At 32.9% G+C, this 144179-nt stretch overlaps 12 protein-coding genes and 1 long non-coding RNA gene across 32 annotated transcripts in view; 8 read left to right on the top strand and 5 right to left on the bottom strand.

Annotated features, from left to right (window-relative positions):
• Positions 1 to 198, bottom strand: part of LOC105178470 (S-adenosyl-L-methionine-dependent methyltransferases superfamily protein) — a 2521-nt gene extending 2323 nt beyond the window's left edge. For both annotated transcript variants that reach the window (XM_020699423.2, XM_011101941.3), the window contains exon 1: positions 1 to 198. This exon is cut by the window's left edge and continues 602 nt beyond it. In XM_020699423.2, coding sequence (XP_020555082.1) covers positions 1 to 101 — 101 coding nt within the window. In that variant the 5' untranslated portion in view covers positions 102 to 198.
• A 38224-nt stretch (positions 199 to 38422) lies between these two features.
• Positions 38423 to 42020, top strand: LOC105178471 (putative transcription factor GLK1). Its single transcript, XM_011101942.3, has 6 exons — positions 38423 to 39312; positions 39599 to 39739; positions 40206 to 40565; positions 40641 to 40688; positions 40807 to 40938; positions 41645 to 42020. Exons 1-6 carry the CDS (start codon positions 38812 to 38814, stop codon positions 41792 to 41794), a joined length of 1332 nt encoding a protein of 443 aa, XP_011100244.1. The 5' UTR covers positions 38423 to 38811; the 3' UTR covers positions 41795 to 42020.
• Positions 42021 to 43688: 1668 nt separating this feature from the next.
• On the bottom strand, positions 43689 to 47890 carry LOC110013255 (uncharacterized). Its single transcript, XR_016062995.1, has 2 exons — positions 47320 to 47890; positions 43689 to 44830 (listed from the first exon to the last, which is right to left on the bottom strand). It is a non-coding gene; the product is annotated as an uncharacterized LOC110013255 (long non-coding RNA).
• Positions 47891 to 52731: 4841 nt separating this feature from the next.
• Positions 52732 to 58816, top strand: LOC105178595 (putative transcription factor GLK1). 6 transcript variants are annotated; one of them, XM_088876484.1, is made up of 8 exons: positions 52732 to 52992; positions 53190 to 53287; positions 54690 to 55013; positions 55321 to 55461; positions 56379 to 56714; positions 56790 to 56837; positions 56972 to 57097; positions 58549 to 58816. In XM_088876484.1, the coding sequence occupies exons 3-8, from the start codon at positions 54702 to 54704 to the stop codon at positions 58699 to 58701; spliced, it is 1116 nt and encodes a 371-aa protein (XP_088732610.1). In that variant the 5' UTR covers positions 52732 to 52992; positions 53190 to 53287; positions 54690 to 54701; the 3' UTR covers positions 58702 to 58816. The 6 variants fall into 6 exon arrangements, with proteins under 6 accessions (XP_088732610.1, XP_088732611.1, XP_088732615.1 ...); XM_088876485.1 differs by having other exon boundaries at positions 52732 to 53013; XM_088876489.1 differs by having other exon boundaries at positions 52733 to 52992; positions 58510 to 58650.
• A 9716-nt stretch (positions 58817 to 68532) lies between these two features.
• On the top strand, positions 68533 to 81268 carry LOC105178472 (26S proteasome non-ATPase regulatory subunit 2 homolog A). Its single transcript, XM_011101943.3, has 25 exons — positions 68533 to 68847; positions 68974 to 69074; positions 71623 to 71743; positions 71828 to 71887; positions 72957 to 73024; positions 73461 to 73503; positions 73984 to 74049; positions 74225 to 74263; positions 74357 to 74439; positions 75750 to 75864; positions 76058 to 76132; positions 76672 to 76830; positions 77054 to 77161; positions 77257 to 77361; positions 77443 to 77583; positions 77707 to 77811; positions 77953 to 78174; positions 78358 to 78471; positions 78554 to 78769; positions 79198 to 79257; positions 79374 to 79487; positions 79585 to 79670; positions 80373 to 80481; positions 80614 to 80792; positions 80878 to 81268. Exons 1-25 carry the CDS (start codon positions 68725 to 68727, stop codon positions 80951 to 80953), a joined length of 2688 nt encoding a protein of 895 aa, XP_011100245.1. The 5' UTR covers positions 68533 to 68724; the 3' UTR covers positions 80954 to 81268.
• A 3928-nt stretch (positions 81269 to 85196) lies between these two features.
• Positions 85197 to 93123, top strand: LOC105178473 (WD repeat and SOF domain-containing protein 1). The gene is made up of 18 exons (XM_088876642.1): positions 85197 to 85358; positions 85644 to 85762; positions 85858 to 85947; positions 86067 to 86178; positions 86466 to 86493; positions 86794 to 86892; positions 87007 to 87076; positions 87184 to 87218; positions 87330 to 87404; positions 87498 to 87593; positions 87845 to 87908; positions 90052 to 90105; positions 90655 to 90740; positions 90854 to 90914; positions 91028 to 91092; positions 91304 to 91409; positions 92146 to 92234; positions 92707 to 93123. Exons 2-18 carry the CDS (start codon positions 85697 to 85699, stop codon positions 92867 to 92869), a joined length of 1359 nt encoding a protein of 452 aa, XP_088732768.1. The 5' UTR covers positions 85197 to 85358; positions 85644 to 85696; the 3' UTR covers positions 92870 to 93123.
• A 3897-nt stretch (positions 93124 to 97020) lies between these two features.
• LOC105178474 (protein NUCLEAR FUSION DEFECTIVE 6, mitochondrial) lies at positions 97021 to 100877 on the top strand. 14 transcript variants are annotated; one of them, XR_002288440.2, is made up of 5 exons: positions 97023 to 97339; positions 97450 to 97571; positions 98691 to 98744; positions 99827 to 99876; positions 100320 to 100686. XR_002288440.2 is itself a non-coding variant. In XM_088876766.1 (4 exons), the coding sequence occupies exons 1-3, from the start codon at positions 97182 to 97184 to the stop codon at positions 99844 to 99846; spliced, it is 300 nt and encodes a 99-aa protein (XP_088732892.1). In that variant the 5' UTR covers positions 97022 to 97181; the 3' UTR covers positions 99847 to 99876; positions 100691 to 100877. The 14 variants fall into 14 exon arrangements, 12 of the variants coding, with proteins under 12 accessions (XP_088732891.1, XP_088732892.1, XP_011100251.1 ...); XR_002288439.2 differs by lacking the exon at positions 99827 to 99876 and adding an exon at positions 99488 to 99536; XM_088876766.1 differs by lacking the exons at positions 98691 to 98744; positions 100320 to 100686 and adding an exon at positions 100691 to 100877 and having other exon boundaries at positions 97022 to 97339.
• Positions 100878 to 102242: 1365 nt separating this feature from the next.
• LOC105178597 (reticulon-like protein B17) lies at positions 102243 to 104541 on the bottom strand. The gene is made up of 8 exons (XM_088876059.1): positions 103913 to 104541; positions 103661 to 103814; positions 103496 to 103570; positions 103270 to 103411; positions 103112 to 103181; positions 102943 to 103008; positions 102732 to 102854; positions 102243 to 102577 (listed from the first exon to the last, which is right to left on the bottom strand). Exons 1-8 carry the CDS (start codon positions 104430 to 104432, stop codon positions 102441 to 102443), a joined length of 1287 nt encoding a protein of 428 aa, XP_088732185.1. The 5' UTR covers positions 104433 to 104541; the 3' UTR covers positions 102243 to 102440.
• Positions 104542 to 107189: 2648 nt separating this feature from the next.
• LOC105178476 (nicotianamine aminotransferase 1) lies at positions 107190 to 110442 on the bottom strand. Its single transcript, XM_011101956.2, has 7 exons — positions 110096 to 110442; positions 109084 to 109423; positions 108757 to 108975; positions 108543 to 108602; positions 107998 to 108153; positions 107825 to 107918; positions 107190 to 107538 (listed from the first exon to the last, which is right to left on the bottom strand). Exons 1-7 carry the CDS (start codon positions 110350 to 110352, stop codon positions 107423 to 107425), a joined length of 1242 nt encoding a protein of 413 aa, XP_011100258.1. The 5' UTR covers positions 110353 to 110442; the 3' UTR covers positions 107190 to 107422.
• Positions 110443 to 115670: 5228 nt separating this feature from the next.
• Positions 115671 to 116465, top strand: LOC148784841 (uncharacterized). Its single transcript, XM_088876530.1, has 2 exons — positions 115671 to 115825; positions 115951 to 116465. The coding sequence occupies exons 1-2, from the start codon at positions 115696 to 115698 to the stop codon at positions 116463 to 116465; spliced, it is 645 nt and encodes a 214-aa protein (XP_088732656.1). The 5' UTR covers positions 115671 to 115695.
• Positions 116466 to 116593: 128 nt separating this feature from the next.
• On the bottom strand, positions 116594 to 123611 carry LOC105178477 (DNA-directed RNA polymerase II subunit RPB2). The gene is made up of 25 exons (XM_020699415.2): positions 123139 to 123611; positions 121991 to 122212; positions 121613 to 121903; positions 121340 to 121537; positions 121198 to 121262; positions 121035 to 121121; positions 120832 to 120952; positions 120709 to 120753; positions 120472 to 120609; positions 120321 to 120393; positions 120146 to 120222; positions 119947 to 120054; positions 119746 to 119862; positions 119453 to 119608; positions 119273 to 119377; positions 119029 to 119154; positions 118854 to 118931; positions 118655 to 118750; positions 118457 to 118572; positions 118295 to 118364; positions 118158 to 118211; positions 117938 to 118081; positions 117526 to 117825; positions 117007 to 117429; positions 116594 to 116923 (listed from the first exon to the last, which is right to left on the bottom strand). Exons 1-25 carry the CDS (start codon positions 123433 to 123435, stop codon positions 116804 to 116806), a joined length of 3627 nt encoding a protein of 1208 aa, XP_020555074.1. The 5' UTR covers positions 123436 to 123611; the 3' UTR covers positions 116594 to 116803.
• A 6014-nt stretch (positions 123612 to 129625) lies between these two features.
• Positions 129626 to 130641, top strand: LOC105178478 (microtubule-associated protein). The gene has a single exon (XM_011101958.3). It carries the CDS (start codon positions 129793 to 129795, stop codon positions 130459 to 130461), a length of 669 nt encoding a protein of 222 aa, XP_011100260.1. The 5' UTR covers positions 129626 to 129792; the 3' UTR covers positions 130462 to 130641.
• Positions 130642 to 133636: 2995 nt separating this feature from the next.
• On the top strand, positions 133637 to 138700 carry LOC105178479 ((S)-coclaurine N-methyltransferase-like). The gene is made up of 8 exons (XM_011101959.3): positions 133637 to 133906; positions 134138 to 134246; positions 136365 to 136589; positions 136970 to 137069; positions 137175 to 137285; positions 137374 to 137457; positions 137541 to 137599; positions 138304 to 138700. Exons 1-8 carry the CDS (start codon positions 133696 to 133698, stop codon positions 138494 to 138496), a joined length of 1092 nt encoding a protein of 363 aa, XP_011100261.1. The 5' UTR covers positions 133637 to 133695; the 3' UTR covers positions 138497 to 138700.
• The last annotated feature ends 5479 nt before the right edge of the window (positions 138701 to 144179 follow it).

Genomic DNA, 144179 nt, shown 5'->3' with positions numbered 1-144179 from the left:
CAGACGGAGGTGCCGACGTGCATCGAGCCGTTGTCCTGCTGGATTGAGAGGCGCGTGTCGCGCACGGACAGCTCGATCACAGGCGAGTCTGTGAATTTCATTTTCTTTCTTTTCTTCTTTTTTTTAAAATTTTACTAATTTCTTTATTTCCTCACAAAGAGGAAGAGAGTTCTGATTTCTGGGTCCGATAGATGTTCATTTGTGAGGACTTTGGAATTCGGGTGGGGCTCCATTGGTGATGGTTCGGCTAGGCCCATTGGGTAATTGGGTCCAAGCTTATTTAATCCTCCATCATTATGAGCCTTTTTGTTTAGATCTAGCATAGTTTTTAAGATTAATTACACTTAAACTCCCTCCAAAATTTTAAAATTATATTTTTTTCTAAAAAAAATTTAGAATTATACTTACACCCCTTTTCAAATTCTTTATTTACACCTGAACCCCTTTTGTTAAGATTTGGATTAAAAATTCCGATGTTAGGGGAAAAAAAACAAAAGCATAAATTTTCAATTGTACCCCTTATTTAATATTTTTATATAATAATTTTGTACTAATCAAGAAAAAAAGGAATAATATTAACCTCTTTCCATATATATAATATTTATCCATTTATAAAAATACAAAAATATACATAAAAATGTTAAATGAGGTATAAAACTGAATTTTTTTTCTTACACTAGCATTTTGAGTCCAAACCTTAACGAAAGGAGGTTGGTGTAAACCATGAATTTTGAAGGGGGTGTAAATGTAGTTTCAAAAATTTTTTTGGAAGGAAGTGTAATTTAACATTTTAGAGGGGTCTAAGTGTAATTAACCATAATTTTTATGAAAATTATGAAATATATAGCATGATCATTGAAAGGTACTTTTCATTTTCATCCATGTGTTTACAAATTAATTGCAAGATCGTCTGTACATTTTTTATTTTTGCAATGTCATCCCTCCGGCTACATTGTGGCCATACTTCCCTCTAAATTTAGGGTATTTACGTACTTTCGCGCTTATATATATATATATATATATATATATAAATAGCGTAGAATGATGATTGATCAAAATTAAGTAATTTTGAACGAACACTAATTTTTGGTGATTTTAAATTTTTTAATTGTCAAGAGAAAATCTTATTAGTTAGCAACATCATCTTCATAAATATATTAAATGATCTCAAAACATAATACTTATATGTTTCTTTTCTTTGCTCTTCTATGACGGAAGTGATGTTTTACACTTTTTCTTGATTTGTTTAAGTTGTGGTTATTTGTAATATAGTGAAACTTATTTTTGTTTGTTTTTTTATAATGATATGTACATCAATAACCTTTTCTTGATTTTATTTATTAGGTCATGATATGCAAAAAGATGGATTAATATTTCTATTTAGTTAGACACGGCAGTCCAACTGGGTCGGCATTTTTTATGATGGTTGGGCTACCACTTCGTCATAACGGTCGAAAGTCTCAATTTTAAATGTCATGTGCAAGTCATATGTAATTTTCTGACTAAATTGATTGAAAAAGATTATAATAGCTAAAATTTTAAAATTACACACTAATTACAAAAATTAATTTGTGTACAAAAATATCGCTATCCTAAGTTATAGGATTATATATAATTGCAAATTTTCCTAGAGATGTACATAACATGCACGTTCAATTGTAAATTATATGAATGTTTACCTCTGAAATTAGTTTATAAAATAATATCTCAAAATAAATTAGTTCTACCATTATATGTTTATCTATTACTGCACCAATTAAATGTGGTAACAAAAAAAAACAATAATGGATGAAAATAAAATATTAATAATAGTATAATAATCATTTTGCTACACCACCATCTGTAGTATAATTAAACTACGTTTATTTCATATTGTAGCATGTAATATGAATATTAAATATAGCATTTTATGGATATTTACAACACAATTTGTGGAGTAGTAAAAAAATGTGTTGTGTTTAATTATCTTTTTACTACAATAAATATAATATTTAATTACGACTAATTATCATAGTTAATAATACATAATCGTAGCAAATAGTTATTCACTATAATTAAGCAAAGATTCTTGGCCGTGATTTTTACAAAGATGGCTAAAATATTTGTAATGTTTAAAAGCCATGACAAATATTTTTACCATGACTATTAGCTGTGACTTATAATTTTTTTCATGGTGAAAAAAATTAGTTTGCATCGATTTTATTTAATCTTGTTTAATAGTAGTTATTTATCATTATTAATCATATTTTTTTTCTAATGAATTTGTTATGGATTCCTTACCACTGCAAAAAAAAAATATTTTTTTGTTGTATTATAAATGATCAGAATTTAAAAATCATGACAAATTAATAGCTTTAACAACAGTCAAACAAAATCTATGTGAAAAATTAAATTTTTACTCTAGTTAATTAATATTTGTCACGATTTTTTTTGCATCAAAACATTAGATATAGTTAAACTATAATTAATATTTTGACTCTACTTACAAAAAAATAGTTAATAATTGTTTCAAAGCTATAGTTAATTTATAGGGATAATTGCACTCCTTTCTGCTGAGATTTGGTATAATTAGACATAAATTCCTTGTAGTTTGAAAAATTACATCTAGTACCACCGAAATTTGCCTCTGTCTAACAAAAAAGTCCGTCCGTTAGTCAAAATTCATCAAATTTGTTAATATTAACAAAAAAAAAAATCTATATATACTTCAAATTGACTTATTATTAAATTATAATGGGTCAAACAAGTTTTTTATGATCAAACTACCCCCATTCATCTTTACGTGATAATGTATTTGGGGAGGTATATCTTCACTGTTATAAGGGTAGCTTAGTTCAAAAAAATTGTTTGACCTACAATAAGTCAGTAATAAGTCAATCGAGGCTAAATATCAATTTTTATTATTTTTTTGTTAGTATCAATTTAAATATCAATTTAATAGCTTAAACAACAGTCAAACAAAATCTATGTGAAAAATTAAATTTTTACTCTAGTTAATTAATATTTATCACGATTTTTTTTGCGTCAAAAATTAGATATAGTTAAACTATAATTAAAATTTTGACTCTACTTACAAAAAAATAGTTAATAATTGTTTCAAAGCTATAGTTAATTTATAGGGATAATTGCACTCCTCTCTGCTGAGATTTAGTATATTTGCACATAAATCCCTTATGGTTTGAAAAATTACATTTAGTACCACCAAAATTTATTTCTGTCTAACAAATAAGTCCGTCTGTTAGTCAAAATTCATCAAATTTGTTGGTATTAACAAAAAAAAATCTATATGTACTCCGAATTGACTTATTATTAAATTATAATGGGTCAAACAAGTCTTTTATGATCAAACTACCCCCATTCATCTTTACGTGATAATGTATTTGGGGATGTATATCTTTACTGTTATAATAGTAGTTTAGTCCAAAAAAATTATTTGACCTACAATAAGTCAGTAATAAGTCAATCGAGACTAAATATCAATTTTCATTAATTTTTTTTGTTAATATAAGCAAATTCAGTTAATTTTAACTAACGGAGAGACTTTTTTGGTAGATGAAAGCAGACCTCAAGGATGGTAGATGTAATTTTCTCAAATCACATGAAATTTACGTATAATTACACCAAATTTCAAAAAAGGAGCTATATTTATCATAATTTTTTCAAGAAAATTATACTAATTAACTGTGGCGAAAATTATATATTTTTTTTAGCGTGCCCAGAACTCCTGCTGTCGAGCCTATTGTTGATCTGAGTTCACTTGGGCTACCGTGCTTTTAGTTATAGCTTGTCTATCCTGATCGTTCGCTAGGCTGAAGAAGTACTAGCCTAGGCCCTTGATAGAATAGGCCCACCAGAGCTTGGGCTTACTTGATATACTTTGGACTATCTTGGAAGCCCATGAAATGCAGTCTAAAAATAATCGGACACCCGGGCAATAATTCGATAAAATATCATGCTCGAAAGATAACTATAGAAAATATGAAAAATAACTAAAGTCAGATAAAAAATAGAAAAATTTAAAGAAACATAGGAATGATGATGAAAACAATAGAATTTTTTCGCAACGATGGATCCTCATGACTATAATGATGAGCGGATGGATCCTTCTCTTGAAGATGGTCAAAATAATAGGTAGATTATTCCGTAATTTCTCTCAAATTAAAAATACTAACTGTTTAAAGTTCCAACTTCAAACTGTAAGATTAAAATACATTGGAAGTCGAAAGGGTGCATCTGGTGCTTCCTGGTTGTGCGCTAATTTTTCCAGCATCCTTGTTCCATTATTTATTAATGTCGTAATCTGTAAGTTGTTCGTTTTTCATGATCCGTCAAGCGATCCTGCATTTTGTTAGCTAATAGTTGATAACAGGGATAACTACACGAAACATTCATCTCTCTTGAAATTTGGTATAATTATAAATAAATTTCTTGTGATTTAAAAAATTACATCAAGTATCCGTAAAATTTGTTTCCGTCTAATAAATAGGTTCCTCCATTAGTTAAAACTAACTGAAGTTGTTGATACTAATAAAAGAAGTTGGTTCTCTTCTTCTTCTTCTTCTATTTTTTTTTTGTTTGAAATATTATTTATTGATTTATATATTTTATTTTTATTCATAATATATTTTAAAATATAAAAAATTATTTATCATATACACATAAGAATAGTGTGCCACAACGACTAATATATATATATACTTACCCCTGTTGTTATCAATTTGGCGACAGAAGTGTCACCCTCGTCCATCACCTTGCTATTTTCGACCATATTCCTTATACTAATTAATGAAGAATACTGAAAATGAGATGTACGTGATGAGGAGACTCTTTATTGCGTATTTTGGACGATGAAACTGTAATATTATACGGAGTCATTTTAATAACAAAATTATTTAATAAAAGGTTTGATTACACTTATATCTCATTTGAAAATATGAAATTATATTTTTTTTAAAAAATAATTTAAAAAATTCGACTTACACCTCTTTTGAAAGCTCGTATTTACACATGATCTTTTTTCGTTAGGATTGTTTGGAAAATATTGAGGTAAGCAAGAAAATTACATAAATTTTAAATTTTACCGCTCATTCAATATTTTCATGTAATTTGCACTTATAAAGAGAAAAATATAATGATGATAATCTCGTTCTATATATATATATTATATTTATTAAATTTAAATGAGGTGCAAAATAAAAGGATTATATATTTTTTTCTAACGTCAGCATTTCTTGTCTAAATCTTAACGGGAAGGGGGTTAGGTCTTAAAAAAAAATTGGAGGGGTTTAAGTATATTTTTAAAATTTTTTTGGGAGAAAGTGTAATTTTGTATTATTAGAGGGGGTTTAAGTGTAATTAACCCTTCCAAAAAAAAAGTGATTTAATGCAATTTTACCCCTGTGATATTGTAAATGAGCAGATTATCCTCTATAAAAAAAAAAAAAATTTACCCCTTGTGTTAATTAAATGAAACAATTTACCTTGTGTCTAGGGAGGTAAATAGATTCATTTTAAAAAACACTAATGGGTAAATACCGCATTTTAAAAAATACAGGAAGGTAAATTACTAAAAGAAAAAAATACTTTTTTGTGAGATAATTTGCTCATTTATAATATCACAGGGAGTTGCTTGTATTTTTTCGCAAAAAAAGAATATATATATACGTAATGTATATATATAGCAAAATAACATAGTTACGAGTTTACATGTAAAATATATATATAATCGAATTTCCAGTTCAGGAAGTTTTGCCTCAAAAGATGCTGGTCCATACCCTTCGGCTTTTCGACGTTCACAAGATATTTACGGTACATTAATACATCAAATATTCATCAGTAAGAGTTATATCACATGCATTAGAATTTCAACCCCGTCGTCGCGCGGCGAGCACACGCACTAGATACTAGAAAGACTACCACGTTCTGTCATAATCAATTATCATAATTAAAAATAATAAATTATGATAAAAATTAATTAATTATAATCGTGCTACGTTACTAACTATTGTTTCTACGGACGACGCAAAAATCACCCATAAATATTTTGGTTATAGCTAAAATCAGAATGAATCACTAAGAAAAAGAAAATGACTGTTGGTTACAATTTTAATAGCTTCGGACTAAAACCGTGGTAAATACTTTTTATCGACCACGGTTATATAAAAACAATATAAAAACATGGGTTTTTCCACCAAAAAAAGTTATTTGTCATGGCAAATATTTTAACCACCCTCATAAATACCACGGCCAACAACTATCGCATAGCCGTGGTCAATGATTATTTACTACAACTATTATTTACTTAAGGTTTTGCACTAATTGGCTTTTTCTGATTGTGATAAGTAGTATTGATTCGTCATGATTTTTAAGTCACAGTCATTGATAATACGGGAAATAATATTTTTTTTTTTTGATTGTGAGAGAGTATTTTATAATATTTTTTGGGAAAATAAATAGTAAAAATTAGAAATTGGAGATGTGGAAAATCGCGACGATATCTTCGGTTGGTGACAAACTTATCACATTCCCCCGCGAATACATTTATTTTCTTATATACACACTACGTGCAATCATATTGCATGTGTCGTCCCCTTCACATTTGCGTATCATATATACTACAATAATACTAAGGAATATTTATATTTTTTTTCTTAGATTTAATATAATTATATAACGATGGTTTATAATTTTTAAAATTATATCGAGTTAAGTTTGTTTCTATCTAATAAATAAATCTCTCTGTCAACCAAAGTTCATAAAACTTGTTGATATTAGTAAAATAATTTGAATAAAAATTAATATTTATTGCTGATTGACTTATTACTGACTTATTGCAGATCAAATAAATCATTTTCTAACCAAACTACCATTTATATTCATACACTGATAAATATGACGAGATACATTTCACCCTTATAAGGGTAATTTAGTCAGAAAAAATTTATTTAACCTGCAAAAAGTGAATAATAAATCAATTAGAGGTGAATATAGATTTTATTCATTTTTTTTGCTAATATTATAAAATTCAGTGAATTTTGTCTGATAAAAGAATTTATTTGTTAGATGAACATAAATATGACGGATACTATATGTACCTTTTTAAATTATAAAAAATTTATGTATAATTACACTAAATTTTAGAAAAGAACAGTGTGATTATTTTTAACAATAATGTTTGCAATATTACATATACTTACATATATATATAAGATTACTTCTATATATATAACTCCAAGATATATACCACCAGAAATATTTTTATGTGACTTATTACACATGGAAACAAAGTAATGTCAACCACAAGAATTTCTTGAAGAACACAACACACTTTTTATTTTTTTAATATTTAGGTTTGTCATGTATTTAATTAAATAATAACTCTATTTTTAAAATTACAAAATGGAGGTTTTCTTGTCTAATCATTGTTTATCGCAGAGGATTTTTGTGGATTAATAATGATAGAGCCGTTGTAAATATTTTAGTCACCCTTATAAAAATCATGGTCAACAATAGTTGGGTGGCCGTGGTCAATAACTGAAAAAATCTCATTTTTGGTCCGATATATTAGGTCTTGTACAATTTTGGTCCCATTCATTACAAAAATATCAATTACAGAACAATATCTTTTGATTTGTCTCAGTTTGGTGCTACCATCAAATAATTGACGGAATACGCTAATTATTGCTAAAGAGGCATATGCTTCTCACATGTATTTGGGTAAAAAATAATGCATCTTCAACCCTAATTTCCTCTTCAAATTCTTTCATCTGCGAAATTGCTCTTGCCAAAAATCCGTCCTAAACGGTTTTTTTCTCAAATCTCCCATCAAAGAAGCAAAGAAGAGATTATTACTAGAAGAATGAGTCTTCATGACCCAGAGTTGAATAATTTCCCCTCTTCTTCATTTCGGCTTCCTCTTCCATTTTATGCACGAAATTCACCTTTTTCCTCGTTCAGAGATTTCTTCTAACAACAATCGACACCTATAACAATTATATATTAACCATCAATATCAGATAACTATATCTAAGCAAAAACTACTACTAGACTACAACGACACCTACTATTAAAGTAAAATAATATACCACATGTTGGTGGAGTTTGAACTCAGTACCTTAAAGTCTTGGGACCTCATCATCACCAATTAAGCTAGCCAGGCCTCATTAGCAAACAACTCACTTAGTATTTATAGTTTTATCAGTAAGCTGCAAGCTTGCAAAAGCTGACAAGGAGCTACTTATAATTTAGATTAAATTTTATTTAAACAGTTCAAAAATAAAAATTAAAAATTAAAAGAATTTTTTTTAAAAAATTATTTTAAGCAATTAAGTCTGAACCATTGTATATATTGCATATGTAGCACTTGCACCGTACATTTGGTTTTCTCATCAAGTTGACATTGATATTTTATAACTCCACCCTCGCCATAAAAAAAAAAAGTTAAATATTAATTCCTTTAATTTCAATATGTGTGTCTGTATACACACACATATATATATATATAAATTCTGTATTTTTTGAACGAGTCTTCTCATTGTGTTTGATGCAGTTCCCTTGGGTGGCTTACTCTCATCGTATTGTTTAGAATAGGGTAAATTATAATCAACTTTCTTAATATTTGATATAATTTTTTTATTATTCGAGAAATTATCAATATTTTTTTAATTTATTGGCCGCCTAAAAACTAGTCTAATCGTTAGTTTAGATTATATTTTCATCCATTTTTATGGTAAGAGGATCAGAATGTCTGTGTGGATTATGAATTATAATTTTACTTATTTTTTATAATTTATTTTTTGACCAGGTGGATAATTTTGTTTACAATATTTCAAAAATTTTCGTTCACCTTGTTTTTTTTTTTTATAAATTTTAATTTTTTTATAGAAAAATAAAAAATACAATAAGGATAAAGTTGACAATTTCAAACCTCCATCCAATGATTACATAATTAATTTCATCGAATATCAGAAATTTATTTGTATTTTTTAAATAAAGAGGGGTATTCATAATTATGTCAAATCTCAAGAACTTGTCGTAATTTACCCATTAAAGTATTTCAATCTTATATATATATATGTGTGTGTGTGTGTGCGCGCGCGCGTGTTGCACAAGAAAAAATATAATTTTCCACTACGATTAGTTGCTATGGCCAAAAGAAGAAAATCATTGCAAATACAAATCAACCACGGCTTTGCAACGGCCATTAGTCGTTGTTTCTGCAGGTGTGGCCAAAACATTAGCCATGCTTAAACCATAGCAAATATTTTGGCTATGACTAAAAATCATGACATATATAGATTAGTAGTGGTAAAAATTTAAGTTGTTGCTTTAGTTTTATTTATCATAACTAATAATATTGATTTTGCCACGAATTTTAAACCATCGTCATTTATAAATTAATAAATATTTATTTAAACAGTTCTGAAACAAAACATTGTAAATCAACATGTTTTTTTCAATTTATTGTCAATAATAAATTAATAAATATTTATTTTAAAAGATTGCAAACACCCCGTAGTCAAACGTGTATAAAGGCTTGTGGGGGCTTATAAACTCATGTGGAGAAAGTAGTAAATTTTTAATTTATTTTTTTGAAATCTTAACAAACTCCTAAGATTTTAATTATACTATTTATAAAATCTTGTTAGAACCATATTATAAAACGTATGATCTTAGTTACTTTATTCAAAGGGTTTCGGGAAATATATAATTTTAATTACGTAACCATAAACATGTGGCAATATTTTTAATCCTACTAGAATTCAATTTGGTGATTAAATTTTATAATTTTAAAATAATTGATACATAAAAAATAAAATTGTCGCAAATTGTAATTTAACCTCAACTTGGGGCCGCGTGAGTGTCACATGCCAAATTCCAATAAATTTTGTCCTTAATGTGTCAATCATTTAAAATTATAGGATACATTTGCAATAACTTAAGAAAAAGTATTTATCAGCTCATTACTGAAAAGAGAATTCTTGATTCGCATATTCTATTTTTAAACTATTTAATTAAGTTTATTTAAATAAAATAATTATAAAAAAAAAAAAACTCAGTGTCGACTCATGCAACATGTTAGTAAAATTGTAAACATTAAGTTGTTTTTCCATGTACACGAGTTGAAATTCTTTTCGCTTTTTACTTTTATTTTTAAATACTCTCAGCTTTTATAATTAATTAACTTACTGTTCCTTTTACAACTTATTCCCATCACAAAACCGGCATCGATTTAGATAAATAGTTTTAATAAAAAATAAGGGTTTTTGGAGAAAAATCAAATGTCAATAGTCGTGGTAACATAGTGTATATATATTTGCAATTAGGAAGCCAGTGAAGTTGATTATCAGTGTCAACCACAATGAAAGTGACATTTCACAAATCTACACCACATTTTCCAACTTCCTTAACGCGTTTGATGGGGTTATATATACTCTAATTATATCTACCACATTGCGTACCATCATTTTCTCTATATATATGACATGAAAGATATATGCAGGGCAGGTCCAGCAAAGATGTCAACGACATGGGGCTATATGTATGCTATAGGATAATATCCCTCTATCATCCACTTTTTAATTTGTGTAAATTACAATAATCTTTCATGAGATTTGTTATAATTACGAGTACGTTTTTGTTGTTTGGTAAAATTATTAATACTTTCTGATTTTAACGACCATCTAACAATTAGCCTAATCTGTTAGTTTTCGTCAGGTTTCCATCTATTTTTTCTGGTGAACTAACCAAAATACCCTTGTGCACTGAGAACTGTAAATTTTATTTTGAAAAGATTATAATGAGTTCGAGTCCCACTTATACATGCGTATGTCTATTTTTATAGTACCTTGTTGTTTCTTTATTTCTTTTGAACGTATTCGTCGATTAGACAATTCAGACCAATAGAAAATATATGATTTTTTGCTACGGTTAATTATTTTATCCAAAAGAAGAAAAATATTGTGATAAATACAAACCAACTACGGCTTCGCAACGGCCATTGTCGTTGTTTCTGCAAATATAGCCAAAATATTAGACAAAATTCAGGGCTCACTTGAGGCTCACACGCCAAACTCAACCAAATTCATAATTTCCTATATTTTTGGTCCTTAATATGTCAATTGTTTAAAATTACACCACTTAATTACCAAATTGAATTCCAATAATTATACCAACCATTGTGAACTTCAATTATTGAAAAAGGGTGAGGTCTACGGCCAGCAGCTTCATGGGGGGGGGGGGACCTATACGAGAGAAGACCCTAAAATAATTAAAAAAAGTGTGAGGACCTTTATGCAAGAAACAACAACAGCAAGTTAATAATGTCGAGGTCCCAGTTTGTTTACATCCATTTGCAAGTCTATCATGTCCACAATAAAGACATTGGTGTCTTTTCTGTGAAGTACTTACAAATATGTCATTGCGAGTTTTGCCCCAATTTGTATCTTTTCGTGGTCCCAAAAATCCCGTATCGCCTCAAAATGCCCCACCATTTTCTAAGATAACACCATTTTCTTGGCCCATGAGAGCAACTCCTTGGGGGAGGGGAGGAGCTGCACTCATGAATTATTTGCAGGTTGCAGATTTTGACAATTTCTTTGTTATTAGTTTGAGGCCATGAATTAACATGTCTGACTTGATTTTCTGTTGCAAATTCTATTTCGTTTAATGTACACATGATAACTATGTAATGATGATGACGTTTGATTTTGTTAAGAAAAATATTTATGCATGTACGCGTATATATTAATTGAATCAAGGGTTAAATCACACTTAGGTTTGCTTTGAAAATATGAAATTATAATTTTTTTCTAAAGAAGTTTTGAAATTATATTTACACCCCTATAAAAAATCTTCTTTTACACCTGATACCCTTTTGTCAGGATTTGAACGAAAAATGATATCGGTAACAAATATGACACATAAATTTTTAATTTTGCCCCTTATTTTGCATTTTCATGTATATTTCTGTATTTATGAAAGGATAAATGAAATATATATGTATATATATATATGGGGTGAGGTAAACATCATTATAATTTTTTCCTTACAAGTACAAAATTATTACATGAGAATGTCAAAAAATAAAGATAAAATTAAAAATTTATGTATTTTTTTTGGATAATGTCAGTATTTTTTGTCCAAATTCTAAAAAATGGGGGTCTAATATAAACAATGAATTTTGAACAAAATACGTATAACTGTAATATGTTTTTGACACCAAAAATCCGATTCGTTAAACATGTAGGTCGAATTTTTACAAATTTATAACGTTGTTGAGGTTGGTTGTGATAAATTGTTTTTACGTGCTAACTTTATATCTTACACTGTGTTTGGATGAAAATTTTTTTGAGGTAAGAACGATAAATTATTATTTATTGATATAAATTGATTTCAATTGTTTTTATCAGATATAAATATTTAATAAAGACTATAACAATAATCGTACTCTGATCAATAATATCAACGCCTACTATTCAGTGTAAACAACACATCTACTATACAGTAGACACAACATCTAAGGTCATTGGGCTTCGGCTTCGCCACCTGAGCTACGTCTGATTTGCTTGGACTAAAGGATTTAGTCATTTAGAAAAAGGAATTTTCAGTGGCTCTTGTATTAAGAATGCATTTGGATAGAAGGATTTCAACTATGGATTTTAAATTGTTAATAACAAATCATCTAAATTTGTTCGAATAATTCTCAATTTTAAAGAATTTCAAAATTTTCAATTCTAATTTTGAACTATATTTTATTGAATATTGATAAATTTCGAATTCTTTTTAAATGGAATCATTTAAAATCTTTTCTCCAAATATTTTCCTCAAATCCAAATGTGTCAATCCAAGAATTTGAAATTCATCATTTTTTTTACAAAATATAGTACAAAATTAGAGTCGAAGAATTTGAAATTCCAGTAATATAAAAAATCCAAATAAATTTTTAAAAGTTTGTTAATAAGAATTTGAAATTCTTGCTTTAAATTCGTCCATCCAAACACCAAAATTAAATAATTTCTATGTATGCCATTTTGAACTGCGTGGGCTAATCATTGAGAAGATGGGGTGAGATGGTAACTTCGTCTGGAAAACTGAGAAAAAATCATTGACAGTTAAAAATTTTGTCGCCAACGTCTCATACTCGAAAACGAGGAAACATCCTAATGATTTGGGATCTAACATCTCATACTTGATATGTTGGGTTTGAATTTCACTGAATGCATGTCTGAGCTAATCAACATGTATTTTAACATATTACAACAAATTATGTCAATAATTAAGAAAAAAGTTAATTACATTTGGACTATTTTTTAAAATTACGAAATTATACTTTTTTTTTTTCTAAAAAATTTAAAATTATATTTATATCCTCCCTCGAAATTTTTCTTTTACACTTGATAACCTTCCGTTAGGGTTTAAAAGAAAAATGTTAACAGAACTAACAAAAAAAACATATAAATTTTTAATTTTACTCCTTATTTAATATTTGTATGTATATTTTTATACTTATAAAGGGATATGGTTATATATATATATAAAGAATGAGATTAACATCATTGCAATTTTTTTCTTATAAGTACAAAATTATCAAATGAGAATATTAAATGAGGGGTAAAAGTGAAACCTTATGTAAATTTTTCGGTACGTTAGTATTTTTTTTCAAACTCTAATAAAAGGGGGTTAGGTGTGAACAATAAATTTTCGAAGGGGATGTAAATGGTTATTTTAGAACTATTTTGGTGAAAAGTATAATTTTTTTATTTTTAGAGGGCATTTAAGTGTAATTAACCTTAAATATTTTTTCATTGGTAAAATATTTATCAAAATCAACAATAAAAAAAACCAATACTAAAATCAACGACGAATTAATTATCAAATAAATATTCTTGTTTTACTGAATTCATTGCTAACGTCATTAATAAGCAACGAATTTGCTATTTTACGTGGAATTTATACTGTTGCTAATACTATTTCAAGTTTGACATCTTCATTCACTACAAAAATTAAAAAATAAGTAGAAGTTTAGTGACAAAAGAAAATGTATTAGTATATAAATATGTTACTAATTGTATTTAATGATGATTTTATACGTAATTTTTTGTCGCTAATAATTATTTAGTGACAAATCAAATATTATTGTCACTTAATATATATTTTTAGTGATTATAACTTTAAAATTATCATTTAATATTTTGTCACTAATATCATATTTTTTTGTAGTGATTATTTCGGACATTGATAGGAGAAAACAAGGGTTGTATGCGATTTACTCCCTGTGAAATTAGAAAAATTCCAAAAAAATTCCTCCATGATATTTACACTATGATGCACACTACCTCCCTACCTAAGAGGGGAGATGTTTGCTCATTTTTCAAATATCAAGGGAGTTTTTTTATTTATTTATTTTTTTCATAGAGATTTTTCTGAATTTTTTTTATTTGACGGAGGGTAAATTGTGTTTAATTCAAAAAAATGGAGAAAATGAGGAATAATAAATTTTAGGGTAAATTACAATCACTTCGCTTGAGATTTGACATAATTATAAATACCTCCTCATTATTTAAAAAATTATAAATATCCTCGATTTTAACGTCCGTTTAACAAAGAACCCATTCCATTAGCTTCTGTTAGGTTTTCGTCCGATTTTTATGTTGAATTAACCGAAATGTCCTTTTGCACTATAAAGTAAAATTTTCTAAAATACTTTTATGAAATAATATTTTCTATGAAATATTTATTTTACTCATCCTAATTTTTTTTACATTTTTTCAAGTACTTTTTTTATTTTTTAAAAAATTTCGACAAAGATAAATAATAATGTCTACTTCACTGTTTAGAGGCTATATGATTATTTTCTATTTTATGGGGTCACTAAAAAAAAAATTATTATTGGCCACAATAGAAATGACTATGACTAAAAATCATGGTAAATGACTACTATTAATTATGGTTAAATAAAACTGAAGCAAAAAATGAACTTTTTCACTATAAAAAAGGCGTGGCAAATATTTTAACCACCCTCGCAAAACCCACGATAAAAAACCATTGCGTTGGCCATAATCAATAATTATTTACTACGGCTATTTGTTATTAACTATGAGAACTAACCATGGTTAAATATTATAATTCTTCTAGTGAGTATTTATAATTTTTCAAATAACGAGAGAATATTCATAATTATGTCAAACCTGAAAAGAAGTATCTATAATTTGTCCTAAATTTTAACACTAAGTAAGGCTTGAGACTAATTCAGAGGTTATTAATAACCTATGGTTCAAATTTTATTATTTACTTATTTTTTTGAGCACATATTATGGTCCATTACGTGTAAATCGAACATAAAATTGCATCATCATGAAAAGATACTGCGCATAAGGTTTCAAAACGTAGGATGGATGGGGAGCATGTTTGCTCACTTCATTGTCACTCCACTATACTTCTACTCCTGGACGTCTCAAATTTTTTTCTGTTTTTTTTTTTTAATAAGAGTGGTAACTATATTATTATATTAATATTTTAATAATTGGATAATAAATAATATATTAGTTTAATATATATACATTATGACGTGGAATTTGAAATAAATTACAATAAACTCATTTAAAATAAGATAAATATTTTAAGAATTATGAAAATAAATTACGATAAACTCACATAAAGTGAGTTAATATCATAAGTGCAGTGACGATTAAATTATCTTTGTATTTTTGAGATAATTATATTTAAACTTTTTGATTTATTGTCCATTTATATAAACTATTTCTATCTTTTGCATAGTTATACATACACTTATTAGAAACGTTAACATCACTTACACAAATCACCTCTATTCTTTTAAAAGAATTATATATACCCTCCCCGTAAAATGTCAACATCATTACACAAACTACTGTTGCTTTTTGACTGTCAGGGGTTACTTCTATAATTATGAAAAACAACAGAGATGATTCGTGTAAACATGTCATAAGTCGGTAGGTATAACCCTTTTATTTTTAAGTTCAACAACTGTACTTTCACATTAGTAAGTCGGGTAAAACAGATATTACATAGGCAAAAAACTAATTATCAATTGCATATTGGGTGTGATGCAATTTATCCTCCTATAATATTACAAATGAGCAAATTATCCCTTATAATAAAAAGATAGCAATTTAGTCCCTATGCATTTTAAAATAAAGCAACATCTCCAGAAAATCATAAACAGTAAGTTGGTCCTGATAGGGATAACCGCGAAGAATATCCGAAATCTGTAGTCCCAATAATTCTTAAAAAATGACACACACACATATATATATATATATATATATACATAAATGAAAAGATTAAAAGCTTATGCTAAAAACAACTACATTGTCGGTTAGAATATCAAATATTATTGCAATAAAAATCTGAATTTTGTGGTAGAAATTCGTTTCATCTAATTTCCTTTTTAGGGATTTTAGGATTTATTGTTTGTGGCTTTTAACTTATTATGTATAATATTTGTAGATATTTCCAATTTAATCTTCTCACTCCTAACTTTTTGGATGTATAGCTAAAACATGCTGCCATGATATCTAGTGATCAGTCGAAACTCAAACCCATAACCCGAAATTCATATATCAGCTCGGTTACATTTATGTAGATCAGTAGAGGTTTTACAATAAATTATGCGATAAATCACGTTAACACAACTTGAAGTCAGACATAATTGATTATACAAAAACCCTAAATTAAAAACACACAATTACACCCATATTCCACTCCCAGGAAATTTTTTTTTTTGTCTTAACTATAAATCACTTCGACTTAGATTTTTAATCTTTGGTTCACAAGTGATGGATGAACCCAAACTCAGTACGTGAACCCACAATCAATTTACGCACAGTCCATACTCATCATGTCCAAAGGAAAGGAACTATAGCTAGTACTCAAAACAGACCAGTGAGTGCGTGTGGGGTCTTCGGCTGTCCGCCCGACGCAACACGCATCAATCTCGCTGGTCCTCACACTCACTCCTGCCGGTCATTTAGACCTTATATAAAAATATTCTTACTCGAATTAAATTTAATTAAATTAAATTAATTATAAAGTAATTGTATCGTATTTATTATGTGATTGATATATTTTTTTTTAAACTATACACCAATTATAATACACTTGCATGATGGGTTAAAATTTAACCGAGTCGGTTATGAACTAAAAAAATACTGTATTATGAATAATACTCTTTTTTAATTTATGTATTTATCACATAGTATATATATACACATAAAAGTACATATATAAACTACTTGGTCTTAGCTAACTTTACTGAGAGCTTGTTTGGTTCGGATGAAACACAGATGCACAAGAAAAACGGAGGTAAAAGAAATATATATATATATATATATATATGAAAAATTCATCTTTAATTAGAGAGAATAAATGAAAAAGAAGTAAAACTCAACGTATAAAAAATTCCTTCAAAGTCTAATTTTCTTTCTGTCCAAAATTTAGCAAAAAAGTATAAGTACAAGGCTAAAAAAAAAAAAACAATAAAGTAAGCATTTTATTTGTATTCACTAACCTACTGACATTATTTGAGCATAGAAAAAAATTCCTTTTATATGAGATATTGATATCTAAAAAGGATATCTTTCTTGTAATTGTTTGATGTATATTTTTATTAATTAGTGTTTGGGTTTAATTTTAATTTTTTAATAATTCTCCTGTAACATCTATAAATTTTTATGCATAAATATGGGTCTAATTGGGTAAGTACTAAAAAAAATATAAATTTAAGATAAATAAATTTAGGTGAAGTTTAAATATATTAAAAATTTAAAAGAATTAACCTAAAATTTTATAAAATATTTAGGATCAAATTATATAAAGGGTTAATTACATTTGACCATATGAACTATGATTGATTTTACTCTATGGCATTTAAAAATTTTTTTGTGTCAATTTTACCATCCTAACTTTATAAAATTTTGCACTTTATCATTTATAATTGTTTTTCAAACAAGTTCTTTATCAAAAAAACATCATATGCAGAGCATGTATTATTTAAGGGTTATGTGATGTGATATTTTTCACATATGTACAACATGTAATCTCGTTTTGATAGAAAAGTCAAGAAAAAAAATAATCATATATTATAAAAATGCAAATTTTATAAAATTGAGATAATCAGTTGATACAAGAAAAATTGATAACAAAATATAAAAACAGATATAATTCGAATTACACCTTATATTAATTAAGAAAGCAAGCGATATAAATTAAGACCCTCACCGCCTCAAAGTGCACGGGATTAAAGTGTTAGCCCGATCCATACTTCCATTTTCATTGTTAGCAAAAGAAGGCAAATATAGGCTCCACCCCCCCCCCCCTCCAACGCACGAACACATTACCTATATTACGGGGAGGTAATATGCATTTTTCCCTATATATATATTTGAAAGTTTAGAATATTTAGTTACTTAAAAGAAAATTGAAAGAAGATTAGGATTTTGATGGAAATGAATATTACAAGGTTGGTCAGTAACATATGAATATTATTTAATAATTTATTTAGAATTTATGTTGATATTCTCGCTATATTGACTATATATAATAGAACTTATTATAGGATACAGGATAAAGTAGAGGTTAAAATGCTCCTTCTACTAACGTAATCATTGTGAGATTGAGGAAGGTGTAATTAATTGAATTTATTTATATATATGTATATGTGTGTGTGTGTGGAGTTGTATATACTTATTGTTTGTATATTTAATTATTTATTATTGGTTACTTGTTTGGACTAAATCGTTGTTTTATAGAGTTGTTGTTATGTACTTATATATGGTTATGGTGTAAGAAAATTTATAGGGATTTTGTAAGATACTATATGTAATTGTTGAGTAAAATTGAATGACAAAGTTATTGATAGGGATTTTGTGTATTGAAATAAAGAGATGACTTACCCAATTGAGGGTGTACTGCAATAACTTATGGTAATATGATTAATACAAGTGTGTGCTGACAATCGATCAACGGAGATGACGTGATATTATATTAGTTGTGTGTTGTGTTGTATGACTGATAAAGTGACATATCAAAAAGTTGTGTGCTGTGTCATATGATTGATGATGAGATATCATACGGGCTGTGTTTTGTGTGAACAGACGAAAACAAAAGATATTGCAATTGAGATGATGATGGTTGACAATTGAGTAATCCACTCCAGCTTAGGTAAGTAGGGTCCTGAGAAAGTAAACAATTACATATTGTGGATTGAAATATGACTGTATGTATGAACTACCCTCTTACATTTGTCGTGATTGCATGAAAAATATCTATTGGTTGGTGTCATCGCATGAAAATTATTTTACTACGTATTGGGGGTATATTTATATATATATATTGATTAACTATACTTATTGAGTAGACAACTCATTTGTTGCCACATATTTTTCAAGAGATAGGTCACAATAACTAGCCAAATTAAATCTTAAACCGTGCTGTTAATCTTATTAGGTGGATCAGTCGTGACATTTAAAATTGGGAGTTCCAGCTATATAACTATTAGATACACTACTTTTTTATCAGGTTGGCTTTTCAAATTTTATAAAACTTTGCTATTTTCCTTTTGGGGTATGTACGTGAGTACATTAGTGGAATAGTATATATAAACTTTTGACGAAGTTTATTATTGCTTATGACATTTATATATTATATTGAAAAAATAATTTATCTTATTCGATTAAAATAAAAATTTCTTCAAACACGGGTTTGGATTAAGGTAGGTATATAATAATTAGTAGATAAAAGCATCTTGAGATTTTTGGTATAATTACACATAAACTTCTTGTAGTTTGAAAAATTACATCTAGTACTCCTAACACATGTTTCTGTCTAACTAACAGAACACTTCATTAGTCAAAGTTCACCGAATTATTATTTTGACGATAATAATATTATTATTTTAATAAAATAAAAATTATTACCAATTAATAAGTGTACGTATCAACGATAAATTTGACATTACCACTCAATTTTGTTTTTTCCATCAGATTCAATTATTCATACAACCATATTAATTTATAAGAAATTTAGAGAATTCAATGAGAAAAAGATGTTTGATTAATTAGGGTCAGAATTTGAGTGTTGGTCCATAAAATCTAAGTTGTGTGGTAGAAATCGGGGTGTGTTTTGGGTTCATAATGTGTTGTAGATGGCATCGGGATCTCTTCTTATGTTGTCAATTTCGGATGTTATGGACAGGAGATAAGTTGTGATGACTTTTTGCATTTATAGTTGATGACCCAACTAGATATTTACTTGTCTACCATAACACATACCAACAATTATTGTTGTTAGAGCCCTTGCAACCTAGGAAGGGTGCAATTGTCTTAGGTCATGGGATATGAGTTTTACGTCCACGTTTGAATTTTTTTTTTATTTTTTATTTAGGGACGTGATCCTTTAAAGTTTATTATAATTATAAATATTTGTACAAACATCCTTCTGAAATTGCAAAACTCTTCCTAAAACAACGAGGGGTGTTTGTAATTATTCAAATCTCAATGAGCTCGTTGTAATTTACCCTTATTCATTTAGTACATTTAAGTTTAACGACTTAAATACATGGGTAATTCAATTAAATGAATGCGTTATAACAAAACAGAGAAACAACGTACTATTATGGGAGTAGACAAAAGACCTACATTTATGGGATTCGAACTTGACGCAACTTTTTCATTGTGCGGGCTCGTCTGCAATATAAAAGTTTTGGTTATGGAAGTCTATGAGTATTATTTTTATGTTAGCATTGATTTCTCATCCATTATCATAATTAATTAAATTATTTAGATAATTTATTTATTTATATTCTGATTTAATAATATGATTGTCTTATTTATTAGATTATGTAAGTATACAAAAAAATTATCTATCAACACAAGCTTGAACGAGTACCATCTGATCAATATACGTAGGAATTAGTTCGAGTTTGAATTCTAATTGAAAATAATAAAAAATTATAAAACTTGAAATAATATTAGCTTCTATATATACTCACAAATATATCGAGTGAATCGAATGAAATTAGTATTAGGGTAAATTATATTTTGTCATTGGAACTATAATAATTTTATATTTGTGTATTTTTATTTTTATTTTTGTCAACTTGCCCTCTTAATTTTACGAAATTTTGTACTCTTCCATTTATAATTATTTTCCAAGCAAGTTTTTTTTATCAAAAAAAGGATCACATAAAATGCACAAACGATATTTAAGGTTTATGTGATGTGATATTTTTTTATATATCCATAACATGTGATGTTTTACTCAAAAAAATCAACAAAAAATTATCATATACCAAAAAGTACAAATTTTATAAAATTAAAATAATAAATTGGTAAAAAAATTATAACAAAATATAAAAACAAATATAAATTCAAATGCCAAAATATTATACCACAGTTCTGTTCGTGCTTCTTCCATTCAAAACGAAGAATCACTAAGTAATTATTATTCCTTCAACTATCTCTAAGCACTGATTACTTTTTAGACTTATAAAGAAAAAGACATGGTACAATTGACCTTACTCCATATATATATATATTATATTATATTTTTATCTTTTTATAAATACAAAAATATATATAAAAATATTAAATAAGGAACAAAATAAAAAATTTATGTAATTTTTTTATTACTCAGCATTTTTCTTCAAAACCCTAAAGGAAGGGAGGTCAAGTGTAAATCGAGAAAATTTAAAGGGAAATAAGTATAATTTAAAATTTTTTTTTAAAGAAAATGTAATTATGCATTTTTAGAGGGGAAGTGTAACTAACCGCAAATTTTATATGTTTGTGCGTAAGTGTCTACTTACCACCATTTGCTGTGGCATAATGGTCAAGATCGAGCACTTGTCAAGTTCACATTTTGCATTTAAATTGTTTCCAAGGAATTTGGTGAGACGAAATGTATGTTTTGATACTACAAGAAATATAATATTTAATCATAACTAATTAATTACTATAGCTAAAAAATTATTTGGAGTAAATAATTGTTGACCATAAGCGTACACCGTTTGTTGGCTTTGATTTCTGTGAGTGATTAAAATATTTGTCATGGCTAAGAGTCATGACAAATATCGTTGACATGGAAGTTTTTGCATCGATTTATTTAATATATCGTTGCTAATAATAGTCATTTACCATGACTTTTAATCCATAACTATTCAAATATAGGCAATAATAATTTTTTTTTTAGTGGAATTTGTGTGTTACTCCAACATGTAAGATCTTGGTTCTTGAAAACAGTAAGTCAATTATGGGAATTCTGGTCGACACACATGGCACTAAAGTAACCCTTTCCTGGCTGGTTTATGAGGTGCCACCTATATCTTTTCATTTAATCTGCCCAGAAAAGCCAAAATAAAAGTTAAGTGTCTATTTAATTCTTCTAGTATTTGAACACATGGAAAAATTGCAATTTCAGTCCTGTAAATATAGGGGATGGCAAGTTTAGTTATGTTGAAATTAATTGTGGCAAATCTGGTTATGAAATTAAAAAAAAATTTGCCAGTTTGAGGATAATTTTATCCAGAAGTTCATAAATTGATAGGAAAAGTCCACGCATTTTTGCATGTAATATGTTAATTGGGGGATTTTCGACAAATTTATGAATATCTGGTGAGGATTATCCTAAAATTTTTTATTTTTTTAATCATAAAACCAAATTATCAAAATTAATTTCAACAAAATCAAAGTTATCACCTCTATACTTACCGAACTAAAACTACAATTGTCATGTAAATTCACAGTCACACAATAAAATATACTCTTGTCCTATGAAGACACTACAAAAAATGCAACATAGAACCATGGTTGATTGTCATAATTAAAATTAAAATAGCCCTAGCAAATAGTCATCCGTTGCATGGCCGTGGTATTTACGAGGGTGGCTAAAACATTTATCATGGTTAAAATCCATGGCGAATATTTTTATCATGGCTTTTAACCATAACAAATAACTTTTTCATGGTGGAAAATTTATACTTTTGTATCGATTTTGTCTAACCGTGATAAATAAAAAATTATTTATCATAATTTTTAATCCATAATTATTAAATTTATAATTAATAGTTATTTTCTTTAGTGAGATCAACCATAGACGATTTGCAAATAGTTGTTAGATGAGGAGAAATTGGGGGGCAGTGATCCAATTAATGCCACATGCATCAATCATGCCAGTTGGTAAACTGCGAAAATACGCACACGTGAGATGTTCAATTTCTTGCACACTTCCCTATGTACTGTGTTCAAAATAATTATTGCTAATTTGACACCAACTTAATGAATTATTGCATGCATTTCGATGCGTACTATGTCATGATTCTTAGTCTTGTTTGATTTTATTTTTAATTTTATACTATATTAAAGGATTAAATATAATTGAAATTAAATAAAAAATAAAAAATTTTCCCCTCATATTTGAAAGATAATGCACTTTGCTTCCCCGTCGAGGGAAGATTTTGCATCATTTTTCAAATATTAGGGATTTTTTTAATATTTTTATTTTTTATAAAGAATATCATGAACTTTTCTAATTTCATAGAAGGTAAATTATAAGATCATGTTTGGTTTTATTTTGTTTTTAAATTTCATAAAATCTATTCTGGAACATCGTTTTATATAAAAGTTATTACAAAGTATTACGTTCTTTTGTGTTTTTAATACGAGAAATATCCTATTCCAGATGCATTTTCATATTATCACATCTTTTCATATAAAAAATATCAAGAAAATATTCTAATCCAATCATATTTTTATTATATAGCATCTTTTTTTATGAAAAAACAGGTCAAGGATCATTTTCACAAATAGGAATTGATTCATAGAAAATGAAAGGAAAATATTTGAATGAAATAATGAATTAGTTCACTAAAAAGAAAAAAAAAAGGCCATCGAATTGGAATGGGAATTTTGCGAGGGGTACAAGCTATCGGAAATTGTAACGAGTTTTGTAACAGATACGGAATGGATTTGGGCAAATAATGTTATCACATCCTTTCTAATAAATTAGATTGCTTGGGGGCTGGTGAACCGTCCTAAAATGAGTTCAACAAGATCTTGTACCAAAGTCCATTCCAAAAGATAAAATTTTACTACAGGTTTGTGGGGTCGACCAGTTATAAATTGAGACGGTTACGTAGTAAGTGTAGCCAACGGGTTCAAATATGCTACAAATTCATTATAATTTTATGACAACTTACTAATCTGTTGGTTCAAATATGTTAGAATATAAATACCCGTCACAAAATCAATAAATATTTTGAGACGGATAAGTTAAGTATCTCGTCTCTTAACCTATTACAAAATGAGTTAGATTTTGGTAGAAGAATCAAAATTCTGGAGGGATTTAAAATTTTGGGAAGGGTTTTTTTAACAAATCCATCACTAGAACAGTCCGAAACTAAAAGTAGTTTTGGTGAAAAATTTAAAATATGGGGGGAAATCTAAATTTTGTGATATTTTTAAAATACTCATCATAAAACCTCCTCCCTACGAAAAGTTTTAGAGCAAAAATTAAAAAGTTGGTGGCAAATCAAATTTTAGAACCCATAACAAAGTTTATCTTTAACCTAGCACAAAACCACAAAGTTTATTCTTCAAGTGTAGAAGAAGAGACAATTTTTGCAATGGATTTTGTAATAAATTTGGGGTGGTGTTTTAATGTTCTCATCAAAATCCATCACAGAATCAAAAAGAAAACTTAATCTTATATTTCGGGTATGATATATCCACATCCGTAAGTCAAAATCATACCAAATCTCAACACATTCAAGATTGTGTCTGTCTAATCATATCTAATATCTGATTTAGACTCAAATAGTCTGATTGAACGATGCACTAGTCTGAAAAACTAATCTTACATTCTAGATAAGATATCTCCATAGCCGTGAAATGGATCTACCCAAAACTTCATGACATATAAGTTTTTCAGTTTGATCATATGTAAGTCTGATTTAAAATCGAATGGTCTGATTAAGCAATGTAGTACAACAATTTGGGATCACCGTAATATCAGTACAATACTTACAACTATGAATATACAAATTTATTGCATATTGTGAACATATATCAATGACAATAGTTATTTGTTTAAGTACTTATTTTGTTCCACAAATTAATTACTTCCTTCGAATATTAATGTTATGTTTTATTTATTTTTATTATTTTAGGAATAACTATTCATTACTTTTGAGATAGATTTTGGAACGGATTTAGAGATGGTAAACCTAAAATGACGTCGTTTAAAACTAGATGCATATAGGTATAATTAAAATAACAACAAAAAGTTAAGTTACAAAGGTTAATAAATAGAGAGAGATTTGTGTGTTGATTAGATTAGAGTAGGAACAGAAATGAGAGAATACATTCAAAATATTGATGCATTTTCGCCAACAATATTAACGGATTTGGAATGATGAAATATAGCCGTTGAAATTACTACGAAATTTTCGAATGATTTTACTAGAGTCTAATAAATCGGAATTCCAACGGCCGTGGCAATGGAAAATACATCTACATTATGGCAAATAAAAATCTTTAACTATTGAAATAAAAATTACTGAATTAGGTTTTTTTTTGTTACATTTTTATATTAAATAAATTTTATAAAATTTATTCATAATTTTGGTTTTTTTAACTACCAAAGAAAAGGAGATTGTTTGTTTTAAGTGAAGCAATATATTATTATTATGTTCACAAGAGTTCAAAATTTTCATTATTCACATAAGATAATTACAACATATCAGTATAAAAGAAATATAAAAAAAAGTTATTTTTTGCGTAGAAAAGGATTAATTTGATAGTTTTACAAACTTAATGAACTAAAATGATAAAATCAAACTTATTTGACCATTTTACCCTCCAAAAAGTCAAAATTCAGCCACATTTTCACCGAAAAATACTCAGATGGATCAAACTGAGACAAAAGCTAAAGTATAAGGATGCTAAAGTCAAAAAATAAACTTGAGTACTAAAAATGATTTTAAATGAGAACTTAAGGGACCAAATATAGTATTTACCCTTTATCACTAATTATATTATTTATTGACAAGAAATTTTATTTTATCACAAATAATGAATTTTATGATTTTAATAATGACCATTATTTTGTAAAAGTTGTTACACGTTAAAAAAATGTGCTCAAAGACGGAAGATAATTAGTAGCACAAATATAGTGATGACCTATTGATGTCACTAATTAAGGAATCACTCTAGATGCGTCATTAATTATCTCTAATAAAATTCTTTGCACAATTTTACCACTAATACATAATTATGTAATAAGATAAAAATTATTATCACCTAATATATATATTAATTATCATTTCAAATTGTCAATTAATAATTTTGTCATAATATCATATTTTGTTAAACATAATGATGTCTGACTATCTAGTGAAGAGCATAAATATATATTTTGAAAATTTCGAGCATGCTCTACTTATCATACATTGAGGGATATCTAGAAATGCCTAATTAGTTGCACCGACATGATTCGAATACGCAATGAGTTTTTTATTTTTTTTAATTAAATCGATTATAATTACAATCATTTATGTCGACATCAATATCTAACAAATTAAGATGATTACAATAATTATATCCTTCTTATAATAATCATATGCAGTAGACAACGAGTTAATTAGTTATAGGGTATGTCACATCAATTATAAATGACTTAATATAACTCTTCTTACATATTTCTTTTCTTACTTAATTGCACACCTTATTTTTCTAATGAAGGGAGAACAGGAGCATGAGAAAATGTACAAAGATAAGATTCAAGAAGAGTACAAGTCAAATATGTATTGCGAGAAATATGAGTCAGATACGTTGAAAATTATTTACCATGTAAAGTATTTTTGCCATGCTATGAGTCATAACAAATGCTTTTGCCAAGGCTTTAGCCATTACAAATATTTTAGCCACACTCTCAAGAACTATAATCAATAATCATTCTGTGATCGTGGTCAATTTCTATTTATTACGACTAGTTTTTTTAACTTTGTTAATTAATCATAGTTACATAGGGATGTGCAGAAAATGGTTAAACCGGTCGAACTGGACCGAACTGAAAATTCGATCCAATCATCGATTTTTTTTTTAAACTAAGTTACATATCACATTTCTTTTAGTGCTTTTTTGTAGTGGATGTGGTCAAGTGTTAATTATATCATATCAGTATACGTATGCAGAATTGCACTATAGAAAACGAAAAATATCTAAACATAGAACAGAAAATACTAACCATCATTGAAAATCAGACAACATTTCCTATGATACGTTTCTCTCACTAAAATTAAGTATCAACCCTACATAGTTTGGAAAATTCTAATTCAACTTAATTTGATTGAATCTGAATTAATTATACGATAAATATATAAATACATTTATCATATAATTGATATACAATTTAAAAGAAATAATTAATATATTTGTTATGTGATTAATTTGATTCAAACAAATCTATTTCGACCAAGAATTTTGTATCTCAAACACTCCTGGTCGCTTTCTTAAACCGTGACAGCAAAGTATTCAAGTTGATCACAATCAGTTCAAAGTAATCCAAGTTTCAAAGATAGGATTAATTAAGCTCGAGATTATGACGAAAAGCCCCTGTTTTGGCAGACAAGATAAGATTGAAAGTCACTCATCAACCTTATTGAAAACTAGAGGCTTCAAAACCAGACGCGCCGATGATTTAATTACAACCACAGCTGAAAACGAATCAGGGTTTTGTCATATCAGACATCGATCAATGTATATATATCCGATAGATACAGTGTATTATTACTCTTTGTTTGGTAATCATATTTTCCTCATTTTCCTCAACATTCGAATGAAGTATGCAAAATATGTAGAGGCAATTGAAAGTGGAGGACAAGATGATAAGACCCATCATTTCCATGGCTGCATGTGAAGTCAATTATGGCACAATCAATACTTACGGCCCGGCAAATAAGGGGTTACTTCGTTTGGTACATCTATATGGGTGGATGTAGTAATTAGTAATGTGAAATTATCACTTTGTCTGAAAATTCATTTGAATTGTTGGGATGAAAGATATCTAACTTTATTTTCTTAGGTGGAGAATCTGGTGCGTGCTTAACTTAATCACATATATTATTAAAGAAAAATTATAATATCAGGGGTCACTACAAAAAGTTAGATCTTTTCCTATTGAATCTGGTCGAATATGGTGATCATCGTGGGGTCATGATCCGTTCGAGTCCACCCAAATATAAAGTATGGTTATTGCAAAAAAAAAAAAAAAAAAAAAAGCATGGTATGTTGATTTGGAGTTCCCAACTAGAATCCTTTGATATTAAGTCGGCTTAAGATCGAGTGATTGTTGGGTGTAGGCCTATTTACTATTACAGACCAATGAGTATTGAACCCTCAAATATGGCAAACGACTATAACTTTTACAGAACAAACGACTACAACTTTTACAGAACAATACACAAAGTATTAAAGCTGCAAAAATGTCGAACACATAAAGGTCAAAGAGAGTGATTCGTTGTTTTGGTTTTACTCACGATCACAAAGATCGGCAGCTTAAAAACACACCCACGGTTGCTCAAGTTTGGCACTGAGCCTTTTGGCCACAAAAGCCCTTTTTTTGCACACTTAGTTCTTGCACATATTAAGTTGTCTACAACCACGAACCGACCACTATAAATAGTGGCTTTGATTGCCGGTGAATCGAGGAGAATGATGGTCGTTGAAGTCCCAAGGCCATGGGGAACCAGCGAGAGAAGAGAGGGCAAGAAAACAGAGTCGGCACAGTGAAGAAGAAGAGAGAGAGAGAGATACCGATTCATGAATAAGATAATAATAAATTGATTATGGTTATTGGTACGACCTAACGACCTCACATTTTCTTACCTTGGATAGTCAAGTCAAGGAACGTCCGTTGACTAAATCCCTAATCAATAAACAACCTTGGGAACGTTCTCAAGATTTAATTTACCGACAGCATTAAAAACCAAAAAGACCCAATTCTAACCAATAAATTCCTATGAGGATTTATTTAAGTTATATTGTGCATTCCCCATAACATAATCAAAAACTTCTACGTAATCAATTATGCTATGTTACCACTAGTTACTGAACTAAACAAATAATTACGGATTTGCAAGTTTAATTGGCTAGGCAAATATTCTTGACAATGAGTAACAGTACCTATCATTTATAAATCAGATTATTTGTAATAAAAACACAGAGAACAACATAATTACCAATATGAATGAAAGTAGAAAGCATAAATTAGATCTCACAACTTGTTGGAATTAAGCATCCAACAGTTTTCAATCGGAATGAGAGAACTAGCTAAACATGCTTATGAAAAAACACATAAAAAGCAAAGTAAGAAATATCATAAAAACATAGAAAAATAGAGAGATGAGAATGCAAGGTATGAAATTTTCAAAAATTTAAAAATTGTCTCTTAAAGTGAATTACATCACATATATATCTAACTAGATATCTAATTCTACTAGGATTAAAAGTAGATTTCTAATTGAACTAAAAGACTAATGGAAATAAAATTATTATCCTAATTAAATTCCTCATTCATAAAAAAGGTAGTTCAAGCAGCTCTAAATTCTTGTCAGAAATCGAGTTTGAGTCTTGTCCAAATTTTCATTTTGGTTTTTTTCTTCATTTCCATTCCATTTTTTCTAATGCTGCAAAATAATATTTAATTAAGAGCATTTTGGTCAGAAAATAGGTTATAAGCACAAAATGTGGTCCTATCAATAGGCGCAGTAAAGAAGATGAGAGAGAGAGAGACCGATTAATGAATGAGAGAGGTTAGGGTTTTATTTTTCAGCAATAGGGTCGGGTTGGGTTGGGTCGGGTCGTGGGCTTGGGCTGAACTTGGGCAGTCCAAGTGGGTGGGCCTACCATTTGGTCCTGGGCCACAAATTTTTCCAACATATTCCCCCTTGGATCAGGACCCAAAAAATGAAGAGCCATGGCCCAAGGGGAAAACAAACAGATCTGGCATATCATCACTGCCTTTTTTTTTTTCCTGCAAAATAGAATCGTTAGTAATAGGATATCTTACGCACACAGTAATAGCAATCACCAAGAAAATAGAGACACTATAAACCCGTAGCCATCGAAGCTAAATTAAATGACCACTTAGGCTAGTCCACGCCACCAAGGCACACAAAAAACTCAACTAGCCACTTAGGCACGGCTAGCCACACAGGCTCAACAAGCCACTTAGACACGATTCACACAGCCACATAAGCTAAAAACCGCTATCAAGGCAATATTACAAAGACACACAACCACATATGTTCAACTAGCCACTTAGACACATTTCACGAAGACTTAATTAGCCACTTAGGCACACACATACAACCACTAAGGCTAATCACAAAGAAACTTAGCCATCGAGGCTCAAGACACAAAGGCTAACAATATCCACGAAGGAACATTATTTAATGCATAAAATTGCACATAGCTATCGCAAAGCAAACAAATTATGGATTGATACAAAATCAATAAACAGTTTCAAATTTTGTTTTTCTTCCAAAAATAGTTTTTCAAAAATCGCTCAAAAATTCGAAAACCTTTCCAAAAACAATAAATGAATTTTTGTTAAGTCACAACATTAACCACACATAATTTATCTCAAATATGCTCAGCTCCCTGGTCCACATGGTTGTTAGAGGATCTATGATTCAGAGCTCGAATTATTGGAGTTGGTTGTTGGAGCGAGTCGCATCGTTGAGGTAAAAAGATGCGGATTTTGGGACTCCAGTGGTATTTTATTGTTGTTGATATGATATACCCTATCATTACTTCCCCACTTTTTCTAGTTTTAAGTTACTACACTAAAAGAAGTTGAACAGTCTCCATGTGAACAATAGCGATTCTTACCCTTCGATCATGCTGATGTGGCAACATCCTGTCCATCCCTAATAGGTGCATTTTTCCGTGTCATTTCTCTATAAATAGGGGTTTATTTGACTCATTCAATGCCCAAAGTTCTTACATCATTTGAGCTTATCCTCCTAGGCATTGCCTTCCGCGATCTCAACCTCCGATCTTAAGGTATTTCATCTTAACCTCTTCTATTTTCATGGCTTCTTCCTCTAATTCAAACTCCAGCTCCAAATCTTCATATTTGGGGTCGAATGCAGCCCCGTCTCAATCCAAGGACTTAGAAGTAGGAACATCCAATGTACCCCTGCCCCTAATTAATATTGTTGGCACTTCAATTGCGATCCCAACCCCAGCTAGGGTCGCAGTTCCTGAACAATCCATAGAAGTAATAGATCCTAGTGAAGTCCCTGCCCACATAAGGTACCAAGAAATTATGGTTAGGAGTCTCTGGGCAGGGATATTAAGCACTGTAAAACTCTCATTCACTGCCTTAAAAAAAAATATTTCATACTCAATACTCGATTTCCCATTGGTCCAACGAACATGCAATTTTAATTGGCTCCAACACAGTCCTAGGTGTATATATCAAAGTCCCATATTTCTTACTACTCTTGCACTTTTTTGGCAAACTTGATTGCCTCCTTCACCATGTAGGCTAGAAATGCCCCTATCGTGCTACCTTTTGTGTCAATGATCTCCCTCCTGAGTGGTTCCTGCAACTTCTTTCATGAATTTCCCTTCAAACGTATTGGGGTTTTGCATGACTTAAGTAATTTAGTAGAGGTCCATCTGTTGATCTCATATAAAACTCATTATTGAGTAAAGTAATCTATTTGCTTTGAATTTTAGGCTCCTAGCAGCGGTGGAGTTATTAAACACAACGCCATCTCTTAAGTACTCTATTACTTCATTTTTCCATGATTTGTTTTTCTTGCACACAATGCACCTTGTTGTCCATCTCATCGACAACCGCCAACTCTTTTACAATCACTCTAAATTTCTATTCTTCATTCCTGACACCATGGTTCCAAACTTGGATAATGCATCCGCTTTCTCATTCTACTCCTTTGGGGTTTGTTGTATCAGACACTTGTCAAATTTTTTCATAGTTTCATTTACCTTTTTCAAGTATTGTATCATGGACCACTCACGGGTCTAGTACGATCATTCGATCTGCATTGCTACCAGTTGGGAGTCAGTATACACGTCTAATTGTCTTACCCCTCTTGTGCCATTTTTAGACCCCAAACCAGAGCATCATATTCTACCTCATTACTAGTTGTGGGGAAAGCTAGTTTTGTCGTGATCTCAATTTCTATCCCTTCTAGTCCTTGCAACAATACACCTGCTCCTCCATCGTCCAAATTTGAGTAGTAGTGAACATGCAATATCCATCCCTCCTTTCTTTGTTGTTCATCCGTTAACTCAACAATAAAGTTAGCAAATACCTATGCTTTTACGGAGGTTTTAGCTTGGTATTCAATGTCAAATTTTCTAATTCCACTACCAATTTAATTAAGCAACCTAATGGGTTTGGCGTTGACATTAATTGCCTCAATGGGTGATTTGTGAGCACCATTAGAAGTAAGGTCTTCACTTTCTAGTAGTAGCAACTAGTGCCAATGCAAACTTTTCTATCTAGAATGTATCTTTTTTTTGCTCCTTGTAACATACTGCTAATGTAGTGTACCTAGTACTTTCGTTACTAGCACGGAGCTCACTGCATCGTCTAACCGCTAAGTATAGGTACAAGGTTTCACCTACCATATGATTTGCTAATAATGGTAAAGACATCAAATATTGCTATAAATCGTTCAAAGCCTGTTGCATTCTTTAGTCTATTTGAAACCTTCACCTCCCTTAAAGCCTTAAATAATGGCAAGTTCTTGTCGACCAACTCAGAAATGAAACAGTAGAGCGATGCAACCTTCCCTATTAATTTCTGGACCTCCTCGGTCATTTTGGTCAAACGAGCATAATTGTCTTTATCTTTTATGGATTTTCTCCGATCCCCTTTTTGCTTAACATGTATCCTAAGAATTTACCACCCCTTAACTCTAGAGGTGCATTTGGTTGGGTTTAGATCCAACCCATAACTCCTATGAGGTATTTAAATATCCTGTTGATCAACCTTTGATATGTGGCATCCACATTTTTTAATCCAACACACATTATAGTAGCAATAGATACAATTTTCAGTAACAAAAAAAAAATTCTTATCTCTATCTTCTCAGCGATGAAAATCTGATGGCTTTGATACGCATCCATTATGCTAAATAGAACACATCCTACTATAGAGTCCACCAATAAATAGATTCATAGCTGACATGCATCTTTTGGGCATGTTTTGTTTAAATTGATGAAATCCACACACACATGCCATTTTTCTTAATGTTTTTGGTACAATTACAACATCTTATAACCACTATGTATAGTGCACTTCTGCTACATACCCGAATTTTAACAACTTGTTCACATCTTCTTCGATGATCTTATTCACTAAATAAGATTTTAAATAGTCAATATGATGATAGGGTGAGTGATCATGCCCAGTGGAAAAGTGATTCAAGATCATTTCACAACAAAATCATCTTGGAACCTAACTCGAGAAGCGTCCACACAGCGACTTTTGCCAACAAATCTATGGCACCCATGTATTCGGCAAACAACATCTATATTCCCTTGGCGCGCATTACATCCTTGTTGATGAACGAATGAGGGCAAAAGGAGTGCATATTGTCTTCCATTGCCCATTTTGTGATAATATTGAGAGTATCTCTCTCCTATCTTTGCAAGGGGCATGGGATCACCTCACGTCATTTTTTCATATAGCAGTTCTGAATACTGAGAATGTGCAACACATGCTCTAAGCTTCGAATGTGTCATCTCCATTCATGCCTCGAGGGCATGTTCATCTAATTATTTCTATGTTAATCTTGTGGTATATTTGGAGTTTAAGAAATGAGGTGAAGTATGATAACAGGAGGATTACCACTGTGGAGATTATGTGGTGGGTTCGATCGCAGTTGCAGTTGATATATAAGGCACGAATAATGACATGTGAGCAATGGAAATGGGATTTGGATGCAGCCAGGTTGTTTGAGTTTTATTTAAGAAAAAAAATTGACACAAGTCCAAAGCTCGTACACTGGTTGGCTCCGGATATTTGAGCGGGGGGCTTAATTTGAGACACCAACGCTAGTGTTGTGGTGGCCTTTTTTGAGTTTCTTGGGCACCAGACATATGGCAGAGTTGTTTGTGGTAGTCAAGTGGGCAAGAAGTAGCACTAGACAAAGGGCTGGATGAATGGAGTAGGCGATGGAATATGCAGGAGTTATTGACTCGACTGAGGGGGCTGCAGTGGAGGATGGATTGCACTTCTCCTGCATCTTCTATGAAGGGAATGAGCCAGCGGACTTTCTTGTGAATCTTGCTTGTACTTCACATACTCTTGAGGCTATTACTGAAATCCATAGGGGGCTTGGTGGGGAGGGGGCTAGTGTGGGGTGATTCATGTCTCTCTAATTTCATTTTCATTAATTCTTGGTGAATTTAGATGCAGTTTGTAGAGGGAGTAAGTACTCCTAGTTTATTAATAAGGGTAAATTATATTTTATCATTCAAACTATGCCTATTTTTACACTTTGCCATCGAAATTTTTTCTTTTCTTGGTGTCAACCTATCATTTCAACTTTATGAAATTTGCACTTTGTCATATATGACCGTGTTTTTGTTGATTTTTACAGAAAAATATCACATGCTCTGCATATATGAGAAATATCACATCACATAACTCTTAAATATCACATGTGCACTGTATGTGATTTTTTTTTGGACAAAAAACTTAGTTGAAAAACAATTATAAATGGCAAAGTGCAAATTTTTGTAAAGTTGTGATTGTAAGTTGACAAAAAAAAAAAATTAAATGCCAAAAATATAAAAATATTCATAGTGCAGATGACAAAATGTAATTAACCCTATCAATAAACATGTAGGGAACTGCCCCAAGCCCTACCCAGGCACAAGCAGTGTTCGTTAAGAAAAAAAAAATAAGTCTTTTTTTCTGAGGCATCTTTCCAAATTTCCAAGAGACCTATTTTGTTCACCCGATTCCCTATTGTCTCAAGACGAGGATACTATCCTCATTGCCAGATTGTTCTTTAGCACATGAATCATCTCTTCCGTAGAGAAATCACGATGGATGGCAGGACACCCCAATTAGAGTTTTCTATCATCTCAGAAGTTGTTCTCATGATCCTTCATCTTCCTGCTCATTCTAATTTCATTGAGAATACATCGAGTTGTTTCTACATTGCTCATTGTTGCACCAGCAGTACCTCCTTTGGTGAGTTGTTTTTGCTATGATGGTCGTGTGTACAAACTCTAGAAGTATTACATCAAGTTTTTCATGTCAGAATGCTTCGACGGATCTTCTAGAAGAGTTTATGGGGATCAGATAATAAGTGTAATAGACTAACAGACCGTGGCCAACCCCGCAATTTAGTTCAGCCCTATCAAAATTAATTATTTAATTATTTTAGTAAATAAAATATTAAATTTATAAATTAAATTAATATGCTAATTGTTTCAAATTAAATATATACAATAATATAAGTATAATTAATTTTTATAAATATTATTCTGACAACGAGGGGTGGATTGAAAATTACGCGAATTATAAATTTCTTGGTCTCAATAACAAATTTATTCTTTTCTTCAAAATTAAAACTTACATTTATATAATCATAACTTTAAGAAAAAAATCATGATCAATTTTTTATATCTAAGCTAATTTATTTGGCTTTGAAAAAATTTAAATAAAAAGTATTCAAATAAAATAATGAACCACTAATTTAAAATTTTGAATAATTCGCACATTCTTGTGGGTGCTCTCTACAAGAATCAAAAATATGATTTAGAAAAACTAAAATTTATTTTATCTGATAAATAGAAATAAATTACAAAATTATAAAAAGATCAAACAAATTGGTCGAAAATCAAAATATATAAATTGAAAATCAATAACAGAAAACATAAAAGTAAGAGAAATTTTGAAAAGAATTATAATTTGGTGTTAAGAAAATAATAAGATTGAGCAAACTTTTCTTGTTATGAATAAGACAAATTTAGACTTAAAATTTGATAGACTAATAGCCCTAGATTCAGACCAATCTCTGTCGATCGCTAGAGCTCGTTAGGCTTTCTTCGCCCCTGCTAACAAACGTACACATGTCTTATTGTAAATCGCATATAGATGTCTGACATTGAACCATAGAACGAAGTCAAAATGTAATTCTTCTAATTACATCTCTTCCTCACTGCCCAATTGAGCAGTGATAAATTTCATTGCTAATGTATATATCATACACATCAAGAAAGACAAAATTATACTTTTTATTATATAATTATACGTCATTAGTATTTTTTGTATCGTAACTTACTTTTTTTTATATATTTAGGTATTTTTTTTTTAAATTTAGTTATAAATATATCATATTTGATTCTTTTTAGTCAAATTTAATTTGTGTTTACAATTTTGGTCCTATCGACCTATAATGATTGAAACAAAAATGATAGTTATTTTCAATGCAAAAAGGGTCAAAATTCTCAACACATGATACAATTTATCAAAAAATAAAAAAAAGTCAAATATGTGATGTTGATGACTAAATTCATATAAAAAAAAAAGACTAAAAATGTAAATAAAGTAAGTTACAAGACCAAAGTATTAATAAAGAAAAATATTATTTTTCATCCCGTAACTTAGGCCTTTTTTACTTTTGGTTCCATTGGTTATGAAATTCTCATTTTTGGTTCTGTAACTTCTAAAAAATAGTATTTTTGGTCCCATGACACATTTTTATTATATATTTTAACGGAACGTGTCACGTGCTTGTTAGAGCTTTAACGCTTTCGGTCCTATATGTTACAAAATTCTCATTTTTGGTCCCATAATTTTTAAAAATTAGAGTTTTTGGTCCTATAACTTTCGAAAACTAATATTTTTTTATCTCATACACTTAACGGCCATGTGGAAGTGCCTTTTCCATTAAATATCTAACGAAAATGTGTTAAGAAATCAAAAGTGTTATTTCTTAAAAGTTGCAAGACTAAAAGTGAGAATTTCGTAACTAATGAAACCAAAAGGAAAAAAACTATAAGTTATGGGACGAAAAGTGTCGTCCTTTCCCTACTCACAACTTATAATTACAAAATTAAAAATATGATTTTGCCCCTCAAGAAATTAGAACTCTCTTGTCCATATAGAACTATGTGGTATATGTGACTTCTTCAAAATGATCAAATCATATTCTCTGCCAACATGCTCACTTACTCATACAAGTATGGGCAAATATTGGTGGCATTTTACAGCCACCTTCCCTTTACAACATTTCGAGCGTTTAAAGGAAACTCCTTTTTGCTTATGATTTTGTTTCTATCTTTTTTGTCATTGATGAAAACAAACAAATATAACTTCAGCTACTCCCAAATAATTGCTTCACGTTTTATGGTAAAAATATTTTTGAATAAGTTATAAATTTGACTTAATTTTACATAATTTGTGCCAAATCTTCATATTTGTTATATTCTTTTATATCGTGTAATTACATGGGAAAATCACACATATGTTAGGGTCTTTTTTAATTTAGTCTCGTTTGTTATAATTTTATCACATTGCATCCTATAAGTTGAAAGTTTTCTAAATTTTGTAGGATATAATAAAATACAATTAATTCATTAGTAAATTAACTAAAAATGCTATCCACACTAGAAGATATATATGAATTTTTATTTACAGCTAATTACAATAATTAAAATTTAAAAAATTAATAGTAATTATACACAATTATGCAATGACTTCTAGCTTTTTTTTCTTTTGCAGGTGAGACCAAAGTATTAATTACAATTATAAATCATGACAAATATTTTGGCTATTGCTAAAATTATAGATAATGTTAGAGCAATCGCAGTAAAAATTTAAATTTTTGTATGTTTTTTTATAATTGTGGTAGACAGTATGGATTTATTTTTATATTATAGTTATTTATAATTTAAAAAATAACTCAATATTTAATAAAGAAGATTTTCTTCTTCTTTTTTCTTTATTATTTATTATTTTGGAATAGATGGAGCATGAGTTACTAATCTACCCACTTGCTGGTCCGACTGTATGATACGATCCTTTTCTTTTTACTGTAGAACAGATATACATTCTTTTTATGTTTATTTATTTTTCCTGATAAGTACAACAGATATACATATCAGTCCAATTCCTACCCTACTCACTGACAAGATCATGTTTCCTCTCTCTCTCTCTCTCTCTGCTCTCCATTAGCAAAATAATAAAAGAAGAAAAACAACTGAAACAACTCACGAGCAAACACTTTACAGATTTTTTCAAAGTTCAAAAAAAGGGCGTCCACAAACCCCTCCCAGACATACATACGTACTTACACTCAGAAAATATTTGTTCATAATATAGAAGCAAATACAATAGCATAGAAACAAAAACCTACAGAGCCCCCTGTACAAAAATTGTGGTCGACGTCCAATTCTTGCATTCTCTCTCTCTGTCTCTCTCTCTCTCTCTCTCTCTCTCTCCATTTGTGTAACTTGAATTTATAAAATATATAGAGAAGCAGAACCACAACAACGCATTTTGCACTTACAGAACCTCCTTCCAATTGCCTTACAGGATAACAGCTTTTCAATTCCTGTCCAGGATATATATATTGTTTACATAGGAAGTAAGCTGTGGTTGTTGCACCAATCCCACTACACAAAAGTTTTCATATTACTCCAAAATCTATACATAGAGAGGGTGGAATCTATACAACCTTTGTGTATATATATATATAGAGGGGCTTAATTGGCTGGGATGCTTGCTGTCTCGCCATTGAGGAACACCAAGAATGAAGCTGAAGGCGAAATGGAGGGTTTCTCAATGGGAGAGAATGAGTTTCCGGAGTTCTCCGCCGGGAATTTGCTTGACAGCATTGATTTCGATGACCTTTTCGTGGGAATCAGCGACGGAGACGTGTTGCCCGATTTGGAGATGGACCCGGAAATTCTTGCTGAATTCTCAGTTGGTGCAGGCGAGGGATCGGAGGTGAACGTCCCATCAGTAGTTTCAGCTGAGAAATCGGAGGAGGAAAAATACAGCTCAAGAAAACAAGAAACAGTTGCAGCCAGCTCGGGTTCGGGTTCGGGTTCTGTTTCGGACCTCGGGTCCGGATATTCATCAAGCCCGATTCAGGGAGAGGAGACTGTGAGTAAAAGGGATGAAGCTGTAGGGGTTAACCCATCTCCCAAAGAAGCTGATAAAGGAAGAAAATCATCGGCCCACTCGAAAAACCCTCCGGGGAAGAGGAAAGTGAAGGTAACTGCGATGATAAAGTCTATCTCCATCCCTAGGGTTAGTTCAGCACATTAGTCGAAATCAATGTTTCTTAACAAGAAAAATGAGCCTTATCCATATGGAATAATGTTCTCTTTTTTCCAGTGTTTCTCTTTCATATTTGTGAATCTGTCACACATTCCATGTGAAAGGTGTAGGTCACAAGAATCCGGGGTTGCTCTCAAATTAAATGAATCCCAAGTGAAAAATGTACTTTTCCAAGGAAATTTGACATGAATTAATTAGCCTTGTGTGTGTGTGTGTGTAGGTGGATTGGACGCCAGAACTTCACAGGCGATTCGTGCAAGCAGTGGAGCAACTGGGCGTGGATAAGGCAGTGCCTTCAAGAATTCTTGAGCTCATGGGAATTGAGTGTCTCACTCGCCATAACATTGCCAGCCATCTTCAAGTATGTACAGATGTATATACATCTATATATATACATATATATATATTTGATTAATTATTAAGAATTCCAAAGTGGGGTTTCTCGTTTTGCTTTCTGCTGTAGAAGTCGAAATGGGCTGCTGGAAACTTGTCTCCAGATCTTGCAGAAGCTTTTGTCCTTGTGTCAATCGTTTCTTTCTTTTACGTACAATTTACGGCTTTCTGTGAATTTTACATAGCCAGCATTCACCTTTTTCTTGCTGGTAAAAACTGCAAAAATTACTGGTCATAAATTCACAATCTTTTCCCCGTCATATATATATATATATATAATCCAGCGTCTGATAAAGAAAATCCAATATTTTCCCTTTGTTGTTTTTCTCTAAGTGGGAAAGTTATTTCCTATATATATATAATAACATAACGTAAATAAATATGATAGTCCATACGGCTTTTATTGATGAGTAAAAATTTCAATAATTTTGCAGAAATATCGGTCACATCGGAAACACTTGCTAGCCCGGGAAGCGGAGGCGGCGAGCTGGAGCCAGAGGCGGCAGATGTACGGCGGAGGTGGGGCGGGGCCAGGGAAGAGAGATAATGTGAGCCCTTGGATTGCACCCAGCATCGGGTTTCCGCCCGTGACACCAATGCCTCACTTTAGACCCTTGCATGTATGGGGTCATCCACCCGTCGACCAATCGCTGATGCACATGTGGCCGAAACATCTAACCCCCTCACCGCCGCCGCCACCACCACCACACGCTTGGCCTCCAGCTCAGCCCCCTCATCCTCCTCCGCCGCCACCTCCAGCTGACCCTTCTTTTTGGATTCCCCACCACCAACATGTAAGTATATATATATATATATAAATACCAACCAACATGCAGTTCCCCTCACATATTTATTTACAAACATCATAGGTTCCATCACCGGGAACGCCTTGCTTTCCTCCACAACTGCAGCCTACGGTACTAACGAAACCCTATTCAAGAATTAGTTAAAGATACTCGTTGTTACATCCAATATTTCAAATTCAGAGTTAGATTCATATGACGAATTGTTTAACGATGATTTGCAATAATGCAGAGGTTTCCCACTCCAGCAGTCCCCGGCATACCACCTCCGGCAGCCATGTACAAAGTAGAGCGGCCCGGCCTTGGCGTGCCGACTGTACCTCCCGGCCAATCACTGCCTCAACCCCCATCAGATGTTCACCCGGTGAGCCTTCCCTTTACTTCTAAATTTCTGATTCATGAAACAAACTAGTAGATCCAAACTACATAGTCAATCATAAATATATATGCTGTATTTGGATAGAACAATTTGAATTTTGAAAGGAAATACTTGAAAATCATGACTTCATATTAGAAGAATTTAAATTTATTAATATTCATAAAATAAAATTTAAAATTAGAGTTGAAGTAATACTTAAAATACTTAATTTCTGGTGTGGAATTATTGAAATATACCCAAATGATTTATTATTAGAAATTAGAAAATTTCTATTTTCAAATTCATCAATTTCAAATGTGTAATTAAGGACAATCTTTTGATGATTTTAAGTGGGTTTGGAATAATAGAAGGTTTAGAGTTAAAGAACTTCAAAGTTGATGTAATAACTACACAGCTTTTTTCTTTTCTTCTTCTTCTTCTTTTTTTTCCCTCCCTTTTCAGTCATTCATTATATATGAATTCGAAATCTATATGATGAATTTAAAGTCTAATAACATTTGAAGCTTTTAGCTCATATCCAAATCCAAATTCAAATCATCCATTGTAATAAGCAACCTAAGTGAACTCTATTTTGATCTCAAGTAGTAGAAGTGATGAATTGCTGTAGAAATGACTTTAATAATGCTTATGAAGTATGCATATAAGTCTCTTGTGTTCTTGTCTGATCATGTGGTGAATTATCGGTGTACAGTCAAAGGAGAGCGTGGATGCAGCCATCGGAGATGTTCTATTGAAGCCATGGCTGCCGCTGCCACTTGGGCTAAAGCCCCCGTCTGTTGACAGTGTGATGGTGGAACTACAACGTCAAGGGATATCAAAAGTACCACCAACTTGTGCTTAACTAAACTCAACTCGACGACATTTCCAGCACTCAGATGATTGAAATCGTCTAATGTGCATGTTCTTTTTCAAATTATTCCCAGCTCTTCTCTCTCTCTCCCCCCCTCTATGTGTGCTGTTCTTATTTCCTTTTTTACAAAGAACGATGGATGTGTATCATGAAGGTCTGGACATTATTTTTTGTAATGTTAATTACCATAAATATAGAGTAATTAGCGGCAGAAGAACTTCGCCTTGCGTTCTAAACTTAATTTATTTTCTCTAATAACTCATTTTTGTTGTTTTCAATTAATGTATTGTACATATTCTATATATGTTGATCTGTATATTCAAAGACTGTATATAGTGAAGCTTGAGCAGGTGAGAGGAACACTAATTGAGTTCAGAGTTTTTATATTTGGTGTTATTATTTATAAAACGTACACACGTTGAGTGTATAAAATATTTTTTTAATTAAGTATCGAGCTGGTATATTTATTATGTATTTGTACAATAAAATATTAGGATCATTATCAAATTAAAATAAAAGAAACGGGCATGGAGGACATTGATTTGGTTCGATCAGCAACTAGCATATATAGATATATATACACACAACAAGTCTCATATATATACAAAAATGATATTTGGAGCATGCAATGATATTGTAAGGATCTGAACTGTAATGATAAGGACAGTGATATTTGAAGGTAAGTTGGGAAATTCAGTACAAATAGATTCTATGGTATTACTCTTATTTGGGATAAATGGCATTTTTACACCTCGCAGCTCTAATGGTAAATTTTTTCTATGATTAGTTAAGCTAATGAGTTAATGTAGTTGAGAGAAGTTAGCCGATTAGATTAGCTGATTTTTCCTTTTCTATTTAAAGGGGCACTGTCTAATCGAGCTTTGGACCATCCTTTTTTATTAAGCAAATTGTATAAACTTAATTTCTTTCCATGGAGTATTGATTTTGTTTTTCAGTACAGTATCAGAGCGATCAATTGTTGGTCTCTAGTCCTGCTCTTCCTCTTCTTCATACTTGATGGTTTTTTGATTAGTTCCTTGTTTTTTTTAGAGCACTTTCTTGAGATTTTTCCATGGGCGGCAAGGACACAATAGCCAATGCAGAAATCACCGCTTGGAAACAGAAGCCTCAAGGGTTTCCAAAAGTCTTGCGGAGATCACCTTGGGATGAGCTTGGTTTCTGTACCACTTGATGGATCTAACTTCATCTCTTGGAGTCACTCTATTAGGGTGGCACGTGGGGCCAAGTCTAAGCTTGGCTTCATTGATGGATCTTGGGAAAGGCTTCCAGGAGAAAAGGAGGGTCTGCGCGCAATGGACGAAGATGGACTGTATGGTTGTGTTCTGGCTATTGAATTCAATTGTGATGGATATAGTTGAGGTATTTCTTTATACAACCTCTGCCTGGGATCTCTGGTTAGAACTTGAGTCTAGGTTTGCATAGAGTAATGGGCCACTGCTCTATCAGATTCACATGAGGTAGAGCTATGAATGCAAGGAGTTTTAATGCAGGAAATCAGGTGGCTTTTAAACCACCTTAAAAGAAGAAGGGAAACCAGAAAGTCACATTATTGTGACAACTGTAGTAAGACCGCCCATACCAGTGTAAGGTTGTTCAGTTTGGTTCATCGATTATCGGCATCGAAAATCGAACCGAATAGCCCCAATTCGGTTCGGTTATTAACAAACTATTTTTGATTTTTTTTTGTTATAAACCGAAAAAAATCAATTTATTTTTTAAAAAATCATATATATATATATATATTTTAGTATTTTATCCAAAAACACCTGTACAAAAATATCAAAATCTAAAAAATAAAATGTACAATAAATGAAATATTTACGAATACAATTTGAATCAAAAGAACACAATAACAATTCATTCATTTAATCCAAAAACAAAATAAAAATTTAAATTCAAATTTAATAGCACAATATTCAATATCCAATACGTATATAGGAATAACATCAATGTATCCGTACAATGAAATCATAAGTTCATAACTCGTTAGTTGGAACTTGGGAATCCTGAAATTCTGTCCCTCAAATTGAAGTTCCTCCATCAACCATAACTTACAAGTAAGAAACAAAACAAAAAATAAATAAAATTATAAATCAAACGACAAATAAAATTATAAAAGTGCATAAAAAAAATTCATACTTACATGATATACAATATTTTAACCCGATGATGGTTACTCTGAGCCCACACTTGATACAACATTACAAGAATAAGATTACTCATCAGAAATAAAATAATAACTGAAATATATGTTAATAAACTAATATATAAATATTAAATTAAAGAGATAATTATTTTTTTCCTTTATTTTTACCCACTATAAACATGAGTTCCGGAGGGAAAAATGAGGTTTCTTCCCTCCAAAACATGTCCTACATGGTTTCCAAGTCATGTTCAAGGCACACAGTATTAAAATCAACAAAAAATTATACAACCTAGCTGACATGTCACCTTTTCTAGGAAAAAATACAAATTCATGACCATCAAAGAACTATTTGTCATTATTTTGCAAACTTACAGGAGATATTAATTAATGGGCATACTTACAGGACTAAATCTAATAGAGGGTAAAATTAAAGGACAAAAAAAAAATAATTTTCCATAAATTAAACTATACCTTTTAAAATTTTGTAAATGACGTCATGGCCTTTTTCAACTGGTTTGAATGGAGCATGACGTTGTCAATCTTGGCAATAATTTAGAGCATGTGCCATCTTTGGAGTTAATGAAGCTCTAAAATCATCGATTATGCGACCTCCAATACTGAAAGCAGACTTCGATACAACGGTAGATATAGGCATGACCAATCTTGTTAAGAAGGGAAATCTTGACATATGCAATTTCCACCATTCAGTGATGTCAAAGCTAAGAGATTCATCTATCTCAAGTTCCTCGTTTAGATAATTCTGACTTTTGCCTACCTCCAATCTCATACACCATTTTGTTTTCATTTCTTTCTCTTGTCTCTAACATTTCTTCGTTTACTATCATCATCTTGATCCTGACCTGATGCACCGGACAAGTGGTAGAAGGGCATGATGTAGAAGAATTGATACACTTTTTTATATTCTTCAAATACATCATATAGAGTAGATTTGGCCAGATTTTTCATTTTATCTCTTATTTCTAGCCTATACATATTCTTGAAAACATATTGAAGATAGAAAAATTTATAACAATGATCAAGCATAACAGCAGTATATAACATCATGTTTATCTTTTCAACATTTCCCTTATACTAATCAAATTTTTGCTTGATTTGTCATACCACATCTACCAAATACTCATCATTATTCCTAAGTCACTTGTTCAACAAGTCATAAACACCACTTATTTCATCCAAAAAAAGTATTAGATATCACATATAAAGACCCAAAAACTCCATTAGTTGGCTCATAAAAGTATCGCAACATCTTCACAAATTTTTCGATTATAACCTAATCATAGGCAACCCGACTTTACCGTAAGGTCTGCCAAACATGAAATCATTACGAAAATTAGCATCATATACTTCATATCTTTCAAATACACCTTGAAATATCAAATCACTGTCTAGCATAGTATAAACTGAATTCCATCTTGTAGGGACACCTAAGCACAATGATTTTTTACTTTAAATCTTCTCCTCAACAAAATAATCATTAAATTTTTTTGTCCTAGCAAGTGATTGATGAACATACCTAACAACTGTTCCTACACGCTCAATGAAATCATTCAATTCCTTCAAACCATTCTTATATGAGCTACACATCTCATATGCAAATATTTTCCATCAAGTATGATAGTCCCTCAATTGACAAACCTTTTTCTGGTAATTCTTGTTCCAATGCTATGTTTGAGCTTATTCATATTATATATATATATATATATATATACCTATAGATTTGGGAGAACTCAACCCCTCTACCGTGGTGTTTGAAGTCAATTTGGTAGACAATCCAAAAGAGTGGTAGATTGATTCTTGTGCTACCCGCCACAATAAAAGTAAATTGTGGCACAAATTAGGGACATGTCTAACATCTTTTAAGGTTAATTTATAACAATTTTCAAAGATCACACAGATGTCACCAAGACCTTTGATTTCACATTATTTTTCGTTAGCCATGGATAAAGAGCCCAATTTTTCAGACTTATAATTTGTAAAAATTTCTTTGAAATGACTCATGTGAAATATACAACCAGAATCAACAAGCCGCTCATTTAATTTTACAGATGATTTTTCATTGCAAAGCATATAAACTTCAGCATTATTCTCTTCAGTTACAACATTAGCACCTTTTTTATTGTTATTTCTATTATCTCTTTTAGGTTTCTCACAATCTTTTATAAAGTGTCATTTTCCTCCACAATTGTAACATCTTCTAGTTTTATCATCTCCAGGCTTTTCTTCTCTAGTTCTAGATTTAGATCTACTTTTACTCTTACTTCTACTTCTACTTCTACTTTCTCCATGTCGTCTATACTTATATTCTGAATTACGGTTTCTAGTCCTTCTTCTGATAAAATTAACCTCATTTTGAGATTGGTTATTTTTATTAGTTTTTAAATCTAATTTTTTTACTTTTTAGACTATTAATCATTGTATCTAGACTTACATTATCTCTATCACATTTAATTGCTGCCTTAATATCACTATAAGCTTCAAGAATTGCATTTAATAAAACAATAGGGGTATAATCATCTATATTCTTATCACATGTTAGCTTAATATCTTGAATTAATTGGTAAAGTCATCTAAATTTTCTTCTATATTTTTAGATAAATCTAGCTTATTACGAAAGAATTTTTCAGGTAGAAATCATTTACTAGGTAATGAGGTTTTTGTATAAAGCTCTTCTAATTTATTCCATAAATCTTTTGCAGAGTCTGAATTATCCACTTTTCGTATTACAATGTCTGACATATTTAAAATGATAGGAGAATAAGCAAATTCCTCATTTTCAAGCCTTTTTTCTTCTAAGATATTTTTGTATATTTTTCATCAATAGCTTTAAAGACTTTTTGTTGAATCAAGATTCCTTTCATTTTTGTTGCCAAATTACAAAATCAAATTTTCCATCAAAAGGTTACAAATTATAGCCAGCCATTTAACAGTGAAAGTAAATAATAGGAATAATAGACAAGATAATAATATGACCAAAATAACATCAAAAAATATAGGGATCCTACTCCAAGCTCGACCATATTCCTGCGACCTCAAAGGTCCGGCCAGTTTAGTTATTGACAGGGAGATCAGGAAATGGGTCAGATGCACAAAGCAGAATAATATTCTCGAAAAAAATTCACAGAAAGCAGAATAATAATTTCAGAGAATAAGTATCCAGAAATTTCACACAAAGCAAAAACAGTACAAGAGATAAATTATAGCAGATCCCGATAAAAAAAATATACAGAGAAATATGGCAGTTTCAGCAATAATTTTACAGCAGATATTAACAGGAAATATCAACAGTAAAAATTTGCAGAAAAAAAAAAGAGGAGGGTTTAGAGGTTACCACCACCGAGGAGATATCAGAGGCCTTATGGCTCTCATACCACTGTTGGGTATTCATCCTTCAGCAGAAGCCCCAAAAATGCCCTTTCTAACAATTATATCTTTGTGTGTTTTTCAAACCCTTAAATAATACAAACCTCTTTTATAAAAGAATAATACAAGAATGAATATTACAATAGAAAAATAAAGAAAAGCAGTAGAACGTCTCAGGAAACCAAGATCCGGAGAGGCAAGACACAGCCACAAAAGACCGACAATCAATCTCAGGGTTGCTCCAAACTTTCACCAAGAAAATCGCTAGGATCGTTCACAAAGAACCAATCACTTAGGAATATCACAAAGATCTCAAAAACACTCAGTTATTTTTGCTTTAAGAATTCATTTTTATTTTCAGACCAAAGGGAGGAATTTATACGGTAGAAATGTAGGAGGAGAAGGAGGATAATGGAAATGACACAAGTTTCCATACCCATTGAAAATTGTTGGTAAAGAAGATAAAAAAGGAGGGAGAAATCAAAGAGGCAGAGAAAGAGCGGTAGAGAGAGCGATCGCAGCCAGAGGAAGAGGAAGGGGGAAATGGCTTTAGGGTTAGGGTTAGTAATATTTATTTAAAGCTTATCGGGTCAAATAGGTGGAGTGGATCGGGTCGAGTCCTCGGTTGGGTTGATTAAATGGGCCTAGTAGATTAGGTGATAAAAGAGGAAGCCATCCAGTAAGACAAGTAGGCCTTGGGCCTACCTTATAATGATCATAGGTTGTAGTTATTTAACAACTTTAATACTAATTATTTATCAAACATAAATATTTAATATTAATAATAAATAAATTTATCATTAACAACATGATTGTAATTGATTTATTAAAAAAAAAAACACAAAGAAACTATTACATTTTGGCTTCTTTGCATAGTTGTAGGCAACTAAATAGAAAGGCTACCACCTTTGTAATTCCATTCTAGAAATGGCGTTTTCCTTTCATCAAAAGTGGGGTGAGTACTCATTGCTGATGGGCACAGTACCTATGAAAAGTAATCGCATCTCATCTGATCTTAGGTGGGCCAATGCCCAACACATAATAAAGTAACATCCAACAACACATGTTTATGTGGCTTCTTTCTGCCCTCATATGTTGTTTTTTTGACTTTTCATTCATTTATTATTTTCCTCTATTTTAACATTTTATGGTTATTGATTAACAAGACTTGGAAATAATTACACAAAAGAACAAGAAAATTGACTTTAAAGTAAGGTAAATAACTAGTCATGGTATATTATTTTTTAAATAATATTTGGATCCACGAATTTGAAGTTACTGGTCTCAATTTAATAATTAATCCTTTAAATTATTTGCCTAATTCTAAACTTTCATGCTAATTTGATAAAATGATTCTAAATGCGTCCGTCAAAAGAATTTGAAAGCTAATTATTTTTATAAGGGTGAAAATGTACCTTCTTTTATGTATTAGTGTGCGAAGATGTATAAGTATAATTTGGCCTGAAAATCTTTATTTGATTTGCAATAAGTCGTTAATATATCAATTGAAGATAAATACTGATTTGTATTTAACTTCTTTGTTGATATCTAAAAATTTCGTAATTTTATTAGTGAATGGATTTAGTTATTGGACAGAAACGAATCTCAGAGTACTAAGTATAATTTTTCAATATACAAGAATTTACATATAATTACACTGAATTTTATAGAAACACGGTGTACTTGTCCTTACAATGGAATTAGGTTTTTTTGGTTTTTTGGGACAAAATACTCTTTTATGTCCCAAATAGATGTATCTAGTTTGATTGGATTGGACACGAAATTTCAAACAAAAGTTTAAAAAGTTCAAATTTTTATGTAATTTCATGATATTACTGACTATTAAAAATAATGGGTCAGACTTAATGGTGTCACTCCATTGCTTAAATTAAGTGTATATTTAAAAATAAATTTTTATTTCAAAGAATTCTTTAATGTGAAGTTAAAGAAATTAACATAGTGTTTCGTTTCATTTATGGAGATGGGCCAAAATATGGTAAATATTTGCCTTGATTTATTTTGAAAGTTTTGGTGGTGTTTTGTGATGTTTTGAAACAGTGTCTCATTTATTTTTAGTCAAAATAAATCTACACTAATTATAGGCTCTACAACTAAAAAAATTATATACATACTCATACATATATATAAATATATATAAAGACATGATTTGTAAATGAACAGTACTTTTTGTCTCCTACTAAACAACATCAAACATACCATATTTATTTTATATTATCTCCAAAAAATAAATCCAAACATACACACTATCTCTAATACATAGTTATTTATCTTTGTTTTTCTCTCTCTATCTACACATAATACACCAAAATAAATTAAAAATAAAACTAAACATAGTGTAAAAGTTTTGGTTTTGGGCAAGTTAAAAAATTATTTTATGTTGAAAAAAGAATAATATGATAAGTTAGCCGAAAAATTAAAAATTATATTTCTTATCTAGAAACAGAGACTTTATTTTAGGAAACTCTGATTGGGGCTTCTCGAGATTTGTCATAATTACAAATACTCTATTGTTATTTGAAAAATTACGAATTCCTTCCTGATATACAGATACCCCCTAAAATCACAATTATCCTAACAAACCCCTCTACAATAAGTTGTCATAAAACCTACTTGTTAAGGTATTTATGATTTCAGATGGTACTTGTAATTTTTCAAATAATTGTGGAATATTAATAATTATGACAAATTTTAATAAAATCAATTGTAATTTACCTTTTTTGTTCCAGGTATAATTCATTTTTATTAAAACATAAAAATATTAAAATAAATTTATCTAAAATTAAAAAATAATTATTTTATATTTACACGATTAAAATTATAATTTATTAGTTGGAAAGACGACTAATCATCCAACACTATGATGAAGATATGAAGTTGACTAGCAAACAAAGCTGAGGACAGGCCTAAGATAGTGGGTTTCTGACCTACACCAACACCACAGTACAAATTCCAAAACCTAATAATGATTCATAGACCACCTCAAATAGTCTTCCTGTGCACGTGATCAGGAGATGCGCTTCCAGCCTTCCACATTAGGAAATTTATATAAATTTTATTTTTTTAAATAAATCAACTATAATTATGTCATAATTTTTAATTGTTAATAGGATTAATTACACTTAAACCTTTCTAAAAATACGAAATTATTTCAACCTAAGTTTTATACCCTCTCCAAGAATTCACTTTGTTAAGATTTCGACGAAAAATGCTGATGTTACCTAAAAAAAATATTATATATATTAATAATTTTATCATATATTCAACATTCTCATGTAATAATTTTGTACTTATAAAGAAAAAAATGTAATGATGTTAACCTTATTCTATATATATATTATATTTATCTCTATTAAATGAGGACAAAATTAAAAATTTATATAATCTTTTTTGTTTATGTCAGCATTTTCCATTAGGGGAAGGAGGTCATGTGTAAACACTGAACTTTTAAAAGGGATGTAAATATAATTTTAAAATTATTTTAAAAAATATATAATTTCATATTTTTAGAGGGAATTTAAATATAATTACCTTCATTCATATTGAAATTATTAATAGTTAGCATTAAAATAAATTAATGTTTATATAGTGGTGGGATTTGTTATCCCTATTTATTTAGTTTTTGTCTTTTGGTATACTACAAAACCAAAAAAAAAATATTTAAATTTATTATATACATTTTTTTATGAAGCCATATGTTAAAATTAAAATTTATTTGGATTAGTTAATGAGATTATGTTTTATATTGAATTGTGCTGTCAAATCAATATATTTTCAATGAGAATAAGTATAAAAAAATATATATTTTCACTTTAATTGTTATTTTAAAAATTGAAAACATAAACAAAAAGGCTAATTTTCCGGCAATTTTTCTTTATGTGGATTTTTGTCCTTCTGACGTTTAAATTAAATGTACCTCCCCCTTATTGTTATAGAATCAAAGTTGCATTTTTCGTTTACGTTCCTCATGTCACGTTACCAAAGCTGGTCTGAAAAAATAAAAAAAAGACCCAAATTAACTCGGTCGCATATAAGACATGTGATAATATCAAGCCAAATCTAACTATTTCTGTGACAATTCTTTTGATTACAATCTTCAATTGCAATTTTCAAATCGGACTGGCCAAAAGTGCCACTTCACTATAGTTAGAGGACTAAAATTTTATTTTTTTTTTTTTTCCACTCGTGAGGTTAGACCCAACTATATAAGTATTACCTAACTATTGTAAAATTATTAGTACCATTCCGAGGGAATATTAGAGTAATGTACTTCATAGGGTGTCTGTATAAAAATTCGCTACTGAATAAAAGGTGTACTTGCAATTACAACTACAATCTCGAAAAGTGTACTTTTAATTTTTTTTTTAATAATATATCAATTCAACTAATACATCAACATGATTAAGACAAGTTATATCGATTCAACAAATAACTAAGAATAAACAAATTAGAATAACTCACATAAAGTGAGATAAATCTCACACAGCCGATAATATTCGAACCCATGATTTCAAACTTGTTCATGGGATCTCAAGTTTAACCTTAACCATTAGACTGACATCATCGATGAGTGTACTTTTAATTTTATAAAAAATGAATAATATTTATGTAATTAAACCTAATTAACCTCAAAAAGTGTCTGCATAATTTACCCTTTATTTTAATGAATGGTAAATTTTAAACAAATTATTGTGCTAGAAAATGAGACATTTTATGCTAAAAAGTCAGGTTCATACTGTATGTCTTAATCATTGATCTCTACTCCCCTCATTCAAACATAGGTTCCTTTTTATTTCCCAATACACTAATTTCACCAAACTTTTGTCCTTAATACATAATTCAATCAATCATGCTAAATATGGGTATTTGAATTTTTTATTTTATTTTATTTTTATTCTATTTAATACATGACACAAAAGTTATTTTATGTAAAAAAATATTTTTTACATATGATGTGAATATATTAAATAAAACAAAAATATAATTGAGTTTAAAATAAAACGCTACAACTCGGGTGATTTTTATTTCATATTATATTTAATATATTTATTTGTGTGTTATGTATTTATTATATACAATATAAGATTTATAATGGAAAATTCAAACATAAACATATCACGGTGAAATAATTTTTTTCACGAAAGCAGGCGGAGTCGTAATATGTTATTTTTGAATTTTACGTCTCAAATACTTTTCAACATATTATGAGGTTGAAAAATAGTTTTAAAAAATTATGAAATTATTAAAATATTTTCTAAGTTTAATTTTAAATAAACTCAACTTATTTTGTTGTAAAGTTGAGAGAAAAGTTGGATTTATTATCCTCTGTTAATAATGAGGCAATAAAGACACCAACGAATAACGTTATTATGATCACAAGCTTTTGAAGGCACTCAGTCGGTCACTCTCACTCTCATAATTCAGTGGTAGCTCTGAGAAAAAGTGGTGGGGAAGCTCGTACACACCGCTGAACCTAGGGTTTGTTCGATCGATCTCTTAACATCTCCGGTTTTTGGAGTCTGTTTTCCGCTGAGATTCGTGAAAACTCTGTTTAGAGTTACTCATTTGAGCCGCCGTAGTTGCGCATGCCACCGGCGCCGCTGGGGAAGGAAGAGAGGTTGAGGTTTGTTGAGTTCTAATTCAGGTGATCTTACATTATTCGTTGATTGTCTTGAGAATGAAGCTTGGATGTTTTCTAGTGGTGATTCGGACAGAGTTATGGATGTGATGCATTTTACTGTTTTTTTTTCTTTTCTTCTGTTTTTTCTATTGTGAGTGCGTGTGCGTGTGTCTAACTTTCTTTGATTTTTTTTCATAAAGTTGGAGGAGAACTTGGTGTGGAGCTGCATTTAAAGCGTACGAAGTGAACGCAGCGAGTATGATATTGGCCTAGAAAAAGTTGCGCTAGAGAGCATGAGGTGTGTAGTTTCTTGATTTTATACTGTTTGCTAAGTTGACAGATGATTATTTTAATTTTACTTGGAAATAAAGTTTGCCTCCTTTTGCTCTAGCTGTGAGGCTTAATCATTGACGTACAACTATATATTATTGATTAACTTGTACGGGGAAATAATAATTTAATTTGTTTACAGAGTGGTTTGCTGATTTATAGTCGATATGAGGCGTAATATGCTCTTGAAATTGGACGTACTTCTATTTTAGAGAAAATTTCAAATATTTGTGTTTGTTGCTTCATTTTATTTCACCGAATTTAGTTTTGGATCCAGACAAGGCAGCTATGATGATACAATAAATGAGTCAGACATCTGTGTTTGTTGTTTGATCATGGGAATGAGATAGTGTATATTCTTCTTTTTTACTTGTTCCTTACTTTGGCTTAAACTTCTATATGCTATACCATTTTACTTACAGTCTTGGTATAATCACTTTTTATAGCTATAGCTTATCATGGATTCCTGGGGAGAAAAAGTGTGATGGCCGCATGAATAGCGAATTTGAACAATTATCCAGATAACATGTTGAGTGGCATGCTATTTTGGATTATCTGCTCTATATTAGAAGTTATTCAAAGAAAATAGCAAAAATATAAGAGTTTCGCTATGTATAGGCCTCAGTAAATGTGCTGCAAACAGGTGAATTCAATTCTGGGGTTAGCACATAGTCACCAGTATACTTCTGTTGTAGGAAAGGATCCAGATTTGGTCTCACTATTTTGCTTCTAAACCACAGTGTAAGTAAGTTGAACTTTTCCACCATATTTTGGAAGAGATTCTTTTGCCTACATTCCCTCCCTTTTTATCTTTGCTACTAATTTATGTCAGCTGACACTTATCAATCCAGCTTCTTTCATCCTCCTCTAAGAGGAAAAAATATTGAAATAACTGATGAGCTAAACTAGGCAATCACAAACCTTGAAAGAACATTTAAAAGTAAACCGTATAACATGAATAAAGTTTTAAAAACAAAAGAAGATAAAAAAATAACAAACTAATGAGTTTCGCCATCTTGCCATCAGAAAGAAAGAATTGTCATAGAATGAATTTTCTATGTTCATAACCTTAGTTTATTGACCTCTGAATATTTGCATGCAAAAAATTTAGTTTATATAGCTAGTAATATACTTGCACCAACATTAGATTGCATCTATATAATATATATAGCATGGAGAGCATGTTTGCATTTCTTTCTAATTGTATTTTCTGGAACTCTTGCTCTCTCATCGTCAAGGAAGACAAAAATGAGCGAGCTATCCTGACGGAGTTCCTCATGAAACAAAATGAGTTTCTCGATATGTCTGACATGGATTCACTGACAATATTGTTTATTGGTTTTGTGGGGATCAACAATGGGAATGTGTAGCTGGATTCAGAGATGGAGCCAAAAGCTAGAGAATTCTTGGTTGGTGCCGGTGAGGAATCGGAGATGAGTACCAGTATTAATACATCAGCATCCATTGGAAAAGTGGATGAAGAAAGTAAAACTGTTGCAGAACAAAAAGCATCCCCTGTTTCTGCCTCTGCATCAGCCTCAAACCTTGGTTCCGGATCAAGCTTGATTCAGGGAGAGGAAACCGTGAGTAATAGGGGAGATTCCTTTGTGGATAATCGGTCTTCCTTGACAGGTAATAAAGGAAGAAAACCATCAACTCATATAAAAAATCTTCCAGGGAAGAGGAAAGTGAAGGTAAGCAGAAACACTCTACAAAACTAACTTGAATCCTAGGTCACATTGTAAGTGTTAATGTATTAAGACTTAGTCCTCATTGGAGAGACTTACATGTGAATTTGTCTCAAATAATTGCTTTCTCTATCATGTTTGTGGATTTGTTGAATACGTCCTGCGGAAGCAAATTTTAGGAATTCATGGATTGCTATTTATCTCCCAAGTTAAACTGTACGCTTGAACCTTAGTACATGAGTCAGAAGTGCATTGGTGTGAATTTAAGATTTCAAGAGAAGAGATTGAACGGTTCCTTTATTTTTGGAGATAGGTGGATTGGACACCTGAGCTACACAGGCAGTTTGTTCAAGCAGTGGAGAAGCTAGGTTTGGACAAGGCTGTGCCTTCAAAGATTCTGGAGCTCATGGGAATTGATTGTCTTACCCGCCATAATGTCGCCAGCCATCTTCAAGTATGCATAGCTTTTCTTTTCATATTCCTTCATTCTTATTTCATTTCCACAATATCCAGACACCTCGTCTCTTAATCTCCTTTCTAAAAGTTTGCTTATGGTTAATGGATTGTGACGATTGTCCTCTTCCCTATGCCTGGGTTCGGTACTTTCTTTTGTAATCTTCTTATGCTACTAGTCAATAATTCTCAGAGGATTTACTTTGCACAACTTTTTCCACGTGCATCTCTTCTCGTATTTTTAATGGAGTTTTTTACAAGTCAATGTTCTAGGACTTGTTGACTTATGCTGTATGCTTGTACTTGTTGCTTACTTTGATTACAAAAATTAATATTTTCCAGAAAAAATTGTAATACTTTTCATAAAGAATTATAATTGTAATAAGCTGTTGAAGGATTGAAAAAATTCCAGCATCAACACTGTGGGCTTTTATGATATTTCTTTCTGCAAACACTTTCCCGGAGCTGGTAAAGCTGGTCTGGTAATAATGGCAAACTGGCGACAGGATATTCGATGTATTCACGTTTTGGTTATGAAATATGCGGAATCCTGAAACAACTTGGATAATGTGTTGTATTCCCTTATAGTATGTCCCTTGTCCTTTGTCCCAAAGTCCTCAAGCTATCTTATATATCAGAGGTTTTTTCCAATGTAAAGTTCTATACCTGTCAAGATTGGAATCTTTAACTAAAATAACATTTTGTACCTGAAACTTCAAAATTTGTTTGTTCCATTTATGTAGGAGGTCATCCCTTGTACCACAAAGTAAAATACTTATGACTTCTCTTGATGGTTGAAACTTGCTGAAGAATTAGGTCATGTAGTAGTCCTACACATATTTAGATAATCTCTATGCTTATTTCTTGCACAAATAAATGATTTAAATATAATTGTATTCTTTTTTCTTTTAAATCCAGAAATATCGTTCCCATCGGAAACATTTGCTAGCTCGAGAAGCAGAGGCAGCAACTTGGAGCCGGAAGCGGCAAATGTATGGAACTGCGGGCAGGACAGCGAAGAGAGATGTGAATTCTTGGGCTGTACCAACCACAGGGTTCCCTCCAGTGACATCCATGCCTCAATTTAGACCCTTACATGTATGGGGTCATCCATCAACAGACCAACCATTGATGTACATGTGGCCTAATCATCTAACCTGTTCACCAGCACCTCCACCTGCTTGGGTCCCAGGTCATCCTCTGCAACCACCAATATCTGGGGATCCGTCTTTTTGGTCTAGTCACCACCAAGATGTAAGTGCACAGCAGACAAACATATTTTATCAGCACTCTTCTCTCTTTCTGTAATGACTTATCTTTTACATATAGGTTCCAGCACCAGGAATGCCTTGCTTTGCGCCACATTTCCAGCCCACAGTAATTACAAAATCTGAATCTTTTGATTGATATTTACTTGCATTTGTTGCTATTTCTTATACCTGTCTATTTCCAAAATAGTCATGGACATAAATGAGGAAATCTTTGGCTTTAACCAACTAACAATCATGCAGAGGTTTACCATTCCACCAGTTGCAGGCGTACCACCGACTTCCTTGTACAGAGCAGAACCTGGTGTCGGTGTACCCATCGTGCCCACTGGACAAACACTGCCTCAACCATCATTTGATTCTCACCTGGTGAGATTTTATTGTCCTCCCTTTACTTCAAGCAGATTCTTTACAGTCCTGTGAGAGGTAAGAGCTGGAGGTATTTGGTTCAATCAAGAATCAATCATAACAAAAAAAAGAATGAAAAAAGTTATACTTCGTTTGCATATTTTACTACTTCTAAAACAAGATGTTTCTGTCTAAATCATCATGTTCCAAAAAGACTGGCTTGACATAAAATTGTGGAATCCCAATATTACCAACCAAAACTATGATTTTTATTCAATTAATGACCAATGAAGACTGATCTAAGGCCAAATTTTGGATACAACAATCTTTCATGTTTCCCTTTCTTCTATCAAAATTCTGACAACAGGAGACAGTAAGAGGTTTATTATACATCAGCTCCTCTTCTCTTCCTAAAAGCATTTAGAAAATAGTGCTAAAATGTTCAAGCCCCTAACAGATGTTCTGCTAAGTTTCTGAAATACCCAAGAATGGGCGTCTCAATAGTTTCTCAGTGAACCAGGATGGACTCTTGTTTAACCCAAATGCTTACAGTACCTATTAAATTAATTTTAGCAATATTTTACCCCCTCTAGGCATGAGAAGATTTTCAAGGTACCCAAATGCTTACAATGATAGGCATGAGAGTTTGCAGGCTGGTCTCGGAGACTGAAGTTTTGAGATGGATGATTTTCTTGGGGTATTAGGAGAATACTAGGAAAAGAAAGAGAACAATAGAGAAACAAGGCAACTTACCGAACTTGTGGATTTGTATTTATCTTTACCTTTTCCTTTTTTTTTTTAAAAAAAAAAAAATAGTTTACTTCTGTTTGGAAAACAAAATCATAGCATATTGGATTAGTGAAAGGGGCCTAAGTTATTGGTCTGGTGTATATTGAATAAGACACTGGCCTCCCTTTGCATTGGCTTGGCATTCATTAAAGCGTGCATGATTTATGTTCCTTGCAAAAGTATTTTAGAGAACAGTTCCATTATGCCCTAACAATGACTTTTTACGGTTGATGACTTGGTTTAAAGTGCATCAGCACGTCATCAAACCATAAGATCATTTAGCATTGCATCCCATTTCTGTAAACAGTTTCTCATACTTGATGGAGATTGATATGCCAACTCTGGCAAAATTTTTCAGTTGCCTGCACAGTTTACATTAAGTTTGCATATCGTATATCCACTAGAAAATAGGCATCTTTTATTCAGCAAGCATCCTTCCGAGATAATGAAGTGCCATCTCAATCAAATGCTCAACCCCTATATGTTTGGTGCATGCAGATTAGAATATGTGACAGAAACAGATTCCTAATATGCATGAAACTAAAGTTGCATGAGTTTTGAAACTGTAATTCCGTGCAGTTGAAATAGTGAGACGATTTTCTCTCCGTTAACTCTTTAGTCACAGCAGATCAATATTTTGCCAGCATTACCGATGGTCTGACTCGTCATCATAAATGTGTTAGCAGTCTACGGAGAGCATAGATGCGGTCATCGGAGATGTTTTATCAAAGCCATGGCTGCCGCTGCCACTTGGTCTGAAACCCCCGTCCATTGACAGTGTCATGGTCGAATTGCAACGCCAAGGGATATCAAAGATACCACCAACATGCGCGTAACTAGTTGCTCCTTTTTCTGGAGTTTTTCATGTCAATAACAGAACCATGTCCATTAGTGAAAATTTTCCATCGGTTGATGAAATAATCTCATGTGCATATCTTCTTATCTTCTACACTCCTTGGTGCTCTTTTGCAATTTCGTCTAAATTCCTCGTCTGTGATTATATTATCAATTGGCTCCGCGTAGTCAAGCTACATCATATTTAAGTGGGAAAAGTTCTACTTGGGGACTGATGGAGTAATGTGGACTGTTTGAAGTTTCCACACTTGGCATGAAAAACCTTTTTAAGAAAGGAAAATAAGTATATAGAAGGAAACAAAAGTTATTCATCCAAAACTTCCGTTTGGGCTACCGATGAGACCTACGGCAGTTGACGAAGTTGAGTTACATGATTTTAAAGTTGTGGGTTCGAACCTATAGAAAAACCTCCGCTTTGGCTTTGTGATAGGTCAAAAAGTTGGTGTTTTAACTTTTCATCGTAACTGTGATTGTTTGTGGTGTTATACCGTATTTTCAATAATTACTTTAGAAATTAAATTTTATTTAAATTACATTTAAAAAATAAAAGGGCAAATTACATGAGCCTCTCCTAAGATTTGCTAGGATTACAATTATCCATTTGTTTTTTAAAAAATTACTATACCCTTTGAAATTGTCGGTCGTCCAACGAAAATTCTGTCTAACAAATTTTCTCCTACAATATGCTATCACAAGGGGTATATGTTCGACGATCGTTAATTTTATGAGAAATTTATAGATTTTCAAACAATTAAGGAGTAATTATAATTATATTAAATTTCAGGAGAATCTGTTGTGATCTACCAAAACAAATAATACAATTCGTATATTTAAATCCAATAATAATATCATTTATCTTGAAAACCTATATAATTTCTTAAAATGAGTTTAGTTTTAGAATTCAACTATACTATGCATTTACATTGTCGATTATATAATTATGAATCCAAATATCATAATTACTATTTAAAAAAGATACATAAATCCAATGCCAAATCGAGCTAAAATCAGGGCTCTTAATTGGGGTGGGATGAAGAAAGTAGAAACATAAATGACCAAAATCTAAATTCTAAACCAATGGCTGAAAAGCAGTGTCAACTGCAGACAGTAGGATGGCCCCCCCTTGCGTCGCTTGTCCGTATACAGCCTCGTTTCATGAGCGCCACACGATTTTCCCTTTCATGGAGTTCATTATATCAAAAGATAATGCCGCTTTTGACTATGGAATTGGAACATGACAGTGTGTCTACCCAATAATTAGATTAGAACAAAGGGATTTCATATGAGTCAGCCCATCCCATCCATCGTGGTAGGAAATAGCAAATAAGTGAAAGACTTGTCCCCCCCATCTCGCCTCTACCCAACCTCCTTTGATTAGACAAATTAGCAACCCTTGGGCCAAGGTGAGGGCGATTACTCCTGACCCCCAAATTTAAGATGTGCAGTGGGTCGGATTGAATTGATTTGAATTAATCTATTAAGAAAATGAATTGATATGGTCTAGTTTATGCCTGATTGAGATTGGGTTGGTCCCGAGTCGATTCCGAATATAAATTTTTTGGATAAGATCAAGCTCAGTGGCCCAGGGCCGCCTAGTTTGGATTAGTAGGTCAGCTCAACTAGATTTTTCTTTTATAAAAATGTAATTCTTTTCCCGTCATCAAACTTAATTCATCCCGTTTCAAGATTCCATCAAATTTAGTCATCACCATTAATCCGTTATAACTAATGAAATTGCCCAAAAATCATAAGTTGCTCAAGAGAGTTTGGACCCAGACCTTTTTGTTGGAAACCTAATTGCTTCACTACTCCATCAAACACATTCCTTTTTTTTTTTTTTTTCCTTTCTTTTTATTGAATTGGAACGTTACTTATATATAACAATAAAATAAAAAATATGTTAAAAACAAACCATGTTGAAAAATCTCAAATAAACCAAAATCAATCTATTAACCATCTCCAATACCTATAAAATTTCTATATATTCAGATCACAAAAAATTAAAATATAACTAACTACAATAACGCAATCATAAACAATTACATACATCACAAAATATAAAAATACATTAATATATATATATATATAAGTCAAAAACAAATACATAAAAGTTATGCCATCACATACATAAAAGTCATAACTTATAAAATATAAAATATTATTTTAAAAAATAAATTTAATAAAATTAAAACCCCCCACTCCAACCCAACCCATTCCCCTGTCGCCCACCATTTTCATATAGATATTTAAATTTGAATTTTTGTATTGTGATATTTAATTTAATTCGTCGGTTTAAATTATAATTTTTTTAATTTTTATATATTTTTTGTATTTAAATTTAAATAATAAAATTATTTCTATTTTAGGAGGATAAAATTACAAAAATAATATCAAAACAAAAAGAAATAAATGTGAATGATTTTATATGCAAGAAGGGTATATTAGTCGTTTTTAATCCAAAAAGGGTCAAAATTTGTCAAAAATCAATCAATTTCGCACTAAGGGTTCGTGAAGTGCACTTTTTGCTAGTTTCTAACTTTACATCGGATATTTTTAATCACGGTGGCCTTTTAACTTATTTTTACAACATAAGGGAATTTTTAGTCTTTTTAAGAAAATACAGGAGAATAAAATGCAATTTATCCTTTTTTTAGATAGTATTATAATCCGGGGAAAGGTAAATTTCATAAATAGAAAAATGAGGTATAATACAGCAGTGCTCGTATGATATGTTATTCCTCAACGGGTCAAGGGATATGCCATACTCTATAAAGTGCACTAGAGCTAACAGAACTAGGAAGATATTGCTAAGAATCCGTAGTTGTCCTCTATGATTAAGCTAGCTAACGTAGCCGGCAACCTCGAAGTGTGCTTGAACCGTCTCATGTTGCGTTCCCTCCAAATGTGGTAAACGCATGCCCCAAGTAGCGCACGGTATGCCATGTTAATAATGTGTTTGCCCCTCCACTTCCTAGAAGCCCATTCAATATCCATTCTCCACTGTCTGTTAGGCCAAAGAAATCGAATAGTTCGTTTGATAATAGTCAAACAACGTCTACTATACTGACAATGGAAGAACAAATGTGTGTGTGTCACCAAGTTGTCCTCAGTACATAGGACGCATCCTCCTAAATGTGATAACCATTGCTTGTCCGTCGTAGCAAGCTTTTCCTGAATAGCGAGTCAGAGAATAAACATGTGCCGAAAAATTTTAAGAGGTCCAGAAAGTAGTGAATACCAGCCTACTTTTGGACCCGGGGGATCAAATAAGCGATAGAGGGCTTGTGTGGTGACAATATTGCCCGAGAACCGCCACAAAATTTGATCATTACCTCCGTGAATAACAGGTAGTACTTGCAAGATCTCCAAACATTTGAAGTCAGTGATAGAAGGCCATTGCCACTGACCCTCGTGAATGACAGCCCACAACCTGCTGGATTCCTGCAATCCTATAAGACTAGGTCCATGGAGAACTCTCTGAATAAGAGGGCCTAGATGGTGTCAAGGGTCCTTCCATAAATAAAAATCTCGCCCATCACCGATGTGGTAAACAACCTCCGGTCGCAACCATGCCCTTAACCGTATAAGTTTCTTCCAACACCATGAGCCTCTATTTTCAGATATAGTCCAAATAGAGGAGTCCCGAAGTCGTCCTTGGTGTAACCATTCCACCGAAATGGATGTCCTGTCACAACGAATAACATCGCACAATTTTTTACACATGAGGGCCCGATTTATCGTCCCAATGTCTTTCAATCCTTGACCCCCCTCATCTTTCGGTTTACACAACTCCCTCCAAGCAACTTTAGCATACCCACTACTCCTCGTGCCTTTCCATAGGAACTTCCGTAAGCGTTTTTCAATTTCATTAATGACCCTTTTTAGGAGAATGAAAGTCGAAGACCAATAAATACTAAGGGACGAAAGCACAAATTTAATAATTTGCACTCGTCCAGCATATGATAAAGCCAACCCCTCCCATCCAGCAATACGAGACTCAATTTTATTCAGCAAGGGTAGGCAATCAGGTATCGGGAGTCTAGATGATATTAAGGAGAGTCCTAAATACCTCATCGGCAGTTGTCCCTCCTGTAACTCAAGCATCGTCAACAGCTCCTCTTTCATTCCTTGAGCCGCTCGGGACAATATGAGATGACCTTTTTGGGCATTTAACTGAAGCCCCGACCAATCACCAAAGCGATCCAGTCCGTCCTTGAATACACGTATAGAGTCCACCGCTGCTCGACTGAATAAGATAACATCATCGGCAAAATCCAGTTGGAAGATATTGGAGGCTTCACATTTCCAATGAAATTGGAAGCGTCTATTTTGCTCAATAATTTGGAGGAAGACCAAGTGCATCATTTTCATAACAAGGACAAAGAGGTATGGAGATAGTATTATAATTTACAAATAATAGTTGGCTATGTCTATAGAAAACTCACTGAGCTATGCAAATGCCAGAGGTGTGGGATTAACCTTAATATGTAACGATCTATGGTAAGAGAATATCTACTTAGGATCCTCATTGGAAGTGGAGCTAAGCGAGTTGAAGGATGACTCTTTAGTAAGGTTTGCCTGGCAAAGGAGCTAGCAACATGGGTTTTCTCTCCCTTCCCCCTCTCAACTTTGTCCCACAGCAATTTGTGGAAATCTTGGCTTCCAAAATTTCAGGTACAAAAGCAATAATTAAAACAAGCTAAACTATCTTTTCATTAGGGAAACAACAAACAAAAAATTTGCAATATCTGCCTCTTTTGGGCTCAGGCCGAAGCGGTAAAGAGTAGCAAAGTGAACTAATTTGTGAGGGTCAAAGGAATAAATATTTAAATGTTCCAGCAAGTTCTGGAAGGCAGTATGATGAGTTTGAACAGAATAATTAAGTTGTTTAAGTGGGTTTGTGATCCCCATAGGAGGAAATATTCAAAGTGTGGGGGAAGAAATGAAGAAATAATGACGTTTTCACACCTTCACAGAGGACTCAGTTGGAACAAATTGAGTTTTCTTTTGGGAAGTAAAATAAAAAAGAACAAGATTTGCTCTCTTGAGCAGGAAGAAAGACTGGAACTACACAATAGAAGGGATCTCTCCCAAATTTCTCGGCAAAATGTAAAAATCAGACAACAAGCTAAAGCATTGAAGGACTAGTTGATTTAAAGGGATATTGAACAAGGCAATCACATCAGAGTAAAATCTGGGATGGGAAAACCCAAATCTGCCTCAGGCTAGGCCATGTAGAAACACAAAAATCCATCAGAAGAGAAGTTTAGGCGAGCATCAACACAAGGATTTGAATCACGAATTCATCGAGTATCCCATACTTTTTCCTAATATTCATCCCATCAACAACAGTAAACGGGAGCTGTAAATCCTAACAGACTCTACCTCGCTCTCACCCCAATGGTGGTTTTCTCTTTCTTCCCCAGAAGATTCTACTAAATCTGTCATAAGTTCCTCAACTACCCTTTCATTAATACTCCCAGTCGACATTCTTTCAAAAAGAAAGAAGAATGAAGAAGAAAAAAAGATGTTAAAGGAGCAAGGAAAATAGAAAAACCAATTAAAAAAAATTGTGAGAAAATTATATTTACAGAGAAGAGAAGAATGAAAGAAGAATATACTCACCAAAGATGCAGAAGATGTGTGAAACCACAAAAGGTAAAATTGCTTAAATATGATGAAGCAGGGCAGTCCTACTGTACAGGAACCAGTCCTTCCTCTCTCTCTCTCTCTCCTACTCTGTTTCGCTCGTGACCCTCATTTGCTCCAGGTCACCTTATCTTAAATGCATATTGTAATTATCACTTAAGAGACCTTTTTCTTTTGAGATTTGCATAGATTCCCCTAAAATCTACATGTGCATATGAGGTTGTTGCAACCGGTAGGATTCTCTTTCTCCAGCATAGCCAAGCGAGCCTAAGCAGCACAACAGGATTTTCCCTACTGCACCTGCATGGACAAAAATATCTCTTTAGGTAGATCTTTACAAGATTATTTTTCTTACTCACCAGTCTAACACTAACTTTTGAACTCCTAGAGATGGGGGGGGGGGGGAAGGGGTGATGATACCCACTCAAATATCTTTTCTCAAAAGCCCAAAAAGTTAAGTAGGTGCCTCCCCCCCCCCCCCAAGCAGACCAGCAGGCCTAACCCTGATAGCCTATAAGCAAGGTATCAAACCCATGGTATTTATATTTTTTCTAATTTGGCAAGCCTAAAAATGGGCCCAATTCAACAAGGTGACTCAGCATACAACAAGGATGACACATCACATGTATCACCAATGTTAGAAGACATGTCATATTAGAAAATCTCTAACTAATTCCAAATAGTCCGATTGAAATCAACTCATCAAGCAACATGTGAACATATTCCTAGATTCTGGGGTTGACTGAGCAATGCTTTGTCAAAAGGTCATATCTTCATTTTGATAAGTCCAAATCTCGAGCCGATTTTTCTGTTAGTTAGCTAATATGTGCAACTTTATAATGGTGTATAATTTGGACTAACTGCTCCCTGGATCTTGCTCAATAAGTGCTTATAGATTGAGGCTTTATGAAGTCATGCTGGTGACTAAGTCTCTCATATTTTTAATCTCATTCTCTCTCTAATTTTGTCTACTTTTGAGCTCACTTTTGGACTTCATACAAATTTTATCACTCGATCATCACATTCAACCATCATTCTCACCTTATTTTAAGTTTTTTTCTTGATTTATTCAGTAAACTAGTACCGACTTAAGCATTAGAGTCCTAACCCCTGTTTTGTATATTAATCCTTTTTTTTATCTTAAGATTTGATAAAAAATCATTCGACTTTTGTGGTGCTACTGGACTCTGGTATGCATCAATCTTATATATTATTGTAATAAATGTATTTATTTTATAAATTATTGAATTAGGTTTGGGTGTTTCTTGTTAAATTTTGTTGGAAAATTAACATTGTTTTAATTGAATGGAATTTATTTAAAAAATATTTAAAGTTTCTTATTTGAATATATTTTATCTTGTAACTTAAATAATTAATATATATTGTATATGCTACATTTATATGGATATAATATGATCCAAGTTAATCAATTTTTTCGAGTTGGTCTAACCGGTTGGACTAGTGAAATAATAAGTGTATGTTTAAATTTATTTTTGAAAATAACTTAAAATAGGGACAAAATACAGAAAACCCCCGTGTGTTTTAAAAAGTCTGCAAAAACAACCCTCTTGTTATGAGAAAAGGCTAAAAGCCCCTCTGTGTTTTGTAAAACTCAGCTCAATCGCCCCCTCTCCGTTAAATCCAACTAACGGTGTTAATTTTTTAAAAAAGACCATTATACCCTTACTTAATATATATTATTTCTTATTTTAATGACCGTTGGATCTTCTTTGATCAAATATTGATCGTTAGATTTAATCAATTAATATCAATCGTTAGATTTTAAAAAATAATTTAAAATTAAAAAATATATTATTATATATATATATAAACTCCGGCGCCTCCACCTTCTCTCTCAAATTTCGGCGTCGTCACTGTGAGTCGCCGGGCGCCACACATATCAATCGACTCCTCTAAGTCCTCTTGATGAGGTGCTCATTTCCCCTCAAATAATTTGGGATTTCATCAACCATAGACGCTGGGCTACCACCACGACCACCGAAGCGACCCACGATTGCGGACCACCACTAATCACTTCGTCTCCTCCTTGTGAATCGAATGAGCCCCCTCCCACTGATTTTCGTCAACTCTATACATGCATTTCAATTTCCCGACCGCGGACCACCGCGAATGCTTCGCCATCTGATTTCTTCTTATTTTTTTTAATTTTTTAATTATATTAATTAAAATATATTTTAGTTAATTAAGAATATTTTAAATAATTACAATAATTAAATATTTTAACTAATTAAGAATAATTATAATGATAATTGTTGTAATTAAATATATATTTTAATTAATTAAAATAATTTTGGATTTAACAATTAACAAATATAAAATTCTTTGAATTTAAATTTAATATGACAAAATTTAATACTTATTTTTAGGGTGACAATGGCAAAAGAAAGACACAAAACAAGCCAAAAAGCCCTTTGTATGTTATATACACCCATAGAGGGGTATTTTGATCAAAATTATCATTAAATATGAACCTAAACTAAAGAAAATGACTACCAAACGCACCAGACGCGCCTTTCCTCCACCTTCCATTAGTTTCTAACAGAATGGGGGTTTTTTGCTGACTAAAACAAAACAGGAGGGGGTTTTTAACCTATTTTGAAAATAGGATGGTATTTTTTGCATACTTTCTAAAACACATGAGGGTTTTATGCATTTTGTCCCTTAAAATAGTGTAAGAAGATAACTTAAAATAGTGTAAAATAGTGTAAAATAGGTGTCGTATGTTTAGTTTTGTAACTTGGGAGAAAACATTCACTATTTATTATTAAATTATGTCTCTTTTGTATATATTTTTACTTATATATATATATATTATTGGAATGTGCTCGAATTATATGTATATTATTGTATATATATTTGGATGGAATATGTTTAGGTAATACAATTCACCGTTCATTGTCAAATCATGTCTCTTTTATATATATATATATAATTCAAAACCTACCAAAACCCATAGTTAAAGGTGGAAAAAAATCCACCCAAGCATGCCAGTGTTTCGATCCATCTCTAGGAAGGGCTGAATATGAAACCAAATATAGTGTATTTCCAACGCATACTTACTTATCTCTATTTTTCTCTCTCTGTCTCCATAAAATACTAAAAAGTAATCCAAGAAGGAAAGTAAAGATAATGTAACTTATCCAGTTCGATGTCCTTGTGGTTTCCAAAACATTCTACATATTAGTTCTGTTATTATTTGTGGTAAGACTATTTATTACTATTGAATTAACGAGTCATATGAAGCAAGATTTTCAAAATCAGACATGGATTGCCCGGTCCGACTAGTTCGATCAGGGTAAAAAAACATCTTCATTTTGCGAACTGATCAAACTCGGTGAAAACTTGCTGGCCTGGTGACCGGTCAAAATTGGGTTTTTGCCTTTAAAAAATAGAGGTAACAGTAGTTTTGAACTTTTGAGTAGCCCCAAGTTGAAGCCGTCGGGGACAGGGAACACGTTACTGATGCCAATCTGACGAGGCAGTAGTTCTATCTTTGTTTCCATTGCACAACAACAACAAAAGGTAGAAATTAGTACTAGTTAAAACACTACAGCCTCCGGAGCGAAATGTAAAAGTGGGTTTTTGGAAATAAGATTACACTGTTGTAAAATGTACAAATGTACAAAAAAGTTAAAGCAGCTAAAAGCATCCCTTAAGGTGCTTCTAACTTTTGGCGTAACAACTCTTATTTTTGCCGTTTCAGAAGCAGAAGTGCTTTTTAGAGCTAGAAGTTGATAAAATATTTTTTTGAAGCGCGCGCAAACACTCACATATAGATAATAGAATCTGAGTTAACTGACTTTTTTCATCTAACCTGAATAATGGGATCTATAATTCAGTAACCCAATAATTTAACCGATTAAATCTCTAATTGGATTTTCAAAACATTGGTTAAAAGATGCTTACACGTTTTATTCCTATTGAATTAACTAGTCATTTTAAGATGCTTGCACACTTCTTACCCAACAGATCTATAAATAGGCCATTCTCGAACCATGTAGAAGTGGTGTAAACTTTTAGACTCAGGGCCAGCCCAATAAGCCCAACCATATCTATTGGTTGGCAATTGCTGGCCCATGACTTTAAAGCTATAGGCCAGCCCACAGAGCCCAATTCTGTGTGCATTCAAAAGTGCGGAGTGTTTGCTTGGCGAAAAGGAAACCTCCTCTTCTAATTCTCTCTGCTCTGTTCTTCATCTTCAGCTCCCTAGGGCTCCAGACTTTGTGATTTTCCTTTATCCTTTTCCAATCTACGATTTCAATTTGATTTACCTTTGTTTCATTATAGAACTCGGTTTGATCAGTAGTCTAGGGTTTTAGCTTCCTCAGTTAGACATGGCACCGGCGGAACCCAACAGCGGAGGCAGCGCAAGCGGCGGAGCCACCAGAGACCAGACGTCCGTCAAGGTGCCTTCGAAAGACCCCAAAAAGAAGGACGAGAAGAAGGATGAAGATCTCGTAAGTTGGGCAACCATTGTATACTTGAATAAGATTGGAATTTGTGGGGTTTTACATTTATAGGCGATTTTTTGGGTTATTGCTTGCAAGTTATGGATTTAGTGCACCTTCTGTTCTGTCTTGTAGTCGGAGGAGGACTTAGCGTTGAAGCAGCAGTTGGAGTTGTATGTGGAGAGGGTGCAAGACTCAGATCCTGGACTGCAGAAAGTTGCGCTAGAGAGCATGAGGTATGTAGTCTTATTTCTCCATTTCAAGAGATGATAAAGATGCTTTATTCAGTTTGTTTGAAACGAATTGGCAGATTGTTCTAGCATTGGATATAGCTCTGATATATTGTTCGGGCTGAGAAGAGATATACAACTTGGTCTTACACTATTAATGCATGGTTTTGGTTAATTTGTGGTGTAAGACAACAATTCAAATGTAGTCAGAAGTTGGAGCCAGTTGTCATTTTGGTTTTACTCTTGGCTAGGTCACTTGTCATTTTGGCCTCAGCTTCCAATTTTTCTTTGATATTGTTATGTTATGGTGTTGTGGTGCCGGTATCCTGTAATAAACTTCAGTGATATTATGGTACTTTGAGCATGTTGACTAAAGCATACAACAAAATGCATATATTCAGGGATGTTGATGATATGCTATTATACAAGACACTGCAGTTAACTTCGTAGGTACAGGAACTTGAGCTAGCTTGAAAAGATGAAAATGTTGCATCAGGCTTTTTAAAACCAGGCAACTTGTAAACAATCATTTTTGAATCAGGTTGAAGAAAGAAAGACTGTATAACCACTCTTTTAGTAGCAATAACCAGAAGATGCTCTCCCTTCCTTTATTGAGCAAGATTTGGACTGTTTTCATTTGCTGGTGTTGTCAAATTGTTGTTGGATGCATAGGATATTTACTTTATTATGAGAGGAAACAACTACAATATTGAATTGCAGAAAAGAAGATAGTGATCTAGAAGGCAAAGAGAAGCTAGGAAAGAATGGAGATAAAAAGAGATCTAAAGCAACTGTAAGTGGTAAGGATACATCACGCAATCATTAGGAAGGAAGAGAGGTAGTAAAAGGAGAGCTGAAGCACCCGTAAACAGTGAAATACATCGCTCAATCATTATGTAGCGAAGCTATTTTGAGATCTATAATTACTCAAAAAAAGGCAGCGCTTTCTTGAACAAAGAATGGCATTCTGATGCAGATACTCCTTCCTCTGCCGGAACTACTTTTGATTGCTGGTATTGTGAAATGGTTGTTGGATGCATATTACATTGAATTTATTATGAGAGAAAGAATTGTAGAGAAGAAATGATAACCAAGAAAGCGAAGAACATCTAGGAAGGATGTACAAAGAGAGGACCCACAAACAATAAAATGCATGATAAGATAATTATGTAATATACATATCATGAGGTAAGTAATTGCACTTAGGATGTAAGGCGTACCTTTCTTGAATCAGGAATGGTTTCTGATATGGAAAATGCTGTGCAGATTCTATAATGCTAACTAGAAAGGACCTAGATAGGACAACACAAGCATATCTTGGACTAATTTCCCCAATTCTTAGATATGATTTATACTGAGAAAGCCAATGTCGAAGAACCTAAATCATGGTGTTTCATAATTCTCGTAAGTTGTGATCAAAGTGCACGTCACCTTTCAAATGGAAAGGTACTTAACTATTTATCTAACTAATCAAATAGCTCCACATCAAATATATATGCAGAATCCCTCTATGATTTGAATATTCAAGCTATACTGAAGCAGGTACATGACAATATGACGGAGATCACTGGTTTTGTTTTGATGTGCTTTGATAGATGTATAGGAATGATGCTAGATCATCATCCTTCAATAATTGAAAAAAAATTACATTACATGTCTTATGCGGAGGGGGGGGTTATAGAACCAGTGTCATTTTTGGAATTGTTAAAGTGAAAGCTTATCTAGAACAATATCCAAATGGTGTGTCTCATCTGCCAGATGCGTAAAATTATTTAATTGGTGTTTAGCGCTTTTTATGCACACACACACAGACCAAAAAAAAAAAAATTCCCATCTTCTGGCACAAATGGATTGGTCTGTTGCTCAAATATAATTAAAATATGTTGATTACTTGATAGTGCAACACACTGAGCTTTCTGTATTACTTTATGGCAAAATCTGATCATTGTTTGGAATCATCACTCTGTTCAGATTGGAAATTGTAAGGAGCCCATTTGTCCACCTGGAAACACACTTCTATCCTTTCCCCATTGAGTCTTGCTAAAGACTACTGGATCAAATTAAATGAGATTCATTGTAGCCTAGATTTGGTTTTAAAATTGTTCATGGATTAATTTTGTTTGCACAGCTAAAATGACTAAACAAGTATAAGTCCGACTCCTGCAAAAGGATAAAAACCATGTTCAGGTCATTAACTCCTTAAAGAGAAGTTGCTGGGAGAATATGGTTGCATAAATTCAGGTGCTACCATTGACTTGTTTTCTCTTTGCACAACCTGCAATACCTTCAAACATATCAGTATTATACTATTATTGTCAGGCTGTTTGAATTATTAGGATTATTTCTAACATTTCAATTTGTGCTTGCTTTGTCCGTGACTACTTTGCAAAACCCTTATTCTTATGTCTAATTAGCTCAGTTTCTTTCCAAGTTTTCTTAGAATTCAGTGATAAAAACATTGACGTCAACTGTTTTTTGCCTCTAAGGCTCTAATGGAATAGGCTATTCGCAAATAGTTTTACAGTTGTTTTCTAATTTTAATTATCTTCTCTAGGCAGGAAATTCGTACCGCAACCAGCTCTATGACTTCTGTTCCAAAGCCACTGAAGTTCTTACGCCCTCATTATGGAACTCTACAAACTCATTATGAGAAAATGGAAGATTCTGATTTGAAGGTGATAATTATTTGGTTTGGTATTTTTTTTTCTCTTAATCTTTTCCATTGTATCTAACCCCTCACCCCACCCATTCCACCCCAGAAACTACTTGCAGATATACTTTCTGTTTTGGCCCTGACAATGTCTCCAGAAGGAGAAAGGGTATGTTATACCATTTTACTCGCATTAGCATACAGTGTTGCGGTTAATTCTTCGAGCGTATTGTTGCTTGTCTTGTGGTGCTTTATGGCGTATTTGCATGCAGTTTTTTGGAACATCTAATAGAATAAGCAAAAATGATGAGTTCAATCTTATTGCAGTTAGGAGTCGCTGGATTTATACATTCACCCCTCACTTATCTAATTCATTCAGCTCTCTAGTGTTGCATGTTGCATATAAAACCCTAAGCTGAGTTTTACTGAAGTAGTCTTAGTCTCTTTTACACAACAATCATATATTAAGTTATTTCACACTGAAGTAATTTCCATGTGGTACCCTATAGCATGCTTAAAATGAATGAAGACCCTGTGGTACTTATCTTGGTGCACAAGTTGCCTAAGAAGTCTATCTTGAGCTGTATAGTTAAGTTTGGAGTTCTAAATTATTTTTGGATCCGAGTAAAAGAATTTCGTTTGACATTGTGACTCTGACCACTTCTATTCTTAATGGGATGTTCTCTCCATTAAATATCATTAACTAGCTTTAGACGGACCTCGTTGTTCCAATCATTCTCTGCCTAGACAATAGGAACATTTCATCTGTGTATACATTGGCATACAATCTGATAGTTTGATAATTACAAAGGACAGTTAAAACTTAAAAAATTGTGCTCGGTCCCTCTGAAGCCTGTTTCAAGGAGCAAAAAGCAACTCAGGATGCTTTTCTCATTTAATGTTTGATTTCTTGAAAAAGCATGAACATTTTTTAAAACATAAGTTTGAATTTAGTTTTGACAAGCACGTGAAAGAACTCAATCTCAAGCATATTAGTTTGTCAAGTTAATGAAGCCCTCAAAATGCTGTCTCATGCTAATGCAAGTTTCTTTGATCATTGCTTGTCCTATCTATGATTTATAATCTCTGTTTTCTTACTAGTCCCTCATCTATTCTTTTGATTTAGTTGAGACTGAATGCTGAATGGTTTACTGGTCTGCGCTTGAGTATATGCTTTTCTAGATTTTCTCTGTATCTATGATGCGTAAGACCAATAGTCCAAATGCCAATGATTTCAGGAGAGCTTGAAATACAGATTACTAGGTTCAGATGGTGATATTGGTTCATGGGGTCATGAGTATGTCAGGTGAGATTCTGTAATCCTTAATATTAATTATTTTTAGTCGGTTATGATGTTCATGCATGATACTGAGAAGTTACTTATGTGCTTCATGGTTACACCCCTTCATGATGGTTACTCTACCCCTAAATGAGATGCATTTTGAGTGTTTTACTGTGGATTACTGCATTACCTGTTTGGATGTTTCATGGACTCCTTTCAACAAATCAAGCAAATTTGTCATATGACAATGTCTAACTCTTAAAATGAAGGATCTGTATCCCATATCTTCATCTGACTATGGAATGCTTGCCAAGGTACCTCTTTGCAAGGAAGATCTAATGTGACTTAACTATGAGAAACATAAGAAACTCTACTTTTTTGTTGTTGGAAACATCACTTCGGCAAGAGTTGTTGATTTGATCAGGGAACTTAATTTATATCTGATGTTTTATAAATGCAGGAACTTGGCTGGGGAAATTGCTCAAGAATATGCAAAACGGCAGGTTAGAACTTCTTTCACAAGAGTCCTAAAAAGGGCATGGATGTGCCTACATTGCTTTCAAGAATCTTATTGATTTCTCTATCTTAGTGTGGCGATGTAAATGGGTCCAGCTTAGACCTGCACCAGCCCGACCGAGGTGGGCTTTGAAGCTCTAATCGGGGCCTTGGGCGAGTCTTAGGGTTTGGTATTTGGATCCAGATCCAACTGAAACCTGGATCTTTTAATTATTTTCTTTATATATATGTGTATATCTTTATGATGTATGTCTATATATATATGAAAACATTGTGTAGATTTTATTTGTACATACATATAATACATAAAAGTAATACTTTATATATAAAAATAATGATATAAAATAGTTTTTAGTTTTAATGTAATGTAAAGGTAACATATATTTGAAAGTTTTAATTTATGCACATGTAAAATTACACAGAAAAAATATTATTTGGCTCATATTTTACTGCATGATCTATCTCAGAGTGAAGAAGCCCAAATCGATGATCTGATGGAGCTGGTGGTTCAAATCGTTGCATTCCATATGAAGGTATCATTCTCTTTAATATCTTGTCGACACTAGGCATTTTTGTATTATGTCATATTGGTGAATGTCCTGGATTTGATGTATATTGATTGGAGTACTAAATGTCATATGCGGTTCTACCTTTCTATTTTCCATTCTTGGAATAGAAATCTTAGTTTGAGTTCTCATTTATTTGCAGCATAATGCTGAGCCTGAGGCTGTAGATCTTCTTATGGAGGTACTTCAGGCGTCCTTCTAACTTGATCCTTAGTGTTAATGCTGTAGAATCATAGAAGAGAAGACTTATGTATACTTTGCTTTTATTATCCAGGTTGAAGACCTTGACCTGTTAGTGGAGCATGTTGATAGTGCAAATTATAAAAGGACCTGCCTGTATCTTACTAGTTCGGCAAAGTAAGTAGATTCGTGAGCCTTTTTTTGGGATGGTCTGATCCCTTATTCTATGTATGTTTGTAACTATGTATGTATGTACATGTATTTGATACTACTCCTTTTTCCTTAATTCCATTGGATTAGTTTGGTTAAATTTGGAGACGACATGATTCATGAGTCTTCATATGCATGAGAGCAGCTCAATCAGTTGAGCAATGTATCTGATGGATTTGATAAGTTCGTTATGAATTTGGTGATGGCATGATTCATCAGTCTTCATATGAACGAGAGCAACTCAATCAGTTGAGCAATCTATCTATTTGATGGATGTTCTTGGTTATCTTATACTCTTCATTGAATCTGGAGTGTCTTGTCTTGCTTATTGATGTCCTAAGCACTTTTGCCGAGACTGCATGCTTTCGGAGTTTACTTGGTCGAGAAGTTATGTGAATTATAAGCTGGTGTTATGGCTCCTAATGTGCTTGGGAAACCATGTAGCTGGAGTTTTTTTTTTAAAAAAAAAATAGCAGTTGATGATTAATTCCATAGTCTCCTTGGTCCATTGTGGTTTATTGCTGAGAAAACGGAAAAGAGAAATGAATGGGACATAGTCCCCTTTGTCTGATATATATATAGGATGATTTGTTAGCCCTAGCTACATCTGGTCTATATAAATGTATAGATTTTATTAATATCATCAAGACATATTATAAGAAGACTCGTGTTAGTCTATGGATTTTTCCATTCTGGATTGTCCCTTTTAGGATGTGGGGCAGCATATATGGTAATAACACATTACTTCCTGTTACATTTTTTTAGCAAGGTCAATGTTTATATATGACGTATGGTTACATTAGATAAGGTAAGTGTGAGATGAACATTTTGATTATTTTGCTACTATAACTTACATCATAAAGTCTTACATGTAATAATGTGAGTGGTTGGCCTGGGCTAGGGTGTCTTTGGACTTAGTTCTCTGTCCAAGTCCAACCCATTTTTTTGTGGACGTTGAGTGTTAAACTGAAGTTGGACCTTAAGGATGTTTAATTATCTGAAATCCTACAATGCGCAGAAAACATGTAGTGGGCTTTGGCAGGTACTGAAGACCTTGGCAACCCTCCTTTTTTAAGGTTTTGGCTGCTATCTTTAGAAGTACTGGTCCTGTGGGCATGGTCTGGTTCTCAATGTCTGTCTTGTTGAAATTGATGGGTGTTTGAACTTCATAAAAAGTAGCCATGTTTTACTGTTTTGTTTTGGCCTTTTCCTCTTGATCATTAGTTACACGATTGCACAGTGGCATTAACGAACTCAAATGCTGCTTGCAAATTCAGATACCTTCCTGGGCCGGATGACATGTTAGTTCTGGATATTGCACACTCAATATATATGAAATTCGAAGAGTATCCCAGAGCCCTGCAGATTGCATTGTATCTCCATAATTTGCAGGTTTGTGCTTATTGCAAAAGATTATGAGGTGGCTACTTCTATGGTCTTAAATTAGAAATTATCTGGATCTTCTTTTTGTAAGTATATCTTGGTTGCAGAATGCAGATACCAAGTGTAATACACATGCCACATTTACTGGACAACCTACAATAGATTTCTTCGTTAAAACTCACGTCTGGGTATTCTTTTGCAGTATGTAAAACAGCTTTTCCAATGTTGTAATGATCCTCTCATGAGGCGACAATTTTGCTTTATCTTGGCTCGCCATGTAAGTCCAGAATTTTGCTTTTCGTATTCAGTTATGCTGCATCAAAATTTTATTTTTATTTTTTTTAGCTCCATAAGTTATCTGTTTTTGGTGGTTTTTTTCTCTCTGTTGAGGTCGGGTGCATCAATTGAGCTTACCCACATTATTATTGTTTTAGAGAATTGATTTTCTGATTAGACAGTATGCGAGGGTTTTCTAAACAAAAAGACTTATAAGTACTAAAGGGAATCGCATCCGCTAAAAGTGTTTAGGCACTCAATCCGGTTTCATCACATAATTGAATATGCAGATCTAAGGAATGCAGACTGGGAATTGCCACTCTTTTAGTTTGGGTACATTGAGGGTCTAAAATAAGTAAAGTACTCTGCGGCTTTTCCAAGCAGATACTTAATTTTGGTGTTATAGAGAGCTAAGATATAAAAGTTTGACGTAAACCACTCTTGGCGTTTTATGGAACTATACACTTGTGCATCTTTTGGTCTCGCTTGAATTTGCTTTCCTGTAAAATACGATTTGCTTATGGCCTGGTTCATAAACAGGGCGTCACTTTTGAACTTTATGAAGACATGTGTGCTGAAGATGAAGAAAGGGAGGCTTTGCAAGAGATCATCAATAATACAAAGTTAAATGAAGGCTATCTAACACTTGCTCGTGATATTGAAGTTATGGAGCCCAAATCTCCAGAGGACATTTACAAGGTCTTGCTTTCTTTGATATTTCCTACTGCTCTAGTTGTTGCATCTTTCATCTTTTTCTCTGCCCTGACTAACTTTTTTTTGTGTGAAGTTGGACTGCTGGTTTTATTGGCTTATATTATTGATTGATTTATAATCTTTAATTTAGTGTTCATCACCTCCCAAACTGAAAAATAATGCTGAAATAAAATATGTTCAGTTCTGAATTTGTCTGGCAATTTCTCAGGCACATCTAATTGACGGCCGAGGTAGTGGTGGGGGAACTGTTGATTCTGCTAGGCAGAATTTGGCAGCAACGTTTGTTAATGCATTTGTAAATGCTGGTTTTGGTCAGGTTTGTATGACTGGATTTGGATTCATTGCAAGGAGAAGAAGTTTCAGATCTTCTCTTTTCTTTATTCTTATACAATGTCATTTCTATTTGTGCAGGATAAGTTGATGACAGTTCCTTCTGAAGCATCTAGTGGTGGTGCTTCGACAAGCTGGCTTTTTAAAAATAAGGAACATGGAAAAGCCAGTGCTGCAGCTAGTCTGGTATGTAACTACCTATTCATTTCATTTTATTTTGATTTTTTTCTGAAGTGGCTGGATGATCATTGTGTTTTGACAATGTAGGGCATGATTCTGCTTTGGGATGTGGACGCTGGACTTGCTCAACTTGACAAATATTTCCATAGTACTGATACTCATGTCATTGCGGGCGCATTGTTAGGAGTTGGAATTGTGAACTGTAACGTCCAGAATGAGTGTGATCCAGTAAGATCTTTTTCTTTTTGACCCCGCATCCAAAGTATTTGCATGCATGGAAACCTGTCTACATTTTATGATGTCTTCTTGACTTAGACTCTTCCTGACATCTAGTGCTCTTTGTTTTCTTAGGCATTGGCTCTTTTGGCAGACTATGTAGACAAAGAAGATTCTTCAATTAAAATAGGTGCAATAATGGGCCTAGGTCTTGCATATGCAGGTTCTCAGAATGAACATGTGAGTTTTCCTCTCTGCCCAACTTGTCGAATGATTTGCTATACCCTTGATTGGCCCAATTTTTGGACAATGCTTTATTCATCCCTATTGGTATTTGGTGGTGCAGCTGCAAAGATCTAACTATCTTGGTGATGTTCTCAGGTTCGCAGGGCATTGATGCCCTTACTTGGAGATGGAAAATCATCTCTAGATGTGATTGCATTTACTGCAATCTCCCTAGGCTTGGTATATACAGGTTCCTGTAATGAAGAGGTTGCCCAAGCAATAATATTTGCCTTGATGGATAGAAGTGAGTCCGAGTTGGGGGATCCCCTGGCTCGTTTCCTTCCTTTGGGTCTTGGTCTCCTTTATCTTGGAAAGGAGGTACATATTGTTGCTTCAGTATATGCTAACTTCTATATATTTCCTGTATACATTTGTGTTGAATGAGCATAAAGTCAATCAGTTAGCAAATTGCTATATGAGGGTGTGAAGCATTTCAAATTTGTAGACTTTAAACTCCAGCTATATATACATTTTAATATTTCATTGCTCTTTCTGTGACAGGAAAGTGTGGAAGCTACGGCAGAAGTTTCAAAGACATTTAATGAAAAAATTAGAAAACACTGTGACATGACCCTGTTATCTTGTGCATATGCTGGAACAGGGAATGTTCTAAAGGTTATACACCATAGATTTTTCATCGAGGATAAGCTGTTTTCTTTGTCAATTCTGTTGCTAATTACCTGTTCCTTTGTTGCAGGTACAACACTTTCTTGGTCAGTGTGCACAACATCTTGAGAAGGGCGAAACATACCAGGGACCCGCTGTCCTTGGAATTGCTATGGTAGCCATGGCTGAGGAACTGGGGCTTGAGATGGCTATTCGTTCATTGGAGCACCTTCTGCAGTATGGAGAGCAGAATATTAGAAGAGCTGTTCCATTGGCACTAGGTCTCCTTTGCATATCAAACCCAAAGGTCATAAATTCTCTTATCTCTGCGGTTCTTATAACCATTAATCAAAGTTTGGGATATTGAACTCCGCCTCTTTCGAGAAGGGGTCTACTTGTTCAGCAGTAGGTATTGCACATGTTTCATGGGTCTCAAGACGAGTCTTATCACAAATGTGTCTAATGCTGAGCTTGACATCTATGTGATGTGATGTTGGTCAACTGTTAACAAGCGATAACTGTTCTTTTCTTTGACGCAAATCACACGACTGGCACATAGGCTAATAGATATCAATGTAATATATCAATAGAAGCAATACCAAAATGGTATTTTATGGTATTCTGAGGTTGATTTAATTCCAAAATGCTGGGAAAATTGCTCAATTTACCCATACCTTTTTATATCTACATTTTGTTTACTTCTTGAATCTTGATTGATCTGGTAGTCTGTAACAGGTCAATGTCATGGACACATTGAGCAGGCTCAGTCATGATGCAGATGCTGAAGTTGCAATGGTAATCTGATACTTAGGCAGGCTAGTTTTTTATGTTAAAATTTTTGTCCATGTAATTATTTTTTAAGTGGAAGTGGATGATTTGTTTAATTATATACATACAATTGAGTTGTCCAGGCTGCTATCATTTCGTTGGGTCTGATTGGTGCTGGAACCAACAATGCCAGAATAGCTGGAATGCTTCGCAATCTATCAAGCTATTACTACAAGGACGCCAGCCTTCTATTTTGTGTATGAATCCAATCGAACCGTTTATATGATGAAGCATTCATCCAATTGTTGTGATACTTCTTATAGAACCTAAACGATGTGTTTGCTGATTGCGCAGGTCCGGATAGCTCAAGGTCTTGTCCATCTGGGCAAAGGGTTATTGACACTTTCTCCATATCATTCTGAGCGTTTTCTGTTGTCCCCGTAAGTTAACTACTAGCAAATGCCCCTTTACATAGCTTATATAGTCAGTTTTGATTAAGATTGTGTCTTAAAGCATGAACTAGGTCCAGCTTATGTGCTTGCTGGAAAATGTACAGATGAATGTGTGGTTAAATACATGGTTACACTTTGAAGGTATTGTTAGGTTGTATTCTGAGGATCCTTGTGTGAAATTATCAGATAAAGGTGACGTTGGGACATTTCACCTGGTATTGTATTTTTTTGAGTGTCTTTCTTTTGTCTGATTTTTTTAGCTGCTACTGTCTTAACCTCACTTAACTGTTTAATTTGTAGCACGATCTCTGAACTGATTGAAAACACCAATATTTCTGCCACTTTCCTACTTTATGAAATTGGTATTTAATTTTGCCAACTTACCAAGTTTTAGCAGTTGATCATCAACTGGAACATTCTTGGCGCTATTAGTTTACTGTCGTTGCACCGAGAATGTAGAGATGCAATATGGTTACTTTTTGCATTGTGCAATGCTTGATTGAATTTAAATATGATTCTGGACCAGCATTTTAGCTGTTCCGTGCCCTTCCTTCTTTCATATGTCAGGAGCTCCAGGATAGCTTTGTGGATATTTTCTTATGTAATTGTAGGCTAGGATTCAAGTGGAACATGCTTTGTCTTTTACTATTTTACCGCTATATACTTACCCCCTTTTTCTATCCTTTCCAGGACTGCACTGGCTGGACTTGTGATTTTGCTGCATGCATGTCTCGATATGAAAGCTATCATCTTGGGGAAATATCATTACGTTCTATATTTCCTTGTTCTGGCCATGCAGGTGTGTCAAATTTTTTCTTTCAACTCTTGTTGATTGGCCTATGTGTTCTTTCTGATTCTGATTTTCACCCCTGTTTCACATTCTCTTCCCCTTCTTGATCTAAGCTGCTAATATAAGTGTGTTTCTGTACAGCCAAGGATGCTGATGACTGTGGACGAAAACCTTAAACCACTGTCAGTACCCGTCCGTGTGGGCCAAGCTGTTGATGTCGTCGGTCAAGCAGGTCGTCCCAAAACTATAACGGGTTTCCAGACCCACTCAACTCCTGTTCTGCTGTCTGCTGGTGACAGAGCAGAACTTGCAACTGAGAAGTAAGCTGCATTCTGTATGCAATGGTTCTGTTCATTGTCCAAAGCTCAAACTGGGCACTGATGTTGAATGACTTTGTCTTTGCAGATATATTCCTTTATCACCCATTCTTGAGGGATTTGTCATCTTAAAAGAGAATCCAGAATACAAGGACGACAACTGATGCATATTGGGGTTGCTTGTTTAAGCCGAGCATATTATAGAACCCAACTTGGTTCTTCCAGCATATCCTTGAGTTAATAGCTGAGCTTAACCAGAATCTCACTTCAACATCTTATTAATGTTCGAGTAGCATGGATGATGGCGAAGGATGATGGACGACACTTTTGGCTTTGTTTGAGTTCCATCCATTCTGGAGCTGCTCGGGCAATGCCTATGACTCTGCTCTGAATTGGATAGGACGAAATATATTGGACTCTAGTATTACGTGCTTTGTCATGAACAGATTCTACGTTTAATGTTATATATTTGTTTTTTAGTGCCTTCCTCCAATTAATCCACGATAGATTGTTACTTTCTCCCATCAAAATAGAGCACCTTGGTGTTACATAATGAAATTCCCAAAGGTCTGTATCTTTGTGATTTAGCAGTTGCTTTATTTGGCCTTTTTAGTGTTACCTTGAATACATTTAAGAAAAAATTGGACACTCCCTTTGGTTTCTAAAGTGTCTGCCAGATGTTAAACAATGAAATCATATACATGGGAAATCTAAGAGTAAAAACCGTGATATCCATAACTGAAGAAGTAGAATGTTATTGCTTGATTGATATATACTCTTGCCTGCAATTTGAATTGCCTGGCATCTATAGGGTGGACTCCAGTGTCGAACAAGGTAATATTGAACTTCATAGGGTTGTTAGCTCACTATGCAGACAGTCATCAGACGCACTTCACCAGTCTACCGCGCTAACGTTTACTGGTGGGCTAACGCTTGTGGAGTATATTAATGGTGCGTTCGTCTAACTATGCCTTGTCAGGACATTGAGACTCTGAAGGCCCAGCGGGATGCTGTCTCTAAATAAACAGATATGGAGACATACAACGTAAAGAGCCTCAGCAGAGAGTTGCATTTAGTTAAGTGTCCAAAATCGGTTGAAGAGGTAATGCCATAATGGTGTAGGCAATACCGATGCATGGACTTTTCCTTGACATGCCATAGGGTTACATCCTGCTTCATAGTAGCATCAGTTTTATCTTCCAGTGGATCAAGTAATAAGAAACTACTATTTCGAAATCCTTCCTATTCTTGTTTGCATGATCCATATAGAACATTTTAGATCAGTGTTTCCTCCATCTTCAACCGGTAAGTATCATCACACCCACCTTGCCGAAAACTTTGAAAGGACCATAGTATGTCGAAGCTAGTTGTTGATGAACTACTTTAGAAACTTATACTCTATTTTTATTTTAACTTTCATGTTTAGGTTCCAGTGTTCTCGCATGTAGTTGATATTTTATGTTTTTATACGACAAATTAAAATAAGTTTGGATGTACATTTTTCTATACCTAGACATGGTGTAGGTGTGAAAAATATAAATGTGTCTGGGCCAATTATTATTTTTTTTTATTCCATACTTAAAGTTGGGCATATTTTGAATTTATTGGGAAAGGTGATGAGGTTGGTTCTGCAGAATAATATTTTTTATTTTTCAATTGCCAGATGTTTCATTTATTGCATTTGGATTGAAGGATTTGAAATACATGGTTTCAAATACTTAATAACAATTTCTTTAAAGATGTTTGGATAACTCTAAATGTACATGATTTGAAATCCCTTCATTTTAATTTTGAATTAAGTTGTGATGAATAATGATGGATTTCAAATGGAGTTATTTGAAATTCTTTCTCTAAATCATTCCTTCAAATTTAAATCCATTAATCCAAATATATCCTTATGAAATAGCATGTCAGTCTGGTTCTTGATGATAAGAGGATCATATTCTAGATTGTGTCTCCATGCAATGCAATCCTACTGATGATTTTCATATAATATTGGAATGTCATGCCAGAACCATTAATAAAACAGGCTTCACCTTCAGATCCCGTTTACTTTGATATATTAGCGTGTATTAAAAAATTAGCATAGATTTAGAAGACGTTTACTTCATAGAGAAGGGCCCTGTACAAAATAAAAACCTAGTATTAATTACTGTTCCACTTATATAACTTACCACACCTCAAGAGGTGTGATAAATTTAGTATAAATGAGACCTCTTTTCTTCTACCGGAAAATAACCCTCATCATCCTCAAGTTGTTGAAAAGTGGGTTTGCAGGTACATTTGCCTTTCACTCACAGCACCATCTTCTTCCTTCTTAAAGGTTCTTCCACCAACTGCAAGTTTCTTCCCTCCTTTTTTTCTTACAAAATCATTACTCGTATTTATAAAAATGAAAGATCTACTATTTTATTTATAAAAATAAAATAAATAATGTGTGTTCATTTTTTTTGGTCAGATCTTGGTTCCATAAGGTGAAACATCAGCTCCAACAATTTGAAGATAACTTATTCTTATTTTTTCATAATTTATTTGTCAAGAACTTATGGTGAATAAGTTGGGTTTGGACCATCTTTTAACTTTCATTTAACTGCTGCTTGTTTTGAAGTTGATGCTTGATTTTGGTACTATGTTGCTGCCTTCATGTTCCAGATTATGAAGCTGATTATTCATAGTTTTACTTCAGTTTTTTACAAAAAAATATGGCTGAATTTTCTGCTTTTGGTGCATTAATTTTCTGTTTTTATTTGAGTGAACTTTATATTTTTATTGATTCTATTTTTTTTTTTTGTTTGGGTGCTTCAATTTTCTGGTTTTGTTGCTTAATATTCTGTTTTTTGTTGATTGAGTTTTTGTTTTCTTTTTTTTTTGTGAGTGCTTCAATTTTCTATTTGGTATATAGTGTTTAGGTATTTATTTTTATTGGGTATTTTATTTTCGTTAATATTTATACATGAAATTCGTTCCAATTACATAATACACATTCTCCACATGTCACTGAAAATATGTTCTTTTATTTCTTTTTGTTGGGTACTCTAGGTTACACTTAAATTCGAAAACGACGTCCAGATTAGTCCAAGACGTCTTAGCTACAACAACAACATTGCTACAAAAACAAAACTCAAGAAGAGTCCATAAATTCGAAGGAAATCGGCAGTTGAAGTTCCCGATCAATCACTACTTCGCGAGCTTGGCATTATAATCAAACCTATAATACAAATTTGTTATAAATCTAATTGAAGGTAAATTATAAATTCAAGTCAAATTATAATTTTAAATATCAGGGAACAAAAATACAGGATTTTCTAAAAATTATTGTAATCCGTTTTATACAAAAAATTCATTAAGCCCAATAAAATAGATTCATTTTTTGTTATTGATATATTATATCGACATCAAATAATTAAGCATTTTATAAAGATTTGGTATTTGATACTCAATCGTAGCATTTAGGGGTGATTTGTAAGAATGGAGTGGGAATGGAATGTACATTTCCGAATCTGTTCCTACATCTGGGACCACTTATTCCTTCAGATTAGGAATTAGCTATTCCTTCCTCCCAACATGGTATTAGTTATTCCCAGTGTGTTGCGAGTGGAACTTTCTTTTATTGTATTAGTTTAATATTTAACTTTATTTGTTAGGGATATTACACTCTTATCTCCTGAGGATTGATGTAATTATATGTATATACTCTGTAGTTTGAGAAATTATATCTAGCACCCCTAAAGTTTGCTTTCGTCTAACAAATAAGTCATTTCTTTAGTCAAAATCCACCAAATTTGCTGGTATTAATAAAACAATAAAAAAATCTATATTTACTTCTAGTGGACTTGTTACTAATTTATTGCATGTCAAATAATTTATTTATGATCAAATTATCCCCATACATCTTCACGCATTAATGTATTTTATGAGGGTAAATATTTGATCTTCAATAAGTCAGTAATGAGTCAATTGAGGGTAAATTATCAATTTACATTAATTTTTTTATTAATATCGACAAAATCAATTAATTTTGACCAATGGAGAGTTTATTTATTATATGAAATCAAATCTCATGGTACTAAATTTTGTTTTTCAAAGCACAGTAAGTAAACGTATAATTACACCAAACCGGCAGCGTAATTATCTCTAATTATTATTAAATGTAAGTACTTCTTGTATCTAATATTGAAAAATAATTATGCACGCAAGGTAGTAAAAAGTAATATTAGTTTGAAGTTTAAATATTTTTATTAAATTTAAAATATTTATTTCACTTAGTATTGGAAAAAAAAAATAATTGTAGATGCATTATGATCAAAAGATTAGTCAATTTGGTTCTTGGATTTTTTTTTCTTATTTTTTTTTTTGGGAATTATATGAGGAGAAGAGTGATAAAAGTGTTTGGACAGCGTTCCCCCTCCCATATAAAATAATAAATTCTCCGAACCCCTCATAAACCCTAAACTGAATTCCCTAATCTCATCATTGAGAAGTCACGCCTAAGTTCTCCCTGCTTCTTCTACCTCAGCTTCACCTGTCATTCAAAAGCAACTTCCTGCTGATGGTTAAGACGAATATCTGGTGAGTTGTTTTCAATTGTATTAATTTTTTGGGTTTCCTCCGTTGAAACGAACTACAAAACCTGTAATGAGGCATGGTATGGAAGGTCATGATGAGCGTGTCTTACTCCTAATGTTGAGAAGCTGCTTTCAAGTTTAGTATTTTTCGTGAGAGCCCAGAATCAATAAAATCAATATCCTTTGAAGAAAATTTCTAGGAACAGGAACTCAACTTAAATTATTAGTTTGAAAATTTAACAGTAATGGGTGCCGTCAATAACCGATTTATGTGGTATTGGGCTTCTAGGGTTGTAAGTTTTTGCTCCTGACACCCAAATTTCGCTCGCTGAAATTCACAAAATGAAGGTGAAAGTGATTTCTCGGTCTACAGATGAATTCACTCGAGAGCGAAGCCAGGACCTTCAGGTACTTTTGTTCTGACCACGGGAATGGTTTTACTTAAACCCTATTATCTTTTCTGATTTTTTGTTTGGGGAAATTTGGTTTTGGATTTTCTGCAGAGGGTTTTTCGTAATTTCGACCCTAACCTTCGGACTCAGGAGAAAGCTGTCGAGTATGTTCGTGCTCTTAGTGCAGCTAAATTAGATAAGGTATCACTCCATCCATAACAAGTGATGTTATAGGATGTTTCATCATATTTAAGCCAAGTGTTTGAGGATTAAATAAGTAAATTAATGAAACTGTTGGTCCCTTTTCTCCATCTTGAAAGATTTTTGCTCGACCATTTATTGGGGCAATGGATGGGCACATTGATGCTGTCTCTTGTATGGCTAAGAACCCCAATCATTTAAAGGGAATTTTCTCTGGTTCTATGGATGGAGGTACAGTTTCCATTCTTTCTTTGTTAGCTCTCCATTTTCTTGAGCTCTTTTTGTTTGGTTAGCAGAATATGTGGCTTTTAGGAAGTTGTTAGTAACCAATGATTATTTAAAGGGATCACTTGATTGGTTTTGGAAGCACACCTTTTTTTTTTTTTTAAAATATTAGTATTTGTTTACTGGTCATACAAGCTTTTGTCATAGGAAGGCCTGAGTTTTGAAATGAGTTTCTGGCCTTTAATTGAAGCATCTAAAGACTAAAAACTTGTCCCACTTTGTTTCATTTGCAGATATTCGTCTTTGGGATTTGGCCACCAGGTAATAATAGTAAAATGCTTGTGATTTGTTATGCATTTTGTTTGGCTAATGTTATGAAAGTGTATCCAGTGCTCTGTCCAATGCGTATGTTTATGCAGCTAAGTTGGCAACAACGAATTTATGCTTCTGATGTTATTTTTTAAGTTCTTGATAGTGATATATTTTTCAGATGAAAAAGACATGGTTAACTTTACATTTTCCGAATGTTCAAGCAGAAAATCTTTAAAACTTTTAGTTGTTGATAAACAATTTCCGGCATTGTCTATGCCCTGAGGATTTTGTACTTTGTTATGGCAATAGGCGGACAGTATGCCAGTTTCCTGGTCACCAAGGTGCTGTACGAGGTCTAACAGTATCAACTGACGGTCATGTCCTTGTGTCATGTGGGACTGATTCCACGTGAGGCCTAGTCTCTTTATCTAACTTCAGAGTTGATTTCTGTCTGTACATATTCTTTTATGAATTAATTTGCAAATATATTCTCGTGATCTTAACTCGACCTTGCTGTTTCAGTGTTAGACTCTGGAATGTTCCCATTCCTTCTCTTATGGCTTCTGATGACTCATCAGATAATGAAGCCAAGGTCAGTTTTTCTTTATTTATCTGTTTGATATTCTCTGTCTGGCTGCCTGCATAGTTGATCTTCTATTTGTCTGAACAACTAAGTTCTGGGTTTGAGATTTCTTGCAGCCACTTGCAGTCTATGTTTGGAAAAATGCTTTCTGGTAAGTTGCTTTTGCCTGCAACATATATCTTAGGTCGAACTGTCTGCTTTCAGTAACTTCTTGCTTTAAGTAATTTTTATTTTGTTTTGCCCTTTTCTTTTTCTCTTTCAGGGCTGTTGATCATCAATGGGATGGTGAGCTTTTTGCGACAGCTGGAGCCCAAGTAGATATATGGAACCACAACAGGTTTCATCTAAACTTTTTCCATTTTCCTTTTTTTTTTTTGCTGCAATTTGGAAAATGGATAAGTTTCCAACATATTATGTTTCTCTCTTCAAGGTCTCAGCCTGTTAACAGCTTTGAATGGGGTAAAGATACAACTATATCTGTGCGGTTTAATCCAGGAGAACCAAATATATTGGCAACATCAGCCAGGTCTGCAGCTTATAGGAAACTTGATTTAATTAGAAAAATATGTGCTGCAAATATTAAGTTGGATTCATGATCATCTTGTCTATAATGTATCGGTTAAATACACCTTGTACAAGTGTACAGGATTTATCTTACAGTTGAGAATCATTATATGTCTTGTATTAAGTGTGTTCATACAAGCTAAATTTCCACAAGCATTTGTTATTTGAGTTAAGGTTGTCATATTTCATCCTTCTCCACCTCTGCAACTGCAGTGATAGAAGCATTACAATATATGATTTACGGTTGTCTTCTCCTGCACGAAAGATTATTATGAGGGTGAGTTCAGCAACTTTTTATTTGATTATCATATGAAGAAACCTTTTTATTTTCTGAATTGCATGTGCTGGTCCATGCTTACAATCATATATTTACAGAGAACTGTAATCTTATTTCCATGCCAAACTTTGATGCGTAAAAGTCTTCTTCACATTATGACATTAGTCTCTCAAGAAATTGATGTTATTGATTAGAAGCTTAAGAAATATGATTTCATATATAAAATCTTCTTTGTAGCTCATTTCTAAGTTTTTGAAAAGGGGTTTGAATTGTTTGATCTTCGGGGTTTTGAGCCTTCATTATGTTAATAGCTACCTTTAGCTTAGTCGAGGGTCTGAAATCTAATAAAGATATGTAGCAGGTTGGTGTTAGGTATGAGTTATGTATGCATGTATGTGTTTAACATGTATTTTACAAGATATCATAAGTGGAGATTTGGTTAGTAATTGCCTTTACGTTGATCTTAAGATATTGTGTATAAATTTGATAGTGGAAGGCACTATGTCCCCATCCTAACGGAATGCTCTAATTCGATTTGGCATGGAATGTTGGGTAAAGTTTAAGGTGATATTTTTCTTATGTAACGTTTTCTCTGCTTCCTCAAACCAGTTACCCTAACTGTTAATTGCATAAGATTAGCATCTTCTGAACCATCCAAGAAAGAAATAGGAGAAGCTAAAGGGGGAGAGCGAAAAAAGGGAGGGTTAGGGATTAGTTTGCTTTGCTAATGACCAAAAACTATGATGGCTTAGCATCGGGGCCATGAAGAAATATACTTAGTACATAAAGTTAATGCATAATTGATCAGATGCATATCTTGTTAAGGGCCATTTAAAAGTTGTATGTGGAATCCCAAATTCAAATATAGCACGGTGCACAAGGCGTGAGCCCAGCACCAATGTTTTCCAGGAAAGCCCAGCGTCCATGGATTGCACTAGGGCGCCGTTTGCTGGGATGCCAGACCCACCTGGTGCTGGGCTGGGCTGGGCTGGGATTTTTATTTTTAAAAAAAGAGAAAAAGAAAAGTGAAGAAAAACCCTTAATCTGCACAAATTTCTATGTCCAATTAACATTTTCTGCCACCCCTTCAGATAATCACTTCTTTATTATTTCTTCTTTCGTTCTTGTTGGAAGCTACTGTTTTCTCTTTCTCTATTCTCTTCTTTCTTTTCTATATCCTTTTTTTTCTTTTGTTTTCTCCCAGAAACCTTAGTAAATTGTTGTTTACTTTGTTATGATGTAATTTATTGTTATCATTTAATGTCATTAATGAATTTTCTTGCTATAATATAAAATAATTTGCTAAATGAATAAAATTTTGATGTTCTTGCTAAAATTCTAATTATAATTTTTATTTTCCAAAAATTTTGGTCAAAAAAATTAAAAACATAATCTTACACTTTCTTATTTGGTACAAATACTAATGGTATAATTATATAAATTATTCTTGCAAATTTGTGGTGCTCCAAGAAGCTCAGCACCGTGCGCCATGGTTCCAAAGCACCTATGCGCCATGGTTCCAAAGCACCTATGCGCCATGATGCACCATGCATCTTGAACAACTATGATTCCAATTGAAATTGAAATGTACAATGATTCATCAGATTTTTGGCTAACCTGGCCTACTCCATCTTTGGGAACCAACAAGGATAGTATATGAATATTCATTTGTTGTCGATCCATGGACTTTCAGCCTGATCTTAGGCCCCAACTCACCCTTTCGTGGAGAACCTTTTGGTGGAAGATTTGGGCATTGATAATTGAGTATTTGCATTTTCTGAGCTGACATTCTCTCTTCCTCTTCACCCACCATTTCTCACATTCCATAGCTTTGGTAGATCACTTTCCAAGTGAAATACCCATTTTAGGAGACAACATGCCACAATTGGGGAACTACATGAATATCTAGTGAGACTGTATATTGATTATCATCATAGACTCTCTCATGATAGAATTAAGCATGTTAAACTTTGTTTTTGTTTTAAAGTGCAAATGGGTTTAACTGATGTATGAACATGGCCATAGTTGGCAATGTATGTTTTATTTACTTGTTCTCTTGGATCCTACTTGGCCATATTTTAAATTATTTTAATTCATTTGAATGTGTTAAATACTTGTCATAACTCGCTCTGTTTATTCACAGACAAAAACTAATTCTATAGCATGGAATCCAATGGAGCCGATGAACTTTACAGCTGTAAGCCAACTCTGAAACTCATTTCATTCTTCCTGTTTGTTTTGGATGCTGAATCAAATTAAAAAAAAAAAAAAACTTTGCAGGAGACCTAAGACCTTAAAATTCTTATTTACGAAAGCGAAAACAAGCCTGTATGTTTTATCTAGACTCGAATATGCCGTCATCGTTTTAACCTACTTATTCTGTTTTCAGTTTTCACTATTGTTTATAGTTGTAGACACTTGTAGAGGGATTTTCTTCTCCTGATATTGAAAAGCTAGTTTCCACGTCATCTTTCTCCTTGTTTCTTTTTTTTATTTTCCTAATTGTAATCTTCGAGTTGTTGAATTATTAAAAATATTTAATACAAAAAAAAATTACTTGTAGTATACCAACTTTTTGAGTTATGTTTCAGATTTCTTTGCTTTCCATATGCAAATAAAATTTGGTCTATCAATTCATGACTTGAGCTCAAACTTTTGGATGCACCAAAAGCTGGGGTCTGGGGTTCCCAGATTAAATCTAATACTTAGATGTCATGTTGGTCAATTAACATGTGACATAATGTAGGCAAATGAAGATTGCAATTGTTATAGTTATGATGCCCGAAAATTGGATGAGGCCAGATGTGTGCACAAGGATCATGTTTCTGCAGTGTAAGATTAGCATCTCCGATTTTATTTTTTATTTTTCATCTATGTACAATTTAGGTTATGTGTTATTCAGTATAACAAATTGATTTGCTAATGTTTCATGTACCTTTGTGCAGTATGGATATTGATTACTCACCAACTGGTCGTGAATTTGTAACTGGATCATATGATAGAACTGTGAGTTTTCTTCCCCTTTTTTCATCCTTCTGATTCTCTCGTTATGGTAGCAGTGTCAATTGAAAGATTATGTTCTAATTCGGAGACATGCTGTGATGTGACTACTTTTTCAGGTTAGAATATTCCAATATAATGGTGGTCACAGCAGAGAAATCTATCATACCAAGAGAATGCAAAGGTTTAATTTGCAGATTAGAGCTTTTAGTATTAAAATCTCTCTCAATATGATCATTTGGATGTAATTGGCATTATCATCATGAGCAATTACTTAAATTCAATTGGATTACTGACTGCTTTTTGTTATTTGATATGAAAAACTGTTTATCAGATTTTACATACTTTTTCCAAAATAAAGTGGTTATGTCCTGATATAATTGTCATTTATGTAGGGTATTCTGTGTCAAGTTCAGTTGTGATGCAAGTTATGTCATCTCTGGTAGTGATGATACCAACCTTCGAATTTGGAAAGCTAAAGCATCTGAACAATTGGGAGTTGTATGATTCTCTTCTTTATCTTTACTTATTATCCTTTTTCATTAATTTTCTTGCAATAACTGTCAAGTATATTGGTGATCAAGTTACTTTTAAACACTTTGGAAATGGAACAATAGTAATTGTGATTTGGTCATTGAGCTCCTGTAAAAGCAAATATAACACTAGTATCTTCCTGCTGATGTCCTTAGTTGTAGCTAGAAAGGACTTGTAATACAATTTTTCTCTTCTTTTCTTTTAGTTTGGATTTTTGTGATGAGCTGTGTTGTTTTGTTTCTGGAGCCATCCAAAGATGCCAGTTGGTTATATAGACAATTGAAGAGAAACAGATGAACAAAAGGATAGTGAACAGATGGAACTTTTTGACTGTCGCACGTATGTCACTTTGTGCAGAATCTAATATCATGTCTATGAAATGTATATATTCACTGTTAAATGAATAAAATTCTCTTGTAAGTTTTCTTGTTGTGTAGAGCAACGACACTTCTTTTGTTTCGTTTTCTTCTGTTTTGTTATGTGGGAAGAGGAGGCAAAGGGGGTGCTTTAGGTGTTGGGCAAACTTTATGATTGGATATTGTTGCATAGAGCTGGTTTTGAATTTTTTTGAATGTTGAAAATCAAGTAAGCCAAATTAGTTAATTAAAGTGTTGCTAACTTGTGTTCTTGTTTTTGCATGAGGTGCAAGCCAATACTTTCATCCCGTCGACTCTGTTATAATCAATCTTTGCTACCTTTGCAGCTTTTGCCAAGAGAGCGTAAGAAGCATGAATATTTGGAGGCTGTCAAGAATCGTTACAAGCATCTTCCTGAGGTTAAGCGCATTATCAGGTACTTGAGTTTATTGAACTTTTAAGTTTCTGCTTGACAGATTGGATGGATGGCCTTAACAAATTTCTATTAGATTCAAGTGACGAATTCGTCCAATCATTAAAGTAGAATTGGACTGAAATAACTTTACTGAATATAGAGACATCTCCATACTGCTCTTTCTGAAACTGAATGTTATGCTAGGACAAGTTGTAAGGATGAAAAGATGTTACTTTTTTACTTCTTCCAGCAACAAAGATGCCCTCAATTTCGATATCTGGTCCTTGACTTTGGGAAATTGAGACAACATGATTGTAATGTATATCATCAATGGGGTGCCTTGGCATTTTAAGCTTGTGCTTGACTACTATGTATATCATCAATTTATTCAAAGTTCACTTCCATCGTCGGGGGTGGTGTGTTGCATTTCTTCTTCTTTAGTGTATTTAAAGATCTTATCTGAGCATTTCGTCCTTTATTTGTCACATTACAGGCACAGACACTTGCCCAAAGCAATATATAAAGCAGCTTCTCTCAGGCGTATTATGACTGAAGCTGAAAGAAAGAGAACCGAGAGGAGGAGAGCACATAGTGCCCCAGGAAGTATGCCAAAGGAGGCATTACGCAAACGAAGAATCATCAAAGAAGTTGAGTGATTTCTTCTTTTCCCTTTCTTTTAGCCGCGTGAAGTATATGAGAGCCATATACCCAGAAGACGATTCACCATAGAAGTTCAATGCTTTCTTCTCTTCTATTTGTCAGATGTAATTGCAGCAGTGTATTGCTTGTGTATGCATTGTTTTACTGCTGTTTATACCAAGTAGAATTATTTACAATGAGAGAGAACTTTTGACATAGTGACATAGCCTAGGGTGCATTAATTCTATAATTAGTTGGATCTTCCCTTTTATGTTCGGTGATACAAGGACATGGCCATAATTATGCGCCAAATTTAAGTAAATAACAAAATCGAAAACAGTTCTGAACCATATAAGCAGTGTTGTTGGACTATAGCAAAACTGGGCCTGAGCCAAGTGTGTTACATCCTAGCTTGCATCGATGCGTTGGGGGATGATTTGATGCTGTTACCTATATGGATTCAGAAATATAGGAGGGCAATGTAATGATGTCATAAAATGAATTTAATCTTATTTGCATTATATGATAATTTATAATTTATCGTCAAGATGGGTAGAAGTTTAATTTCCAATTTGATAAAGGCTCTTGAGCAACAGAATGGTAAACTGGTGCCTTCACTTCTGGTCTGGGCATGTAAATAGCTTGGTGTTATCGTCACTGCACTCTGTTGGGGCGAGGTTCGACGATGTCGTGCTAAGAGTCGGGGGTGCAATCGAGTTGAGCACAAACTTGAAATTTTTATCTTAAGTTCGAACATGAAGTATATATATGAAGAATTCGAGTTCGAGCTTGTTTCTCATCGAGTCAAGCTCGAATTCATCGGCGCTTTTTACTTTTTTTCTCAATAAGTATTTCTTAATTGTAATTATATAATATTATTATATAAATTATAAAAGGTATATATGCTATAATATTTTAATTTAATATTATGAATATATGACTTCATAATATCTTTATTATGCATCTTCTATTAGTTTAATAGTAACAAATTTACTAAAAATATATAATGTATATAAATACTCCTCAAGTTATATAAGTTATTAATACTAATAAAACAAATAATAATGTGTTATTTTCTAAAAGTAAAATGAGAACGGTCGTGAATATACATTGTTAAAATATGATAGTAATTTAAATTTTATATCATTCAGTTATACAAAAATAGAAGGGTTAACTACATTTAGACCCTTTTCGAAAATGTGAAATTATACTTTCTTCAAAAAAATTGTGGAATTACACTTACATGCCCTCCAGAAATTCTCTATTTACACCTGACTCTTTTTGTTAATATTTGGACAAAAATGCTGACGTTAGCAAACAAATTACATAAGTCTACTTTTGCCTCTCATTGAACATTCACTTGTATATTTTTGTACTTATAAAGGAATAAAAATACGTAATATATGTCCACAGATATATATGGAGTGAGGTTACATTATTTCATTTCTCCCGTTATAAGTACAAAATTACTACATTGAAATGTTACATGAGGGGTAGATTTGAAATTTTATGTACTTTTACAAGAGAGTGTAAATATAATTTTTTAAAAATTCTTTGAAAAAAAGTATAATTATGCATTTTTATAGCGGGTCTAACAGTAATTAACCCAAAATAAAAAGAATTTTTTTTAATCAAGCAGTAAATCACCAAAATTTAACATAAGTTTATAAACAGTAAAATAGACTGCATACTATGTATCATCAGTGGATGCAGAGGTGGCTGGGGTCAATGGAGGACTCTTCAACAGTATGCGCTTGGCAAAAGAGCCAGTAGGGTGATTATGAATAGAATATTTGAGTTGTTCAGGGAGGGGCTGAAATCCACATAGGAGGAAATCTCCAAGATATGGGGGAAGAGATGTAGAAGAAATGGCATTTCCACTCCTTCATGGAGGACTTCGTGGGAAGAAACCGAGTATCCTCCGGGATAGTGAAGTGAGAAGGGCCTGAACTTGCCTTCTTGAGCAGGAAAAGAGTGAAATTGAGCGGCAGAGGGGGTTTCCCTCAAGCTATCATCAAGATGTAAAATCTAAATAGTGGACTGAAAGATTTGAAAAGTAACAGAGTTAGGGGATGTTAAACAAAACAACCACATTAAAAAAAAAAAAAAGAAAAAAACTCAGGAATAGGAAAGCATAAACCAGCCTCCAACTAGGCCAAATAAAAATACAAAAATCCCTCGGGAGGAAAATTAGGGCAAGCATCGGAAATATATCACGAATTCAACAGGTATCCCATACTTCTCCCTAATGATCATAGCATCAACCTCGAAAAAGCGGGTTCGGTAAACTCTGAAGAACTCAACCCCCAATCCTACTAACCTATCCTCTAACTTCTTTCTTTTCTTTTCCTTCTTACTATTCCCTTCCTCCTAGCTCTCTCCCTCCTCTTTAGAAAAACCTCTGGTCTATCATTATTTCATTAATCACTTTCTCATTAATACTATGATATGTTTCTTTCAAAAATAAAAACAAGCAGAAGAAAACATGGAGTCTTACTTGCACAAGTGGTGAAAGAGCAAAGGATAATCGAAAAAAATCCTAAAAAAGTTAGAACCTGCTAAAGGAAATTTTAGATCGCTGAGAAATTGTTTTGAAAAAGAGAAAGGAAGAAGGAGAAGGAGAAAACAACTTACTCAGATTGCAAAAGGCTTGTGAAATGACAAAAAACAAGATGCTTTTAATATCAGACAACCACGCAATTCCATCTCCACATGATATGCACTCCTCTCTCCTACTAGTCCCCTCTCCACCAATTATTGAGTGCGTGCCTTCCGTGCACCACCAGGTCCATCCCATCCCTATATTTTTTGTAATTATCACTAAACCCTTTTTTTGCGGATATGCACGGACCCACCCCCTCCCCCAAATCTGCGCGCCAATGTGGCTTCTCCTCAGCCAACAAAATTCTCCTTCAGTCAATACAACAGGATGAAACAGGATAGCAGGACATTCCCTGGTTAATAAGCCTAGATGTAAACTTCTTTCTCTTTTGCAGGAGCACCTCTTCCTACTTCAGTAGTCTGAAATCAAGTCTTGCACTATGGGAACAAAGAAGTGGGCCTTACTGAGCAACCTTACAGGCCAAGTCTTAATATGCCAAGGGCAAAGTATAAAACCCATAAGCTTCTCCTTTTTCACTAACTTGCAGGTTCGAGAAATAAATACAATCCAACAGGATGAGTTAGCATCCAGCAGGGAATGACACGTCATGTAGGTCGTTAACATCTTATGATGCATCATACTAAAAGATCTCATATTAACTCCAAGAGAACTGATTAGAATCAACTCTTTAAGCAGCAAACAACATAATCTCGAATTGACCTTGCAAGACCTCTTCACATGATCATAATTCTTTCTAGAGAAGTTCAAATTTTAAACCTTTTTTTTCTTTTTTCTGTTGTTTAATTAATATATGCAACTATCCAATAACATATTATTTGCCCTAACTACTCTTTAGATCTTGCTTTATGAATGTCAATAAATTGATACTCTATGCAATCACTTTGGTAACACATTCCATCACACTTTAACTCTCATTCTCTCTCAATCTCTAAGCTACTTTTATCTCTCTTTCTGCATTCTACACGAGTTTTATCTCTTTGCCATCATACTCAATCATTGTTCTCACATGGATTTAAGTTTTGTCTTTTATGTCTTCAGTAAAAACATTACTGATTTAAGCATTGAAATGCTAAAATTTATTTTATAAGTTTTTTATTCTTTGATCTTAAAATTTTTGCAGAGATCCTTTGACCCTTGTAATGTGGATGGATTCTAATACGCATCAAACATATTCTTACGTGATATTTTTAATCAGAACATCTTAGACTATATTTCATATCTTGGTCAATTTAAAATTTGGATTGATTTTGAAATTTTATGTAACAAATTTAGATGGTATATTTGATTTGTTATTGAACTCATGCCCAAAAGAATAATTTTTTTTTTAATTTTAAAAAATATCTCTTTATATATGTTCTTCTAATTGCATATTTATAAATTTTATTAATATTGATGCATTATAATTTTAAAAAAAAAGTAATTTAATTTAAAAAAAATCAATTAAAATTTCCATGAGTAAATAAAATATTATTTTACTCATAATTAGATTAAATCCATAGTCGAAATAAATATTTACAATAACCCACCTGCATCCCCAATACTCCAAAATTGGGCCAAAAAACAAGACCCGTTCATTTCGGAATCGCCAACCAAACACTGCATTGTGGGTAGGGTTTAGCTCCCAAAAACCCTTTCATCTTTTACACAGCTTTCAACTCCACTCTTCACCTCCAAAATTTAGAGAAAAGAAAATTTAAAATTCAGAAATGGCTATTGCCGCCGCATCAACCGCCGCCAGATCCGTTTTCCGGTCGTCAACCGTCCGTAACGCCGCCACGAGGCTTGCATCTCAAGCAAAATCTGCTCGCTCCTCGCCCTTCCGCCTCCCAGCCAGAGCTCCGGTACTCGCTAATCGCATCCTACGGTATCTCTAGTCCTCTACACGTCAAATTGCTTTGGTTTAGCCGTTCACTCATATGGTGCTGCGAGTTAATTTTTTAATTTACTTTTTTCATTGTTGAATTAATCTGAAAGGTCTCCCGTTGAAATGAGTGCGTGCCTGGAGTCGATGCAGCCGTACCACACCGCTACTGCCTCAGCGTTGATGACATCAATGCTCACCGTCTCTCGCTGCGGGTTTGGCTGGCTTGCTGAAGGTACTTTCATATGAAATTTTACTTTTATTTTCAAAGAACTTGTTTCATTTTTTTCTTGAGTTTTTGGCTTTTATTTAGTGAATTGTTAGGGTAATTATTAGTGATATCGCATCAGCTTATAGTGAACGCGAGTCTTGTTGTTTAATTTGTATGCGTAGGGTGTTCATATACATTCTTACCCGTCCCAATATTTACGGGTCATTTGCTTCTTCATGAACTATTTAAGAGTTTCAAAAAGATGAAATCTTTAAATATCTTGTCCATATTAGCATCAAAAGTATTGGTTAAGGGTTAATTATTGCACATCCTTATGTTAAGTGAAATGAAATATAGGTATTTTTTTGGGTGGGATATTCTGGAAAAGGAGTTAATGTAGAAATAATTTCAGGATAGATGGTTTATTATTTTATCTGTGGCACTCTGCTATAGTTACTCAGAGATGCTTGGACCTCTGCTTCAGAACTCTGTTGTTTGTGATGTATCATTGCTGTTGCTGCTTGACTATGTGGCTGAAGTCTGAGGCGGAATAGCAGAAGAAAATTAAGTTAAAAAACAAAAAGCACATCACTTATTTATTTATACAATTATGGTCACCGAGGAGTTGGAGGTTCTCTTCTGTTTCATAAATAAAGATTCCAGCTTGCTACAGAAGTTGTTAGAGAAGGATTCGTGAATTTAAAAGTACTGGATAGGGCACACAACAATCCGATCAAAAGTACTGCCTCATCCCGATCAGCAGCGGTCAAATTGCTGCTTGGCTTGCTCTTAGAACAAATTACTTGAATATCAATTCATTCTTGTGTTGGAACGAAGCTTTCCTCTAACCATTAGCTAGACCAAGAACCACCATATACACTGTACTTCCTGTGTTGTCTTCTTTTCCTCTGCTTATTCTTTCAAATAGGAGGAAGTTTGATCAGAGAGTTCATCAGCTGTCCTGTATTTCTATAATTATCTGCGCTTGTATGACTCTAATGCTTCCTTCTTACGTACATCCTTCTCCTAAAACCACTCTGTGTTCAGTGAGATCTCTTTATAGTCTTGCTTTTCTATACAGCTACTTAAAATTGGTAAATGCTGATGGGTTACCTAACCAATGGCTTTTCATTCTTGATTTAGGTATCTAGCGACGTAGAGCCCTCTTTGCTGACCCTGTCCTCCTTTCATATCTCGGTGAGTTAGTTTTTCGTTCGAGAGTGCCTGTCACCTGAAGCATTGACACCCTTGTATATTTATAGGACTAACCCAGTCTAGTAGCTGATGTTTCCTTGTATATCCTCCTAGTCCTTTGATGATCTTTTCTTCTGATGGATTGAGAGGTTGTGGTTCTGAAAATGGATAAACGTGTATGCCGTCTGCGTTTCTTGTTTGCTTTTTCATCCTTATTTAATGTGAAGCCCATAAGATGTCTCTGTCCAGATATATTTTTTCTCATTTTGATAAAGAAGCCCCTTCTTCAATCTTCCTGTTGTAGGCCTTGAGAAGACTAGATGAAGATGGTGAAGCAAAGAGGAATTACTTTGATTCCTTCTTTCTAGAACTTCCCTGAAAGAAGACAGTGCTTTAAATTGAATTGACATGTTCGGGCTATTTATACATTAATAAATACTTAGTTCAATTTTCTGTAGATCAACAGATTGAATGAACTCTCATTTTTTAGAGTTTCTTTTACTTATATTTGTTTTCATAACTACTATAGATGTCTAAATTCTTCTTTTTGCATACAGACTTTCTTCCAACACTTGCTATATTTCCCAAGTATGAGTAAATTTTACAGTAGTGTGCTTTACGAGCTGGTAATATGAATCTTCTCTGGATTAGGATTCCACATAGGTGTGGGAGTCATTAATATAGTAGAAAACTTCTTAGCAACATCTATCTTGATCGAGACTTACATTTTATCATTATTCGACCAGCTTGCAATGATGATGTGTGATGAACTTTGGAAGGCAAGGAATATTTATTGTAAGAAAACTCTTCTTTCTAACACTGGTCGTGGAAAGTGAAGAAAAGTTTTGATTGAGCTGGAGAAGGGCCGCTACATTGCGTGTAGACCTAGAGGAACTATTAAATGTTGATCTTTCTATGATAATGTTTGAATACCATCATGTCCTTTTGATTTTGGCTGTTAAATTTACTCATATGAAGGATAAATTGCTCATACATTGCCTTTTGATCTGATCTTTTTGAACATATGTTCTATCAATGCACTTAGTATCGTCAAAGTATTGTACTGATTCTCATATATTAATCAGCTTGCAATGATGATCTGTGATCGATACCATCTTTCAAGGTCTCCAGCAAGGTTCCTATCTTAAATTATGGTTCTAGAAGACTAATTATGTACCAGATAAGAACACTTTCATCTTGGTTTATCGTCGCTTTGGGGCTTGAAAGATTGTTATTTATTATCATGAATCTTCCTGTTGCAAGTCCATAATCAGCCTTACATGCCCGAGGGTTGAGAGCAGCAAATGTGCCGAAAAGAATATGTTTATTAGTGGCTCCTTATTTGCTATTCCTTGAGATTTGTACTGGAATACTTGGTTTTCATGCTTTGGTCAAGTTGAGTAGGAACTTGTATGCTTTTGACTTCATAGTATAAAATCATATGCATTATGAATGAGAATAAGAAGGCTTAAACTTCGGTTCCTATTAAAGCTTTTGATCATCGTGTAGAAAGAGGAAACAGCTGCTTGTTAAATCCATGAGCACTGAAATGGACTGTTTCATCCTTGCTTTTGCCAGGTTGTGATGATGCATAGTGGAAGTACTACTCTTGACTTGACACTGCTGTAATGAGTTTTCAAGTTGTTGGGATCTCCTTTGAAGTTCTGGTGTTTCCCTTTCATGAGAAATTATTTTCTGGATAAGTGTAAAATATTTTAGATAATCCTTCTAGACATCATCATCCCTGTTCTAGATGTATTCTCATCCAGGCTAGAGCTTCAGACACCTGATTTCTGATTAGTGTCAGCATTGGTACTACTATAATGTTAGGCATGTAAGAATGAAAGCTTTTTCTGCACATTTAGGTTCAAAATTGGTGACTAATTAGGAGCTTTTCTTGTCAATTTCACTTCGGAATGAGAAGAATGATGCTGATTTCAACTTATTAGGTCTGTCTTTCCTGGATTTATGCAAATGAAGGAAGACAATGAGAAGAGCATGCTGTTTGAATGACAACTTTTGCAGTTTGTACAACATTTTTGGGGAACAAGCATTGTGATTTTGTATGGTAATGAAACTGAGTACATAGACAGATGATGGTATCATTGCAAGAAGGATGATGACATTTGTTTCTAAGTTTATAGGGTTATGGGATAAGAACACATGCAAGAACAAGTCCGCCTATGCGGGAAGAAATGCTCAAATAGTTTATATGATTCAGGACTGGGTTTAAAAATGACCAGCAAAAAAGAACAGTGATGCTGTACGAACTTTTTCCCTTGCTGTTCTAGACATTCAAATAAGATCACCATTCAGGATGTAGGCAGATGTGATTTCAGGGTAAGTTCCAGCTCAATTTGACCATTTGATGAATAGAGTGAAACAAAGAGCTGTGATCTTATTAGAATAAACATAGATAAAATTTTATGCCCTACCATACTCTATATTGATTATTAACAAAGAAAAACATATCCTCATATGACTAAGATTTGAGCTTCAACAAAGCAACGCCACCATAAAATTCCATTCTCCCAATCTCATTTTTACTTCACATACATCAACCCATGTTCATTGGGAAACTTCTACTCGAGGAGTCATTCACTTTCCTATGTCGCATTTGATACAGACATAGGGAAGCGTGTTTGTTCATAGAATAGAATTTTCTATTGCAATATTTGTGTCCTTTTATATTTTGTTAAGATATGTAGCCCATGTGTATAAAATCTTTCTTTAGATAAGATTTATGACGTAAACATTATATGCATGTGATATATGTAAAATGAAATAGAAGATGTAACAAGTATTGAGTTGATTTATTTGAGGAAATACCTTTTAGGGTTAATTACTCTTAGACTCTTTTTGAAAATGCGAAATTACACTTACACTCCCTCCGTATATTCTCCGTTCACGATTGTACCCCTTTTGTGTTAGAATTTAGATAGAAAATGCTGCCCTAAAAAGAAAAAGACATAAATTTTAATTTTATGCCTCATGCAACATTCCTTATAAATTATTGCAATACGGTTAGTTTTTTTTCATCAACAACTACTTTTTATCTAATTGCAATAATTCTAGAATAATGTTTTATTGCAATTACGTCTTTTTGATTTTATATATATAATATTTATCCCCTTATAAGTATAAAAATACTATTAGCGTATTTTTGTCAAGAAATTATAGAGGGTAAAACTCGAAGTTTATTTAAATATTTTGTTGATATTAACATTTTCTTTCAAATCCTAACGGGAGAGGTACAATTGTAAACATAAAATTCTCAAAGGGTGCAGGTGTAATTTTGAAAGTTTCTTGAAAGAAAAGTACAATTGTGTATTTTTTAGATGGGTTTAAAATGTACTTTTTGAAAAAAGTATATTGTGGTTTTATAGGATTTTAAATATAATTAATCCTATTTTTTATATGTAGCGTGTCGATATAAGGTGCAATGAGGAATTTGCATAGAAAATCCGAGTTGAAACTGAATATGGCTTTCAACGCCATCACTTCAAATAACTCCATCAATATAATCAATGAATTAAGAAGTGAGCATATATCATCAGCATTATTAGATACAAACATGTCATGATAACAGATTCTGAGTTCTATAGGTCATTTGTTGCAGCCTGACAAATACAAAAACTTCATCCCTCTTCAGTTGGAGAAAACAATAAGGTTTCAAGAATACAGATTAGGTTATAAGTGTTAGTTCTTGGATTCAATTTCCACTGCAACTAATGCCTTTTCTTGTTGCTGCTCCTCTTTCCCTTCTGCTGCATCTTCCTCCCCCATTGCTTCTGTTTGTTGTCTGCGGTATCTAAGTATCACAAGACACAAGAACGCTGCACGGAACAACACCAGAAAAACATGTTAATGACTTCCGCAACTTCAGGACCAAATAGGCTTCAGACAGCTTTGCGTTTCCTACATCACTGTGAAACTTTTTCACATCCAAATGAATTAAATGGAAATTTTCAGTTCTCTTCTCCAGATTACCAGCAAATATTCGGGTTCTGATGGATGTCAGATTCCAGAAGGCCGTTACCGCTGATGCAGCCACGACCTTTTTGTGTGTGCAGCTTTCCCATGCATTCAATGCCCAAGATTTCAGGTGTTCAACTGTTCATTTCAAAGATATCACATTTTTTCAGTGAAAAACCGGCAGCATTCATATCAAGATCACAAGAGAGGGGCACATCATACTGACCTTTCTTAGATAATTGAGACGAGTAAGCAGAATAGAGTTTTGGGGCTGTAAAACTTATAAAAAAACCTGTAAAATTCAAACAAAGGACAGTAAACATCAAGATTTCTCATGAGATTTTCGACGTTTCCTACGTATATGGAAATCCACAGGTGAGTTCTACTGAGCTTACCAAGTGCACATAATCTCCATAGGGTAATAAGATGGCCATACTCTGCTCCGACAAGCAAGAACGGAACCACCTAGTGAAAGAAGTTCAGGAATTTACTTAGATTCGGATATCATAATATGCAATTTACCAATACTGACAATAGTTCAAGCAATATGTACTTTAAGTGTCATTGCTGGTTCTCCTGAAAAGACTTCTCTCATTCTTGAAATTGCAAGATTTGCTGCTGGGAGTACTAATCTGCCGACTCTCAGAATATCATCTTCTTTCAACTTAATCTCACGCCTAATCCCATCGCCGTCCCTGTGAATTCCCCAACCAATTCAAGCATAATCAACGATAGGGAGCACGATGCTGACAAGCATAACGCCACACCAAAATAGATACCTTTGCCGCATGGTATTGGAGAAAAATGACACTCCCAAGAACAGAAGCCCCACTTGAGATAGGAATGAGAAAATGCTGCAAAATCAAACCCAAGTTCTTGAGGCTATCTTCGAGAAAGGCTCAACTAAAAATCATCAAGAAAACCAAACTTAGAACATGAAGTACCTAAAGTTAATACCCCTGGTAAAACAAGAAGACAAGAAACAGAGTGATCCAAAACCAAACCAAAGGCTTGATTTTGAGACATCCTTCCACATAACTAAATCATTTACCATCTCCCCAATTGCATCCATATTGCACCCATCACCATCACTTGTACCTAAATCTCCAATTACAATACCATTAGTCCCAGAAAAAGATACAAAAAAGCAAGAACAGCAACAATGAGTAATATCTAACATCAGGATATAAACATACTCAGAGACAGGACCGGAGGAACCGAAATCGATTTATCCTTCCTAGATCTTTCACTGTGCCTCTTCTTTCTTGGCTTAACCCAGATTTCTTCCCCGGCAACAGACTCCCTCTCTTCTCTCATATCCTGCTCCACCCTCCTCCTGGATCTTCGACTACTCCTGGGCGACGGAGCGGCAGAACTCCGACTTTTACATCTTTTCCTAACTCCACAGGCCTCAACCGCAACATCATCAGCCATTTCAAGCCTTTCCCCCAGACGGGCTTTCGATCTTTTAAGAGGGGAAGGCGAGAGCATCAGAAGCTCTTGCAGTGGAAGAGTGTAAGGGGGTCTAGGGGAAATAGTGGATGCCGGCGATGGAGTTGATATTTTGGGGGAGGAAGGGACTATCTCAAGAGACAGTTGAGGGATGGGTGATCCACCTCCGGCTTGATCGCTGTAATGGCGGAGCTTCGAGAGTCTTGAGGCGGATTTGGTTCGGGTCCGGGGCTCCGACCGGAGAGAGGGTGGCGTAGAGTCCATGGTGTGATGTAATGGGCTGTGTGTGTGGTTAGATTTCTTGAAGGGTTTGAAGATTTTCGTGTCGGATTTTGTTGAGGATGAAGAGAGGTTCGGTTTCGTTCGTGTTGTCAGTTTTGTATTTGAATGAAGGGCTTAGGCAAAGATAGCCGTTGGGGATGCTACCTTTTGGATTTTTTGAATAATTAACGGCGGGGAGTGGGTCACCTGACTCACCCCATACTTTAACGGTAATGAAGGAAACGGTCCGTTAACGTTAAAATTGACCTTTACCCAAATGGAGATTTGGGCCCTGATTTCTAGTAATTTGTGTCTCCCATTGTCTAAATTTATGAAGGGATTATTTTCTTCTTGTTCTTTTTAATGAATATGTTATAATTATATTACAAAATTTTAATAATTAATAATCATACTAATATACATATCATTATACCATTTCATAATATTTAGGGATAATTTCACTCTCTTTTTGTAATATTTGGTGTAACTATACATAAATTTGTTGTGGTTCAAAAAATTACATCTAATACTCAAAAAATTTGCTTCTGTTCAATAAATAGATTTAAAATTCACTGAATTTGTTGTTATTAACAAGTAAAAATTAATATTTACTTTCGATTGACTTATTACTTACTTATTGCATGCCAAACATATTTTTTGTAACTAAACTACCATTATAAAGGTGAAGATACCTTTTCACATGCTAAAACGTATAATATCCATAGAGGCAATTTGCTCATAAAAAAATTTATTTGACCTGTAATAAATCATTTGGGGTAAATATGACTTTATTCATTTTTTTTTTTTTGGTTAATATCATCAAATTCGGTGAGTTTTGAGTAATGAAGAGATTTATCTGTTAGGTGGAAGCAACCTTAGAGACACTAGATATAATTTTTCAAACCACATGTGTATACGTGCAATTACACAAAATCTCAAGGGAGTGGAGCATAATTATCCCTAACATTTATTTAAAATTTATGATTTTTATAATGCATATGAATCGGTAAACTGTAAAAATTTACAATCCTTATATTCTTTACGTAACTGTTCAAAAGTTCATATAGTTTTTGCCTGTGTTATTATATATTATTAAACTCTTTTTAAAAGTAAATTATCGATTCAATTTTAAAATATTAGATCAAACATGTACATACGTATAAATGCATGGTGAAATATAAAATCTATAATACTCTATAATTTTTGAGTAATGATATGATGTATTTTAATTATATGTACATGTAATTAAATAAAAATTTATACACCATATAGCATACTTTTAAACACTTTTTGTATTACATAATTGATAAAGAGCTATAAATTTTAAATATTATTTTATAAATAAAGTTTGAGTAAAATTTTAAATTAAGAGATTTTTTAATAAAATATATTATAAGGAGTAAAATAAAAAATATATGGGATAAGCGAAGATGACATTTTTATTCTATTATTATCAAATTATTTCATCACAAGGGTTTTTATTATGATTCATATTTTAAGGAAAAAAATGCGATTAAATATATAGTTTAGGGTGCAAAATGTATTTAACCCTTCTTTATATTATACAATTTTGTCTTCTTTATTGATTTATTAAACAAACAAGAAAATAAGTGATGGTAGCACGCGAAGTCATCCATAAACGACGTCGCTTTATCAACTTCGTTGTAATTTTCATTTGATGTCTCGCATACTTTATTTAAATTTAGTGTTAATTACACTTAAACCTCCTATAAATATGTAATATTATGCTTTTTTTCTAAAAGTATTCTAAAATTACACTTGCATCCTTCTAAAAATTTACTGTTTACACTTGACTTTATTTTGTGATAATTTGGACGAAAAATGCTCATGTTAGTAAATAAATTAAATTATCAATTTTACCCCTCATTTAATATTTCTATGCAATATTTTGTATGTATAAGAAAAAAATTATAATAATATTAACCTCAATCTATAGAATATATATTACTATTTTAGCTTTATTGATTTTTTTCTAAATGAAAAATAATTATATAGCCCTTAGATGGTGAAGTGAACATTACTATTTTACCTTTATTAAATTTTATTAAAAAGTAAAAAAAAAATATTTGAAAAAATATAAAAAAAAATTAGAGTGAGTAAAATAAATAATCTTGAGAGAATATTAGTTCATAAAAGTATTTTAAAAAATTATAATATAAAAAATTATAATTTATAATTTAAAAGGACATTTTGATCAATTTATCACAAAAATTGGATGGAAATCAACAAAATGAACTCGTTATTAGATAGATGTTAAAATCGAAAAAATATTTATAATTTTTCAAACGATAAGATATTTATAATTATGTCAAACCTTAGCAGAGTGGTTGTAATTTGCCCTAGTTTTGAATTTAAAAAATGTTCAAATCTTTCAATTCTAAATTTAAATTATTTTTTGTAAACATAAATTTCAAAGTCTTTTAATATGATTTTTATCTGAAATCCTTTATTCAAATCCTCCCCTCGGATCCAAATTCATCAATCAAAATTTGACAAAAGCATTTTTAAAGAACAAGGGCTACATGTGTTGATGTGGTGTTCTTAATAAGCTTCTTAAAAATTTATGTCCTTAAAACAAAACCACAATTCACTCATGTAATCAATTTAATTCACTCATCATGTAACCAAACGGAACCAAAATCTAACAAACACTCCAGCTCAAAGAATGCAAATATCTTAGTTACTTTTTCACTTCAGTAGTCACATAAATGGTAATTCTGCAGTTCAAGAATCAATCGGTAGGAAAAGATGCAGTTTTCAGGTGTTTGTGCATTGATATAAGCCATAGCAGCAGAACTGTTAATCACATGTTTCTGCAGGTTCAAATTCTCCCCATACATGCCTAGCGTTCCATCACCAGAATTCATTAACTTATAGCAAAGTTACGTCGGTGAGTATCTATTGTGCACTGTCACCAAACATGATTTGATGCAAACGGGAGTCAGTTTTGCTATCATGAATGACAATAAATTTTACTTCTTGGAATGGCGCGAACAAAAAGCTTTCAATCTCTCAAGTCCATCTTTGAGAGCAGCCAGCTCCACAGCAAAACTTAGGCGTAACCAGTTCTTTAATCCCAATACAGATCCTGTACAACATTATATATATTACTTGTCTGCAATTGCGTATACACCATAACTCAGCTCATCTATTAGGCAACAACCACAAGTTTTACTACCAAAATTAATGATGTTGTGTTTGGATCAATGGATTTGGAGCTAAGAATTTCAAATCAATAATAACAAATCCATTGTATTTGTTTCTCCAAATCCGTCCATCCAAATAGAGCCTTAGGGAAAAATGGCTAATAATGAGTACGCAAACTTTTTAATGCTTTCAGACCAAGGTAAGACATTGTTTTCGGCATTTCTAACCTGGCAGAACAAGAACTGATTCCTCACTAGCCAGCTTAAGAGCAAAATCCATGTCGTCCTCCATGCCTTCCAACAGCTGAAGATTTATCTTAACCTACAAAGTGGAGGTTCATTTTGTAAACACAAAGCACATCTAACCAAAGAATACAGTTCAGTTTCAATTTAAGCCTCACCATTGTAGACATAGCTCCTTCTGGTTTGTGTGGGCAGATGAGTGAAGGAATCTCAGTGAGTTTAGCGTAACATGTGTCTGCAACTTCTCTAAGTGTATCATTTGTTTTTGAAAAGAAACTCTTTGTCGATTTCCCAAGGATTTCAGGAACAGCTCCCTGATTATGGTTGTTTGCATGTGTTTTAGACATAATATTCAACAAGGATGTTCAGAGGTCATACAGTAAACCAAGAGATGTCTAAGCATAAATAAGAGTCGTCCCGAATATAACAGAAAATAAGTTATACTCCCTCTCTCCCATATTTGTTGCTTGTATTTCCCTCTATAAACATCCCAAAGTGGAATGGTTTTCTCTAAACGTCAGCCTCGCACTTAGTAATAATGTGACCAATTACCTATCAGTCATTAATTTTAAAGAGAAAAAATGCAAACAAATCCACCTTTAAATTTTCCAACTTTCATAAAAAACTTGATGCCAAGTCAAACCAGGACAATAATTTTGGAATCGAGGGAACAGTGCAGAAGCTCTTTAACTCTTCTATGTACCTGGATGAGAGTTGCAGGATCCGCTGTTATGTTAAGATAGCTCTCAATGCAATCGGCAATCTGGCAAGATACAATTCCATTAAACTTTTGAAATAGTACTAAAGCATTTTACATAACATCTTTTAGGCAGAACACAGTAGAAATCATGAATATGTATTTCATAAAGGCGGGAAGGTTGCTGAGGAAGATTAGAAAGAGAAAGGGAGATATAAACCCCAGTTTTATTAAGGATCCTGTTGGGATCAGTCACAGCTATCCAACCACACCGCCACCCCGGGATGAGCCACCTCTTCGATATTGTCCCCAGAGTAAGAACAGGAGTGACTGATCCTAAACTTCCCATTGGCACAAACTTGTTACACCCGAAAACAAGATGGTTATAAACTTCATCTGCAATCAAAAGAGTTCCTATCCTTTGTGCCATCTCCACAATCTTCAAAAATGAAATTTATGTTAAACGTTAGCCACCCAAAAACTTATGCAAGAATTGACTCCAAAATCATTTATCAAACAAGCCCCTCAACTCCATATTCCTCATTACCTTCTGCATATGTTCAAATGTGAAAACATTTCCACATGGATTTCCAGGATTGATTACAACCATGGCGATAGTGTTATCATCTGCTAGAGCTTCCACAGCATCAAGATCGACCTCCCAGCCTCTCTCGGGTAGAAGGTCAAAATGCCGAACCTCAAGATTGCTAAATGCTGCGCGAGCTTCATATAATGGATATCCTGGCCTAGGAAGTAATATGTTGGCACCAGGACGAGCCAATACTGTTAATACAACCTCTATTGCATGATTAGCACCTGCAGTGAGAAAAACATCTTCTTCCGACAACTTATATGGAAGATCTTCACATAAATATTCTGCAACGGCCCTGTTATGCGATTAAGATATAAGCCCACTGTTTCCAGTTGGAAATTACTTATACATACATATGAACATTTATCCTCAAAACTATGATGTAAATGAATATCCAACAAGAAACAAGATGAGGTCAATAGTAAAAACTTATCATCAATAACTTAGTATGAGAAACATAGCTCTATTTACAACAATACTACAAGTCAAATTGGCACTTCAAATGAATTTCTTTTCAGAAAGCCATCCAATATTCTTGATTCTCCAGCCCAACATGGAACAAAAGTTCATAAACTGATCTCCAGCCAATCCCCGCGAGATTCGGTGCAAATCTTCTAGTTCTATCACACGTACATTACCTACTTTTGGGCCTAATAGAAAGCATTAAAGCAATGAATCCAATCATTCCATTGAAAGATCCCTATACACTCTTCCATAAAACCAACCATAAACCTGTCCCTAAGCCCAAACATGCCCCAAAAACAGCAACAAGAAATTACCAGATTAAGATTCAACAAGTCCCTATAACAGTAAGAACAAAAGGGAGTAAGCAGCTAGTCAATGAGACTACCATGCAAGAAAAGAAGAATCTTGGCATCCATGCAAGAAGACATCAGGCCAAACACACACACACACAAACAAAAACAAAAAAGGCAAACAAAATGTTAAGAACATAATCATGAGCAACCTTCTAGCTGCAGAAAGACCAGCACCCGGAGCATAGCCATTGAACTGAGCGGAATGGAGGGCGGAGAGAAGGGCTTGTTCGGCAACAGGGGTAGTTCTGAAACTTGGGTAAGGTGAAGGGTCGCCATGGCCCAGATGAACAAGTGGCCTTTGCTCAGTTTCTTTGAGATTTTCCTTTAATCTTTCAAGAGTATCTCTTATGGTGAGAGTCTGCTCTTTCTGGTTCTTGAAACCCCATTTCGCCAATTTCTTCTCCATTTTTCACTCTCCTTTTTCCTCTCACTATTGCGGTGTTGTGAGTTTGGTTGGTGGCTATCGCCTGTAATTTTTTGGCTGCCGCTCGCCTGTGGAATGATTTACAGCTCATTTCATGGGAATTTAATATACTTATTATATCACTGATTAATAATTTAAAATTACAGACTCAATTATACGATAAGTATATTATATTTATTATGTTTAATTTAATTTAATTAAACCTGATTTGATATGACCCAATCAGAATTTTCAATACCTAAATAAATTATATGACAAATGTAATATACTTATTTTAAGATCGGCTAACAATTTAACAAAAAAATGACCTGGTTATATGGTAAGTATACCGTATTTATTGCTGTGATTGGTTCAATTTTACCAAACTTTATTCAATATGACCTAATCACATCAAAAGAATACAATATTTATTATATGATTGGTTTGATTTAACCAAATTTGATTCGATAAGAGTTTTTTCTAATGTCATTTCACCAGGCCAAAAATTTGTCTAATTATAAAAAATATTACAAAATACATTTGGTTGCTTAATGAAAATATATCATACCAAATATCATTGTTATATTTTGTTTTTACCTAACACATGTTACAAATTACATCAATTATTATCGTTATAATTTTATCTCTTATCAATTACATACATTTTTTTGTTTTTTTTTATCTCAATCAAACTCAATATTTATTTATTTTTTTCTTAAATTAGTTAACTGAGTTATCATTAATACATAGTCTCTTCCAGAACACTATTTATGTGTTTATATACTAAATAAATTTTTATATTATAAATAAAAATAAAATATATAAATTAGTACATCACATAAACAAAAATTAATTTATTAGTTAAAGTAAAATTTAAAATTTAAAAAAAATAGATATTTTAACGAGTGAAGGCCATTTTTTAGTAGTTAAAAGATGCCACTGACTAATTAAACCAAAAAATAATTCTATTCGTATAAATATTTAAGAGTATAACCGATAGTTTAAAATTTAATGTTGCGATGTAGTAAAGTACCAATTGCAAGTGAGAAATACCTTTTCTTTTAATATTAGTACTAGTCGTCGTAGCATCCCGTCCTTGCATGCGTATAATAAATAATTTTTTATGCTTTAAAATATATTACAAATAAAAATAAAATATATAAATCGATACATCATATTTCACAAATAAAACAAAAGAGAAAGAAAAAAATAAGAATAATAAAACTAACTTAAGGGTATTATCGATGCAACAGAAAAGTCGATTTTGAGTTATTATAAATCGCGTTTTAATGATTGAAATATACTTTTTTTTCTAATATTAGAATAGACAAATATTGTTTATAGAAAATTATTATTTATTTCTTAAAGTAATCAAACACTCCAAACTAGTGAAGAAAATAGTTGCATGCAGTAAAATACAAAGAAAGTTGAATACTGGATATTTATACTATTATAAAAGAGGATATGTTATTTAATATTAATTTGATATTTGAGTAATTATAAATAACTTAATTAGTAGTCGAGTTTTATCATTAATATTATTTTATTACTTAATTCATAATATTTTTAATTTATTTTTTATATTATCTTTTTATGTAATGATCATTTCACTCTTAGATATTAAACTAAAAAATAATAATGCACTAAAAAAATTGCATAAATTTCTATCAATAAATTGTGTCTTGATTTGAATCATTTGACGACTTTCATTTTTATATTTAATTATCAAAATTATTATATTTTTATTATTTTGATGCTTTCTACTATTTTTATTTCTCAATATATATAAAAAAAACTCATTATTAGATAATTTATATTAATAGTAAAGTCTCGGTGAGTAGAAATTTTCATTGCCGAAGATACTTTTTTTTTTTTTTTGCATTTAATCGAGATATTTAAATTTAATTTGCAAAACTTATATTTAGATTAAAAAAAAAATTCAAAATTTAGAATGCAAATTTAGCTCTCTATGGTTGCAATGTATTTTGAATTTTATTTTTAATATAATTAATTACTAAGTAATGAGTTATCTTATAAATATTAATAAATAAGTGAGTAGAAAAATAATCAATTCATGAGATATTATTATCAAATATAATACTCAAATATAAAACGGCAGATGATTTAAGTAAAGACAAAATATATTGATTAAAAATTTTATTCAATTCTTTTTAATATATTTATTATTTTTTATTTATTATCAAGGGTAAAATGGCTATTACATAAAAAAGATAAAAAAATAAAAAAATAAAAATATCAATTGGGTACAAAAGTGATATTAAAAGTAAATATCAATTACTAATTAAATTATTTGTAATTATTCGAGTATCAATATAACATTAATGACAAACTCGGGGGTCGGTATTGAATTTTACTCTATTTAAAAATGAAACCAAACAACGCTAAATTAACGTTTTTTTGCATGTGATAGAATAAATATTTTTTTCCCAAAATATTTATGAGAAATTTATAAAATAAAATGATTAGAAAATGGGTGCAGCTCTAATCACAAAGTAAAGTCACGTGGTCTGTTATTTTGGACAGAAATTGATCGGGAACATTATTGTACATACCAATTAAATTAATCGTGAGGATATTATATATTAATCTCTAATTTTTTTCTTTGAAAAAAACAAATTAAATAATAATAGTATCGGACAAAAAAAATATATTACACTTCTTATAAATAGTGTTATCGGCGATCAAATTTGATCGGCTAAAAAGATGATTGGGTGAGCTTATAAACTTTTCAAAATATCTTATAAGATGCTGAGAATTAGATGCTATACATTCGAGACAAAACATATAACTTTTAAAAATAAGATGTTAGGAGTTTATAAGCCCTTTAAAAAAAAGAATAAAGATGTATCAATTTATTTCTAAGATATTAATAGAAAATTCCTTCAAATTTATCTTTACTAACATCTTATAAGCTTCGTAATTTTATGATGCAGAAAAATATGAAGTTTGAGATCTAAACAGGGGGGGAGGGGGATAAAAATAATTTTTTATACCAATTACTTTATGGACATAATTCACTATCTGAGCTTAATTTAATAATTAAAAAATAATTTATATTATACGGTCTTGATCTCTTATTACTTTTTATGAACGGAATTTGGCCTTCCATTTGAATCGTCCTTTGGTTGAGCTTCAGTCTCTATCAACGGCCCTCCAACTCCAAAAGAGAATATTTGAGAAATAAGTAGGTTCCTTAAATGCATGCTTATTTCCGTCTTTGTATGTCTGAGTTGTTGCTCTAGGTTTAAACACTTGAATATATTTAAACGAGGTAGTTTCGGTATATTCATCTCCTCTTTTCAGTTGTGAATTCTACGTACGTACATTCTCCTAAATATTCTCTCTTGGAGTATTACTATAGTCTCTGAGAGCTTAATGCGTGTAAATTGAGTGGATAACTCTGGTAGCTATTTATTTAGAGCGAGAAGAGGGTGCTCGTAGAATTTTTGGGAAAATACTTGTTTGTGAATCCACGAGATCGTTTGAAAGCTTATAGGAGAGCCAGAAAAGTCCAGGATTGGATTCTTCCGTTGCTAGTTGTCATACCAAAACTAGTGAAGTAATAACCGGAATCCTTTATGTGACGGTGTGTATCAATACTTATTTAATTTCCAACAGAGTTTATGCAAACACCCACAAGCTTTATCATTTATAATGGTACAGGAGCAATCACAAATGATCCAATTAGTATTCGGATTCACTTTTAATATCAAATTGATAATCAATTCGTATTTTATATTTATATTTATATTATCTCTTTTATGTAATAACCAAATTATCCTTAGACAATAAATAAAATTTCTTGGTGTGCTTTTACTATCTTGTCCCTAAAACCATGCGCAAGTGATCACGTGTGTCACCGTGGAAGTTCAATTTGGTGGGAGGACCATTATATTTTCAGGATGAAAATTACGATTATGGTTTTCAAGAAAATTGTATTTTTGGTACCATAATTTAGAATTATTTCTATATTGGTACATATTTTTTGAAATAGTTTGAAATGGTACTAAAAAATAGTCTCGTTTGCATTCTTTATATTGCCGTTAGATTTTTAACAGCAAGCCAATATAGCTCCCTTTGTATCTTTTATACTGCAATTAGATTTATAACGACATGTGTATGTCGCTGAACGTGGCCATTAAGTTATGTAGCAACGGTGGGGAAAAAAATAATAAAATTGAATTTTTGGTACCACAATTTAAGATACCTTGTAATATGAGTTAAATTCATTTTGACCTCCTATGATAAAAGAAAATATCAAAAAACTCCCTGTGAAAATTTAAATATAAAAAGTCATCCTTATATTATGAACAATGACACACACTTTTCCTGGTCAACTTGGGCCTATTTTTCAGGAGTAATGATTAAAATGCCCCTCCATATATATGAGGAGTAATTATATATTTAATTAAAATATTCCTATAATATATCTACAATATATAAATTTAAAATTCTATATAGGAAAAAATATTTTTTTTGTCTATTAAATATGCCTAATATTAATTTTTAGTCCTATAATTATGCTATTTTTTATAAGATTATTAAATTTTTAAATTGATGAAATTTAGTCCCTAATGACCAGAATTTTAATTTTTGATCTAAAAGATAACATGACATGCAAATGGGACATTTTTTGGGGATTTTTAGTCCTATGTTGCTTTGGAAAATGAGTTGGATGACATGTTGATCCCATAATCCATTGACTTACTTAATTTGAAAATATAATTATACAATTGATATTAGTCTATGATTAATATTTTATTTGTATAATTATTATAAAATCTTGCTTTATATGTTATTATTTAATATTCATTTGCTAATTTTTTGTAAAAATAATTATACAGCATTTTAACATCTTTTATCAAAATTTTCTCACTAAAATTTTCAAAATAGATTGAAGTTAACTAATTTCCAGTTATTTTTAAAGAACATTAATCTAAATTTTATTATCTCTTTTGTTATTTTTTATTACATATTTCGCATTGAAGTTAATTAACATATTTTGAGTTATTTTTAGGCCAACATAAATCTAAATTATTTATTTATTTTTATTTTGATTAAAATACAATTCTCCCCTATCTTGGCAGGGGACACCAACTAGGTTTACCCTATAAAACATAAAATGTAAAGTTAACAACACTAGTTGGAAGATGGGAACAAAAGACCATCTAAATTCCAAAATGCATTATGAAATAATGAATGCTGCTGCCTCTTCATCTCTCCGTTCTTGCAATATGTGTATATCAAAATGCAGTCCCCCCAGTTAGAAGTTCAACAGCCGTCATGTAATCAAACAAGACTTCTCACTTACTTGTATATAAATACATGTATCATCCATTGCCTGTTTTGGTCACAACAGCAGCAACAATGCCTTCTGGGCCCAAGAAACGGAAAGCTGCTAAGAAGAAGAAGGAACTTCAAGAAAACTCAAGAAATATTGCACCAGATGTTGGAGGTATGAGTTTATTATATTTGTATACTCTACTTTTCATGAATGTTATATTAATTTCCTTCAGATATAACATATTTCATGGCCTTCTTTTGTGTTTTTTCTCTTTGTTTTATTTTTTCTTCAAGAAGAAAGCAGTAATTTTGAGCAGCAGGAAGCTGGTGGAGTTGTAACGATCCATGAAAACACTATGGATTCAGTAATATCTGGTGGACCCTTAATGGATTCTAAGATCAGTGAAGATGAAGCTGTGCATTGTACTGAATCTACTGATTCAAACAGGTCTGGAGAAGTTCCATATCAACAGCCAGTTCAAGAGCATGATGACAATGGCTGTTTGGAGTCGGATGATGGCGTTGTAACTGATTCCGTCCCTGTTGATTATGTTACTGAACCTCAAGAAACTTCTGAGATTGGTTTGCAAGAAAATGCTGAAACTGGGATTGCAGCAAATGCTTCTTTGGTGGCTCAATCACAAGAGGAGGAGCAAAACCGGGTCGATGAGGTCCATTTAAGTGAGCTGCTCGAACGTATCAAGATGTCGACCGTCGAACAATTGGAAGCAATGGAAAAAGGGAGAGCTCTTCTGCAGAAGATATTAGATGATCTTAACAGCATTCAGCTTATGGTGGGGAGTAGAATATGAGAGAAGATAGGGAACTTATTTTGGCAGATTATTCCTAGTTATATTTGAATGTCTCGTTTGTTTGAGGCACATGTGGACTGAAAACAGTTACAATTATAAGACTGAAGTCCATGATGCTAAATGAAAACTGAGGGTTGTTGACAATCATATTACTTTACAAGGATTCAGAAACATGGAAGTTGATCATTTAGTAATATTCTTGTGATGCCAATATTGGGTGAAATACATGTTTAGTCCCATAAATCCCGTAGAACTAAATGTTTTAGTTTTCTCAATTTTGGACCACGGACTAACAAATTGCTTTATCGAGAACCTTACCATAAGAGCAAACAGATGCATTATCCACCTTTCTTCTTTTGTTCCTTTGATGTTTGAATATCCTTTGTGAGCAGCCTTGGGGAGATGGCCATAGCCATCAGTTCTTGAATTAGAAGCTTGCAGGCGTAAGGAATGTTTATCTGTTCAAGGCAAAGCAAGTCAATATTACAGTAGAATTATTAGCAGGAAATTATATACAATGGGGTAAGAGACGTCTTCCCACCTGAACGATGTCCGTTTTGTTCTTGCAACCTCTACACTCAAAGCAATGCTTCTTCAGATTAGCAATTGCAATCAAGCCGCAGTTCTCACATACATGAACCCTATATGCATCACTCTGATCAAACAACCTCTCTTTCAGGAAGTGAGCAGCTCCATGAGCAATCATGCAATCACGCTCCATCTCCCCAAACCTTAGACCGCCATCTCGAGATCTTCCTTCCGCAGGCTGTCTAGTCAGGATTTGCACCGGACCTCGACCCCGAGAGTGGATCTTATCATCCACCATGTGCTTCAGCCTCTGGTAATAGGTCGGTCCAAGAAATATCATAGCCGTGAGCTGACGGCCCGTGTGGCCATTGTACATTGTCTCGAAGCCACGCATTTGATAACCACATTTATGAAGAGCTTTGCTGATATTGTCCACCTGAGCATACACACATTGTTAAACCTACAAGCAGTCATTGCTTATATTATCGGTAGTAAACTGGAAAGTCGACTCATCATTGGATAAATTACTTACGGTAACATCAGTGAAAGGTGTAGCATCTCCTTCCTTGCCCATGTGTGCAGCCACCTTTCCCATGATGCATTCAATAAGCTGACCGATTGTCATGCGAGAAGGAATGGCGTGGGGGTTAACGATTATATCCGGAGTAATGCCTTCAATTGTCCATGGCATATCTTCCTGTGTGTAAGTCATTCCAATTGTTCCCTTTTGCCCATGTCTGCTGCTAAATTTGTCTCCAATTTGAGGTATTCGAACTGATCGCATCCGAATTTTTACAAATCTCAATCCATCAGCATTTGTTGTCAACAGAACCTAATACGACGAGCAACAGGTAAACAACTAGACGAAAGAATGAAATGAAGAAAACTATCATAAGATTAGCTCCATAAGAAAACTAATTTAAGCTGACATGTGAAATATCTACCTGATCTACAATTCCGCTTTCACTATGGCGTAAACTAGTGCTGTGATCCTTGTTCGTGAATCTCGTAGATTTTCCTTGAGCTTCCTCCTGAGAAATTGGTGTTGTCTTCCCAATAATAACATCGTCACCAGAGACTCTTGTACCCTGATAAACTGAGTTGTGAAGTCCTCGTTGACCTTCGTGTATTTAGAATGAGAAAAAAATAGTCAGTCATACTCACAGGAGGTGCAAAGCCATCATCGTCTAATTTGTCATAAGATCCATGTCGCATTCCCTACAAACGATACTGCAGATTTTACCCTTTCTGTAGGGAGACTAGCGGAAAACAGACACAATGAAATTTGAGGACAAACTAACCAGAGTGGTGTCCCTATTAGGACGACCAAAATCCTCTTTAACTAGCGTTCCCATCTTTTTCTCCTCGTCCCTGCAAAAGATAGGAAAGGACCAAACAGAAGTTAGAATCCGATGGAGATGATCTCAGTGAACTGAAGCGGCAAGAAGTACAAAATAAATTACCGATATGAACGGAAGAATAAGGACCGAAAGAATCCACGGTCAATTGAAGATTGGTTCATGATCACGGAATCTTCTTGGTTGTATCCAGAATAGCAGGCAATGGAAACAATGGCATTCTTGTATCAAGACGTGAGAAAATAAGATATCTTGATTATGAAAGCAAGCAAATTAAGGAGAGGTTCTGGACGAAGTTCTCACTATTCCAGCTGGAAGCTGTCGAAAATGCAAATGCTCCATTGCCCGAGTAGTGACAAGGGGCTTCTGAGGATAGTAAAGTACATAGGCTAATGTATCCTGTTTGGAAATAGAAGTACAAGCCAGATATACATGGTCAAGTGATCAGAGATGGAAACACTGAACTATCTTGAATGGGAACGCAAGTATAAAAATTGCTCACCATTCGTAGTTGGTAATTAGTAACATATATTCCCATTGCTTGCTTTCCCATTGCCGACTGATAAGTGTTACGAGGAGACTGCATCACATTGACAAAGGAAACCTTATGTTCGTCTATTAAGCTTATAGAAATAACAGAAAAAAACAAAACAAAACGAAAATCAGAGCAAATGGACCTGGTTGTGATCAGGAAATGGTATGATTGAAGCGCAAACCCCCAATATCAGTGATGGATGGATTTCACAATGAGTGTATGTTTCAGAGTAAGCATCGTCTGGATTACGCCTTGAATTGTGAAGGTCCTAATGAGTCGACATAAATCAGACCACAAAGTCAAACAGTGCAGTCCTGCACTTCATTAAACAAAAATGATTTGTTTGGCTAAATACATGAAGGAAAGACAGTATATGGGGTAATTACGTTGATCGTCATTGATATCATTGTGGTCTCCTCTTCTTCTGTGTCGACATACTCGATAAATCCTTTCCTGACAAGATCATGCCAACCGTATTCCTCAGGGGTTTCCTGCAAAGGACCAACATGAGTAATTGTGTAAAGCAAAACACAGCACTGAAAAAGTTCATATTCTGTCATGCATACTCGTTGCTGCAGGGCAAGAATATCCTTCTTCTTTATTAGCAACGTTTGTTTATCAACAATGAATAAGGGGCGACTGCAGCGACCATAATCTGTATATAGTCGAAGCTCTTTAAGACGTATATCACGGATAATGCCAACTTCTGTGTTCACATCAACCTGTAAGGAATACACTAGCACTCAAACTTTCATTCATCGATAGATAAGATATATTTAGAAAATCCAATAAATTTGATTACTGAAACGAAAATCTCAAGCGAGGATAACCAGACTGTAATCATCGAAGGATGCTAGACCTGTCGCCTCAGCTGTCTGAGAGTCCTCACCAACAGCTCTGGGTTACGGTGAATGCCAATCCAGCTACCATTTACAAATATTTTTGTAGCTTGAGGAATCACTGCTGGTGATATTTCCTTTCAAATAAAAAGTTAATAAGCTTAATCGCGGAGGGGTTATGCTAATTTACTGCAGCTGAGCAACACTAGAAATATTTTCACCTCAAAATTCTCTGTACTCCACTCATCCAAAAACTCTAAAATGGGGTTTGCTGCTGATCCTACTGTTATGTACACCATAAGTGCAAGGTTCTTGACCAGCCCACATGCCTGATATTAAACCAATATTAACATCAAAACATAGATTCAGTAATCCACAAATTCATCTTGGAATTGGAGTTACAGATCATGATAATAGTACTTGTCCTTCAGGTGTTTCTGCAGGACACATCATTCCCCAATGGGAATTGTGCAATTGTCTCGGTTTAGCCAATTTACCTAGTCACATAAGAGTGGGATTTCAGGAAACAGATGATGGGAAAAAGTCGAAATGAAAGAGAAAAGAAAACAAGACTCGAAGTTTAAAGAAGCCTAACCCTCACGGCCAATAGGTGAGTTTAATCTCCTTAGATGGGAAAGTGTTGAGGCATACGTCAACCTATTAAGCACCTGGTTATACAACAAAAATGAGTATATACGTGACAAGAAGATAGTGAAATTAACAATACAGAAATAACAACATTTAACCTGAGAAACTCCTGCTCTAGTTCCAGCTGCATTGGCTTGCCCCCAGTTCCCGGTAGCAAGAGAATATTTGAGTCCGCTTGTCATCGTTTTTGCTTTGATTGCAAATTGCAAATTTACATCCTTCCCATTATCAACACACTGGTTTTTTCACAAACAAATGCTTGACTTTGTATTACTGGAACCTTAGATGTTACAAGTAAAATGAGTAACTAAAATATGCCTTCAAAATAGTGAAACCTTTTGAACATAGGATCTCACATCCCTGGTTAATTTTCTGAATAACTGCACCAAACAAAAGAGAATTATGACATGAATTTCCTTCAACATTTTTCCATAATATCCAAAACATTATTTTGAGACCATTCGAAATAAACCCCCTAATAAGGGACCAGCAAGGTCGAGCCTCTTGTTTGCGTAGTGATCCCGATCATCTTCTGGCCTTCGTCCAAGCGCACAAAGTAATAGCCTATTAATGACATATCTGCCAAAACCAAAACTATGTTGTTCCTGGCAGCAATGGAGCATATATATCAATGGAAGCAACTTTGGGTACCAAAACTAACCCAAAATAATAAGCTTTCTTAGTCTCGCAGTATTCCTCAGTACCAACATGTGGAAGCATCTCCCTTTGGAGGATTTCTTTCGCATACCTGTTAAAGATAAACACAATCCGTTCAACAGCAGAATTTAGCACTATATCATACGGCAACTCAATTTCATCCTCACTTAATTCTTTTGTCTCTTGTAACCCCCACAGTAGATCCTCTCTTACCGATGTAATCAAGCGCAACCTACACAAACATGCTTCAAAATTTCAGCATCGGACTAGGTGCTGTGAACTTAATGAAAATCATACAGAAGTAAGTACCTGCTGATTTTGTATCACAAATGCCTCTTCCAAGGAAGGCCGGAGCAACTCCATCATCTGTGTATCATTGAAATCATAGCAGATATGTTCCAAAATATCTTTATCCGCCACAAAACCAAGTGCACGGAAGACAATAATGATAGGAATTTCCGTCCTAATGTATGGGAGTGTAGCACGGATGTATTGCCCCGAGGATCCCTGCATATCCAATATAGAAATTTGCATTCAAAGAGAGAAGATCAAGATTAAGAAAACAAGAGAAATTTGAGTTACCCCTTTTGCACCAGGTCTGGAAAGCATCCTCACAAACATGCCGCTGGGTGCTTTGTTTTGGGACTCAGCTATAGACCTAACTTCTGCTACATAAGCATATTTGTTAGGCTGGCGCTTCTTAAACACATAAACATGATTGGTGCTCATCTTCTCCTGAGCAATCAGGACTTTCTCGCTCCCGTTTATTATGAAGTATCCACCTTGATCATAAGGGCACTCCCCCATCTCGGTTAAGTCCTTTTCAGATAGATGATACAAACTACAGTAGCTCGAACGGAGCATAATTGGAACCTAAAGATACAGCAAGATATAATCAGGATGCCAAATCCCAGTTCATTAATGACCCTCTATTGGTTCAGACTCGACAACTGCACGTACCTTTCCTATGAAAACTTTGGTGAACTCTTGTGTCTCCGTGACCTGTTCACAGTCAAACCCTTTCTTTACGACTCGCTTTGTCACATCCACATATAACGGTGAAGAGTAGGTCAAGTTCCTCAGCCTTGCAGCTTTCGGATACAATGTATTCGTCTCTCCATCAGACTCTGTCATCATAGGTTTACTCAGGTATATCTGACCAAAGCTGATCCGGTAGATTGTCTGAAAAACAGCAGAAGCTAATGGTTGAGCAACTAATCTGTATTCGTTTGTTCCACTTAAACCGTCACAAGACTCGTTTCACATCTGGGATTATGTCAAAATCGAAATAGATATCCTTCAACATACAAACAATACTACAATACTATCCTGTTCCAAAGATGCAAATAAAGTTTCATTCTATAACAGAAACTATCCTATAAACAATTCAAACATAAATGTTATAAAATCTACTTCTTGTGTAATTTCATCCCCAATGCCTTGTCTGAGTGGAAATGCCAGCCACTGGCTTAGAACAAACACACAACACTCTCTATCTCCTCACATGAAACTCATAATATTGGAAATTCTCAACCAATTTTCCAATGCCAACTTACTCTTAACTAGAAAATTTATTGCTAGAAGTTCACTAATGTGTTTCCTAATTCAAAAACAATTTATTTTTCCTGTAATTGGTTCAAATTGAACAAAATTGCTTTCCCTAAGTAACGTTGAAAAATAAATCAAATTATTCGATATTCAATTGAACCCAAATGATAAAAGCTTGTTTTAACTTGATTTGTTAAACTTAACATACCAAATTTGGACTAAAATTGTAAACTTTCGAGCTCGATCAGTGTAAAAATAATAAAATATACTTAAAAATATCAAATTATTCAAACTCCACTCGTATTAATCCAATTACAATTGGTTTCAGCTCAATTATATCAATAAACAAACCAAATTCAAACACTTCAAACTCGACAATAATTCAAACAAATTTGAGTAATAATGTATTTGACTCGACCGAAATCACATAATTAAGGGTCAGTAACTCCAACAACTACGCAAAATTTACTCTTTCTTTGTAAATTCTTTGCGACACAGAAAATTCATATTCGAGTTTGGAACTGATCCAAACAGCAAAGGAGGGGAAGACAGTGGGGAACCTCAACAAACTCGGAGCTCCGACCCGGATTATGCTGGGCCTCAGGGCGGATCTCGATGTTGGCGGACTCATCCACAATCTCCTGCATTGTGTTCTGTATGAACTCGTCGAAAGAATCCAACTGCTGTCGAACCAAACCCTTCTCCTCGAAGTAGGAGCTGATCACAGTCCATGCATCCTCCTGTGATATCTCTGCCGATTCATCCTCCTCTTCCTCCTCATCCACTTCCACCACCACGTCGTTCGTCGGGTCCTCATATGGGTTCGGGTCTGTATGCTGGTATCCACCGCTGTACATTTCAACTCAAGAAAGACGACTGAATCAATCTGAAACCTTTTCTTGGTAATCTTTCGATTTCCCCCCTTATGTGTTTTCTTTGAGAGTTGAGAAAAAAGGAACTCAAATTACTTTTGCGAAAATGAATTTTTAGAAGTGGAGTGGTAATGAAATCGTAACAAATTGATGCCGAAATGCCCGAGATATCCTGGTTTGAATGAGTTCAGCAGCGTAAGCGCATAGGTGTTTTTCCTGCATGCTTCTCGTACTCTTTTCCAAAGGATTAGCAAATAAAAATTAACAAATTATCGCCCTTGTTTGAGAAAATAAAGAAACTTACCTCTATCTATAACTACTAGAAAAAAATATAATTTTTTTCTATGATTAATTACTACAATAAAAAAAATTATGGCTAACATAAATTAATCATGGCTTCACAACAGACATTAGCTATTGTTTTTACAAATATGATCAAAATACTTTATTTTGGCTATGGCTAAAATCATGCTGAATATTGATTACATTGAAAAATTTTAAATTTTTGTTTTGATTTTGTTTAACTGTGATTAATAGTAGTGATTTATTATGATTTTTAAGCCGTGGTAATTTATTGCATGGCGAAAACTCAATTTTTTTATAGTGAGCGTTGTTAGGGGAGTAAGCTGCATCATTTTTTGAAGCGCAGGAAATCATTTGCTAAAAAAGAGGACCATATGAATAAAATTTATCAAATTATCCATTGTATTTGGAAAAATAAAGCAACCCTTATCTAAAGCATTGTTAGTGAGGCAATTTACTTTATTTTTCAAAATACATGAAATTTAATTTGTTAACTTTTTTTACAGATATTGTGTTACTTATTCTTAAAATATTAGAGAGAGTAAATTGCATTCAACCCCCTTCTCAAATTCAATTTTACTAGTTTGCATAAATTACCCTAAGCTCCTTTAGAGTATGTCAAAATATAATAATACCATTTTTACAAAAGGGTTGAATGGAGTTTAGCCCTTCAATTACATTAAATGTCTTATTTACCTCCTTACACTAATAACTGTAATAATTATTCCTTTTAACTAATTTTGTAAATAAAATTGTCCTTACACTATATAATATAATCAAGTCTCTTATATTATATACACCTTCTCTCTAGCAATTTTTGGTGACCACCTTGTGGTGTAGTGTGTGTTTGATATAGAGAAAATCTTATTAATCTTTGCTTAAGCACACCGTTGAAGGAGAAGAGTTTGAAGAATCTTCAAATTGAAAAAGTAAAATTTCGTGATTATATTTTTCTTACTCTTTGTTACAATAGTCACTTATTTTATTTTAAGCTTGTATTGTGCTTGTTGAATGTTGAACGTCCGGAATTAAGGGACTAGTTTCCTTTCGATTTAGAATTTAAATATGCTTGTTTCATACTTTCATTGCGTTCTTGCCAAGTCTCGGACCATATCGATTCTTTTAAATGCCACCTAGGTTATTTGTGGACGCCATGTGAGAAGAGCTTTAATTTGACAGGGAGATTCAAGTTCCTAAGTTTCCTTGTGAGTATGTGAAACCTTCTTGGATCGGGGCTCTCACGAATTTGGGTCGATCAGACTTCTTTGGCCAATTTATTTTTTAGTGGCGCCTATTGGAATCCTAGGGGCTTTACTTGAATTGGCTTCTTGGGAGCATTTTGGGCCATTACTCGAACTGGGCCTTCTAGGGGACACCAAGGGCCTTGCTTCCCTTTATTCTTTTCAGACTGCTTAGGCTTCTTTGAGCCACCCCATTTTTATAGACATCATTCAGCCTCCCCTAAGTGAATATTTCGGCACTTATTAGAGTAGGTGTCTTAGAGGCAAGAGACTCGCTCGAAGAGGAAGCCATTTTTTTTCCACATTCCTGCAAAGAAATTTTAGTAGCATAAACATGCATAAAGAAAGAGGAGCTTACTTTGAGCCTGCATGAAGCAAGGTTTTTCTAAAGGTGCTTGTTCGAAGCAAGGTCTGTGTGCCTCTAGGAAAGATGGCTTATTGAGTGTCTTTTGTGCTTACTCGGTGTAAGGGCTTTATTTTTGTATAAGAGAACGTTAACAATAAAGATTTCCATATTATGAAAAAGACTTTCATGCTTGCATGGAGCAAAATTTATGTGCCTCCTCAAAAGATGACTTACAGGAGTTAAAGGCCTTGTCGGAGGAGCAATAAGGTGTCTACTTAGAGTAGGTTTATGTGCCTGTATAGAAAATAGGGCTTTATTGTGCCTGTGTAGAAGACAAGGCGCATTTTTGTGCCTGTATAGAACAAAGCTTATGCGCCTCTTAAAGAAGGACCTAAGTGCCTACTCGAAGGGTGGAATAGATGCCTCCATCGAAGATGGTTTATGTGTCTCCACAAAGGAGGGATTTTGACTAGAGGCTCTAAGAAGGATCTATCCTGAAATCTCTATAAAAAGGTACCTGTTAGTACACCGGAGGTAGTAAAATAGGCTTCCAAGGTCGCCGAGTTAAAATACAAGAGAACTCCTTGAGGGAATCTTGTGTGTCAAGATTTATTCGCTGAGGGAGGTGTGCTCATGCTCCCAAGGGGATCCTGAAAACACGCCACTGCATATCTAATAGTTCTTGGTGAAGCTTATCAATGTGCGCTCTCCAGTGCCTGGGGGCACCTTCTTGTGGGGACAGGTGTTCTTGCCTTCTCCTAGAGGGGTCATCCTATCACAACCTGCACATTATAAGTTTGGGTAGTACAATCATTAGAATTAGGCAATGATAATGGTGGGATCACTAAAGCTAGACCCTGAATGGAAGTAGTAATAATTCGCTTAAAGGTCATCCAGCGGGAGGAGAACCATCCTCCCAGAGGAGATATCCGAGGAGGTGTTGGTAGCTGCCACCATTCTCATGTCTTAGTTCTATGTTCCCACAGATAGTGCCAGTCAATGAGCAAAAAATATACTGCTCTATCCACTTAGAGTGAAAAATATGCAGGCTCAAAGTGTAAAAAACATGTCTTTTTTCGTTGAGAGAGCTTCTCTTATTTATAGACAATCATAAGTTGGTTGGAAAAGAGCACGAATTTGGTTTGAGCATGACTCAAAGTTGTTAGATGATGTTGAATTTCCCTAAGATTCGGTGGAGAGTTTGGAGGATCTTACATGAATTTGGTGGAGGGTTATCTTTTGGCGGTTGGAGACCGCGATTCTCTGGGGACAGTTGGAGTTCGTTATAGATGAAGTTATCTTTTGAAAAGGTGGTTAAGGAGACGCCTTCTCCGAGCTGGAATCCAAGATTTTAGAATTTATAAGTGACTTCTCTCTGAAGGCGCAATGTGTCTCTAATGGGGTTGCTGGTCTTTATCCGATTCTATGAGGTGTGCCTCCAAAAATCTTACGAAGATGCTACCTAGGTTACCGTGGACGCCATGTGAGATGAGCTTTGACTTTGGCTGGGGAATTTTTAGTTCTTAAGCTTCCTTGTGGGTTTGACTTTGGCTGGGGGATTTTTAGTTCTTAAGCTTCCTCGTGGGTTTGACTTTGGCTGGGGGATTTTTAGTTCTTAAACTTCCTTGTGGGTTTGTGAGCCCTTCTTGGATCGAGACTTTCTCGAATTTTTGTTGGTCGGACTTCTTTTGGCCAATTTATTTTCTGGTAGCGCTTATCGGAATCTCTAGGAGCTATACCTAGTTAAGCTTTTTGGGTGCATTTTGTGCTCTTACCCGAATTGGACCTTTTGGAGGACACATTCCTTTATTATTTTTGGACCGTTTTGGCCTCTCTAGGCCACCCCATTTTTATAGGCATCATTCAGCCCCCTCCCCCCTAATAAGTGGATATTTCGACATTTATTAGAGTATGTGTCTTAGAGGCAAGAGACTAGCCTGAAAAGGGAGCCTTTTTTTTTTTTAGGCCATATTCCTGCAAAGGAATGTTATTAACATAAATATGCTTAGAGAAAAAGGAGCTTACTTTGTGGCTGTATGGAGTAGGGATTTTTTGGAGGTGCCTACTTGGAGCAAAGTTTGTGTGCTTCCACAGAGGAAGGCTTATCAGGTGCCTTTTGTGTTACTAGATGTAACTTTATTTTTTTGCATAAAAAATGTTAACAATAGAGATTTGTCTATTATGAATATGACTTTTGTGCTTGCATAGAGCAAGATTTATGTGCTTCCTCATAAGAGGACTTATTTGAGGGTGCCTATTTGGAACATGAGTTCAGGGCCTCGCTGAAGAAGCGATAAGGTGTCTACTCGAAGCAGGGCTTATGTGTTTGTATGAAAGACAGGGTTTTTTGTGGTTGCATAGAATAAAGTTTATGTGCCTTCCCCAAAAAGGACCTAAGTGCTTGCTCGAAGGAAGAGGTTGATGTCTCCATGGAAAAGGGCTTATGTTGCTCCGTAAAAGAGGAATTTCGACTAGAAGCTTGGAGAAGTATCTACCTGCAATCCCTATAAGAAAGCACATGTTAGCACATAAGAGATAGTAAAATAGGCCTCCAAGGTTACTAAATTGAAATACAAGAGATTCTCCTTGAGTGAAGTTTGTGGTCAAGAATTATTCAGTGAGGGGGGTGTCCTAGTGCTCCCAAGGGTACCCTAAAGACATGCCACTGCAGGTCTAACGGTTCCTGTTGAAGTTTATCAATGTGTGTTATCCAGTGGCTAGGGGCACCTTCTTGTGGGGGCGAGTGCTCCTGCCTTCTCCTAGAGAGGACTTCCTATCGCAAGGCTTCCTGCGCATTAACATGAGCATTAGGTAATGATACTGGTAGGGCAGCTGAAGCTAGGCCTAGAACGTAGGTAGAAATAATCCGCTGGAGGTAATCCAGCGGGAGAGGGACTCCTCCCAAAGGAGATATCCGAGGAGGTGTTGGTAGCTTCCATAGTTCTCAGGACTTAGTTCTGTGTTCCCACAAATTGTGCAAATCATATGAGCAAAAAATGTAGCCCTCTATCCACTTGGAGGTGAAAGTAGTAAATTGAATGCCAAAAGATAAAATAGGGCAAATAAGTGAATTGAAAGTGTTATTCTTCATTTTGTAACTATTCCACGAAGTTTATTTTATGAAGTTTAAATATAATTCAGTCAATTCTTTTAGTAAGAAATCATGGTTATTTTTATTATTTTTGAGCTTTTGCCTAAGAAATTTTAATTATACCATTTAATAAATTCATTATACCAACATCATAGATGGAGCTTTAGCTTAAAAGATGCATGGTTGTGTTGAATTCTTTTTTTAATTTTCTAAATGAATCAATTACAATTACATTATAAGTTTCAATAATTAACAATTAATCTACACCAATTATTAATGTCAAATAGGTATAATTAATTAATAATTACTATTGTAAACACAGTAGACCGACAACTATTTATAAAGTAGACCAATGCCAACAAATTGGTGAGACTCAGAACTTCAAATATTTTAGTCATGTGATCTCAATTTCACCAACTATGCTAAGTTTCATTGACACAATTGTGTTGATTAAAAAGATCCACATTTGTAAAATTTTTAATTTATTTTTAATAAACTTCTATACTTTAAAATTGTCTTAAAATTTTGAGTTGATTACACTTAGACCCCATAAAAATGTAAAATTATACTTTTCTCAAAAAAAGTTTAAAATTACACTTACACACCTCCTAGAATTTCTCGTTTACACTTGACTCTCTTCCGTTAGGGTGGCAACAAATATTGACGTAAGCAAAAAAGCTTACATATATATTCAATATTTTTTTTATTTCAACATTTCCATACATATTTTTATACTTATAAAGTGATAAATATAATATAGAGTGAGGCTAATATCATTATATTTTTTTTCATATAAGTACAAATTATTACATACGAACATCAAATGAGGGGTGAATTTAGAATTTATTTATTTTCTTTTGTCAACATCAATATTATTTGTTCATATCTTAACGAAAAGAGACTGGATGTAATCATTAAATTTTAATATAATTTCGTAACTTTAGAACGGGTGTAAGTGTAATTTGACCCTTAAAATTTTTAATTATTTCTAATAAATTTCCATACTTCTAAATATTCTTAAAAACTTTAATGAAACTTATAGAAACCAAAACTTAAACCAGAAAATTTAATTTGGTTATAAGCAGATGAGGAAAAATAACAAGAAAAAAATATAAAAACTTAGCACATTTCTTCTAGTTTTGACTGAACTCTTTGAAAAGATGATTGTACATTTTGGTTCGAAACTGAAAGCTTGAGCGCGCGGTATATGATTCTTTGTGTGGCGCCAAGTTTCCCGCCATAGCCCCAACCACCCCGCTACAAATATCAGCAGGCGCTTGGATCCAAGCATTCGCACACACTCAGCCAGATCTATAATCACAATCACACACACTAATTCACACTCTTCAGCCGCCGCCGCCATGGTTGTGGCCTTGGGTCCCGGGAAGTTCTATGGCAGCAGCCTGCCACGGCCACGGTTCTACACCGATGTGAAGCTAAATGATGAGAGGGTGGACCCACCACTCCCCGTCATGGATCCGCTCATGGCGTGGGCTCAGGAGGCTCACTGGTCGATGGGAGGCCTCAGCTTCAAGCGCCACCGCCTCCAGGGCCGCATCGAGGGCAAAGTCGAGAAGCTCCGGGCGCAGCGGGAGAGCGCGTTTAAGAAGTCTCCGAAGCAACAGAAATACGCGAAGGTTTCAATTGCTTCTCGCCCTGATGCGGAGAAGAACGGCAGTAGAATTAGCAATACCCCGTCTCCGCCGCCGGCTCCGGTGGCGATTAAGAGGAGGCGGGTTGTTGGGTTGGTAGATGAACTGGAGGAGGAGCCCCGGAAGAGGGGACCCGTGAGGAAACTGGGTGATGATTTTGAGAGGGTGGCGAAGGAATCCGGGATGAAAAGTGGTGGGTCTGTGTCGGCTAGAACGAGGGGCAAGAAGAATGACGGGAATGTGGGTGTTGAAGAGGGGAAAATCACGACAGGGAAGAGGAAATTAGTCAAGGGAGGAAGGAAGATAGGTGCTTCCATTGTGAGTGCTGCTGGAATACGAAGTTCGCCGAGGTTGTCGAAGCTTGGAGCATCTACTTAAAGGTGTTTGATGATTTGTCTGACCCAAAGCATCTGTAGATTAATTTTTTCCCTTCAATTTTTGTCTTTGTTTTCTGGATCTGGGATTTGTGTTGCTCTAGCTAGGTACTTGTTTTGTAGTTTTCTTGATCAAGAAATGAGACATAAAAATGTGAATTGAAGCTTCTTACTGTTCTCTGTTTCCTGGGCCAAATGGTGATAACATCTTGAGGTTGGTTCATTTAGGTAAACAGTACAATCAATTGCTCTGACTTGGTGGGTTCAGGCAGTGATCTTGCGACGCCAGAAAATAGGCATTTGATGTACCTAAAAAACGTTTCGATTGAATTTTGTTCGGGCGATTTTTATTTTTTTTATTACCCCTAATTTTTTACGAACTATAAATTAATCACACAATAAATGTATTATATTTATTATATGATTAATTTAAATTTAACCGAATTAAGCCCGGCTTGAGTTTTTCAGATACATCTAATGTTGTAGTCGCAATTTTATAAAAGGAGGAAGAATTTTCATAAAAGTAACACAATGTAATAATTGTAATTTACTCAACTTATATTTGACTCGCGTGGATCTCATTTACGAGCAGTGATTATATGTTTTGGGTCTTCTAATTTGTTGTTGTATTACACTTTGTACCTGCACATTACATATAAGTTGTTGTTAGGGTAAATTAGGTTGAGTTATCCTAATGTATGATATAATTTTAAATATTTTTTGTTGTTTAAAAAATTATTAATACTTCAAGATTCTGTATATGCTTATGAGCAATTTGCTTATTAATTGACACCCCTTAATGTTAGCTATACAATGATAACGTCCGAATCTGATTTGGAGTTATCTTTTGGGAGTTGTAGCTTGTTGAAATGAATCTTGCCAGTCAATCTAAATTACTGATTGCTCTATTAAGATATTTTAAATTAACAGACAAAATTGCCAAGATGTCCCTATGTTTTCTTTCTTTTTTCTTAAAATGGACTAAGTAATTTGGAGTTTTACACGAGCGCTGTTAGGTCATACGTAATGTCAGTCATGTAGTAACTAGGGGTGTCAATGGGTAGTTAAGACCCTATCCAAATCTATAATGTAATTCAAGGATTCATATCCAGGCCCAATGAATATTTTTAAACCCAGGCCCAGATCCAAATCCATTAAAAAATATAAATTGAGTTTGGATTGGGTCTCTACCCATCAATATTCATGGGTCTATTACCAATTTGGACCCAAAAAATATGTTTATTTTTCTCTCAGTTTAATTAGATTATTATTTATCAATCAACCTACAAGGAGTGTGCAATTTTTGATTAACCATTCGAAAATCGACTAAATCAAAATTTCGGTCTGATTTTGGTTTTTTCTTTTTAGATTTTGATTATTTGTTTTGATTTTAAGTTTTTATGCCGAGTAACAAAACCAAATCGGGTACTAAATGTTTAAAAAAAATATAAATATATTGTATTATAAATATATACAAATATAATAAAAAATAATATATAAATATTAATTATCTTAATATAAGTATTTATAACAAAAAAAATAATATTTTTATACTTTTTACATACTTAAATATTATAATTATTAATAATTTATAACAACGAATTAACATTATATTTTTTTATATAATTTTTTATTAGTTCTTTACAAAAACTGAATCGAACCAAAATAAGTCTGATTTTTATCGAATCATATCAAGCATTTTCATTTGGCTTTCGGTATGCTAAAATTTTAGTTAGTTGAATTTTCAATTCGATTAACCGAATTGAACACCCATGTGATGTACGTTTAAGCGAACAAACCTAAAAAATTTAAGATACCATAACATTATTTATTGTATAATTCTTTAACCTTCTATATTTTTAAATAATAAATAACTAATTATATAACTATTATTATCATGTTGGGTTTATTTTTCAATATCTTAATAGACAATATTGTTTGTTTGAAAATTTGAAGTCATAAAATTAAATTTTAAAGTTTTATAATATTGAATTTGATCGTCATTAAGTATGTAGATTTGATATTTTCATAAAATTATTTTATATAATATTTAAAAAATTCTATCAAAAAGAGTTATTTGTAAATTGGTCTCAATAATTCTAAATTTATTGATAAATTATGGAAAAAATTAATTTAATTAGTACGATTTAAAAAAAAAAAATGGCTCCAGACCTGACTTTACCAAAAAAATGGGTCTTGGTCGGGTCATGGGTCTTGAGACCCATGATCTTAAGTTGGGTTTAATAAATTGGATAGGGTTTAGATATAGAATAATATTTTTTAGTCTTTTCAGGGTTTTGGGCATGGGTAGGATAAAAATCTTATCCATTGACGGGCCTATTAGTTTTTGGCGAGCATGTGGAAAATTCTGATGAAAATTGTCGGAATTTCAATTAAAAATTTTAAATAGCACCATATTTAATCATTTTTGTAAATTGAATGACTTAAGTTGATGAGTGCATACTTACAAGACTAAAATTAATATTGGATAACTTAAGGGATGAAAAAAAATATATTTTTGTATTTAGTATACAAGACTAAGTTATATATAAATATATAAATTAAAACTTAAAAATATATTATTTAGTAAAATAATAATAATAATGGGATAATTAAACTCCTTTTCTCTGATGTTTGGTGTAATTATATGTACACCCTATGTATTTGAAAAATTATATCTAGTACCGTTGAATTTTTGCTTCCGTATAATAAATAGGTCCGTCCGTTATGTAAAGACTTATCACTAACTTATTGCAGGCTCTTTTTGTGATTAAATTACCCTTATAATGATGAAGATATATTTCCTCACATTTATTGATATATAAAGGTTTATAAGGGTAATTTGATCATAAAAAAACTTAATTGACATTCAATAAACTAGTAACAAGCCAATCGGGATAAATATGGATTTTACTCGATTTCTTGTTAATATCATCAAATTTAGTAAATTTTGACTAACGAAAGAACTTATTTTATTAAGCAAAAGCAAATATCAAGAATAATAGATATAATATTCGACATTATAGTGTCGTACAAGGATAGATGGAAAAGATCTTTAATTAGTACAAAAATGTTGCAAATTTGACTTTGTACCACACCTACAAACGATAATCAAACAAGGACTTAAATCTTGCGCCGGCCTCAACCGTCCCTACGACAAGGCGATCGAAATAAAAACAACTCACGTCCCCCAACAGATTATACAACCGCAGAATCCTTCGTAATTAGAGGTCTAGTAATGGCGTCGACTGACGGCCGCATTGCGGATTCCTTTGTGCAGGTGCTCTACGACGTTCTCGCGCGTCTTATGCTTGCGTTGCTCGACTGCAACTTACTGCCTGATGCGGTCGTACGCTGCATCACTCGGCTCTTGCTTGCTAGTCGCCTCCGGTCCGCATACAGACCCTTGGCCGATATCCGTCTCTCCAACCTCCTCCACTTTGTGCATTGTACGTTTCTCAACTGTGTATGTTGTGTACGATTGTTTACTCTCAACTTGTTCATCTAAATTTCACTAGTAATTCGTTACACGTTCTACATGTATGTGTAATTTTTTAAAGTAAAATATTTTTAAAAGTTTTATTATTTCATAAGTATATAAAAAGTAATAAGTTAATATTAGATTTATAAAAAAATGGTAATAAAAGATATAACATATATTGATAGCTCTCTTGATGCAGCTTTGAGAGAAATGGCGATAGCAATCGACACAGAAAAGCCAAAGTCTCAGCACTATGAAGTTCCCACAGCTTTCTTCAAGCTTGTCCTTGGAAAGCATTTGAAATATAGGCAAGATCTTCGGCCATTCCAGAACTTGTTGTTTGAACCAGGGAAAAATGCAATTTTAGTGTGTAGGGTGAAGAGCCTAGCAATTTTGGTTCTGTTAAAATTAAAATTTATAATTTAGTTCTATAATTTTAAAAATATAGTAATTTTAGTCTGATTCAGTCGGAAAATTTCAAATCATCAGTCATGTGAGTTCCCGTGAAATTGATAATGTGGCAATCAAAGTTGTAAGTTTTAATTGTAATTTTGGTCCTGTATCTGTGAGAAGTTGGTAATTTGATCCTCTAATTTTGGATATAGCAATTTTGGTCCTCTATCTTTCAAAACAGTAGCAATTTTGGTCTTTCAGAATTAGTGACCATTTTGACCTTTTATGATAAAGTTCAATAGTTTTGTCACATGCTCTAATCAGGCCAAATATGCGTTCCAAATAAAATTAAGCCTTCATAAACTTCATACTGTGGTTTGATCACCTTACCACTGGTTGGAAGCCCTCAATTTTATTGACTTCTTCTAATCATACTATCACAACAGATGGTTTGCAGGTACGTACTTGCTGCTTCAGGAATAAAAGTGGTGAGACATCTACAATATACAGAAAATTCGGGTAGAATACCAGTAAGAAAAAATTGATTTTGTAAACTTATGAAACACTACCATCCTTAAATGTTATGATGTAGCCGGATACTTCAAAACTGTCTCAAGATCTAAGAGAGATTCAAAAGACAGTTCTAGACTATAGACATAGGTTAATGCATATACTTATGAAAATAGAACTTTTGGACCAAAAGGTGGACGAGATTTCTCCTTGCTGATGTTCTACTAAAATCTCTATGGATTGTACACGTCTCACCACATTTGGTATTGTTTGTCACTGAAGGAACCAAGTACATGTGTACTATTTGTGGTGGTAGTTTGGGAAGAAGTTCGTAAAACCAAGAGTTTTAAATACATGGTGGCAAGACAAAACCAAGGTATGGAGCTTAATGAGACTTAATTTTATTCTGAAGGCATGTTGGGTATGATTAAAAACATGTGATATGACTATTGAGCTTCTATCATAAAAGGGCAAAATGGTCATTAATTGCGTCTAAGGACCATTATTGCTATTATTTTGAAAGTTAAAGGACTAAATTGCTACATCTAAAGTTAGAGGACCAAAATTGCCAACCTCTTAAAGATACAGGACCAAAATTGCAATAAAAAAATTACAACTTGGACTGTCATGTCATCAAATCACCAGAAAGCCAAATTTAGGTGCTGACACGACTGATCATATGGAATTTTTTGGCCAAATTGGTTGAAAAGAGCTAAAATTGCCATAATTTAAAAAATTACAGGACAGTTGCGAATTTAAATTTGAATAAGACCAACATTATCGACCCCCTAACTTATAGAACTAAAATTACATTTTTTTCGTTTGAAGCATACACTTTATATTTTCTTGAATGTGTTACATATGAGCGTACAATATATTTATATTATTTATCAAGGCTTAACTCCGAGAAAGTTTCACTTTTAGTCCCCAAACTATATAACTAAATTAGCTTTGTATTTCATTACCAGCCTCATCAATTTTGATACTCCAACATTCTTAAAATGTTCACTTTTGATCTTCTCTGTTAGTTGACCATTAAAAACTAAGGTTCGAACCATTTTGAAGTGAAATATAGATAGTGAACCAGCCATTTTGTACTTGAATGAAATCAACCAACCTGAAAAGAGATTGAGACGCCAATTTGAACTATAAACATACCAAAAAAATCGATAGTAAAGGTATATTTATTGAAATTAGGGATCATATCAAAATTGACAGTTTGGTAAAAAAGTGTAAATTCCATGTAAACAAATAGAGGGTGTCCGCATTTAATTACACAGACGCTCCCTATGTTTTGTAAAACTACAAGTACACATCTTGAAGTTGTAACTCTAATTACAAGTACACCCCTATTTAGTTTCAAAATTTTATACAAATACTTCTTGAGGTCATGTATTACATTGACTACCTTTAAAGGGCTGTATCTGTAATTTTGCAAATTATAAGGAGGTATTTGTGTGAATAGGTCTAACATCTTCAGGAATGTTTATATAATTTACCCTAATCGAAACGGGATTTTGCAGTTGTTGCTTCTTTCCAGACAAGTGCAGCACCTTAGAAGATGCCGAGAAAGCAATGCTAGAGTTGTACTGTAAGAGATCACAGATGAAAGATGGTCATTATGTTCTTGACATTGGTTGCGGATGGGGAGCTTTTTCTCTATACTTAGCGGAGAAGTATCCCAATTCCCAAATTATGGGGATTTGCAATTCAACAACTCAAAAAGCACATATTGAGGAGCAGTGCCGGTATTTTGCACATATAAGTGCTTTTTTTCCTCGCTTTATCTGCTGATTATTATTGCCAAATTTATGTTACAAATCATGAGTTTAATTGCAGTTTCGGTCATCTCATTGTAGCTAATTAGCATTTTAGTCCTGCAATTTATTAGAATTGTGAAATGATAAAACCTTTTCTTAATTTCACAAGTTCAAGATAAAATTGACTGGAAAGTGGCACGTGCCAGTTGAAAGTCCGAAAAACAGATCTTATTGGTTACCTTTACTGATGTGGAAACATAGCCACATCGCCTTTTGTTTACACCGGCACATGACTGGCACATTTCAATTTCATTGAAAATTTTGATCAAACTTGTCTCGAAATCAAAGAAAATAATCTTCCTTTGCAGAGATCTTGAGCTGAAGAATGTGGAGATAATAGTTGCGGATATTAGCAAATTCGATATGGAGGCTTCCTTCGATAGGATATTCTCCATTGGAATGTTTGAGGTACTAACACTCACTTGCATGATTCTAATACAAGGGCGGCCCCTTCATGCATGGTATATATGAATTGTTAAGTGCGAGTTCATGATCGAGTTTTCATTGCAACAGCATATGAAAAACTATCATAGTCTTCTCAAGAAGATATCGAGGTGGATGAAACCAGACGGTCTTCTATTTGTCGAATATTTTTGCCATAAAACATTTGCTTACCACTTTGAGGTAGTGTTTACCAATACCGGCATTTATGCCCCGAAACAGTGATAAAAGTGAAAACATGTTTATTAATTGATACTGTGTTGTTAAATAGGTTGATAGTGAGGAGGACTGGATGGGTAGGCACTTCTTTACAGGAGGTACAATGCCCTCCTCAAACCTGCTGCTTTATTTTCAGGTCAGTTGCGTCGCATTTTGGAGTTCCATGCAAGAACCCTAAGTATCTCACTGAGCGTTGGTTTCTTGCTGTCTTGCGTGCAGGAAGATGTGTCTATAATTAATCATTGGCTTGTGAACGGCAAGCATTATGCACAGACAAGGTAATAGAGTGAGCTATGAATTAATGTATGGGTAAACTTCAGTCACATCTTCTCATATTTTATATAATTATAAATATATTTTAATTCATTGTTTGTAAAATTTCCTATATTTTTCGTATAATTTTGACGTACGTCTACCAATGAGCCCTTTTTGTTAGCCTTCATTATGTTTCCATCCAATTTTTTTGGTAAACTGGCCAAATGCCCTTTTGAATTATAAATTATAAACTTATATACCTATTATTTATTTTACCCACCCTTCGGTCTTTTTTATATTTTTTTAAAAGACAAAATTAACAAGGGTAAAGTAGTAATTTCCACACCACAATCTAGGTACTACATAATTATTTTCCATTTGAGTAGGGTATTTATAATCTCCCAAACAATAAGAAGGTATTCATAATTATGCCAAACCTCAGGGGAGGTAGCTGTAATTTACCTTTAACGTAATATGTCACGATATGATTAATATTGCTAGTTATATGTATAATTTAATATTAATATCTTACCACGTTCCACCCTCACGTACAAATCCCACACGTGAAACCATTCTTTTTTTTCAAACGAGTACCGATGAGATTCAATTATAGAGCCTTTTATTTGACCTTACTATAATAACATATTAAACGACAACATTATCTAAAATTACAAATTATTAAAAAAGAAAATTACTTAATATTAATATCGAATAAATGTGTTTGCAGCCAGGAATGGCTTAGGAGAATGGACCAGAACATGAGTGCTATAAAGCCAATAATGAAATCCACATACGGCAAAGATTCAATGGTGAAATGGATGGTCTATTGGAGAGTATTTTTCATTGCAACTGCAGAACTATTTGGGTACAACAATGGAGAAGAGTGGATGGTCTCACAGTTCCTTTTCAAAAAGAAATAACAAAAACCTAATATGTCTACATATATATATATATTCAAGAATTTGCAGTAAGTATAGGGAGGACTTTACCCTTTTGGTTGATCAAACTTTGACATTTTATTGTTGCTCATAATAATGTCGTCCTCTTGGTCTAAGCAATACTAGTGAAAAATATGACATTGCACATCGAGAAATGTAATAAAAGATGTGGTTTTATTTTGTTTTTATGGTTGTTTCTTAGCTGTATGTTGATGTTTGATGTTAATATTTTCTTATAGGACTTTCACATCCATAGTAAATGTAACTACAATTTATCATTGGAGTTCAAAAATGATAGGTGGCTCATAAATTTTGATGCATGCAAAAGTATGATGAGGTTCTCGGATTCAAGGTCTTTTGGGCCAAATTCTTTTGTAAGCTTGAAATAAAAATATGATGTTAGTATTCGAACGATCAAGTCAGTACACGATTTTAAAATAATAAAATTTTGAGAAGAGAAGCGTAGTAAAAAGATAATGAGCTATGATACGAAGAAAAATGAAATAACAGTTAGTGAATGAGTGAGTGCATGTGAATAATAAAATAATTATGGTCTCCCACTTGGAGGGAGGGGTTGTACGTGCCATTAATAGTAGAAGTCCCTTAGCGAGGGAAGAGTCTTATCCCACTAGGGAGTCGGGATGGCAGTTGCTGAGGATAGGCTTCCTCATATCTGGGAGTGTAGAATTCAGATGGAATCTTGCCTTGTTGGGAGAGGTCAAGGGAGGATGGGGATTCATTCATATCCCGACTTCATAATTGTGTCAAATTTTAGAGGCGATAATTATAATTTACCCTATTAAATATTAATGAATGTCAAATTATTTTGATTTAATTTTTATTTTTATTTTCAAATTCAATTCTATCCATCCAAATGCAGAATACGAGTATATTCTCTAGTTCCTTTTTTTTTTTTTTTTTTATAGAGTATACTCTCTAGTTAAGTATGTATACTCTATATTAAGGGAGAACACCTCTTTCTCGTCGCTTTCTTTTTTGGTATGTTTTTTATATTTAATTTATTGTTTTCAATTTTTCATCTAACTCCTCATTTCCCCATCATCTTCCAAATAGTCATTTTTTTAATTTTTATTCATATTTCTTTTATCATCATTTTGTTATAAATTTATCATTAACTTATTAAATATGCTTTATAAGATAATAAAATGTCATAAATATTTTATTTTGAATAAGTGTACCACAAATTAATACATGGATTCTGTATCAACGGAGACAAGTAATTTTGTAGAAATACTTGAAAGTTGTAATAGTATAAAAAAATGGGTCGTGTTTGTAACAAAGTGATGAGTATTTGAAAGTCAAATTGGATACTGTTTCGGAAAAAAAAAAAACACTTTTAAACAAGTATTATTAATTAAAGATCATTTTGTTCTTATGTTTTAAAAAGTTACTATTTTTACTCAAAGTCTGCACTTGTCATTTACTAATATAATTATTTTTTCTAGAAAATAAATATTTAATTTTTCATATTCAATTTTTCTATAAATAATTGCAATTTATTCCAAGCATGTTAAACCATTCAAATTTTCTATAAATAAACGTGTAAAATTTAAAAAAAAAAACTAATTAAAAATGGTGATTTTGAGTGAGGACTCATGTAACATGAGTAAAGTAATTCAAACTAAAGTTCAACTTATTTATAGAAAAACCAAAATCGGGTTTTTTACATTAAAAAATTATTATTGCATAAGATTTTATCGGGTGTAAATTAAAGTCGTGATCATTAATTATAATTAATCACAGTAAAATAAAATTAACTCGATGCAAAATACTCGACTTATTCACTATGAAAATAATTTTTTTCATGTTTTCTAGTGATGACAAATATATTAGCCACGCTCGTAAAAACTAAACCGACAATCATTGCGCAGCCATTAGCAATAATTATATTTTTTTTTTCAAATTAAAAACTGAAAAACGCTTATTCATAACTATCTTCAGCACTCCCTAAATTTTTGGACCAAATTTCTTGACCTAAGTCTAAAATTATGGGAGTTAAAATAAATGAAGCATATAGGGTAACGTTTTGAGTATTGATGGAAATGATGATCATCCCAGAAATAGTTGATTACCGTAAAATCGTGTTCGAGGATGAACACTTATATATATAGAGGTGGGAACAGCTAATGTCGCACTTAGCGTTGATTCCTTGCGTCCTGGTACAGAATGGTAGCGGTTGGTAAATGAACTGATGGAACACCCACTATTTTACCTTTGCTTGCTGTCGGTGCCCATTTCAATTTCACGTCTGAAAACAGCATCCAAATTTTGCCCACATTCAGTCCCTGGCTGTTCAACTTTTCTTGGGACTTTTTAGATATTAAAGTTTAAAATAAATAATTTATTAAGTTTTAAATCTGATAATAATTATATAACGATAAATTACAACGAGCATTACTAAGATTTTCTCGTTGTTCGAAAAATTATCAGAATCGATTACGTCCGTTCATAGATTAGCTTATTTCGTTAGGTTTTTATCTATTTCTTGTGATAAATTAGCTAAAATATTCTTATGGGTTATGAAATGATTTTACTTATTTTTCAAGATTTTTCAAATTTTTCTATGGATTAGAAGGGTAAGAAGAAAATTTCACTTTGTCAGTTTTTTTTTCTTTTATTTTTTTAATTTTGTGATATTTTTTTTTAAAATAGTAAGGGTATAGTGGGGTTTTCAGGACATCGTCCAAGGGTTACATAATTTTATCAATATTACGGGGTATTGATGATTTTTAAATAATGAGGAAGTATTCATATGGGCACTCGTTGTAATCTACCCTTTATTTAATTTTAATTTCATTACTAAATATATTTATTAGGGATAATTACACAATCATCTTCTGAAATTTAGTGTACTTATACATACTCCCTGTGGTTTGGTAAATTACATCTAGTACCCTTAATATTTGTTTCTGTCTATCAAATAAATTCACTTGTTAGTCAAAATTACTGAATTTGCTGATATTAAAAAAAAGGAATTAATAAAAAATCATATTAGTCCTAGTATGGCTGATCTAATGATTTCTATTTAAAAATATCATGCAGGATTTTTAACTTATTTTTGGTGTATTTTTTAGAAATAGAAAGAGAAAAATAAAGATAAATAAGTATGTGTTAGAGATAGTGTGTATATGTTTGGATTTATTTTTGGAGATAATATAAAATAAGTATGGTATGCTTGATGTTATTTAGTGGGAGACAAAAACTACTGTTCATTGTCAAATCATGTCTCTTTTCTGTATATGTATGAGTATGTATATGATTTTTTTAGTTAGTGTAGACTTATTTTGACCAAAAATAAATGAGGTACTATTTCAAAATATTTCAAAACACACCAAAACCTCCAAAATAAATTTAGGCAAATATTTACTATGTTTTTACCCATCTCTGAGATCAGTTGCATTTAATGTCTTGGAAACATTGTTTTACAGATAACCAAATAAAGAAATTTTTGGTTGTAGATGTTGAAAATGTCACTATGTTTCTACTTAGGATAGATAGAAGAAATCTAAGCAATATCTTGACCTTTGTTAAGGTGTTTGGATGAGTTTAAAAGTTTTTTGAAACATCTCATGAGATGTTTAAATTCTTATAACATATTACAAAGCATTTAATAATTTTTTGAAACAATAATTACTATTAATTACAATATTAATAGTTATGCCTAAAAATTATGATATTAATCGCAGCGGAATAAAATATATGTAAAAAATTAATTTTTCCATCATGAAAAATTATCTGCCACAACTAAGAGTCATATAGGAATAAACCACCGTAATTATTTTAACCACCGTCGTAAAAACCACAACCGACGATCATTGCATGATCATACTCAATGATTATTTATTACGATTAATCATGATTAAATGTTATATTTGTTGGTACGTATACTTTAAAACTAAAATGTTTAGCCAAACTGCCTCTCAATCCCATTTAGGGATAATTGCACTCCCTCTTTTGAGGTTTGGTGTAATTACACGTAGGCCCCCTATGGTTTGATAATTACATGTAGCACCTCTGAGATTTGATTTCATCTAACAAATAAGTCCTCCATTAATCAAAATTTATTGAATTTGCTTATATTAACAACAAAAAAAAAAACACTCAATAAAAATTGATATTTACCATTGATTGACTTATTACTGACTTATTACAAGTCAAATAATTTTTTTAGAACTAAACTACCCTTATAACGGTTAAAATATACCTCCTCATATGCATTAATGCCTGAAGACGTACGATGATAATTTGGTCTGAAAAAAATCTATTTGATTTGCAATAAGTAAGTAATAAGTCAATACGGGTTAAATATAAGTTTTTTTTTATTTTTTATTAATATCAATAAATTCGATAAGGTTTGACTAATAAGAAACTTTTTTATGTTAGTCGAAAATAAATATCAAAAGTGCTATATATAATTTTTTAAATTATAAAAAATTTACATATAAATATACCAAATCTCAAGAAAAAAAAAAAGTGTAATTATCCCTTCCATTTATGTGCAAGGGCACAGCACAGCGCAGTACTTAAATCATTTGTTAATACGCCGCCGACAATGATTGCGAGAAATGTGGGGGCAATAGAACTATTCTCATTGGCGTGTTGAAGAGGACAAGAATTACCCACGTGCACGTCACGTGCACAAGCTCTTGAACACACCATGATTCATACATGGATATTTGATTTTTTATTTTTTATTTTTTTTTATAGGGTATAATTGATTGTTCATCATTCTAAATTCTATGTTAATCATCAAGTGTTTGAAGGTATTGAGTTTTATTATAATAATCATTAAACAACTGAAAATCATCACCTTAATCATAATTAACTTTTGGAATGATTTATCCCAAGTTTGCAATTTTTAAAATTTCTTTAAATAAAATTATTCTTTTCCCATTCATTTTCCACAATTAAAACAGAACAAATTACGACGAGTTCTTCTAAAATTTAACATAATTACAAATACTTCTTTATTATTTTTAAAATAACTAATTTTTTTTTTAATTTTAACGGTTGTCCAACAATCAATCCAGTGCGTTAGTTTCCGAAAGGTTTATATCTATTTTCTGTGGTGAATGGACTAATATTTTATGATTTTTTTGATGGACTAAGTGTATTTTTTCAATGATTTATTAAAATTTTCCGTCCAATTAATTCGAGTTTTTTATAATTTTTTATTTTTTTTAAAATAAAAACAATACGATAAGGGCAAAAATGATAATTCCAAACCTCCATCCAAAAATATAACGAGGGGATATTCATTATACTAAATTTCGAAGGAGCTCGATGTAATATAATCATTTATTGTCTTTTCTTTTGTTCAATTAAATAAATATAATAAAATTTTAAATTATGAACATATATCGATTGTGCTTTCTCCGCTAATTATTAAAAGTATCTATAGATATATATAGACAGATTTAATGTTGTAGTTTCCAAAAATATGAATTATTTAGAACTATTTGTATCTTTATGTAAATTATTTTAGTAGGACCAATATGAATGATTTAGAGAATCAAAAAAGCTTTAAAAGTAATGGAGTTTTAAAATATATATATAATTAAATCAATGACATAATTAGATAAGAAAGATATTAATGATTTCCAAATTGTCATGCACCTTTTTCATCACTAATTAATTATGGGCA

The sequence above is a fragment of the Sesamum indicum genome, linkage group LG12 (assembly GCF_026168435.1).
Source record: "Sesamum indicum cultivar Baizhima isolate 11 linkage group LG12, ASM2616843v1, whole genome shotgun sequence".
Lineage (NCBI taxonomy): Eukaryota > Viridiplantae > Streptophyta > Magnoliopsida > Lamiales > Pedaliaceae > Sesamum > Sesamum indicum.
This window is presented reverse-complemented; position numbering and strand designations above follow the sequence as displayed.

Coding starts and splice junctions, on each gene's coding strand:
- LOC105178471 (XM_011101942.3), top strand. CDS start 38,812: ATGCTTGCTGTCTCGCCATTGAGGAACACCAAGAATGAAGCTGAAGGC. Junction 39,313..39,598: donor CGGGGAAGAGGAAAGTGAAG/GTAACTGCGATG, acceptor GTGTGTGTGTAG/GTGGATTGGACGCCAGAACT. Junction 40,566..40,640: donor GGATTCCCCACCACCAACAT/GTAAGTATATAT, acceptor CAAACATCATAG/GTTCCATCACCGGGAACGCC.
- LOC105178595 (XM_088876484.1), top strand. CDS start 54,702: ATGGAGCCAAAAGCTAGAGAATTCTTGGTTGGTGCCGGTGAGGAATCG. Junction 56,715..56,789: donor GGTCTAGTCACCACCAAGAT/GTAAGTGCACAG, acceptor TTTTACATATAG/GTTCCAGCACCAGGAATGCC. Junction 56,838..56,971: donor CGCCACATTTCCAGCCCACA/GTAATTACAAAA, acceptor ACAATCATGCAG/AGGTTTACCATTCCACCAGT.
- LOC105178472 (XM_011101943.3), top strand. CDS start 68,725: ATGGCACCGGCGGAACCCAACAGCGGAGGCAGCGCAAGCGGCGGAGCC. Junction 77,584..77,706: donor TCCAGAATGAGTGTGATCCA/GTAAGATCTTTT, acceptor TTGTTTTCTTAG/GCATTGGCTCTTTTGGCAGA. Junction 78,770..79,197: donor TTTGCATATCAAACCCAAAG/GTCATAAATTCT, acceptor AGTCTGTAACAG/GTCAATGTCATGGACACATT.
- LOC105178473 (XM_088876642.1), top strand. CDS start 85,697: ATGAAGGTGAAAGTGATTTCTCGGTCTACAGATGAATTCACTCGAGAG. Junction 87,077..87,183: donor CATCAGATAATGAAGCCAAG/GTCAGTTTTTCT, acceptor GATTTCTTGCAG/CCACTTGCAGTCTATGTTTG. Junction 90,106..90,654: donor AGCCGATGAACTTTACAGCT/GTAAGCCAACTC, acceptor GACATAATGTAG/GCAAATGAAGATTGCAATTG.
- LOC105178474 (XM_088876765.1), top strand. CDS start 97,182: ATGGCTATTGCCGCCGCATCAACCGCCGCCAGATCCGTTTTCCGGTCG. Junction 97,340..97,449: donor CTCGCTAATCGCATCCTACG/GTATCTCTAGTC, acceptor TTAATCTGAAAG/GTCTCCCGTTGAAATGAGTG. Junction 97,572..100,690: donor GTTTGGCTGGCTTGCTGAAG/GTACTTTCATAT, acceptor TCAACTTATTAG/GTCTGTCTTTCCTGGATTTA.
- LOC105178597 (XM_088876059.1), bottom strand. CDS start 104,432: ATGGACTCTACGCCACCCTCTCTCCGGTCGGAGCCCCGGACCCGAACC. Junction 103,009..103,111: donor ATGGAGATTATGTGCACTTG/GTAAGCTCAGTA, acceptor TGAATTTTACAG/GTTTTTTTATAAGTTTTACA. Junction 102,578..102,731: donor CAGAACCCGAATATTTGCTG/GTAATCTGGAGA, acceptor TGTTCCGTGCAG/CGTTCTTGTGTCTTGTGATA.
- LOC105178476 (XM_011101956.2), bottom strand. CDS start 110,352: ATGGAGAAGAAATTGGCGAAATGGGGTTTCAAGAACCAGAAAGAGCAG. Junction 109,424..110,095: donor GGTCTTTCTGCAGCTAGAAG/GTTGCTCATGAT, acceptor ATCGCATAACAG/GGCCGTTGCAGAATATTTAT. Junction 108,154..108,542: donor ATCCTGCAACTCTCATCCAG/GTACATAGAAGA, acceptor AACCATAATCAG/GGAGCTGTTCCTGAAATCCT.
- LOC148784841 (XM_088876530.1), top strand. CDS start 115,696: ATGTATCATCCATTGCCTGTTTTGGTCACAACAGCAGCAACAATGCCT. Junction 115,826..115,950: donor TATTGCACCAGATGTTGGAG/GTATGAGTTTAT, acceptor TTCTTCAAGAAG/AAAGCAGTAATTTTGAGCAG.
- LOC105178477 (XM_020699415.2), bottom strand. CDS start 123,435: ATGTACAGCGGTGGATACCAGCATACAGACCCGAACCCATATGAGGAC. Junction 118,573..118,654: donor GACAGCTTCCAGCTGGAATA/GTGAGAACTTCG, acceptor TCTTGATACAAG/AATGCCATTGTTTCCATTGC. Junction 117,430..117,525: donor CACCTTTCACTGATGTTACC/GTAAGTAATTTA, acceptor GTGTATGCTCAG/GTGGACAATATCAGCAAAGC.
- LOC105178478 (XM_011101958.3), top strand. CDS start 129,793: ATGGTTGTGGCCTTGGGTCCCGGGAAGTTCTATGGCAGCAGCCTGCCA.
- LOC105178479 (XM_011101959.3), top strand. CDS start 133,696: ATGGCGTCGACTGACGGCCGCATTGCGGATTCCTTTGTGCAGGTGCTC. Junction 137,286..137,373: donor CATTTGCTTACCACTTTGAG/GTAGTGTTTACC, acceptor GTTGTTAAATAG/GTTGATAGTGAGGAGGACTG. Junction 137,458..137,540: donor ACCTGCTGCTTTATTTTCAG/GTCAGTTGCGTC, acceptor TCTTGCGTGCAG/GAAGATGTGTCTATAATTAA.